This window comes from Meriones unguiculatus, chromosome 2 (assembly GCF_030254825.1).
Source record: "Meriones unguiculatus strain TT.TT164.6M chromosome 2, Bangor_MerUng_6.1, whole genome shotgun sequence".
NCBI lineage: Eukaryota > Metazoa > Chordata > Mammalia > Rodentia > Muridae > Meriones > Meriones unguiculatus.
In genome coordinates, this window is record NC_083350.1 from 28,118,510 (window position 1) to 28,259,783 (window position 141,274).

The 141,274-nt window shown below is 50.9% G+C and overlaps 4 protein-coding genes across 7 annotated transcripts in view; 2 read left to right on the plus strand and 2 right to left on the minus strand.

The window, feature by feature from the left end:
• The window catches only part of Cdx1 (caudal type homeobox 1), an 18,000-nt gene extending 16,833 nt beyond the window's left edge, over positions 1-1,167 (plus strand). For both annotated transcript variants that reach the window (XM_021633718.2, XM_060377212.1), the window contains one exon: positions 41-1,167. In XM_021633718.2, coding sequence (XP_021489393.1) covers positions 41-280 — 240 coding nt within the window. In that variant the 3' untranslated portion in view covers positions 281-1,167. The remainder of the gene's footprint in view (positions 1-40) is intronic.
• A 4,627-nt stretch (positions 1,168-5,794) lies between these two features.
• Slc6a7 (solute carrier family 6 member 7) lies at positions 5,795-23,991 on the plus strand. Its single transcript, XM_021633709.2, has 14 exons — positions 5,795-6,175; positions 10,673-10,856; positions 12,375-12,506; positions 12,607-12,841; positions 14,232-14,370; positions 15,544-15,678; positions 16,578-16,681; positions 16,796-16,920; positions 18,105-18,217; positions 18,290-18,421; positions 18,865-18,964; positions 19,127-19,227; positions 19,778-19,945; positions 22,472-23,991. The coding sequence occupies exons 1-14, from the start codon at positions 6,143-6,145 to the stop codon at positions 22,682-22,684; spliced, it is 1,914 nt and encodes a 637-aa protein (XP_021489384.1). The 5' UTR covers positions 5,795-6,142; the 3' UTR covers positions 22,685-23,991.
• Positions 23,992-31,348: 7,357 nt separating this feature from the next.
• Camk2a (calcium/calmodulin dependent protein kinase II alpha) lies at positions 31,349-93,911 on the minus strand. 3 transcript variants are annotated; one of them, XM_060377213.1, is made up of 19 exons: positions 93,668-93,887; positions 77,438-77,532; positions 70,230-70,289; positions 65,952-66,006; positions 65,096-65,161; positions 64,939-65,011; positions 62,063-62,165; positions 60,583-60,666; positions 60,401-60,495; positions 59,638-59,760; positions 59,237-59,320; positions 57,834-57,876; positions 54,444-54,484; positions 49,495-49,527; positions 48,526-48,574; positions 40,437-40,512; positions 38,238-38,332; positions 34,196-34,424; positions 31,349-33,991 (listed from the first exon to the last, which is right to left on the minus strand). In XM_060377213.1, the coding sequence occupies exons 1-19, from the start codon at positions 93,727-93,729 to the stop codon at positions 33,988-33,990; spliced, it is 1,470 nt and encodes a 489-aa protein (XP_060233196.1). In that variant the 5' UTR covers positions 93,730-93,887; the 3' UTR covers positions 31,349-33,987. The 3 variants fall into 3 exon arrangements, with proteins under 3 accessions (XP_060233196.1, XP_021489352.1, XP_060233197.1); XM_021633677.2 differs by lacking the exon at positions 49,495-49,527 and having other exon boundaries at positions 93,668-93,911; XM_060377214.1 differs by lacking the exons at positions 31,349-33,991; positions 49,495-49,527 and having other exon boundaries at positions 34,191-34,424.
• A 6,799-nt stretch (positions 93,912-100,710) lies between these two features.
• On the minus strand, positions 100,711-108,215 carry Arsi (arylsulfatase family member I). The gene is made up of 2 exons (XM_021633662.2): positions 107,405-108,215; positions 100,711-102,906 (listed from the first exon to the last, which is right to left on the minus strand). The coding sequence occupies exons 1-2, from the start codon at positions 107,713-107,715 to the stop codon at positions 101,502-101,504; spliced, it is 1,716 nt and encodes a 571-aa protein (XP_021489337.1). The 5' UTR covers positions 107,716-108,215; the 3' UTR covers positions 100,711-101,501.
• Between the last annotated feature and the right edge of the window lie 33,059 nt (positions 108,216-141,274).

The following is a 141,274-nucleotide window of genomic DNA, read 5'->3' on the forward strand; positions in this document are numbered from 1 at the left end:
CTCCTAACACGTGCTGCATAAGCTCTCTGCAATCCCACAGGTAAAGATCTGGTTCCAGAACCGTCGGGCCAAGGAGCGCAAGGTGAACAAGAAGAAGCAGCAGCAGCAGCAGCAGCAGCAGCAGCAGCAGCAGCAGTCGCTGCCTCCTACACAGCTGCCCCTGCCCCTGGATGGCACCCCTGCCCCATCAGGGCCACCCCTGGGTAGTCTATGCCCCACCAATGCAGGCCTTCTGGGTACCCCCTCTCCAGTGCCTGTCAAGGAGGAGTTTCTACCATAGCCCCTTCCAGCCTGGGGCCCAGGCATCTAGGGACTTGAATGTTGGGTATCTGGCTTTGCTGGGGCCCAAGGAGCCTGTTCTGAGTTCTAGCCCTGCTGCCGACCTTTGGGATCACTGTGGACAAATTGCCTACCTGGGACAAGTAGCCTGCCCACTCTCTGCCTCCCTTAAGCTGGGCTGTGTGAGGAGCCTGTTGGATAAGGATCTCTTAAAGTTCTTGTGATCTAGGCCATGGGGGTAATGGGGAGCCTTAGTGAGAGGTTTTAACCACCTGGAGATATTGCAAGATCTAGAGGACTCAACCAGCATATAAGACAAGGTTGAGGCTCTACCTCCTCCTCCAAGGGCTCCAGGGTGAGGTGGAAGGCTGCTACATGGACCAGACTGGCCCTGGAGAGAAGAGACAGTGTTGAGAGAAAGTGGTACACAGGAGTCTAAACTCCCATGTGAGGTACAGGATGATATCTGTCCCACCTGTCTCCTCATGCAGCCTCACCTCCACCTGCCCTAGCACCCCATGCTCTGCCCTCCCCTAGCCTGGAGGTGGCCACAAAGTTGCCAGGACTGGGTAGGAGCTAGAGGCTGGGCAATTGGTCATTACTCTTGAAACAGAACTTGCTCCTCCCTGGCACTCCAGGGAGGCTTATGGATGGAAGGAAAGCCTCCCAGGGTAGACTCAGAGCCCACATACCTGTTCATGCCCACCTCCCCACAGGCTGTCTATCATACCTAGGAGCCCCCAGACCACGGGGAACTCCCAGCTGGACAGGGATTAAGCGGAGTGGAATCTCTTGGATGCAGCTTCAGGAATAAGTTTTCCCCCTTTAAACAATTTATTAAAAAAAAAAATCATACATAGCATTAAAGGAATTTTTTAAAAAGTTTAATCACCATCTGTCCTTTCTCATGATTGTGTGTCTCCTCTCCATTCCGTAGTTCTTCCAACAAGGTCACCTTTAAAACATGGCAGATCAAACAGGACCTGCCAAAGCAGGTCTGAGGCTGAAGAAACGTGTCTTTGTGTGAGTGGTAGCCCCAGAGCCCTCCTGTCCACCTTCTAATCCTTCAGGTGCCTTCAGTTCAGGCTTTTCCTGCAATATTGTTATTCAGACTGCCTCTATGTGCCAGGCGAGCCTGGAAAGCACACAGTCCTTGCCCCCAAGAAGTGCCTGGCCCAGTGGGAAGAGTGCCACACATGTGTAATGGTGCCAGTATAAAAAGATAAGGGCCAGTCAGAACTTTGCTCTAGACATGGCACTGTGTCTGTGAAGATGGACAGCAGAGCCCATTGGGGGGCCTCGAAGGCTTCCTGGAGGAGGCAGTGTGCTTGAACTAGGATCTGTACGTGATGGTCAGGTCTAGAAGGGAAGAAAGAATGGGAGCAATGGGAGCTTTAGAGTTTTGTTTTGTTTTTCCAAGCTTCAGGGAAGAGATGTTCTTGTCACCTCTTTCCCAGAGGTAGGCAGAAGTCAGCTACCTAGGGCCCTCTCTGCCCAGAGGGCTCTGGTGCCAGCTGCCTGCCCCTCTGTTTACTGTTCTGGGAGTTGGCTAGGTCATAAAAAGTGTGTGCAGCCTGTCTGCCTTTGCCCTTTGCTCCTGGGCCTGGGATAAGCGTGTACAGGTGTTCCCAGCCCCAGCACACCAGCCTCCTTGCTCCAGCCATCCACTGGGGAGCTAGCAGGGCCTCTCTGTGGCAGCTGACACCAGAGCCTCTGGAACCAGGTGGCGCCAGAAGAATGGAGAAGGGAGAGGCTGGTAGCTGGCAGTGAGTTTAGCTTTCTGATCTGCATGACCCTAGGGTAACTACTTCACCTCTGTAGGCCTCCATTTCCTTCTCTGGTCTAGCTGTTTTGGGTGTAAAAAAGGATTTATGCAGCAAATGCTTTTAAAACCTGTTGAGCCCTTTCCCTGGCCAGACTGACCTGAAACTCACCATAAAGTCAAGCCTGGCCTTAAACGCATGGTGCTAATCTTTGCAACCACCACAGCCTTTGGAATGCCGGGATCACAGGCGTGAGCTGGTTCTGTCAGTGTTCCTTCCCCATGCTTCCTACCCAGGAAACTGGCACCGGTACCTGTGAGCATCACCCACACAAGGGAGTGCTGGAGTCTTGGGGCTGGAGGGCCATGCCATCTCCGTGACTGAGTGGAGAGTCAGGTTCTGGAGTTAAGTGGGCTGAGATCCAGTGTGGCAGCTTCCAGCTCTCGTAAGCTGGAAGCTAACGTGCTTAGACTCTTTGGGCCTCCCCATCTGTCAAAGGGACCTAGCGTAGCTATTCTTGGGACCAAGCAGCACAGGTCCAGCCCATGCTTTGCGCCCCACTTGAGATACTTGCATGTCTGGCTACAGTTGCAACCACCAGTGCTGAGGACAGTTGGTGGCCTGGGGAGATGAGGCCCTGGCTCTAGAAGACCTCTACCCAGCAGGCAGGGGGGCTGCAGCAGTCACTCACACAGGAGCCCAGGAGGTTGGGTGTGGGTCACCTGTCCGTTGGCATCCGAACTCCATGAGGAAGAGGAGTTGCCTGTGTATGTCTCCAAGCATGCTATGGTCTTCCTGCCACCTAAAAGCATTCCACTGGAGGGGCTGGGGCTATAGCTCAGTTGGTAGGGATGCATGAAGGCCTGGGTTCAGTCTCCAGTACTGTGAAAAACTGGTCGTGGTGGCACATGTCTGTAATCCCAGCACCTGAATGGTAGAGGCAGGAAGATCAAAAATTCAAAGTCATTCTTGGCTTACACAGTAAGTTCAAGGCCGGCCTGGACTACCTGAGACCTTGTCCAGAAGGAAAAAAAAAAAAAAAAGTTCTGGGAGAGGTTGAGGTGTGGCAGTAGCTAAGGAAAGAGAACTCTTCAGGTCACAGCAGACCCTGCAGCCACCCCAGAGATAGGGGTGTCCCAGCTATGGTCTGGGAAGAGCAGGTGTTGTTCGGGGAGCTGTGCATAGCCTTCGAGGCTCCAACAGTAGATCTGGTTTGGACTGGTCCTCTAAAGCACAAAACCAGGTCCTAGCAAATGAGAACGGAGCATACGGCACCATTTCCTTGAATCCATACAACTCCAGCTCCATGTTGGAAGCCCAGTGCCTTGGAAGAGGTGGGCTCCAGCAGCTGAGGGGCTCTGCATGTGTGACAGCAGGAATGTGAAGGAGGTCTTCAGTCTCTGAGAAAAACAGTCTGGCCCTGGGATGGGGAGACACCCACCAAAATGGCCCTGGAGGGCAATCCCGGCCTGCAGGCCCGCTCCAGAAGGGCATCGTCCCCCCTGCACCAGATGGACTGGCAGTCTGGAGCCTCATTTTTCACAGTCACCACTCCTTGTGTAACAAAACACATGCTCTACGGCGACAAAATCCGAACGTTTAAGCAAATTAAAAATGTTTATTTATATGCTTTTAAAAATATCTCCCTATATAATAAAGGAAGTACATTTTCATCTAACACTTTCCTTAAATCGGCACACATCTCCATTTCACTTCTGGCTTGTGGTGAAACCAAGAGACTTTCTGAGTGAAGGAAATGGGTGGGGGAGGGAAGGGAGGAGGGAAAGAATTTAAGGAGTGATAGCTTCCAAGCCCCTCCAGACTGGGGACAGGGACTAGGCAAGCATGTCTGGTCACCAAACCCTTGGTTACTGTGTGATTACAAAGCTGGGGCTTCAGGGGGTCAAGTGACTGACGCAGGCAACATCTGCCAGAAAAATCTTAAGTGTTTTGCTTTTTTCCCACCCAAGCTTGGTGACAGGGAGATGATGGCAGAGAGGTGACCAGGAAATGTAGCTTTAGTGACCTCACATCCTGCATTCTAGGTGTGGATCTGCTTTCCCCTTACTGAGTAATTTTTGCAAGCCTTGGCCTCTCTGGGCCTCGGTTTTCCCATCTGGAAAGGATGGACCCAGCCTGCACACCATACCCTCAGTGACTCTCACCAGAGCTCAGTGGTCACCACAGAATATACTTGCTCGAGAAAGGCCATCAGTCAGGTGTTACTATGCAGGGGCCAGAAAGAGACCAGATTTCTGGGATCTGGAGTCGGACACCTCACCCAAGCCCCTGTTCCCAAGGCTCTCTGGACCTTCCAAAGGCCTGACAGTTTCCAGTATCAAAGAGAGGGTAGGAGAAGAGGGAGGGCAAAGGAAGAGGGAGAATGGACCTGCATGAGCCTTCTTCCTGAGCCCCAGATCTCTACTCCTCCTGAGGCAGGGCTATAGGCCCTCCAGACTTATTCCTAAAGCTCTGAGGTTCTCGGAGATCTTGGGCACGTGACATCATTCCTCTGAGAAAGTTTCTTCACGTACACACACTTGCCTTCTGGCACTGTTGGGAAGAATTGATCATTGAATACTGGACATGGGCATCCATCCTAATACTGCAGGGTTCAGGAAGCGTGCTCAGCCCATCCTGGCCACGTGAGACTCCTAGGGGCAGAGGCAGCAGGGAGAAGTTCCTTCCTCCTCAGTCAGGGAAGCCTTGGCTGGCTAGACTCAGATAGGATTAGCTCAAAGGCTGGGGAGGACGATGGGAGATGGGGAGGCACCCAGGTCAGGAACTCTGGAACCCTGAAGCCCAGCCCTACTCTCAAACCCCCAGCAGACCCTACCCTGGCATCTCCCAAAGCCCCCTCCCCCTTCACGTAGAGAAGGATGGTGAATGTCTAAAGGGGGCGGGCGCCCTCAGAGGGCATGGGTTTCTCCGTGCCTCCCTTCCCACCGTGGTTCATCTCAGCAAACTAGTGCACTGAGTGCTCAGTCACTCCAGCTGTCAGTTTCCCTCCCTAGCCGAAGGCTCACAAGACGGGCAGGCTCTCTGAGAGCTCCGCCAGACATCTGCTGACCATTCGGTGGCCCATTTCACAGATAAAATGTATGGGCCTGAGGCCATAGTGCTGATAGACAGAAACCCGCTTTCATACTACATCGCAAGCCACCAACATGGTGACCCTTGCCTGTCTCTTCCTCCAAACCTCCCAACTGCACTTTCATCCCCCCCCCCAAAAAAAAAAACCAACAGTAGAGCCAAGGGCCATTATGTCTGTGGGAAGCCTATGAAGCCTGACTCTGTCCCTCGTGTCTCAGTGTGGCCTTGAGTGAATAACTAAGTTCCCAGTCCTTAGGTTTCTTCATCCACATAACCAAAGGGCTATCGTCAGCCTCTCTGAGTTGAGAAAAGAAGATGTGGCCCAGGACCATTTTAAGATACTGGATAAGTGTCTTAGACTAGTGGGCCCTTGGCTGAGTGAGCAACTAAGCAGTAGTTGAATGACTGCCCTGTTTTTTGTTTTGTTTTTTTTTTTTTTTTCCTGTTTGGTCTCTCTGAATTCCTTACACCCCAGAAAAGTGACATAAGGTAAAGAGGTTGCCTTGCAGGAAACTTAAGTTAAGGTCATCAGCAAAAAAATGTAGTCTGGTGCCAGAACCCCACACAGGAATATTAGTGTGCAGGACCACTCTGCCTACCTCTGGCCTCACCCAACTATTGGAAGGGAGGCCCAGAGAAGGCAGTCACTTGCCCAAGGTCACCCAGGAGACCGTAGCTGCGGCCGACGGTTTCTGTCACGCAACCCCCTCCCCACCCGCTCGGGCAGCTCCAATCCGCAGCTCTGCGTGCGGGGGCGCGCGCATCCCCCCCGCCGCCGTCTGTCCGTCATCGGATCTGTCTGGGTGTCTCCCCAGCCCAGGGCGCTGCGCAGGGAGAGGCAGGGCGTTCGCAGCGCCCCACGCCCGCAGCGGCCTCACGGCAGCGCCTGCGCCCTCCCCAGCCCGTGCGCGGGAGCCGCGGGGGCAAAGGCGCAGAGGTAGGACCAGCGCTGTGCACCCGCCTCGCTGGCTCTCTGCGCTCGTGCGAGCAATCGCCAGCTCTCCAAGATGAAGAAGCTCCAGGGAGCTCACCTCCGCAAGGTAGGGGCACGAGGGCGGAGCGCACCTGAGCGAGGCTGGGAGGATCGACGGGGCCAAAGGGATGCGGCCAAGGCTCAGGGCTAGGGAGCCTCCTCCCAAACGGGATTACCGGGAGGGGCGGGGTCACGATCTCCCCTGGTGGGTAGGGGTGTAGTGCTAGGGTCCGGGTTCACTGTGCCGCCCCGGCCTGCAAACAGGTGTCTGCAGCCCTAGGAGGTGCAGATGGGTGGCAGGGGTCAGACACCCCTCTCCCAGTACTCCATCTGTTCTACCAGACTTAGGGTGGGGGCGTTAGAAGCTGAATGTCAACACTGAGCTGGGCTCTGCTAGGGTTGGGATCTCACCCTGGCTTCACCTGGGCACTCTATGTGGAAGGGCCTTTGCCAGCTTCCATCGGACTCACTTCAGTCCTGAGCACTCAGGCCCTACGGGCTGGGGCCCCTCTGATGCCTCTCTTGTCCCTTTCCACAGCAGCCTTCCCTTTCCTTGCTTAGACGCCCTCCCCCCCCCCCCCCCCCGTCCTAGACAGTCCCTAGTCAGGGTTGAAGGGAGACAAGGGTGGGGTCCAGGAATCTAAGAATAGGAGGTAGCAGCAGAGATGTGAGGCAGACCTCGAACTCCGAACCTTGCCATGCTGGACCTCCCAGTTGTTTGTTGGGGAGGGGGAGTACTGAGGTAAGTTTCCTGGCGACGTGCTTTAAAGTACCAGCCACAGACAAGAAAGAAGAACTCCTGAGTCCTGTTTCTGAAGCCGCCACTTGGCGGTGACTGGTCAAGTCCACTCTCCAGCCATCTCCAACCAGTCTCCAGTGTGGAGATAAGAACCCCTCCCCCGCCCCGCTAGGCTGTGTGAAATATGGAGATGCTATGAACTGGAAGGGGCAGATACACGTGAGAAGACTACACAGAGGCTGGTTGCTCTCATCACTCACCACACACACACACACACACACACACACACCTTCAATCGTGCTTTCTGACTTCAGGCTCCCAGGCCTGTAAACACCGGGGTCTTTTTTATTGGCTGGCGGGAGCCACTTCGTGAAGTCATTTGTGTCTTTTGGAACCTGTTAGGTCTTGTCCCCAGTTCCCCTAGGGTTCTCTTTCTTCTTTTTGCTCTCGCTTCCCACAAGAGCCCGTGCCCTTCTCTGTCACAGCCAGGAATGAGAGAAACAACCACGTGGTAGGAAGCTCTTGCTGAGTACACCCCATAGGAGCTTCCTCAGCCTCTGCTGCTTCAGCCACCTGCTAGACCCCACTAGTCCCATTTTTTAGGCAGGGCCACTGAGGCACAGAAGAGAGTGCTTTGTGACTTATGGGCAAGTAGAAGCTACCTAGAACAAGCAGAGCAGCGCTGACACTCACACACACCCAACATCTAGGAGAGCAGGACCAAGGGTCAGCAGAAGCAGGACTGGACTTGTGGGAGGAGCTTGTCTTAGTCCTGCTCTGACCTTGGCTTACCATTTGACCTTGGGCCTCTCCCTTTCCTCTCTGGAGCTCTGTTTCCCGCAGTGAGGTGGGAAATCCAGGATGCCTTTTGTCTTTCCAAGAAGGTAGAAGATCCTCCTAGGCTTGGCAGTATACCCTCTCCTAGTCCACCCTTCACCCGATGTCTGAGGGTGGGGACCTATATCTGTCGGTCCCTAAAAGGCAGGGTGCAGGTGCAGGCTCAGAAGTGTGTTCCTTCGCGAGCTAGAGTGGGGAGTGTGAGCTCCCAACCAGGTGGAAATGGAAAGCAAGCCAGGTAGGTTCTGGCCCTGCCTCCACGTATTTGGCTGCTGGCTGCTGCTTCTGGAGCGGCCCCATTCTCATTGTGCCAGCCTCCCAGGATTCACCTGATGGTGGGGCTAGGGCTTCATGTAGTTTCCTGATTGGCTCATCTTTGGGGGACCCCATTCCCGGTCCCTGGAACAAGAGCAAGCCTCCTTCTGATTGGGGGAGGTGGGGGACCAGTTGTCAGCTTCCTGCTCTTAGAACTCTTGTCGCCATGGAAACAGATCGGACTGCTCTGCGAGTGTGGAAAGGGCAGCATCTCTGAGGGGATCCGAGGAGCCTCATTACTGGGACCTCCTGTCAGCTGCCCTGAAAGCGGCAGTGGTCTCAGAGTGACAGGCCTACCTTGCAACCTAGTGACAGGGGTCATGATAGCTGGCTGCCACCAACTCCCTCATTAGAGGTCCCTGTGGAAGCCTGGTCCCCAAAGGCTGGTTCTTGTAACTAGAGAGGCACCCTTAGGGGAGAGGAAGGGAAAGGGAAGAGCTCAGCTAAGCTGCTACCCTCACCTCAGCATGTCCTAGGCTACAGCAGAAAACTGCCACCCCAGTGTTTATTTATCTCAGTTCTAAAGTACCTTTTCCATTTTGTCTGTCACTATCACCCACAACCCTGCCAGGCTGTCTCTGTCACCGTTGCCCAACCACAGACAAGAATGCTGTCCTGGTGGTCACACTACTGTCACCGAGTCAGCCCAACACTGTAATTTAAGTGCAGCCTCGAGGTCCACTGCCCGGCCTGACACAAGAGCAGACGTCTCCAGCTGTGTGATCCTTTGCACCCCTATTCTGCCAGGGTTGGAAGCCAGGCCTGCCTGGTGCATGAGGACAGATGCTCTATCACTGAGCCACACCCCAGCCCTCCTTTCATCATCTTGATCCTGGTGACGCTTGTGTGGCCAGTACCCAGTGAAGCCTCCCCCGTCACTAGCTATTTTGGGTGGAGAGTCTTTGGGCTGGAAACTCATCTGGTCAGTGGGTTGGCTAACCCTGGGGAGGCTGTTCCTTGCCCCTCAGTAGACTTACACCTCTGAAGCTAGAAGCATGCTGGCTCCTTGAGACTCTTTCCTTGAACAGAGTCCCTACTTGGAATGCCCTAGCCCATTAAAGACATACATTTTAAGCCAGGTGGTGGTAATGCAAGCCTTTAATCCCAGAGAGCTACCTGCCTCTGCCTTTAATCTGGGAGACAGAGGCAGGTAGCTCTCTGTGAGTTTGAGGCCAGCCTGGTCTACAGAGTGAGTTCCAGGACAGCCAAGGCTACACAGAGAAACCCTGTCTTGAAAAACCAAAATAATAATAATAATAATAATAATAATAATAATAATAATAATAATAATACATTTTAGATTGTGTTAATCTAGCTTTTGACTGGAGGATTCTTCTACAGAATGCCTGAGTATCTCAAAGAAGAGGTTGTTTCTGGAAAAACTGATCTACCCAGTCTCCACACTGTCTACATGGGGAAACTGAGGTCCAGAAGATTATGGTCACACTGTATGTTAGCACAGACCATGGGTCAGAATCAGTCTCCTGGTTCCCAGGAATTCCTACAAGTCTATTTGGATGGGAAGCTGAGGGAAGGGCCTTTCTCCTATCCACACTACGGCTGGATGTTTACTGTTTGGCTTTGTATTTCCGTTCCTCGGGGCACTAGGGGATTTCAGAAGCAAGCAAGCCAGGTGCGTTGCCATATTCTGACCTTTTCCCACGTTCCTTGCTGGGAGCTTCTCCCTGGATTTTAGGTGGTTCTTCCTGTACCTCTGAGCTTCCTTCAGGCAGTAAACCAGAACTCATAAATAGGCCAACTTGCATGCTCTGGAGCCAAGATCTCAAGTGTCTGGAGCTGACCCACCACCTCTCAGCAACACCCACAGGGACCTTTCTGACCACAGTGAATCATGAAAGGAGCCAGCCAACTGGCCTCATTCTTTTCTGCACTTTCCTTCCCATTAATGATAGTTGGATGGTGACTTTCTGAGACAGAGCATAAGGTGCTTCTTCCTGAGTGCTAGGCAAAAACCACAGTCCCCACTAGGTCCTTTGAGCTACAAGTCAGAATTCTGATCCCTTCCTCAGGGAACCCACACTCTGTCAAGTCCTCTGCTTTCTGTGCTAGGGCTACCCTGGCTTCTTTCCTGTCCCCCGGAGCCACTTTCCTTGAACACCTCTCAGTCTGGCCCCCTGCCCTTTGGTGTGCTCCACACAGTCCGGGTACCCAGATGGACATAATCTCCAAGTGGGTAAAGACCATGCCGTCAGCATCATGCATACTGGGTGCCAGGCATGGTTCTCCTAATAGCCAGGCAGTCAAAAGCCTCAGGTAGGTCATGACCCCTCCTGCAGCTTCCCTCATGCTTGGAATGGAGTGTGGATGAGTAGTTGGCTCAGGTGATGCAAGTAGAATGTTTAGTGCTGTGATCACTAACACACAGTGACTGTCACAAGGATCACCATTGACAGTGATATTAAAATTGGATTATCCTTGGCCTATTTCTGCTAGCCAGGATAGAAGCCAGGCAGCTTCCTAAGAGCTGAGCCACCTGCTGGTCCCTGAGGGTCTGCAAGCTAAGACCTCTTGGGTCCAGGTGAAATCACTTGATTATCTGAACTGATGGAACATTTTCCACTCAGCCTTATCCAGTTCCACAGTCTTGGCTTGGGTTCTAGTTCCATTCTGGCCTCACCTTCCTCCCTGTTTGCTTTGTTCTCTTGCTGGCAGCCTGTCACCCCGGACCTGCTGATGACTCCCAGTGACCAGGGCGATGTGGACCTGGACATAGACTTTGCAGCAGACAGGGGCAACTGGACGGGCAAACTGGACTTCTTACTGTCCTGCATCGGCTACTGTGTGGGCCTGGGGAATGTCTGGCGGTTTCCCTACCGAGCCTACACCAATGGAGGCGGTATGGGCCTGGGAACCTCTTGGTAGCAGCTGGGATGACAGACCAAGGCTTGGGGGCTATAGGATGACCTTTGAAGTGATCTTGAGTTATAAGGGGGAAGCTTATTTTACCTGTCCCTTTTCATCACCCAAGCCCCTCCTCCTGTCTTGCCATCCGAAGCATGATACCCAGGTTTCCTCGAGGCCTCATGCTTTCCCAGACCCTATGGTGAGCGGAAGGAGCTGCCTGCTTGCCCGTTGTGGGTACAAGAAGTGGTACCCACTGTCACTACTCATATGCCTTGCAGTGTCTCCTGTTCCTTCCCCCACCTCCTCCAAGGCCCTGCTCCATCCACCATTCTCTCTCTAGAATTGTCAAATGTTCCCTCCTCTCCTTGTTCTTTCCATTCAGATTGCAAACAGAAGAATCTATGCTATATTACAAGTAATTCCCTTTGTCCTTGATTCTCCATCACGTTATGCTAAACCTCATTAATGATGGCTGGGGTGACATACGCCACTGGCCAAGTCCTGCCCTGATAACAAGCCTTCTGAGTAGGCACCTTGGAAATGCTGAAGTAGCTGGGATCTGGAGAGGCCAAATCCCTGTCTAAAGCCACATGGTGCAGATTCAACCTTCCAACTGCCTTCTCCAGAGATCCATGCTCTTGCATATCTCCAATTCCCTTTCCCAAACTCGTTAAAGAGGTGTGTGTTGGCAAAGGGGAAACCAGGTAATACCAGACCAAGCAAAACTGTGAGCCCACTGCCAGCCTCCAAGTCTCCGGGATTTTCCCCTCTCCCACTCCCTGCTTCCCTGTTTTGTGTGTTGACCTCACTTCTTCCTCAGACAGGCAGCCCTCCTCCATAAAGTTGGGGTGGGGAGCACAGACACAGACCCTTCTGGAATGACTCTGTTCTGGAAGGTTTAGTCACCCAGAGCCTCTTAGAAGATTGACAGAATGAGTAGATACAGAATTGCAAGGAAAGTGTTCAGCGTGACTTGGGATATTTACCCATGGAGCTTCAGGAGGGAGGGCAGAGGGCTAGCTGTGTGACTATAGCATTGCCAGAGCCATCTGGTGGTAGGCAGCTGTCTGAAGGAGGTGGCTGTCTATGTGCGAAGAGAAGGGGAAGGATGCCAGGCCCAGGAAACTGCAGGGCCCATGAAGTCTCAGGTGCCAGCCAGAGCATCCGTGGCAACACTGATGAGGAAGAGACCATTGGAGCCAGATTCTGGAGGTGTAGAGCTGGTACTCTTTGGGAGATAACCCATTCATCCACTCTTCATGTATTCACTCACTCAGCAGGTGTTTCTGGAGTGTCTGCTCTGTGCTCAGCCATGTTCTGGGCTCTCTAGCTACAGAAATGAGTAAACACCCATCAGTTTCCTCCTCCTCCCAGCCTCAGTGACCCTTAGGAGAAGCACCCCATCCTCCGCAGGAGGCTGCTGTCCAGGGACAGAGGTGGGCCAGTCAGCATGGAGCCTTGGAGGGGCTGGTCCACCTGAATCCCACCCCCATCTGCTACTTCCCTGCAGGAGCCTTCCTTGTGCCCTACTTCCTCATGTTGGCCATCTGTGGCATTCCCCTCTTCTTTCTTGAGCTGTCCCTGGGTCAGTTCTCCAGCCTGGGACCCCTTGCTGTCTGGAAAATCAGTCCCCTCTTCAAAGGTAAGGCCTCGGTGATTCCTGGCTATGTTGAGTGCAGCCATGGCCATGCCCCGCCCCCAGGCTCTAGCCCAGAGGGGATGCTCTCTCTTCCCTACTCCAGGTGCAGGCGCGGCCATGCTGCTCATCGTAGGCCTGGTGGCCATCTACTACAACATGATCATTGCCTACGTCCTCTTCTACCTCTTCGCCTCCCTCACCAGCAACCTGCCTTGGGAGCACTGTGGCAACTGGTGGAACACAGAGCGCTGCCTAGAGCACAGAGGCCCCAAAGATGGCAATGGGGTGCTGCCCCTTAACCTCAGCAGCACCGTCAGCCCCAGCGAGGAGTACTGGAGGTCAGCCTGACTGGAGTAGCCGCTGAGGGTGGGCAGGAGGAGGGTGCTGTGCTGGTCTAGCCTGGGCTGTGGGGGGAATGACAAATGGTTCTTATTCTGGCTACTTTCTTGGCCAGCTAGGTTTATTTAGAACAGGACAACTAGAGTAAATAATTCAGAAAGTGGATGTGCAGATTAGAGGACAGGGTTTATTGAAACCGCAGTCTAGCCTCGGGGGTGAAGGGGTTAGTAAGTGTCCATTTATTAACAAGAGTGACATTTATTAGTGAGAGTGACATTTGAGCGTCTCAGTTTCTTCCACCGTCACAGTGGGAGAAGATAGCTACACCTACTTTAGAGGACATTATCTGTTTAGTCATTTACTCAAGTATTCATTCTGTGAATAAGCATTTATGGTGTTGCTATGTCAGTTGGTAAAGCACTTGTCATAGATCAAGGGCCTTACACAGTTAGAACCACCTCAGATTAGTGTAAGAGCAGAGGTGAGATGGAAGTTGCCTTCAAGGTTTAAACAAGGCAATGTGGATAAAACCATCATTGTGCCAGGCACTCATGGACTTGGGAATGGCGGCTAATGGCATTATGGCTCACTAGCCTCTCGTAGCTGAGAAAACAAGGTCCAGAGGCTTGTTCAGTTAGCAGCAAGGGTGACACTAAGGATTCCTGATTCAGTCCTGTTCCAGGGTAATCTAGGATAGCCCAGACCCTAGATGGATAGTCCCTTCTTTCCCCTACAAAGAATTTTTTGCAAAGTTTCCCCCAATAAGTTTGTGTCTTGAAATGGTCCCTCTCCCAGCTTGCATGGCCTGTGCAGTCCACTCATTTGCTCATTTTCAGGCCAGCCAGAGAACCTGTATCTGCTAAAGTATGACCTAATAGTTTTGAGTATGCCATGCAAAACTAGAACTTGACAAGGTTGCTGTAGCTGCCAAGGGTCTCTGTGGCAATACTAAGGCTGATCACATTGGATGAGGCATAAACAGGGCAGATGGCACTGGCAGGAGGGTTTACTGGAAGGAGTTTAATGAAGAGGCTTTATAGAGGATCAGAGACTCCATACACAGAGGCAGGCACTGGAACTAGCACTAGAGAAAGCTGCTACCATGCAGAACCAAGAGGCAAAGAGAGAGATTTTGGGCCTTGGAGCCTTGGAAGTGGGACTACCCAACATGAACCATAACCCAGAGGAACCTAGCTCATCGACGGGTTGCATGGACTTGGACTTGGATTCAGCCAATTAAAGATAAAATGGAGGGGGTTTGGAAAGCATCACATGGCGGGGTCAGGGGGGACCTACCTGGCCTGGAAGGCTGGCCATGGCTCCCTCCTCATCAAACCTACGGAGTACGGCAGGATGACCAGAGGATTCTCGAATCATTGTCTTGCACAGCCGCTACGTCCTGCACATTCAGGGCAGCCAGGGCATCGGCCGACCGGGTGAGATCCGCTGGAACCTCTGCCTCTGCCTGCTCCTGGCCTGGGTCATCGTGTTTCTCTGTATCCTCAAGGGGGTGAAGTCCTCGGGCAAGGTGAGGCATGGGAGGGGCTGGGTGCCAATGCTCAGTGGCTGCAGAGAAAGTGGGTGCTGGCTAAGGAGAGGGAGATGGCAGGGTCCACCCGGTAAAGGGAAGGGAGGACCTGGGGAGGGCTCTGCCGGAAGGGGGAAGGAGGTAGGGACACAGGGCCTCCCTGATTTTCCAGGCTAAGTAGGCAATACCCATCAGTTACTCAAGTTGGTGCCCTTGCCTGAGCTTGGCACTCTGCAGTGAGGGTCTGTGGAAGGCTTATGGGATGGATATATATATAGATCAGACCTCTTGGAGCTGCAGGTGACCCACAGCCAGTTGTTTCATTAACTGGAGAGCCCCGGGGTGTAGGTTGGCTGGGTCTGGGGTTCCTTTGATGTTTACACAGTCTGATGTCTCAGTGAAGCCTTCCTCCACTCTGGCTTCTTCCATCTGCTTCCTCAGTCTGCAGATAGGGTAGAACTTACCTTATTGAATAAGGTGGGCGGTGTACCCACCCCATACCCAGTCTCCGTGGCAGGAAGGGATTATCTGTTTGGCTGGGCCTGCTCATGAGCCCACCCCTGCAGCTGGGACATGAAACCCACGTAGGGAAAGTTGGACGACTGTGCGGGTGAAGACCAACCAGACATGAGGAGAGCAGTGTGCCCTGCAGGTGATGGATGGGTAGAGAGAAGGCAATAGGCTGTTTTAGGACTTAGGAAACTGGGTCATTTTTACATGACCCAGATTTTAAATGACCTTTGCTAAGCCAGAGCACATCGCTATGCGGTATAGGGTAGAAAGTGTTAAAGAGGAGGGACCGCCATGGTCACTAGTGAGGCAGAAGTCGGTGAGGCTTGGTAAGATGGCAAGACAAGTGGCTGGCTGGATGTTCAGGAAGCTGAGGGTGTCAGATGGTTTGCAGGGATGCAAGTGGGGGTCACTCACCACCAGTAGTGCGACTGGATACCAGGGGAAGCAGTAGAGATGGACTGGGGTGGCCTTGGGAAGCAGGGTAGCAACACTGGACTGGTGATGGGGAGAGCAGGAGGGAGGGAGAGATGGAGACATGTCTAAACTGGTGGCTGTTCCTGGATCAGGACCAGCAAAAGCGGAGAAGGCGGGTCTCTGGGATGAGACAGGCAGGTAGAGCTGTGTGGAGAGTTCTCTGCCACTCAACCCATCCTCTTCCAGGTGGTGTATTTCACAGCCACCTTTCCCTACCTCATCCTGCTCATGCTGCTAGTTCGAGGAGTGACCCTTCCCGGGGCCTGGAAGGGCATTCAGTTCTATCTCACACCCCAGTTCCACCACCTGTTATCTTCCAAGGTGAGTGGGGAGTGTGAAAGGAGGATTCTTCTACGAGAGAGGGGACAGGAGTAGGGGCCCCTCCAGCTGCTAGCTGCAACACTGTCCCAGTCCTTTCTGTGTGTCCTCGTTTATTCCTTAAAGCCCTATGAAGCAGATACTATTTTCTCCATTTGACAAAAAAAGAAAGAAAGAAAGAGAGAGAGAGAGAGAGAGAGAGAGAGAGAGAGAGAGAGAGAGAAAAGAAAAGAAAAGAAAAAAGAAAAGAAAAGAAAGAACGGAAGCTCACAAGAATTAGTGATGAGTGGAAGGTCTCATGGCTGGGGTTCCACTCAGATCGTCTGGCTCCAAAGCCCTAGGGGACATTAGCACCAGTGATTCACAACATGGCCCTGGCATCTGACACCATTGACCTTACACTCCTTGACTGTTGCAGTGATTTAACCCTCACTGTGCCTTTCCGTGAGGTAGGAACTATTCTAGGTCCTTCACCACCAATGAAGGACTTGGAGTGCAGGGAGGTGACAGGTCTAGACCAGGATGCAGTTAGAAACTGGTGAAGGTGAGTGCCAGTTCAGGTCCCTCGGACTCCAGACAGGAAGTAAAATGGTTACATAGGCCTGTGCTCAACTCCAATCTGCTGGCAACTCTGCATTAGCCACACCTTCCTTCAGGACTGGACCAGGCTTAGAGACCATCTTCTAGACCCCGGGTGGTAAACTGAGTCCCAGAAAGGGGAAGGACTTGCCCACATCCTGCAGTGTAAGTGCTGGTGCTGGGTCCCCTCCTGGGCCTCATTTGTAACCCTGGCTGTTCCCCATTCCTGGTTGAACCTACCTCTCACCCTCACCCCTCCACCTCTTCTCTTTCTCCTCTCCTGGGCCCTCCCTGCCTTCCCTGCTCCTCTTTCCTTGGCACAGGTGTGGATTGAAGCTGCTCTTCAGATCTTTTACTCCCTGGGAGTGGGGTTTGGGGGTCTCCTCACCTTTGCCTCCTACAACACATTCCACCAGAACATCTACAGGTAAGTGCTTGGACTCCCTGGTGCCAGACTCAGGAGGACTGTTGCCCATGAGGCGCTCTTGGGTTGAGGCTGTGGCCAGCTCACCCTGACTTGGGTTTGGATTCTTCCTGACAGAGACACCTTCATTGTCACTCTGGGCAATGCCATCACCAGCATCCTGGCTGGCTTCGCCATCTTTTCGGTGCTGGGATACATGTCTCAGGAGTTGGGTGTGCCCGTGGACCAAGTGGCCAAAGCAGGTAGGTGGGGCATTGTTTTTAACAAAATCTCAATTGTTTGATTTTACCAATAAAGACCCAGGAGCCAGATGTTCAGGTGAAAGTCTGCTAGCTCCAAGAGGCAGAGAAAGCACCCAGCTGACCTTCCTCCCCAGCCAACAATGTCCCAAAAGGAGCATGACCCTTTCCCATGCCATCTCAAAAAACAAAACAAAACAAACAAAAAACCCTCAAACTGAATGTCCCTCCCTTTTGCTTCCTGTGAGTCTCTCTATCCATCCTGACTTCTTTTACCCTCTTCTAGTGATTTTCCTATGTTCACTCACTGTCAACTGGTAGCTTGCTCTTGGCCTAGGATTGACTTTCTTTAATCATGTTTACGATATTCAAGCAGAAAGCTCTTGGAATAAAGGTGTGTGCTAGGGCTGAGCCACACCACAACTAGAAACAGTTTTGTTTTGTTGTCCCGCCCCCCCCCCCCCCGTAAACCATCCAATCTCAGATTTACAATGTGATCAAATATTCTGCAACAGTGGGTGCAGCATTCAGGAGTTTGGTTGGATGAGAGGTGGTTGGGCTTCAGGGTATCAACACAGACCAGCAGCATAGGGGATAGCTATGGTTTTTGGGGGAGTGTTTTGGTTTTGTTTTGGGGCATCTGTTTCTGTTTTCTGTGGGGACAACTGTGTAAATGCATGGGTGTGAAAATGAGTGTGCAACAACAATTTGTTCTGGACACAAAAAGAGTTTCTGTATGAGGCTGTCTTGTCTTTCAGGTCTTGTTTGTCCAAACAAGTCACTTCCTGAGATGTATGCATGAAAGTGAACCTAGGGAGCCAGTGATCTGTGAATCAGGGTATTTTGTGTCAGTGGGTGAGTGTAAGTATGTGTACTGGTAGAGTTCTCTGTACAAACGAGTGTGAGGGGACCTGTGTTCTGACTACGTGTTACATTTGGTTCCTGCGTGTTTGAGCGTGACTGCTTATTCATAGTCAATAGTCCCATGCCCTGAGCACCTGCAGTGTGCCAGCCCAAGTCCTTGGCACTAAGAAAGTGGTGAATGTGCTCAGTTGGTGTTAGTCTCTGGACCTGGGTGTGGTAAGTGAGTGTGCTCCCACATCGACACAAACCACCCTATATATTTAAATGCGTATTGGGGCATACTGTGTACTCCAGGCTGCTGACTCCGCATGCCCTGGGCCCAGGCCCTGGCCTGGCCTTTGTTGTCTACCCACAGGCCATGACAATGCTTCCCCTGTCACCTTTCTGGTCCTTCCTCTTCTTCTTCATGCTTCTGACTCTTGGCCTGGATAGCCAGGTAAGCCTTGGCCGTGGGAGTGGGTCCTGCTATGTGTGAGCGTAGAATTCTGACCTCACTACCCCCCTGCAGTTTGCCTTTCTAGAGACCATCGTGACTGCAGTGACAGATGAGTTCCCATACTACCTGAGGCCCAAGAAGGCAGTGTTCTCAGGCCTCATCTGTGTAGCCATGTACCTGATGGGGCTGATCCTCACCACAGACGTGAGTGACCTGCAGGGGGCGCTGAGCTGGGGGAGCTGGGCAGGGTGGCACTTGCAGCAGTAGTTTTGGCCAGCTGAGCAGTCACTGAACTGTTTCCCGTCCTACCCAGGGCCTGTTTCCTGTAGTATGCACCTTGGTCTATGGTTGAGTTCTGGCTCTGGAGTCACTTTGAAAGACCTGGGGGATTCAAGCCTCACTCCTCCACTTGCTGAGTGATTCCAGACAAGTGACTTTCTCTCAACACCCATTTTTCCTCATCCATAAATGGTTCTTGTTTGGGGATCGGGCTTTTGGGAGTCAGGAAAGGGCATTGTCTCTACAGGGCTGGGTGGGCAGATTATGTCATGGCTTTTATCCTCTTAGTACCCTAGCCATTTCCCATTCACCTCCTGCCAGAGAAGGAGGCTGAGGCTGGAAGCCCAGCGCTGTGCTCTCTGTTCCAGGGGGGTATGTACTGGCTGGTCCTTCTGGATGACTACAGTGCCAGCTTCGGACTCATGGTGGTGGTGATCACCACGTGCCTCGCTGTCACCCGGGTATATGGTGAGAAGGGCTGTGGGGGAAGGCAGGCTGACACCCCATGGAGTGAGAGAGCAGGGTGTGGACCCTGTGCTAGCAGTCAGGCAGGGACGCAGGCATGGGGGAGGGGTCATGGGCACTGGTGGGACCTCTCATGGGGACACTCTTTTCTCCACCCCTGTGCAGGCATCCAGAGGTTCTGCCGAGACATCCACATGATGCTGGGCTTCAAGCCAGGCATCTACTTCAGGGCCTGCTGGCTCTTTCTTTCCCCGGCCACACTGCTGGTAACCGGGGTGGGAGGGAGGGTAGCTGGCTGGGGCCCCAGGGTCAAGTGTAGATTCTCTGTGCATTTAGTCGAGCTGGGTTGAGCCTTTGCTAAGACTGTGGAGTGGGTATCTGGACCTAGCCCACACATCCCCCTTTCAAGCCCCAGTTTTCTGAACTGTGGTATACCTAGACTTACAGTCGGTCAGCAAATGGGTGGGGCTTTCCTAGTTCTTAGGACCGCAGGAGGGGACCTCAGTACAGTGTTTTGCTTGTGATAGGGTAGGAGCAACTGGGAGGGAGGTTGTCTCGGGATTTAGGCTATGTCCAAGCTGGGCTGTCACAGACCTTCATGTTGAGTCAGCTTGGAGCTAGCCAGTTGCCCAGGTCTAACAAAGGCCCCAGAGATGTACCATCTTTGGTTCTGGTAAGGACCATGAGTAGGTCCCAGGTAGGCTCTCGTAAGCCTTAGGATGGTCCTGGCCTAGGCCATGCCATACTCTGGGCTCCACTCAAGGATACTCTGGGCTCCACTCAAGGATCAGTGACGCTGGAGTCTCCATTCTGCAGGCCTTGCTGGTATACAGCATTGTCAAGTACCAGCCCTCGGAGTATGGCAGCTATCGCTTCCCTGCCTGGGCTGAGCTGCTAGGCATCCTCATGGGCCTGCTCTCCTGCCTTATGATCCCAGCTGGCATGCTGGCAGCTGTGCTTCGAGAGGAGGGCTCACTCTGGGAGGTGAGTTTGCTTTCCCTGCCCACCTCTCAGCCCTGTGGCCCAACTCTGGTCCCAGCTCTGAGTGTTAAAAAAACAAAAACAAAAACAATAAAGGGCTGGAGAGATAGCTCAGAGTTTAAGAGCACTGGACCTCTTCCAGAGGTCCTGAGTTCAATTCCCAGCAGACACATGGTAGCTCACAAGCATCTATAATGAGATCTGGTGCCCTCTTCTGGCCTGCAGGCACACATGCAAGCAGAACACTGTACACATAATAAATAAATCTTTAAAAAAACAACAATAAAAAAAACAAACAACAACAAAAACACACCACCTGCAGGATCCTTGTAGCCTGCAAGAGGCTGGATTCACTCTGGAGCTGGAATCATGCTCTGAACCTCACAGCACATGGAGCCTTGGTGTTGGAATTGGAGAGAATAACTAATCCAAAGACCACTGATGATAGTGCAGGGGTCAGGACTTGAATTTGAAGACCAGAGCCATTGGATAACATTGAGATACCCCATAAGGCAGGCTATCCTTCTTGTCCTATGTTCAGAATCACTGCTGGTTCCATAGTTACTAGGATGCCAATACTGTGTTTTGCTTGTGATAGGGTAGGAACAACTGGGAGAGAGACTGTCTCAGGATTTAGGCTATGTCCAATCTGGGCTGTCACAAACCTTCATGTTGAGAATGATTGTGTTAAAGAGAGCCAGGCTGTGGTGGCACACGCCTTTATTCCCAGCACTCAGGAGGCAGACACAGGTGGATCTCTGTGTGCTCCAGGCCAGCCTGGTCTACAGAGGGAGTTCCAAGACAGCTGGGGCTGTCTTGAAACAAACAAACACAAGCAATTGGTACAGGAGCCAACAGGCCTTGAAAGAAGTAGGTAGCAGTGCACCCAGGGCCAGCCGATGTGCTGTGTGATCACAAGGAGATCCTGCCCTCTCTCTGAGCCCAGAGTTTTCACTTTGGCCATTATGAGTCCTGAGTCCTCCCCAGAGGCCATCATCGTAAATGAGTGGAGCTCAAGTGAGCCTGATGGGGGCAGACAGAGCCTAGGGACCCTCCCTACGGCAAACCCCTATCAGAAGGTGCCAGAGCCAGCTGGTCCCAGCTCCTGAGAGCTGACTGTTGAGCACTTAGGAATGCCGTGAGCCCGTTGTTAAACTAGCTCTGGCTTGAAATCAGCAATGGCAGGAAATGAGCTATAAAAGCAGTTCCATGCCCCTTCTGTAGGCCTGTGCCCCAGCACACTGCTGCCACCTGCCTGCCCCACTCAGCCATTCTCTCTGTCTGAAATGCCCACCCGGTGCTCTCTGTCCCCAGCCATGTGACAGCCTGGAGTAAGCCATTGCTCTGCTTCCAACCACTGTTCGGGTTGGAACTAAGCTCTCCCCTTTCTGAACCTTGGAGTCCCTTGCTCAAAGAGCCAGGTGTGTGCAGAGGACAGTGGAACACAGCAGCCGGGAGACAGGGAAGTCAGCACTTGAATTTATTGGATTTCTGGCTAGGCCCAGAAGCAAGCAGCCTCTCAAGAGGCTTCTTTCCACCCATTGGGTCAGAGTCCCAACAGCACCAATGACCCTACTCAAGTTGTGTCTGTAGCCTTGGTGTCTCCATAAGGACAGAGATGCCTGCCTATAAGGCTGCTGTGAGGAGAGAAGGAACCAGTCAGACATGTGCGTGTGCATGCATGTGTGCCATGACCAAAAAAAGCAAGTTGGGAAGGAAAGGGTTTATTTGGTTTATGTCAAGTTGACAAAAAACAGTCAGTACAGGAAGGTAGACAGGGCAGGTCACAGAGAGCATGCCAAACCTCCATCCCAAGGAAGAGGAGAAACCATCGGCAATTTTGTGAGGAGCTGGCTCCAACAGTTGAATAAATGCCACCACCACACTCTGGGTGCCAAAACGCTGTTGGTGCTAGACCAACAGAGACATCACCCTCTGTGCCCTTGGAGCCTGTACCCAGTGGACTTCATCAGTTGTCAGTGGCTTCCTTTTTCTCAGGGTACAGGATCCTTCCTCCAGCAGGACGGGCAGAGGGCCCTGGGAATGTGGCTAAGGATGGTCTCTGAAATCGTAGGCTTAGTCAGCTCCTTAGTCAGCTCCCTCCTTCCTAGGCAGTGGGCTCGGAGAAGTATCCAGGAGGCCACCTCAGCCCCGCCTCTGTTCTGGCTGCGAGTTCTTTTCCTAAAACCCCCAGCAAGGATTCAACTCTCAGCAGAAGGAAGCTGGAGTGGTCTTCTGAGCCTACCTTTAAATGCTTGTCAGGGTGCATGTGTGAGTGTGTGTGTGTGTGTGTGTGTGTGTGTGTGTGTGTGTGCATGCATGTTGTCTCACAACATTAGCAGCCATGTCATTCCCGGCACCAACTAGTTATATCCTCTTTACAACGCCCCAGTGTGGCATTTACACATGGTCCCTTGAGGACACTGGTGCAGAGGTGGCAGAGCAGATTCTCACTGGGCATAGGTAAGTCTTTGCTGAGTGCCTGGCCATGGAAAACACTCACCACCCATTATCATTGCTCCGCCATAGCGACTTCAGCAGGCCAGCCGTCCTGCTATAGACTGGGGCCCATCACTGGAAGAAAACCGGACGGGCATGTATGTGGCCACGCTGGCTGGGAGCCAGTCACCAAAGCCGCTGATGGTACACATGCGCAAATACGGGGGCATCACCAGCTTCGAGAATACGGCCATTGAGGTGGACCGTGAGATCGCAGAGGAGGAGGAAGAGTCCATGATGTGAGACTGGAGACCACCAAACAGGAGGGCTGGCTGGGGCCTCACAGTCCCTTCCTTGGGACCTGCAGGAAACAGCTATGCCCACTAGGATTCTGAGAGGCAATGGGACGTTGCCACAGCAATGCCAGTCCCCACCATAAGTCCCTCTTTGTGGCCTCTGCATCTCCAGGAACCTCTGTCTAGGCAGACATAACACACACAAGGTAGCTCATTCAAAGCTGAAATGACCCACCTCAGCCCTCACTTTGCTGAGGGGTGTGTTGAAACCGGGGAGGGAAGAGCTGGCCCAAGGTCACATGCCCATGAGGACTTGTTCCCAAGCCTCCATCCAGCCAACTCCCTTTCTCCTGGGGGCAGCCGGCACCATATTTGTTTTCGTTGTTCAGACATTTTGGCAAGATACATTTCCATACAACTTTAAACTTGGGGTTCAGGCTTGTGAGAAGCCTGGAGGGTTCTGAGGCCATGGATGTAGAGAGCCAGTGAATGAATTGGGCAGAAGAATCTTTGTGGGTTCCTGTGTTAAGGCCAATTTCCCCCCAGAAAAGGTGGGAGCTAGGGGGGCTGAGGGAATATAAAGGATTACAGAACCGACAGGAGGGAGGGTTTATGTGTGGGCCAGAGCTGCCCCTGAGCAGGAGGAGGCCCAACCTGCCAGAGTAGAGACCAAGAGTGGCTGGAGATGGTGATACTCACAGGTTTTAAGAGGGGTTGAAGAACAGCAGGGAGGGGGAGCCAGAAAGGCAGGGTGGGAGGGGGTTTGCATGGCACGACATATCACTTTAGGTCTGTTCAGGGTGGATTAGGGACAGATGTGGAGGTGGGAGGCTCGTGGAGTACAGGTGAGAGGTACTAGAGGCTGGGATTCGGGGCTATCATGGGAGCAGACAGAGCCCACCCTTCACCACATGGACATTGTGCCCTGGGCTGGCAGGAGGCCTGAGGAGCACCCACCATGAGGGTAGAAATGAGACCTCTAGCCAGGACCCTTCTCTCTTGTCCCCGTGGCTTCCAATGACAAAGGCTACCGAGACTGAGATGGTTCACACAGGACATATGTCCTGCTTCTGCCGGGCACCTGACATGAGGGCAGGGACAGAGGGTAGCTTCTGCCCTGGGTCCTTGAGAGATGGTGTCCAGGTGTGGCCATGAGGTGCCTGCCCATTGCACTCGCCAGCAGAGCAGGGCACTCTCTTGCAGCATAGTGTCCTCTGGACTCAACTCTCTCCTGGTATCTCCCTGGCCTATTTGTGTTCTGCTGGATGGATTGTCAATAAACACCAAATGAGGTCATCCTTCTTACCTGACTCTTTGCTATGGAGGACACAGTGGGCAGCGCAGAGTATTTGCCAGCTCCCACTGGACAGAGAAGAGGCCCAAGGCTGGCCCCGTGCTTGTCCACATCCTGGCTTGGGGCACTTGCTTTGTAATGTCTCCTTGAAGAAAACTGTCAGTCTCCCATTATACATAAAGACATACAGAGTTCCAGAGGGGAGAGACTTCCACAAAGTGGGGAGGGTAGCAGGTCGTGGGGAGGGTAGCGGGTCGTGACAGCAATCTCCTCCGCCCCCAAAATACCTCTGCAAGGGAGGCTGGAGCCGATAGTTTTCTAAGCATACTCTCCTGGTGTTCCCACCCCTTTCCGGCAGGACCTCAACACATGAAAGAGTCCCAAGCCTTTCTAATGCAGACCCAGGTATCTGCAAGGCTTTGATGGGGAAGAAAGGAAGGTGGCTGCTATTGGGTATTAATACATTTTCCCTTACAAAGGACCAGGCCCGCCCACCCCTTTGTTGGTACTCCAGGTGGGAAAAGGGTAAAGGCAGGACCCTTTGCCCAAGGCAGTCTCCTCTTCCCACCCCAGGTACAGCCTCCACTTTCTGGCAGGGCTGCTGGTCTGCAGCCTTCTTACACCCATATGGGGAGTTGACTCATTCTGCTCACTTGGGGCCATGGCCTTGCCCTGGGGACCTAGTCAAGGCTGCAGTAGGTGACAAAAGAGTAAGACTGGAGGATGTTGGAGGTGAGACCTCATTTCTTGCAAATTGCAGTGTGAGATGGAAGAGTCTGAAGATTATGGGTCGCCCAGTTTGGGGGGGGGCCCTACCTCAGCTCTGAATCTTTTCCTTGCACCCCTGAGTCCTCCACCTTCCCGGTCACCCCTTCCAGCCCAGGCCCTGAAATCGCAAGTTTTTGTGTTTCCTCTCCTCGGGTCTGCAGCCTGGAATGCCTTTTTCATTTCCATGCTCTCTGACTGGCCTACTTGTTGGGTCACAGTCTCCCTTTGCTTGCACCATCTCCCAGCTGCCCAGTGCAAGCACTTTACTGATTTCAGATCTCTCTGAGTCACAACAGACGTGGGTAGACACCAGCCAGGTGGGGAAGCTAACTGGAAGCCAGAGATCCCATCTGGAGGGCTCCATGAAATCATAACAGGTGAAACAAAGGAAACCCAGCCCTATCTACAATAGGAACCCAGTATGAACCCTAGAAAGTACTGACAAGGTGATACCCCAACCAGATAGGGAGGTAAGGTGAGCAATAATGTTGGTAGAGGTAGGAGAATAGTGGGCAAGCAATCCTTAGTGGGTGTTGGCAGGACAAGAGGGGGGCTGGGGTGTGGAAAGTGAAAAGCTAAGCATGTCTATCACGTGGTGATGCTGCGCCTCAGAAGGTAGCCTGGTTGCTGCTTGTGTCAGCTTCCTAAGAGTAGCTGGTACTATGGATCTGGTGTGCAGGTTGTCAGCCCTACAGACTCAGGGCTGAGCAGCTCAGAGGACAATACTTGCCAAAGTCTCTCGACACCATGCTGGAGCAAGGCCAGGCCTAGTCTTTCCATTCCCACTGGGTCCTCTGCTCCTAGCCTCAGCTGATCTCTGCACTCCTGTACCTCTGAACTTGGCAAGTTAGTGGAGCACAAAAAGAGCCAGCATGTCTGTCTGGCAGAGATGTGGTAGAGGATGCCCCAGGACCCTGCACTTCTGACCCAGAATCTGATAGAGCAAGTGTCTTCCTAGGTGCTGGGAAAGGCTGAGGCGAAGCCCCAGACTTCCTACAGTTACTTCTAGTTTATGAACTCTGGATAGCAACCTGGATGGGGAAGGGCAAAAGTCTCTTCCTCAGTCCACTTAAAGACAGCCATATTCCTACCACTAGCAGAAAGGAGGGGTGGGAGGCATACTGGTTACATTAGCAGGTCCTCAGTAGGCCCTGCCCACTCCTGCTGCCCACTACCAGCCCAGCAAATTCATCTCCGCCTGCGCCCACTCAGACCCAAGCTAGCCTCTGCTTAGACTGGCCTTCTGCCCTGATCCTACTCCATCCAGATCCTAGTCAACCCCCTACATGAGCTTTCCTCAACTCCCAGCCACATGTGACTCCTGAGTCTGACTCACCCCACATCTGGTGAGTCCAGACAGCCAAGCCTTTATGTCCAGGGCATTCATGTCCTTCTGAGACAGCATATTCTATTTCTATGCCACCAAGATTCTAGTCTCATACTTCTTGGACCTCAGAGCACTTTAGGATGTGGCAGGGTGCTCTGCAGAGGACTCCTGCTGCTCAGCCACAGGCTTGGCCTGTTCTCAGCTCTGTCCGCCTGAGCCATGTGATCAAAGGAAATTGCTATGCCTCTCCAAGTGTCAGGCTCTTTCCCTTAATGGGGTAGCCACAATTCTTCAGCAGTAACCTCAGTGGAGCTGGCGGGGGGTGGGGGTGGGAGTGGGGGGCTGGCGGGGGTGCTGTGAGGCTCCAGCACAGGCCAGGGCATACATCTGTTGATTGAACGCCCTGCCATATTCCTCCAGGACCAACCCTGGACATCCCTGCTCTTTCACAGTTATGCACAGTGGAGTGACGAACTAAACACAGTTCTCTGGTGGCTCTGGGGACAGCTTTGAAGAGCTGAGAGAGCTTCAGGACCCTGGGAATACTGTGGACTCTTGGGTTGTTCGTCTTTCGGGATTGTGGTATGCTGTCCTCAACACTCATTTTTTTGCTGGTGGCTCATGGAAAGTTTGGCTTTTTTAGATTCGGGCCACTCCTTCCAGAGCCTGAGTTCTCAATGACACTGGTCCTGCCCTGGAAAGACGTCCAGGGATGTCTGCCCACAGCATGTTCTTGGCCTGCCTCCCCTTGCTCTGTCTCCGCCTGACTTCCTATAAGCCTGGACTTCTCTCCAAGGGACTGGGCAGCAGTCCACCCCCTCTGTCCTGGTCCACAGGGAAGTCCCCCCCCAGCACCCCTTATCCAGACTTGTTTTTTGTTGGGCGGAAAAAAAAAAACGTTTTCCCACTAATGGCCACAGCATCTGTGGGCTGCACTCCCTAGAGAATTGCCTTTAAGTAGGAGCCAAGGCAGAGAAAGCTACGAGGTCAGAGTCAAATCCTGCTCCCACAAAACTAAGAATTAATCTACCACTTTATGTTTCCAAACACAAATCCCCTCCAACGTAAGATGGAGAGAGTTACTTTCCTTTTGCAAGAGATTAAATGAGATACTGTTGGATCCCTAGACCACACTTTGAAGAAAAAAAAATCATCAAAGTGCCTACCACAAAACGGAATATGTAGAGACCTGTCAGATAAGATTATGCCTGCAAGAAACAGTCTCCAGTTAGCCCGGGGAGGAGGAGGTCAGGGACTCAAGTTTGGAGCCTGAGAGGAGTGAAATCAGCCCCCCTCCCCCGGACTTCTCAGCACTGTGACAACACTCCTCAGAGGCCAGGCCTCATAGAAATCATGGACTCTCTACCAAGGTGCCTGATGGGAGAGACATTAAGGGAAGCCAGCTGCTCCCATCCACTCCTGTAGGCCTTCTGTTAAATGCCATCACTGTGGATGGGGACAGGGGAGACCTCTGGACTTCCTTCTCCAATGATGGGCTTTGCTCTGTGGGAAGGAGATGTCATCCATTCCCAGACCAGGCTGGATGAACTGGACAGAGCAACCCTGCCAAGCCAGCATTTGAGCAGACTGTAGTCTCCTAGGTACCTTAACACGACCTTGAATGCACACCTGTATCCAAGCACCCAGGAAGTTAGAGGCAGGAAGATCAGAAGTTCACAGTCATTGGGTACAAAACAAAAGTTAGAGGCTAGCCTGGGCTACATGAGGTTCTCTCCAAAAAACCAAAACCAAAACCAAATAATAATCTGAGCCCAAGCCTTGCCTTGTCCTTTATTCTGGTGACTACAGTCAGGGTCCCAAAGAGCTTTGGGACTCAGGAACATGAGGTAGGGAAAGACCCTATCATCAAAACCCTTCTTCTGAGCTGGGGTTGAGAGAAGATGAAGTGGAAAGCCTTCTGTCTTGGGGCATCCAGCTCAGCTTTGGAGACTGGGAGGGGGAATCAGTGCAGACAGATACCCTGACCCATAGCCACCTGGGCCCCTGGTCACCTTAATAGATCCTACTCCCCCCTTAGTGGGACCTGGTACATATTTGTGTCTAGTGGATTCTTTGGGTACATCTGCAGCAGCCAACCCCAGCACCACATTTTAGGACCACAGGTTCAAGGTCATTCTTATAATGAGGAAACCATGGTCCAGAGAGGGGCTATGACTTGCTAGGAGAGGACAATGGGCCTTATCTTTTTTCTCCTAGTGATAGGACAGTCCCTCTCCAGCTCCCTTCACCTGGGCTTGACTTCTCTGAGGGAAGTGGTCTCTGGGACTTTGGTAGTCCAGGTGGGGGAACAGAGGAAGGACAAAGAGAGGGGCCATTTGCATGGGATTGGTACCTGTTCCATCCCTGGGACTGTAAACATTCCCAGGCCCTATTAGGGGATTTTTTTCTGAAGGATTTACAACACAGGCCCAGGGAGGCCATTTCCATGCTGGAGACCCACCCACATCCTGGAACAGTACAACCATATTGTGGTAGGTTCAGGGCTCCCTCAGTCCTCTCCTACTTCTGGTCCCTATAACCTCCTCCTAAGCCTGCTTCCCGCGCTCACATGCTTCTGGGTTGTCGTTTCTGCCTTGTTTCTAGACTTTCCTCACATCTGGTACGTGTCTCCACACAGCTTCCCAAGTCCCAAGTCACACACATCCTCTTTTCTCCAGTCCTAGGTCCAGCCTCCACCCAGCCTGTCCCAGGTCCTTGTCTCTTATGGCCCGACATCGCATCAGGGATTCCCAGAAGACAGGAGACAGTTCTAGTTCTTATTCAAGTCTTCTTGAGACCCCAGCCTGGCTCCAGCACAACCCAGAAAAGTCAGCATTTGCTGTGGCTCAGATTCCAAGTCACCTCCCCCGACCCTAGCCTCACTGGGCAGCTTCTCTTCCCCTGTAGCCACAGTTTCCTTACTCGTGTGTGGCCTATCAGCAGGGCTCTGCTGAGGACTGACAGCATTCAAGTAGGGGAGGTGGGACGTGAGTGGACTTGGTCAGCACCCACTAAGTGCTGGCTGTTGCGGTTGCAGGTTCGTGGAACGAGACATCCGTGTCTCTTTCACCCCAGCAATGTGCTCGCCAGGGTTGACTTCATGCAAGAGTGGCAATGCCCGCCACGTGTATCCTGCCTGTGAGGAGCACATGGTGGGGGTTAGGCAGAGGGCATTGTGAGGGCCTAGGACCTAACCAAGTGTGTGGAAACCGCAGGAGTAAACAATAAAGAGGAAGAGGAAGAGGGACCAAGAGTCAACAGGTGAGGAGTGTCTAAGACCCTCACTCTATTTGCTGATGCCAGAGTCGGAAAGGCACAGAACAGAGAAATGAGGGTCCCTAGAGGACGAAAAGTCATAAGGTTGGGTGAGTCTTGGCTCAGGGCTCCAAAGCAGCTCTCTTAGTCTTACTATCTTCCTTGCTCCCACAAAACTGTTATGACTAGGACAAGTGGTGTGAAAACGCGCTATGAACTGTGGCATAGTATGCCCATGTGAGATAAAACCACAGTTCTAATCTGAGGTAGTAGGTACACTCAGAGAGTTCTAAGGGCCTTCTTGAGATCCACTGGACCTGCCCAGACTAGGCCGGGACACACATGCCTGTAACCCACACATGTTCTGCCACCTGCTGGTGAGAGTCTGCAATGGCAGCCTAAGCAAGCTCTCGAGCCCCTCTGCACCGCCCAGGTGCCTGGGGCCCTGAATGCAGAACTAAGATCATATTTGTGCTGTATGCTCTCAAGCTTTTCTGAGCCTTGGCCTGCACTCTCATTGTGAAGTTCCTTAACTGCGTGCAAGCAGAACATTTCTCTTAGACACTCCATTTGGCTACCTCACCTACCATTGGCAAGGACAGACCTGGAAAGCAGTTGATACAGGGACCTTGGGGTACCAGCACAAGGGCCACAGTTTCAGATGAACTATGGACGATGGCCAATCCCCTTGGCCTTGTGAAATCCAGGCCTTTCAAGATGGAGAGGTCATGGCTTAGGATGGCTGACTCACCTCGTTTGCCCGAGACTGTCCTAGTGTGCTTGCTTGTTTTGTTTTTGTTTGTTTTGAGACAGGGTTTCTTCATGTAGACCTGGCTGTCCTGGAGTTTACTCTGTGGACCAGGCTGGCCACAAACTCAGAGATCCCTCTGCCTCTGTCTCCTGAGCCCTGAGATTAAAGGTGTGCGCCAACTCCCCCTCCCCCACCCCCACCCCCCCCCGTTGACCGTCCTAGATTTAGCACAAGAATCTCACAGCAACATCTGGGACAGTCTCAAGCAAACCAGATGAGTTTGCTGGTCTCTACTGTGGGCAGAGGGGGGCCAACACTCCTGCACTGTCATACCACCCCCCTGGGTTGAAGGCAAGTGGAGTGGGCACAGGGCCCTCTCCCTGGTGTCCCGATGTCCAGATCCAGTGTTCCCCCAGGCACTAGACTCACACACATTTGTCATCTGGAGGCTTTCCTCCCGGGAACTCTAAGGCTTCAGGCTTGTCCGTGAGGCCATGCTGCAGGAAGAGAATGGGTAAGGAGGACCTATTTTGGAGAACCCTTCTCATTGTCCAAGGGAAACTGAGGCCCTAACAGTAGTTGATCTTGACCCCAAGGCCCCTCAGAGTGACTTGAGTTCCTGGCTGTTTGTAGCAATCCATCCCCATCCCCCAATTATTCTTAAGGGTGTCCTAAATGCCTGAAAGGGCCTTCTTGAGATCCACTTGGCCATCCTTGGCTCTAAGCATGTAAGCATGTGATCTGGAAAGTCTCACAATGATTGGCTCAGCCTTGAGCATGTGAACAAAATTATTCTAATCCATAGGAAGACCCAGAATTTAATTTTGCAACAAGGGAGATTTTGAACAAAAACAAGCAAACAAACAAGCAAACAGCTCCTAGAGTTCTTTGCCTTGACTAACTCAGGGAGACAAGGAGTCACTTGTAAATTTGTAGCTATTTATTGCACTGAAAACACCAAGAATAAAACAGATACCTCTTTTCCCTCCCCCCCCCACCCCTTCCCCAGTAGCAGAAAGTTTGAGCAGTGGTCATTCAAGTTCACAGCCACATATTAAAAAAAAGAAAAGAGAGAGAGAGAGAGAGAGAGAGAGAGAGAGAGAGAGAGAACTAAAACAAAACCCTAAACAAATAAAAACAAAGAAACCAGCACTGGGAGCCTGGCAAACACATTCCCCCAAGGGTCTCCCTTTGAAGGGGGCAGGGAAGCCATGGGGCAGGATTTGAGCTATGGCCCCTAAGGCTGGAGACGCTTTTCCTATAAATGTGACTTGGCTTTTTCTTTCTTTTTAGTCTAGAGGGTATTTGGGAGGAGCACAGAGCTTGTCTGGTGAGGGTGGGCTCTGGGCAGTTTTTTTTTTCCTGCCAGTTCCCCTGCCTGCCACCTCAGGGCCATTGCAGTGCCCCAAGGGTTACACTAGTTGGCTGCCCACCCACAGGAGCGGCCTCTGCAGAGCGGGCCGTCTCAGACTGGGGTACGTAGGGCCCTGCCTCCACTTCTCCCACATGTGACCAGGCACACGGTGGGCAGGGGCATGTGAGCCAACAAAAGGCAAGGCATAGGCGTCTTCTGGTTGGGGAAACTAAGGCTCCACCAGGGAAAAGGACTCACCCAAGGTCACATAGCAGATCTGGTCAGAGCCTGGAATCAAAGCCCCCAAATACTTCTTTCTTTCCCCTGCAGTCCATTGCTGGTCAGCAACAGACAGGCACCAAAGAGGAAAGTGAGGGACAGGCAGGGAAAAGGATGGGGACTAGCCTGGCCTGGTGCAGGAAAAGGCCAGCCAGTGACAAACTCAGCAAGCTCTCATAGGAGGACTGGGCTTCCTGTCATCGTCTTGTAGGGATGTTGATGGAGAAACTGGGGCTTGAAGAAAGGATGAGATCTTGCTTGGCATCTGCATGATTCCCTGGTAAAGGCCACACCCTCCTTTACCTTTGGCTAGGGATGGCTGGGGACAATGGGTTTGCTGAGCCTTAATGAAGAAGCCTGGTTCTGGGGCAGGGCAAGGGCCCATCCTAGGGCCTGGGCAGCAGTGTCTCTGCCAAGGGCAGAACACTGCAGTGGAGCGGCTTACACAACAGAGCCACTCTTCTGCCCTGTACTTGTCCCTGGGCAGGATTTGAGAGAAAAGCCCAGTATATAGCTCATTATGTGGGGGAAAGGGGCAATACCAGAGCTTTCTGGTTCTGGATTAAAAACCCCTTCCAGTTCTGCTCCAATCAACCCTCAGAAAAGCTGAGAGGATAAAAGCTGTCTCCAAACCCCTGGACACATGGCTCTTCCTCCCCTAGAATCCTCCAGAGGGGACAGTGTCTCATGCTGGCAAAACACAGCCACACAGAGACCAAAAGCACAGAGAGGCAGCAACGTTAATTCCAAATTGGACACTGAGAATACAACCTCGAATGTTAATATTATTATTTTTTTTCTCCAAAACATATCGTTTGATTTTTGCTGAGTGTTTTTCTTCTTTTTTGTTTTTTTCAACATACTTACTGCATATAAAGTCATGCAAAGAAAACAGTGCAGACAGGAGATCCCAAGGGAGGAGACACAGCATTTCGTATTAGAGCCAATTCCAGGAAGAGGGAGAGAGAGGAAGAGAAAAAGAAAGGCCTGGGAGAGGAGGAGGGGAGGGAGGGTGGAAGAGCAGGCAGACAGGCAGGCTCAAAAGAGCACATGCCAGCCCAAGTCCAGCATGAAGTAGGAAAATAAGTTTCTGGTGCCCTGTTTTGGCCAAGTTAAGAGTGTCAATGAGGACATGTACTCAGAAGGTAGTGGGGCTGGGGTGGAGAGTATGATAGTGAGGACTCCAGATGCCAAATCTGGATGTCCCCAGTCTGATGGCCTCCCCAACCCTGACTCACTGTGTCTTAGTCATGCTGGCCCTGGAAGAAATCTTGTCAGCTGACCTTGGGGACCAGAATGGGAGGAAGCAGTGCTCCCTAGGGGAGTGAGTCCTCAGAAAGGACCCCTCCAAAAAAAAAAAAAATCTGGAACAGAATAAGAACTTCCCCTCATCTCCCCTCCCCCCCTCAACCTAATCCAACTCTTTTTTTTTTTTAAACAATAACTTGAGAGGTCTAGTTATTACATAAATATCCGTTAACGCAAAATCCGTTTACGAAATACACAGAAGTTTGGCTGTAAAAAGGCATGCGTCCAAGTAGAAGTGATACCTAAATGTTGCTTGCTTTGCCCCTGAAACACCATCAGATCTCAGACAGATGAGGCTGGAATTCTCCAAGGCCATTGGAGGGCAGATGGACAGGTCGGCACTGGAGGTGAACTTCACAGAAGGACTGAGGTGGTAGGTGGGACACCTGGACTATACAGCCCACACGCATGGGGGACCATGGCGGGTGGTGTGGGCCAACACGAGGCCAGCACAGGAAGGGGACAGATGAGAGCAGCAGTTCCTCGAATCGGCTCCTCTCTCACTCTCTCCCAGAAGGAGTTGGCTTGGATATTAAGGGGGCTCATCTGTGCTTTCCTGGGGACCCCAAAAGAGGAGGGATTGAAGAGAGGGACCCTTGTCACACCTGACCTCCTCTTCCTCACTTCCTGGTGAGTGCACAGCTGGGGCCTCCTCACCCATAGCCAGGGCTAGGCCAGGCCAACAAAAGTGGGTGGGAAATGGGGGTTCCTGGGGCTGGCACTCTGGGTACCCAAGCCTGAAGAAGGTCCCCACTGGCAGGAAGAGAGTGAAAGTGAGAGGTGAAGCTGGGAAGAGCCGGCTGCTTGCTTTGATGTCGAGATGGCTTTTTGTGACACAAGTACAGAGGTGACGACAATAGGGTGATGTGACAGGGAGAATTCCAGCAAGATCCAAGAGAGAACCAGCAGCCACATTCCACGGACAAAGAATGGATCTCTGCGATGCAACAACGCAGGGACCCTGACCTGGTCCTTCAACTGGAAGACACAGTAAACCCATCACCTTAGTCACAGTCAATGCTGCCTCCTAGGGTTTCCAGCCAGCTCTCCCCCAGGATCTGCAAACCCCGACCCTCCTCGCTGGGGTCTTCTAACCCTCCCTTCATCCCCTGGGCATGCTCCACCTCCGCCAGGCCAATACCCTTAATTCCCCCTAAAGGTGCAAGAAGAAAGGATTCTTACTGGGGCAGGACGGAGGGTGCCCCAGATCTGTGGAAGTGGACGATCTGCCATTTGCCATCCCTGCGGTGCCAGACACGGGTCTCCTCTGACTGCGCCGTGCGGGGTACACCGCCGGCATCCAGGTACTGCGTGATTCGGATGTAGGCGATGCAGGCAGACTCGTCGCCCATCAGGTGGATGTGAGGGTTCAGGATGGTGGTGTGCACGGGCTTGCTGTTCCGGGACCACACTGGAGGCAGGGACGGGAGGGACTGAGGAGATGCAATTCAGGGGGACCTCCTGCCTCATTCCAATCTCTTAGCTTCCAGCTTCCCTTTCAGGGGAGAGACCTCTGCCTGACTCATTTGCAGCAGGGGAATCTCTGGGACAGGGATAAGCTACCTGAGAGTCAAGGCAGAACTGCCATGTTATGGAGGTAACAGAATAGCACATCCCAGATTCAGAACTATGGACTACAGAAATGACAAATTGCTCAAATATGGGGTCAGTGGAACTTTAGAATCTGTCTTGTATATACAAAAATGTGATTCCAGACTATTTGCTGATCCAGGTAAGGTTGATCTTTCTTGAACACAAATTTCTGCTGGGACCAGGCTATGACTGAAATGGTAGAGGCTGAGCTGGATATAAGTTGTTAGATGGTGGTGCACGCCTTTAATCCCAGTGCTTATGAGGAAGAGGCAGGTGGGTCTCTGTGAGTTCGAGACCATCCTGGTTTACAGAGCAAGTTCCAGGACAGCTAGGGCTACACAGAGAAATCTTGCCTAGAAAAACAAATCAACAGCAGCAAAAGATGTTAAATGGCAACGGAGCCTCTACCTCTGGGGCAGGATGAGAGCAGGGAGTGACGGAAAAATAGAATGCTTGTCCATTTACAGGGTAGCCTGCCCAGAGTCCCTTTGGGTTACCACATTTCATACCTATTGCTCAAGAGAATCTGGAAATTTCTCTGGATTTTCATATGGATTTTTAACTGTTGTATTATTCAAATGTAACACAGTGTGTAAACCACGTGAAATGTCTATAATCTAGACATGCCCCGCCTTGTGCCTATCAACTCTATTGAGGATCTATTGCATTATAAAAATTTGGGGGGGGGGTTGCACTGGTCATCACGAAGTGAGGTCATAGAGCTTTCTAGGGCTAGAGAGACATGGGAAAACCCTGTTGTCATGACGGCTAATCAAAGTGCCCGGAATGGGTTCCCACCTCCATTGTCAACATCACCGTAGCGTTCTAGGATCTCTCAAGTTGTTCATTAAGATGCAAAACAAAAGCACAGAAAGACAGTGACCCAGGGGCAGACAGAGGTCATCAGGTTCTCACTCTCACAAGAACGCTTGTGTCTTCTCCTAGTGTAGCCCAAATATTGACACCCCCCCCCAACATGTTAGACAGATAGCCTCAACTGTACAGTCTCCAACAGGACCCAAGACAGCCCAGGCTGAGACCCTGTAACACTAGCCTCTCTTCCCCGTCCCCACCCTCTGATCCTATCACCCAACGACATTTGTAAACTACGTATCTCCTGGAAAAGGTAAGCTGCCTTCCCCCCCCCTCCTAGAATGAAGAAAGCATCTAATGGCACCCATCCTCTAGTATTGTAACCATTGTGTGTCCAGGCCTTCCACAAGCAATCAGGAGGAGGGCTCAGATAAACAGAGTAACAGGCTCAGAATTCTGAGCTCTCAGACACAGAGAATGCAAACCTTTAGCGTGACCTTAGAGGGCTAAAGGTTACCAAGCTTGCCTTATTCCAAAGTGCATGAGACTTCCCTAAATGTCCCTAAATATGATGCATGAGGCTGGGGGGAATGTGCCCATTAATAGGTATGGAAATGGAATCCAAAGCCACCATATGACTTGGTTCAAGCTGTCAATTTCTTGGGGGAAAAATGTAGAAGTCAAGCTCATTGTGTGTGGATTAGGACAATCTGGGTCCCAGTCCATTCCAGAAGGGAGAAACAGTTCAGCAGTGGTAGTGGTGGGGGACAGGCTTTGCCATTGTTGGTCATGGCTGGAATCCCAGGGACTCTGAGAGAATGTGTCATTTGGCCAGATTAGTGGCTTCCAGGATACCCTTCTCATGGACAAGGTGGGAGACAGGGCCAGGTGCTGGGCAGGGAAGAGCAGGCAGTGGGAGGTAGCTCTGCAGGAGTGACAGGCTATACTGGGTCACACTCCTGGGAACGCTGCTCAGGCTCTGTGGATGCTAGAGAACAGCAGTGGGGAAACAGCACCCCCAGAGGACAGAGGTATAATGGCAGCCATGGTGATCCCATTTGTGGGGAACTGCCCCCAGGCTGAAGGGACTGAAGGTCCAGCTTCCTCTCAACAGAATTCAGTCTCCATCACTCAGCATAGAGGATCGGGCCTGATTCTTTAAGAAAATGTAGCATAAATGCTTTTATTATTATTATTATTATTTTTTATTTTAAAGAGTGAATGCTTGGAATCTTTGTACTCCATAAAATACGGAGGGGTGAGGGCCTGGAGTGGGGTGGGGGTGGGAGCTGCTGACAGAAAGGGCCCTCTCAGCAAAGGAAGGGCACCGGACTGAGACAGAGCTAGGGCTGCAACTTGCTTTGTGGATTCTCTCAGACAAGACAGTTCCTCTCTCTGGACCACAGTGGAAACGTCTTCTGAGTGACAGGATGGGGCACACCTGGATTCCTTGCAGTGCCACCTGTGTGCTTTGATTTTTAAACCATGTGTGGGCACCACCTGGGCCTATTCCATGGAACGATTCTCCTGGTTAGCTTTGCAAAGTGTTTGTTTTTTAAAAAGATTTTATTTTTATGTGTGTGTGTGTGCGTGTGTGTGTGTGTGCGCGCGCGTGTGTGTGTGGGGGGGAGAGTATATACACATCAGTGCAATGGATCTTCCTGAGCTGAAATTACAGACAGTTAGTTGTGACGTGACATGGGCGGTGGGAACTGAACCCGTGTCCTCTGAAAAAGCAATACACACTCTTAATCTCTGAGCTATCTTTCTGGCCCTAATGGGATTACTTTAGAGAAAACTTCTAAGCTCAATCATAAGTGGATGGTTGGCAGCGCAGGATAAACATGGAACCCAGTAAACCCAGTGAGGAGAAAACAGGTTGTTAATGCCTGTGAGGCATCTGAGCCCTTGCCACCCAATAAAAACAAGGGGAATTGGGAAGTGTCAGAGCAGTGTGAACTGAGAGGTGTGAACTGAGCCTTTTTCTGCCTGAGCACTTAGTGAGAATTAACCAGGAAGGGTTTCCTTGACGTTTGAACCAATGCTATGTGTGTCGCCTAAAAATACGAGAAATCAATCGTGTGTGTGATATGTACCTGTCATTTAGGGAGAGACTGGATATACCACGTCTGAGGTCCTTCCTCCATATCCTAACCTTGGCTTGGTCCCTGTCTGACCCCTGGCCTGGATAAGACACAGACAAGCAGAAAGCTCATTGGCTCAGGCCCAGCCTCAGCACCCAGCCCACCCTGGTTGCGAAGCTACTGAGATCTCTCCTTCGGAGGAGAGGCCCAGGAAGGACAGACATGCAGGACAGAAACCTAGACAAACAGGTAGGGCACAGCAGTGTGAGACCCTTGGCTCTTCCTACCTATAAGTTCATGTGCAGCTTAACCCGGGAGCCATCATGTCACCAACTGGGTATCTGGGATGGCCCCCTGCATCCAGAGGACTGTAGCTTGCAGTGTGAGTTAGTGAAGGCTCCCTGTCTATAAACGGGAGCAAAGACCCTTCACATACCTCACATACCAGGATAAAGGGCAGGGAAGGGCTAGGGAGGCTTATCCTATGGCCTTGGTCTTTGGGGTCCCACCCCCGCCTCACCCCATCCTCAGCCACAGGAAGGACAGCTGGCAGTCCAGCTGGCAGTCAATGGAGAGGGAAACGGAGTAGGTACCAACCCCTGTCCACATAGGCTCTTCCTCTTCACTGGCTCCTGAGCCGCCCCCGAGGCCCTGCCCGTCACCCTGCTGTGCCATCCAGCAGGACACGGAAGGAGAGCAGACAACAGGCACCCCAGAGAGAAGGGATTGCTCACGGTTTTCAAAATAGAATCGATGAAAGTCCAGGCCCTCGACCAGGTTTCCCAGGGCCTCGGGTTCGAAGGCTGTCATTCCAGGGTCACACATCTTCCTGGGGGGAAGGAAGCCAGAGGAAAGAGGGGCCTGAGGAAGTGGCTTCTCCTTACCCCCTCGGAGAGTGAGCCGGTGAGTGGGAAAGGCCACACCTTCCTCGGGCGGATCAACAAAGGAGGAGTTTGCACCCTGTCAGGTGTGGAGCAGGACTGGTGGGAGACCGAATTCAGAAGCCCGTGTTCAGGCCCTGGTTCTGTCACCCACGGATGATAAGGTCCCCAGCGCGTGTTCACTTCTGGAGAGAGAGTACCAGGAAGCAGCACCCTGAATAAGAGGGCTGCTCTTATTCTCCACACTGTACCCCATCTCCAGCAGTGACCCAAGGAGGCCTTTCCTAATTTGTCCCTTGCAGTGTGGGAGTGAGGCCTACTTTACATAAAGTGACCTCAGCTCCGCAAGCAAGGGTGTATATGGAGGATGGTGTGTTTTTACTAATATATGTGGCAGGGGAGACCCTCAGCTCAAGGAAGCTGAGTGTTTTCAGCTGACTGCTCCTTCCGGGTGTCAGTCTCAGGACGTGCCTGCTAGGCTGGGAAAAGGACACAAATGCTCTCCCCATTTACCTACTTGGAGGTAGGTAAATGTTTTTGTGGAAAAACATAAAGCCTTGTGACCATAGCGAAGAAGCCAGGGACAGGAAATGTCCCCACATGCTAAGTTTCCATGTCACACTAGAACTGGAATTCCCGGAAGAGGTCATCAGGCCCAGCCTTGCCTGAGATGGACAAAGCCTTTGAGATGGACAAGTGCACCCCTACTGCAGAACTTCCTTAAGGCGTTGTCTGCAGTCCCTGCACCCTTTTAGGACTTGAAGGCTGCCTTCTCTAAGTATATCATACATGTCTGTATGTATCATATATACATGTAGATGCCTGGATAGATTCCAGGTCACCATAGGCCCCAAGGCCATGTTAAGTTTCAGAGCCTAGAGCAGGCTGCAAATGTCATGGTAGCCTGTAACCTTACAGAGGGGGAAAGTTTCCCCATGACAGCCAGAAAGGCCATAAACTAATGAATTTTCAAGAAAGTGGCTTCAGTGATGAAGCTGACAGGGGAGGGCCTCAGCAAAAGGCCCTCTGTTCCCTGGCTGTGGCTTTTCAGTCACGACCCGATGCATCCTGACTTAGCTCCTCTAGAGACTGGTGAAGAGCCTGCTCCCCTGCTTTTGATGCAACACCCTGTTACACTCGGAGGCACACACCTGTGCGTACTCCTTGTTCTATAACTGTGTACGTGTTACAGGTGCATGAACAAGCATATGCATAGCATGTGGGGATCCTGAGCTTGCACATGCGTCTCTCCAGGACCTTATTCCTCTGAGAAAGCCAGTGGCTTTCCAGTGACTGAATTCAGTCCCCGTGATTAGAACGCACATGGCAGTTTCAGGCGGCCGGGCATCAAACCAGCCAGGCCATTCCCACCTCGCATCAACCAAGGTCACACTGTTTTGGTTGGAAGCTTTTGTCCACCAGAAAAGGCATGCGCGAGCTTGTCAGGTCCAGACCCATTCAGCCTTGGGCCAAAATGGCTCACGCCTACACCCAGAACACCCACTCTCTCTGAGCCAGGCTAAAGACCTGCTTTTGGACCCGACTAGCAAAGGCGTGTTGACCACTAGAGGGCGCCAGAAGCCCATCTTATGCACACAGCCGTCCCTCCAAGGGCTGGAGCAGGTTTGAGCCCAGAGGATATTCTAAGACTGTGCCTTAGTCCCCAGAAGGGTTAAGGCTGCACTTGGCTCATTCTTGCTCATCCTTTTCCTGCTCAGCTGAGATCAAAGACCTGTAAAGATCCAGGGCAAAGACCCAGACCCACTGAGTAGGACAGAGAAGGGCTCGCCCCCACTCCCTCCCTCCCATGCTAGGGTGCAGACCACCTTTCCTTTCTTGGGTAGGAACCAAGCAGCTTTACTTGGAGCTCCTCCTGGAATCAGGCTCCAGGAAGAGGAACAGGAAGCGGCCTGAGCACTGGGCCAAGTGCAGAAGAGAAAAGGGTCTTCGTCTCATTGGTAGCACATGCAGAGTGAGCAGGCTCGGACACCCACGGTTAGCACCCCTAGCCCAATCCGGGCAGAACATGCAGGACGAGCCTGGCTGACTCACGTGTAGGACTCAAAGTCTCCATTGCTTATGGCTTCGATCAGCTGCTCTGTCACTTTTATGATTTCCTGTTTGCGCACTGTAAGGTAGGAGGGGACACACACATATAATAACAACAGTGACAGTCCTGAAGGACCAAGTACCGGCGTCCGGACCCCCAGCATGTGCCAGGAAGGCTCTGTGAGAACCTGACACTGGGGACAGATGACCTCACACATCCTTTTGTTGTCCCTGGGAAAGAAGAGATCATTGGCCGCATTTCATAGAAGAGAAGGAGGCTCAGTGTCCGGGGGAAGAGGAACTATGGCTCCCTGAGCTACAAAAGGTGAAGGCATCACCTCAGCTGGCAGCGTTGGCCTCCAAATACCATGATGGACACTCAGGCTCTCGGTCTTGTTTGAACCCAGGTTTTAACTCCAGAATAGGTGTCTCTGCCATCCAGCTTGATTTGCTGGACTCAATTTTGAATAAAAACAATGTTACATGTTGCTTGATTAGTGGCTGTCACAAGCCAGGGCAGCCACGGGCAAACAAACAAAAGCCTTTTTTTACATTACCCATCCTTACTCTTTGGGTAGCTTTTGCTCAATTTAGGTGATTGTAAAATTCAGGCAGAATTGTACAGAACCATCTAGGGTCAACTGCTTTTCCCCACCTGCCGTGGGGAGAGAGGAAAAAAAAAAGACACAAGAATTTTCTGGTAGAGAGTTAGATGCCAGTCTTCTTAGTAGATGTACAATGGGGCCTGAGCCTCAGCATTCCCACCTGTGGCATAAGATTCACTCAGAGCTACACAGTAGCACAAAGATAGGTTTGAATTCCAGACAGATCTTCATCCATACTCCAACCCAGGCCCTTATGAGCTGTGAGGCCGAGGGCCACAAGGCTCAATGGCTTGTCAGGTGGACACAAGTGTCCTCCTCCCACAGCTGGTGTGATTGATAAGCCTGGTGTCCCCAAGCCTGACCCACAGCGGGTGCTCATAATAAGCCATTGCCTGCAGCTCCCCCTCTCCCCCCTTAAGCTTGCCTTCCCCAAACTGCCAGCAGGTAGGCAACACAGGAGATGACCATCTGACTCATCCTCAATCCTTGATAACAAAGGAGTCTGCAGCCAGGTGTCCCAGGCCCCAGTGGAACCGAATGAAGCTTCCGTAGTTAGTCCAGGACAGGCCCTCTTTCCTTCCCTTCAGAGGCAGCTCTCACAAACCCAGCCACTCAGTGGTGGGTAGAGGCCGCATGGCCCAGGAAGTGGGCTCAGCGGGGGTCTCAGCATCTCCCAGCCAGGTGGGAAACCAAGCCTGGGTGAGACTCTTGCTCGCCCTTTTTCCTGTCAGCTGCCTGGGCTGCCTCAGGCACTCCTCTCAGGCCCAGAGGAGATGGAATCTGAGGGCATCCGGGCTAGAAGAACTACTGCAGGCCAGAAACCCTAAGTCTTTTTTGAGCTACTGAGGAAATGGAGGCCCAGCAAGGGTCACAGTTCACCCAAAAATGTAGAACATATGGCGCGGTCTGGCCCACAGCCCAGGGCCTTTTCCACGGGACGCTGGTGCCTCAGCCCACACGTTCACACCCCACACTCTCATAACACTAACCCCACACAGCTGCTCAGCGCTTGCTACCTATCTCTAAATATCAATACCAGCTGATGGAGGTGGGGCCAGGGCCTCCTTGAAATCCAGAGCTGGCATGGCCTCGCGGGCTACAGTACAGGTCAAGCAAGTGAGCGAGCATACACAGCTGAGGCCAGGGTCTTAGCCTGTGGCCTCTCAGAGCTTTACCCCACATCACAACTGTATTCTCCCCACATCTATACCTGGCACAGCCCTTGGCATGTAGTGTACATTTGGCAGAGGGAGTGACGATCTAGCAACATAGCTGCCACAGTGTTCTCAGCCAGCTTGCCCTGAGTCTGGTTAGAATCTCTCGTGCTGGGAATGTGTCTATCAGATGCTGAATGTTGCTCAGAGTGGGAGCTGTTCTCCTTTTTCTGGGGCCCCACTAGGGCAGAAGTTGTACCCAGCCCACACATGTACAGTGAATGAATGAATGAATGAGTGAGTGAGTGAGTGAGTGAGCAGGTAGCTCCAAACCAGAGTCCAGGCCGTCATCTTTGCCATCTAAGTTACCCAGACACCTGTGTTCTGAGGAGCTTCTGAACCCAGGCTCCTGGTCAGCTGCGCCATCCTTCGCAAAAGCACAGCCTGCTCATGGGACAAGTGGGCACTGCCAGCAGGGACTGCAGACTAACCACTCCCTTGTGGGGTCAGAGGGGGCACGCAGAATGAACTCCCCTGCTCCTGACAGGCTGTGGAAGCTGAGCCATAGCCTCTGCATGTAACCTGGGGCCCTCCAGCACATCTTTCCACAAGTGTCTCCTTGGTCTCCTTCCTCCTGTGTGTGGGCTGCCTCTTGCTGCCATCACAGGGAATGTAGCAAACAAGCCCAGGTCCTGGATTCGGGAACCAGACCTCCTAGGCTTGGCTTTTTGATCTGTCACCTCATCGCTGCAAGGGATTGCCCTAGGTCTCAGTGGTACGTGCATTTTAGGGTTATCCTGAGTATTGGTAGAAAGAATGATGTGCAGCCCTTCCTGAGAGTGTGTGTTTCAAGCACCCACTATCAACACATCATGTGAGTAAAAGCAACTGAATTTGAAGCATTCAGGGCAAGGTCTGGCACTTGCTGAGAGACAGCTGCCATACCTACTATCTGCAAGCTAGGAAGCAGAAACTCATTTAAGGCCTGCCTCAAGGCTCAGGCTGGGCCACATGCTCCCTGGAGGTCTGAGTCACAGGACCCAGTCCGGTTAGAATCATGGGCTGTGGCAGCCACCACCTGTTAGACAAACCTGACTAGGTGGGCCTCCTGGGCTTGGGGCCTTCCAGGCTGAAGCCTACCCCTGAAATCTCCTCCGTGTAGGAGCTCTCTTTCTGTTTCCTGGGGCCCCCATAGGAGGACCTGCTCCCCAGTCTCTGTCCTCCCCTGACCTGGCTTCTCAGAATAGGGCTTCCAGAGCCTATTTTGCACCTGTTTTCAAAGTTCCCTAAGCTGTCTGGACACATCTGAGTGTGACACACAGTCTCCAATAGAATATAAGGTCTGGAGTCACACTGAACATTGAACCTCCATGAATTCAGTGCTTGGTGGGCCTGGCTTGGCTATGCCTTCAGACAACAGGACACTGAGTTTTCCAAAAGCAAAGCTACTAGAGCAGGAATCTTTTGTCTCCCTAGGGACAAAAGACCTGCCTGGAGACTGGTGCTTGCTAGACCTGAAGGCTGCTTAGATAGTGGCCCTTCCCAGGACTCCAGCATCCACCACTGCTGAGCAAGCAGCTTTTCACCTGTCCACTGCATACTTCTGGCTAGTCTCCTCACCAGACCATCTAGACTATTCCATTACAGACAGGAGAACGGAGGCCCCAGGGAGATGAAGGAAATCTCATGGCTGGGTGATGGTGGCTTATGCCTTTATTCCAAGCATTTGGGAGGCAGAGGCAGGCATATCTCTTTGAGTTTGAGGCCAGCCTGGTCTACAGAGGGAGTTCTAGGACAGCCAGGGCTGAAGAAAGAAAGAAAGAAAAACTCTGTTAAGGTCAGAGTACACACCGAGGCCCAGCTGGGGCTTGCATTCTTGACTAGTATTTCCTAGTATCTACCCAGCTCCTAGGGAAAATCTTCAGCTTGGAGAGAAAACAGGGCCTGGAGAGGGTGCCTGGCAGTGCCTGGCACAGCTCAGGAGCAGGGACTCTGCCTAACAACTGACTCCTGCCCCTTACTTTCCCCCAGGTGTGCTATTCTGGAAAATACCATTTCTAGCTGTAACACCAGAGCAGGGCCCACCAAGCTGCCTACTATTCTCACTCAGTAAGAAGGCTTAACAGGTCAATGCCGAATACAGCATGGCACCCTGGGAATGTCCTCTGAGCCAGGGCAAATAGAAGGTTTCTTCTTTGCTCTCACAGGGAGACCCTTCCAGCACATTTGGCCACTGGGTCTTTTGTGCATGAGGAGAAGCTGAGGCAGGGAACAAGGTCCCAGATCTTCAGCTAGTAACTATGATGATTAATCTAGACTATCAAATGGACAGGATGTAGAATTACCACAGAAACACACCCCTGTGCATATATCTGAAGGCATTTCCACAAGGCTTTGCCTGAAGAGGGAAGGCTCACCCTGAAGGTGAGTGACATCATCTCATGGCCTGGGACCCTGGGCTGACTGAGAAGGGAAGAATGAGCTGAGCACAGGCATTTCTGTTTCCTGGACTATTGTTTCCTGTCGGCACACGCAGCAGCCCCAGCTGCCTTCCACTCCTACAGCCATGACTAGCGGATCGTAATGCACGGTGCCCTCAAACTGTGGGCTGAAACAAACCCTTCCTTAAATTGCTTTTGATTTTTTTTTTTTTGCCACAGTAACAGGAAAAATAACTAACACCAGAACCCATGTGAACCTTTCCTCCCTCTATAAAAGGGGGAAGAAGTAAATTAAAATCCAAGACAAATTGTACCCAAGGTGCCCTAAAGTGGAGGAGGTTTGTTGGCAAATGTGGGGCCTCAGGGCATAGCCCAAAGTCAAGTAAAATACATCACTGACAGCTCCTGTTTTACATTCCCAGTGCATACACATTTTGTATCCCATTCCAAATATTCTGTCTGTTTAACATATAAATATTTGTCTTAAAATAGTCTTCGAATCAAATTGACACTCAAAGAAAATGTCATGGGGCTCCCCATCACTCAACCACGAACTCCAGTTTGAACAAAAAAGAAATAAGATTTCTTTAAACAATCACCACATGCCAAAATGCTGCCTGCACGTGTGCCACGCATGCAGCTGTCATTTCACCTGCACTGAAATCTTGGGAGTTGGCACTATTATCATAACCTGTTTACTATCAAGGAGACTGAAACTCAACAGAGGTTGAATAAGTAGTCAAAGGTCACTCAGCCAATGGAGCATAGAGCCAAATCGCCTCCAGGGTTTCCGTCTGCCCTCAGGCCAGGAATAGACTCCAGGGGACTCAGAGTCCCAGAGCTCATCTCTTCCCCCTGGGGCTGAGAGTCCCCCATCTGGTGAACACCTAAGAAGCAGCGTGCCTCAGTCCGCCACGGAGTGGGGCCGGGTATGTGGCAAGGGTGGACTCATGAGGCCAGCAGGCAGTTCTCTAAGAGAACGCATTTGCAAGGTTGTCCACGGAGTCAGGACAGAGCACCAACTTCCTAGTGCTAGACTGACGCCCCCACCAAACTGGAAATGACCAGAAAGGGACATCAAAGACTGACGCTTTCTCCCAGGTCCCTGCAGGACCAGAAGGCAATCACACTGTGTGAAAACCGCCTGCAAACCTGCATTGCCTCACCCCACCCCTCCAAGACTTTTGTCAAACGCTTGTTGTAGAAACACAGCTTTTTCTTTTTCAGTGTTAGGGGTTAAACCCAGGGCTCCTGCATGCTGGGTAAGTGCTCTACCACCGAGCTACAACCGTAGGCCAACTGTGTATTTTTTTCACAGCAAAAATATCAAGACTCCAAACAAACAAAACAGAACAAAAAAACCCCTCCGTGCCTCAACTAGCACAGCAGAGCTCCCTCCAGGCCAGCGACCTTTTTCCACATCTCAACACACCCTCCCCCAACTCGAGGCACCTGGCTCCTTCCCCAGTGTGCGGCCCGCTGAGTGCTCTGGTTTCCATGACTTGGGAAATATGAGAGTTAGGGTGCTGCTGCAGGTGGAAGCACAGGACTTTACTAGCCATCACGGATCTGTGTTTCCTGTACAGAGTCAGCATACTGCTCCTTGCTGGAAAACCCTCCTGAGGCCTCCACTACACTGTCTGCTCATCAGGGTCCACATGCAGACTGCCTGGGTTCAGTTCCCAACGCCAGCTTGGGACAGTTTCCCCAAATTCTGCAATCCCTTATTCTTAGCTGGAGAAGAGGGTTCATGGAAGGGTGAGTTTGTCGACCGTAGAAAGCCTCTAGGTCAGTGGTTCTCCACCTGTGGGTCTTGACCCCTCGGGGTCATATGTCAGATATTTTACATTACGATTCATAACAGTAGCAAAATGACATTTATAAAGCAGCAATGGAATAATTTTATGATGGGGGGGTCACCACAACATGAGAACTGTATTAAAGGGTTGCAGCATTAGGAAGGTTGAGAACCACAGGTCTAGATCCAATCTTCTTACACTGCGAAGTAATGTTATTATCTGCAATGTTCATGAACAAGAACTATGCGGTAGGGTCACAAAAGTTTTTTTGAAATGAAAAGCAAAACAAATAAACAAACAACAACAAACCCTCACATTTTAGGGCTGAAAGGATGGCTCAGCAGTTAAGAGGAGAGGCAGAAGACCCTGGTTCAGTTCCCAGAACCCACGTGGTTGCGACAGCCATTGTAACTCCAATTTCCAGAGAATCCAGTGCCTGCTTCTGGCCTCCGAGGGTACCAGGCATGCACTTAGTATACTAATACATGTAAGCAAAATATTCATACACATAAAGTTAAAATAAATGAATCTTTAGCCAGGTGTGGTAGCACAAGCCTTTAATACTAGCACTTGGGAAGGCAGAGGCAGGCGGATCTCTGCGAGTCTGAGGCCAGCCTGGTCTACAAAGTGAGTACAGTTCTGTGTAGCCAAGGCTACACAGAGAAACCCTGTCTCAAAAAACCTAAATAAATCAATCTTTTAAAGCTGTCATGTTTTAAGCGAGTTTGTGATTTTGTGTTGGGCCGTGTTCACGGCTATCCTTGGCAGCAAGTGGCCTGCAGGCTGCAGGTTAGAAACACCAGAATATAAGTCCAGATGGAACCCTAGGATTAGCAAGTATCCGTGAGCTAAAGATGGCTCTTCTTGCTATTTCCTTTACAGAGGCTCCTGTCACGTGGAACTCTTTGCTCCCTTATCCATCTGATAGGTTTTAATGTGAGCCCAGGTTTCAGCATGCTGGCCTCAGCTTGTCCTCCTTCTGCCTCAGTGCCTCACGAACCAAGGCTGCAGATGTGCCACCCCAGCTGGCTGACCTGGGCACGTCTGTAAACAATTAGGCCACGATCGACAGAGCTCCTGCGTCTTTAGTTTTGCCCTCGGTTTTGACTTCATGTGCTCCAGCAGACTGAACTTTCTGGATTTTTGTCCTCTATTTCTTTATTCTTATTGCTTCATGTTTTAAAAATGAAGGAGCCAGAGGGGTCAAGGACACCACAAGAAAACATACAGAATCAACTAACCTGGACCCGTAGTAGTCCACAGAGACTGGATCACCAGAGAGCATACATGGGATGGACCTAGGCCCTCGGCACATGTGTACTGTACAGCCTGGTCTTCATGTGAGACTCTTCACAGCAGGAGCAGGAGCTGTATCTGACTCTGTTGCCTGCCTTTGGATCCCTGTCCCCTAACTGGGCTGCCTTGCCGAGACACAATAGGAGAAAATGAACCTAGCCTCAAGGCAACTTGGTATGCAAAGGTGGGGTGCTATCCATGGGAGGTATCCCTTTTTCTGAGCCTTTTCTGAGGATGGGAAGATGTTGGGGGAATTGAGGAAAAAGGGAGGGACTAGCAGGAGAGAAGGGAGGGGAAGCTGCAACCAGGATGTAAAGTAGATAGATTAATTAAAAAATAGGTAATACACACACACACACACACACACACACAAATCTTGCTTGGGTTGTTTTTAAAAAGAACACAAAGTTGGAGGCCTTATCGAGTAGGGGTGGGTCTGAGAAGAGTTGAGGGGAAGAGTAAGAGGTGAATATGATCTAAATCTACTGTATGAAATTCTCAGAGAATTAGTAAAAATATCATATTAAAGAAACCTAGAGTGACTTATTTCAAAAGGAAAATTCATGTTAGTACTATGTATCTATGGCTTAAATATGTTATTCTTTTTTCCTCTAACGAGGAAATAGACCCATAAACTAAAGTTAAGAGAGTTCCTTCTGTGTACCCCCAGTGCTGGGCACTGTCTGGGGAAGCCACGCCCACAATATGCCCTGGATATCATGAGCCAAAATCCAGGCCACCGTGTTGTAGGTGGGAATAACAGTGAGGAGTCTGCTCAGCAGGCCAGGCCTCCCTACCTTTGGTGTCTTCATCCTCGATGGTGGTGTTGGTACTCTCTGAAGATTCCTGCCAAAGAGAAGAGGAAGGCGGTAAGGGACCCGGCAGCAGGGCGGGGCTGGGTAAGGTTGTCGACCTGGCTGCCTGGCTGCCTGGCGATTTGCTGGGCTCTGTGACTTCCCAGGCTCTGCTCTCCAGACCCTCTTCAGCCTGAGGGGACCCAGCTGTGCAGGTGGCTGAGGCAGGGCCGGTATGAAGCGGTACCTGCAAGGAGATCCCTGGCCTCTCTGGGAGGGTTGAGAAGAGCTTCCTGGGTCCTTTCTGCTCAGGGGGGCAAAGAAGGGGTTCAGAAGAGCAGAAAGACACCATGGGAGCCACAGAATGGGGGAAGAAATACACACACTGGCAGGAAAAGAAGAGAGAGAAAGGCAGGGCCCAGTGTGAGAGAGGGTGGGCTTTTCAGAGGGGAGAAAAACCAACCGCGCAACCGAGACTGCCATGGAACCAGAAGAAGAGGGACATGGGCCACCGTGTCACCCCTGACACTCTAGACAGAGGCAGGGCTGTGGTTCCTCTGCTGGAGTGGCCTGGATAAGCTCAAGGGGCCTCCATGACATCTGCTGCTTTGGCCAAACCAAGCCCCACCCTAGCAGCAAATGGCACAAACCAAGCCCCGAGATGAGCTATCGAGCAGAGGGGTGGGAGAAGCAAGAAGCCAAGGACTGGACTTGGTTTAAACACGCTTTTGGACTGGAGGAAGGTCTTGCATCTGCTGTTGGCCTGCTGGTCAGGACCATGGAATTGGAGGTGTCAACAGAAACACACACACAACACACATATTGTCACACAACGCACACATACCACACATGCCCTGAACAGTCTCTCCCCGCCCCGGGTTCCTGTGCAGCCTGCAGGAGGGAGGCAGGAGCGAGGGAGCAAGGGTCCGAGGCCCAGCATTTACCCGTGTTTGGGAGACGGCAGACACTCACCATTAACTGAACGCTGGAACTGGACTTTCTTTTCTGGAAAAACAAGGAGAAGAGATGGGACAGGAAAAGACACAGCGTGAAAACAGCAGGGAGGTTAGGAAGAAGGATGGCCTCGGGGCCATCCTGTATGGTCCTTTCTGATCAGCAACACCTAGCCTGGCATGTCCTGGGTTCTCAAAAGCCTGTACCTGGCTCTACCAATCAAACATCCAAGTTCAAGGCCAAACCTGCCATTGACTAGGACTGCCTGCCATGCCTCACTCTGATAGGGAAGTCAGTCTTGGCTCTTAGATGCTGACTGCCTGTTTGTTTAGGGGACATCAGGGTCCTCAAACCTAATGATGAGCCCCAGATTCTACATGGTTTTTTTGCTAAACAGACCCCAGGCCTGGGCACTCTTGGGAGGTTTCCCTTTTTATTTTTGTTCCTTGTGAAACCCAAGGCCTTCTGTATGCCAGGCAAGCACTCTGTCTCTGAGCCCTGTGCAGACAAGCAGGTTCCCTCTGAGGATTTTGGTTAAGTCTTACTCGGTGGGACCTGGTCATGTTCACTTTCAAGAATATGCTCAGGTGACCCAGGGGGCACCTTGGCAATCCAGTTTGTGTTCATGACTTGTCAGCAACTATGTTATTTGGCTCCTTTATGGAGATAGGGAAACTGAGGCACATCCAGAGTCTGAAGCCTGAACCTGGTGGCCCTGCCAGTTGGCTTACTCTAGTCATTGCGGACTGTACCATCCCTGTGTTAGCTATGGGGTCCAGGGAAGGGGTAGGATAGTGCAGGCTACTTCTCCTTCCCTCAGCCCTCAGAGCCAGGTATCTTGAAGACTTGCTCTGAGAATAATACAAGTCTTGGGAGACATTTACATCCAGAGAAGACAAATGGGGGCCCTGAACGGGGTGGCCATCTTCCCAGGCTCTCTCAGAAGCCAAGAGCTATGCTCAAGGGAAGCATAGATGCTGAGGGCAAGGCTCCTTCTTCTGCCCAGGACTCCAGTCAGACTCCCCTCAGAGGCTCACACTGTCTTAGACACCTTCCCTTCTGAGAGCCAGGAGCCCCTTGCCTGCTACCCCATAAAGAAAGTAAAGGAGAGACAAGGCCTTTCCAGCACAGGCCTGTGCTACAGTGCTTACGCACTGGATACATCTTGAGAGACTCGGGTTAGACTTGGGCCTTCCTGCTTATATAATCCAGTAAGCATCTGTATGCTAGGACCTAAACGTTAGCTTTTTAACCAGGGCCCCTGCACGCTGAGCAATAAACTTCGATGGACATTTCTGTCTCATGTGTTCACGGGGCATGAATGCCCACCTTCCCAGGTGGCTGGGTAGTGTGGTTTTAACACATAGCATTGTGTATGCTCCACTCTCTCCTCTCCTCTCCTCTCCTCTCCTCTCCTCTCCTCTCCTCTCCTCTCCTCTCCTCTCCTGTCCTGTCCTGTCCTGTCCTGTCCTGTCCTGTCCTGTCCTGTCCTGTCCTCTCCTCTCCTCTCCTCTCCTCTCCTCTCCTCTCCTCTCCTCTCCTCTCCTCTCCTCTCCTCTATGCTGGCCTCCCTTCATGGCTCAACTCAGCCAGTCAGAGAGAGAGACAGGAAGAGAGACAGGCCCATACAGACCAGCCATCAGCAGAAACCCGAGGAGAGCCACACGGGCTGAAAGGTTCCAGGTGGGACATAGAGAACACAGGGCAGAGACTGCATCAGATTCGGACGTACAGTGACAGGATGGGACATGGGGAGAGGTCAACAATGGCACAGATGATACACCAACAGGGCAGTGAGTGGGGTGAGGGGTGGGAGCAGTGAATTCCTCCTACAAATACCAAGGCCTACAGGAGGCCAGGGTTGCACATTACTTCTTGGGAACAGAGGTTCTATCTCCTAGGAAGACCAATGAGGGTGACGGTCATCCCGCCTGACCAGCACTTGAGAGTTGGATTGAAAGGGGGCTATCAGCACAAGCAGAATTGCTCCTTCTAGAACCACGTATGGAAGCTGGCTGTAAGGTCAGCAAGGGTTGCAGAATGAGAACTACAGTCAGTCTCGGCCCTGCAAATCCTGTACTTCCTCAAGAAGTACGAAGTGAGCCACTGTCAGTTAAGCCTACAGCCCTTCCCTCAGTGACAGAAAGGGCCGCACAGCCCTGCCAAACACCACATGGACCAGTTTGTTTCTCAGCACGCAACTGTAGAAAGAGCACGGCCTCCCCCCTTAAACTGAGTGTGTATCTGTATGTTGCAGAGCATACAGGGGCCTCTCTGGTGAGACTACCCCACCAGCCTTTGTAAACAACTCTGTATTCTCCTGGTAGAGAGGGCAGGACCAGGACCAACCCCTGGAAAGAAGGAACAATGGGGCTTAGATTCAACCCCACAGCTTTTTGACTTGAGGGTTTGAGTATATAACCATCCCTGCCCCCATCCCTCCTGCCCTCTCCTCTCCATGGAGGAGCAAGGGTTAGCTTGCTGAGTTCCCCAAGTCCTAGGCCAGACCCCAAATACTCTTCCCTCCTCCACATCTAGGAAAGGACGGAGACTGAGCTAAGAAGGGGTTGCTGGGCCAAGGACAGCCTTTGCATTTCTCTTCACCCACATTTAGGCCACCCAGAGACATCACTTAGGATGTGCTCTACCCTGAAGAAAGCAGGGACATTTTGTTCAGCTGTGCTCGCTGTAAAGCACCCTGGTCACTAGTGCAGTACCACGTTATAAGCAATGCTTAACCTTCTGCCTCTGTCCAAGAGCAGCTAGATCTGCACTTTTAGCTGTAGCCCTGGCTGAACACAAACCTCTCCTGATCCTAAACCCAGTGGCCCTTCAACAGTCTGCCAGGCCCAATGTGAGCTCTTCAACGGTCAGCCATGGCCAATCCAAAGGCCAGGCAGAACATGGTACCCAGGCTCAGCATCTACATGTGAAGAGGGTCCCAGCCACTTTAGACCCGCAGCCCCATGTCCGCCATCCCTCTAGCGCCCGTTTCAAGTTGGGAGAGAAAGTTGGCTCAAGGACCCTCAGACAGCAGTCCAGGGTCCACCACGACACATGTGTTAATTCTATGACAAATGTGTATTAACCCTCCATCTGAGGTTTCCAAGTGTTCCCTTGAACGTGCTTTGTTTTCAAGAGGAAATGAAGTCTGGCACACAAAACGGGAAAGATATTCTTGATTCTTCTCATCGCTCATGAGCACTGTTCGCACTTTTAATGTGTGTTAGGCCAACTAATCCTCACATCCAGACGAGGAGGAGGGAGAAAAGCAAGACCAGCCACACCCCAGCTGTCATGATCCACCCTATTCTTGACCCACCAGGATGACTCTGACATGGAGTTGTTGAGGTTGAAATAGTTGCAGGAATCCCAGGACCTTGAAAACTGGGCCTTCCTCTTTCTAGGCCTCTCAACTCCATCTATTGCCGAAGGAACCTCCCCAAAATACTTAGGTCCAAAGAGTTCACTTTGAAAGGTGTTGATTTTTGTCTAATAACCAGATAATTATTCATAGTCATGAGTTTAATGGCAGGGACACATTCTGAGAAATGTGTCATGAGGTGATTAGGTCACTATGTGGGTGTCTTTATGCCTACATAAATTATGTCACCATGTCACTATATAGGCACCTTAGATATTATGTCACTACGTAGGCACGTTAGGCCACTCTATAGGCACCTTAGGCTACATGATATCGCTAGTGCTCCTAGGCTCCAAATCCACACAGCATGTTACTATACCGAATACAGCACGCGTCTGTAATACACGGTAAGTACTGTGTACCTAGACAAATCTAAGCATGTCTAAGTCCAGCAAGGGCCTGGCATAGTGGTGCACACCTGTACCTCCGGCCCTGTGGTGGCTAGGCCAGGAAGATGAAGAGTTCGAGGCTGGCTTGGGCTGCATGGTGAGATTACATCTCAAAAAAAAAAAAAAAAAAAGGAAAGGGAAAAGTACAGTAAGACTACTGTAGTCTTGGTGGGTCACCATGGCGTATAAACTCTGTCTCTGACCAAGCGTGGCCACAGCCCTCAAGCACACAAGCTGAGACGGGAGGACAGTTAGAATGGGGAGAAAGGTTGCGCTTTTGCATGTTGTCAGAGCTGAAATCTTGGAAATTATCACCAAGTCCACATCCCACCGGAGGTGCCTAGGAGGACCTCAGGCAGAAAAAGGCAATGGGCGGAGGGGAAGCCCAATTTCCCGTCTGAGATACCCAGCCCAGATTGCCCCCCATGCAGCCCCAGGCAGCCCATAGCCATTCTAATTGAAGCTGTGCGGCCACCAGCACACACTGAATGGCCACCCAGGCCATTCAGGACCTCACACCTTCTAACGTCCCGGGGAGGTGGGTGCAGAGTCCAGAATAAGGCAGTCTCCGGAGATGAGACCCCCCCCATGAGGCAGTCAGGTAGCAGAGAGGGAGGGAGGTGCAGAGAGCAGAGGGACTAGGCCCCAGACAGCAGAGGGAGAAGTGAGAAGAAACAGGAGAGAGGGGCCAGCAAGTATGGGGAGAGGCAGCTTGGGCATCAAGGGGACAGGCTTTGGTGGAGAAGAGGGCCCTCTGGAAGCCTGGTGAAATAAATAGCTGCCCACTCTCCACAGGTCTTACAGGCTACACTAGTGTACGGACAGAACAGGGCCCGTCTAGTCCCAAATACTTGGGCAGGAAGAGATCACCTTAGCTACCATTTCTGTCCTTTTTGCACCCTCTTGTCACAGTTTTCCAGCCCCCTAGAGCCCCAGAAGCTTCCTCAAGAATTTGTCCCTTTACCGTGCTCCGGGCAACCAGGGCCACATGCCACTCCCCAGTCTGCTCCCAGCAAACATGGTGAGAGGTGGGCACCGGCGCATAGACTGGGTGATCTGGATCTGACCTGTCACCGTGAGTGAGGCCAGGGCTTGCCTGAGGCCTGACACCAGGTCTCTGCCAGAGACAGGCCTGCGGGCTCCTGGGGACCTACCTTCACACCATCGTTCTTCTTGTTTCCTCCACTCTTCCCTCCTGTGGAGGAGAGAAAGTAGAGGGTTAGCAACACCAGACAGGGCACCAGGGCCCATAGGGCAAGAAAGAGCAGCATCCGCGCGCAGCAGAGCAGCTGAGAGTCGTGGAGGGTGGACCGCCTGGGAACAGAGTTGGCTTGGCAACCAGTGAGAGACTTCCTCCTCCTCCTCCTCTTCCTTCCACTTGTCTTCCTCCGACTTCTACTCCCTCATCAACAACCCACAGTGTGGACCTGGGATCCCCGGTTCTCAGCCATCTCAGGGATAGCCCTGTGGCTTTGGGGCTCGGAGAGGTGTCTAAGATGTCCCCAGGTCTGCAGGGTTGCTGTTTGAGCCTGGGGATTCCCTCTGGATCCTTGTCGCCAATGCTGTTGGTAGCCAACTAAGAGGCCTGCAGCCTGACCGAGGGCTGGAAGCTCCCTGATTTGGCCCCCACCTGCCCTGGCCCTCTCTAATTTTAGCCCCACACTGCCTCTGAGGTCATGTGTCGCCCTGCCTATTCTGGACAGCTGCAGACTGCATTTTGCTGGTGACAAGAAGCAGATGTCCCCTGCTGGGGCCCACCCTTTCCTGAACACTCATTCCCTGCCTTTCTTCTCAGCAACATAGGCCTAAGCTCAACCTCTGGAATCCCACTCTGGGGCTGGCTGAGTCCTGGTGGTAGGCAAAAACCCAGGTAGAAGTTTGTACCACATGTTTCCCTTCTCCTCCCTCCTCATTTCCTGGCTGGAGCTTTGGCCATGGGCATGAGCCAGAAGGTAGCATGCCCAGCCCTGTCCTGACTGGTTACCTAGCCACTTCAGAACTTTAAAAAAAAATGCCTTAAATGAGACATGGCTCTATGAGGTGCTTAGCACAGCATTCAGGGTGTATACAGTTGGCGCTCAGTGACAGCTCTGAGTAGTCCCTTTCCTGGAAGCCCCAAGAGGGTGAACTGGGGGTGGGGGTGAGGATGTTGTGGGTACCCGGCACAGATGCCCCAGGGGCTCTGAGGGGTGAGCTCACATATGCCCCATCTCTCAGGCCCTTCATAACTCCACCTGTAACCTGGCAAAACTTCCAAGGGGTAGAGGTCATTTCTCTCTCCAGGCTGTGAATGTGGATCCAGAATGAGCAACAGAGGAGCCTATTCACCTTGGAGACTCTCTGTTCCAGCCCAGTGATGTACAGGTTTGTGTCCAGCATAGCCAGACTCTGGTTTTCCTTTCAGAATAGGCCTGGTCTGGCCCTGATCCACTGTGTGACCTTGTTCTGACCTTCCTGCCTCCATTTCCTGAATCCTCACACACGTGTTGCTGTTGGGTTTGGGTTTTTTGTTGTTGGTGGTGGCAGCGGTTTTGTTTTTCCAGACAAGATTTCTGTGTAGTCCCGGCTGACCTGTTCTGTAGACCAGGCTAGCCTTGGCTTTTATTTTTTGCTGGAGATGGGTTTCACACATTCTAGGCAAGCACTGTACCATCTAAGTGACATCCCTATCTCCCAGACTGATTTTCAAAAGATCAAAGAAATCTGGGGTGGGTCTGGAGGTCTGTAAAATCTCTTGATTTTTTTTTAAAGTTGATGTATGTCTATGTGTGTACATGTGGAAGCTAGATGCTGATGTTGGATACCTTGTTTCTTTCTTTTTATCTTTCTTTTTGGACAATGTCTCACTATGTAACTGTAGCTAGAACTTGCTATGTAGAGCAGGCTTGCCTTGAACTCACAGAGAGCTGCCTGCTTCTCTGCCCCGAGTGCTGGGATTAATTAAAGGCACATTCTACTTGTCTATTTTTTGAGACAGCGTTTCTCACTAAACCTGAGGTTTACCAATCAGCTAGACTGCTGGCCAGCTAGCCCTGTATCTGCCTCCCAGTGCTAGGGCTGCAGGTGGTGCTGACACAGCTAGCTTTACATATGGGTGCTGGGATCTGAACTCAGTTCCTCACTGCTTGGAGGCAAGCGCTTTGCCATGGAACCATCATCCAGCCCCCAAATCTCCTGATTTTTAATGGTTAGAAATCAATTCCTCCATTTTTTTTCCTTTTCTTTCTGCTTTCTTTTTACATCGGAAACCAAAGACAGATCCAAAAGTTCTTCTTAAAAAAAAAAAAAAGTTAGCTGTTTATGTGTGTTTGTGGGAATTTATGCATACCCATGTGTACGGGACCTGTGGAGGCCAGAGGAGAGCATTAGATCCCCTGAAACTGGAGTTACAGCCTACGAAAAGCTCCATGGAGGTTCTGGGAATTAAGCCTGAGTCATGCGCAAGAGCAGTAAATGCTCCTACCTTCTGAGGCATCTCTCCAGCATCCCCACCCCTTGCAAAAAGAAAGAAAAAAAAAGAAAGAAAGAAAAATGCTTCTTATACACCGCTGGCTTACCAAGCCACGGGCCCCCATTCTGTGGGCTTGAGACTTGTATTTTCCAGGGTGCTACAGTTATAAAACAACAAAAGAAAGCAAAATAACTCTCTCTGTGCGGCTCAGCTTCCAGTGTCGAGTGAAAAGAATGGCCAGGTCCGTGTCTGAGGAGAGTTGAGTATGGATGAAGCCCACATCTAAAGCTGGGCCTTCCTTTTCCAGCTGGTCATCTTATAGGCGGACTCTCCTAGGGGAGACCCAGGCCTAGATCCTGCTTAGATGTGACCCCTGGCCTGAGTCCATATGTGCAGTTTTCTGTTCTGGCCCAGCCCCGGTGCCAGGACTTCTCCAGTGAGCTCAGCCACTTCCACTGTCTATATCTGCTCTGCTGCCCCGTCAGCACCCAGGATTCCCCAGGGAGAGGCTTTAAGCGGCACTGGCCTGTCACTGACCGATGTGCCAAGAGGAGTTGCTAAGCTCTGACAATAATCCCTTTCCCTCCTGTTTAGAGCTACAAGCCCAAGTACTTGGGCACTCCCCGGCTGCAGTCTCCTGCCCTGGGCTGCTGGGTAACCCAGCTTGTACTAAAACATCTGAGTTGGGCAGACCTGTGCTGAAAAAAGGTTCTACCTCTCTTGAGTTCTGGGACCTGGGAGGAGACAAAGCATACTTTGGATATCACTCTAACATTAGTGCTCTCTGGGTCTGTCTCCTTCCTGCAGGACTGGCCTCCAAGAACTCTTTTCCCCATCTAGCTGCCCTGGCCTGAGAACCCCAGTGCTGCTGTAGAGTGGGGAGCCAGACTGAACCTCTAACTAGTGCTTGGTTTGCTGACTTTTGATCTCTCTTATTTCCTTCCTCCGTGCTGATTGTAGTAGGTGAGCTAAGCCTGGATCGTGGTGTCTCCTGCAGCTCTGTCTTTGGGGGCACCCGGCCACCCAACAGTGTAATGGCGGTGTCCAGCAGACCAGTGCAGGATGTACTGGGGACTCTAGCCCCACCACCTACCGGAGAAGTTCCTGGTGGCCAGCATAGTGGTGAGGATAGCTCCCTGCAACAGACAAGAGGGGCCCAAAAAGACGCACAGGTGAGCAAAGGAGCATAGACAGCAGCAGGAGGGTGTGGGGGAAGAGAAGGCAGTGTGCGCTTCAGAGACAAACCAAAGTCTCTGCCCCTGTCCCCTCCGTTTGTCTACACCCCACCCTCTAGCCCAGAGCCCATCAGCTCTCCTGGAGAGGGAAGCTTTGGCAGGCACAGCTCTTGAGACAGGAGCAGAAATTAATAGGTCCCATGGCCTGGCTAAAACTAATGGACTCAAGAACACTCGATGAGGGACTCCTAAAGACTAAGAAGTTTCCAGGCTGAGTTGGGAAGGCAGACAATACTTGTGCTGCTAGACTTAGAGGACCGAGCTCTAGACTCAGTCCTTTCCTTGATGGCCTCTGGACCATACCAGGAGGATATCAACTTGGAGAAGCCATCTATGTTAGTGAAGGGCTGGAAACCAGGGTCCTTGTATTTTCTCATTAAGACCTGACTTGGACCATGTCCAAATACAACAGCCCCTCACATTAAGATTCACTGATTCCCACACTGGGAAACTTCCTTCTTCTAAGACATTTCTCACTGGGGTGGAAGTGAGACTCAGTTCCCCTGACGACGTTGGACTGGTCATCAACCCGTTTAGCCTAGGTCCTCATCCCGAGCTCCTCTCCCAGGTAAGGAAGCAGTATTTAAGAGAGTTCACAGTGAGCCAAGGCCTCCACCTGTGCCCTCATTGTCTGCATCAGCAACACTGACAGCTAGCTATCGTAGCGGAGCCTTCCTGGGTACAGGACCTGCTGAGAAGGCACAGCTCAGAATCCATTTTGATGTCACAGTGGTGTTCAAATTTATCTCTGAGGGACTCATCCATTCATCCTCCATGTTCATCACTGGGGTCTTTTTCTCAACTGTGATTTCATGACTGGTCACATCCCCCCCACCCCCCCCACCAGCTCTCTTAGGCCATTTGTGGTCCCCTCAAGAGCAATGCTCACATTTGCAGACATCTATACAGGCTATCGCTCTGTCTAGAACATCTCATTGGCATTCTACACCTGCTTGTCGTGAAGAGTCAACTCAAGGGCCACTGCCTCCAGGAAGGCCTCTTGAGCGTCTTCCCAGAATCCTCCAGGCCATCACCCTGCTATGTTACCCACCATCAGACACAGTACTCACCATGCCCCAGCTGAGTCCTGTTTGTCTGTCCCCTCAACCAGAGGGCAGACAGTTGGGGTGGGGTCAGATTTGCTGTTCACTCCCTAAAGCCCCTTGGTGGCCAGCATGCGAGAATGTCCAGTAAACATACATGAAACTGACGAAGGAGAGAACCTGTGAGCCCAGGGATGCCAAGGATAAGGACAGGCTACCTTTAGTTTCCTCCTGGCATTGAATTTCTTCAGGCAGTCCACGGTCTCCTGTCTGTGCATGCAGGAGGCCACCGTGGAGCGGTGCTGAAAAGAGGGCAAGAATCACGTGAGGGGAAGGCCCTTGGGAGGACAGACCGACCCAACAGCATTCAAATCATTCGTTCTCTCTCATACATAGTGTAGGATGGTTAGGATCCTGGCACCAGTCAGTCGATGCCAGCAATATCCTCCAACGTGATGCCAATCCAGAATATCCCTCATTTCTATATTGTCCCCGAGACCCACAGAAAGCCAGAGGTTCTCCGATAAGGGCCCCTCAACCCCATACTGGGGCTGTGGGGCCAGGGACAAGACCCTGAGGGACCAGACCTCCTGGATGGGCGTGGCTGACGAAGGCTCACCGAGATCCAGGGGTGCTTGAGCGCTTCAGCGGCTGTGATGCGCTTGGATGGGTTGATGGTCAGCATCTTATTGATCAGATCCTTGGCTTCTGGGGTGACGGTGTCCCATTCTGGTGATGGGAACTGGAAGGGGCAGAGGGGCCAGGTTTGCCTAGCCTGCCCCAGGCCACCCCTGCGACCCTCCAGCCCCTGACTGGCAGGGGAGCAGGCAGGGGTTCTCACACCCAACCACTTAGGCATCCACAAGGCTCTTAGAAACATGGGTGCCAGAGGCAGGCTGCCACATGCCAGCCCCACACACAAAGCCTCTTTGACCTCAGCCTTTCTATGTGTAGAATGATGGGTAACAGCAGTAGCTATGTCATAGGTACCTTAATATATGGAAGAGGGAAAAAAGCATGTCTCAGAGTCAGGTATGATGGGATGTAATGATCACCTCAGCACTTGGGGGTAGGGGCAAGAGAATCAGGAGGCCCTGGTTACGTAGCAACTCTCAGACCAACTTGGTCTCCCGAGACATCTTTCGAAAATTAATTAATTAACTATAAATAAGTAAATAAAATGCTTGGGGCCTGTCCCCTGCTTCCACCTTCTAATGTCCCATGGGATAAATTCCATGACTTTTAGACCTTAATCATTGGGCACCGTGAGGTCATAGCCTGGCTCTGCTGGTCAGTCTAGGAGCACCCCTGAACTTCATCCTCTGCACCCACCGGCTCTCACCAGAAGGGGAGCATCAGCCGGAGAAGGGGGCAGTACTCACATCATAGGCACCAGCTTTGATCTGCTGGTACAGGCGGTGCTGGTCCTCATCCCAGAATGGGGGGTATCCAACCAGCAAGATATACAGGATGACGCCTGCAGAGAGGAACAGAAGAGGCGAGATGGAGCAGGAGAGCGGATGAAAGCGGAGCGGGCGGCAAACAGGCCTTCATGCGGACTTACCACAGGCCCACAGGTCCACGGGCTTCCCGTACGGGTCCTTCCGCAGCACTTCTGGGGAGAGGTATCCGGGTGTCCCTGCGAACCCTGCTCCCCAGACACACAGACAGGCAGACACACACACAGAGGTTGGCACGTGAGTAGCCTGGAGCAAGACCCTGCAGGAAAGGGGACGAGGATAGCCCTGGAGCTGGAGGACACAGCCCTGCCCCAAAGCTGGGGTTGTACTGTGCAAACCCAGGGGTCTTGGTAAGCTGGTGAGGCCTGACTGAACCAGATGGACAGGCACATACCACACCTGCCTGGTTACTCCCTGCACCAGAGTCTCAGGCAGACAGCAGTAGTCAATCACAGAGCACCTTCCCTTCCTCCCTGGGTCCCAACTTTCACTGTAGCCACTACCTTCCACTTGCTGGTGGCCTTAAAGAGCTGATCCACTGCACATATCCCACACCTGCTCAAGGGCTGCTCATGAGATGCTGGAGACTTGGTCCTAACTCTGGCTAAGTCGTGTGTGTGTGTGTGTGTGTGTGTGTGTGTGTGTGTGTGTGTGGTGGTGGTGGTGATGGTGGTGTGTGTGTGTACCTTCCAGGCCTTAGTTTCCCGATCTGTCAAACAAAAGATTAGATGATCTTACCTTTCATACTTCTCAATACTGAGAGGATTGTTGGAATAATGAACACCGAGATTACCTTAACCAGATATCTTAACTAGTTGTCTCAGGAGCAGTTACTAGTTGTTGAAGATGTGTGCTAAGCATTGGGCTGGGCACCTCACATGCCTTCCATTAGTTACTCTCTTGGATTCCCTGAGGGACGTGCTACTGTCCTCTTCTAAGAGATGAGGGAAACAAGACTTTATTAAAAACCACACGCCCTGTAAGTAGCAGAGTCAGGATTTGAACCCAGAACTCTGGTTCTTGTTTGTTTGGGGTTTGTTTTAAGGCATGGGCTCATATATGTAACCCAGGCTGGTCTTGAACTCCCTGTTATTCTGCTTCTACTTTCTGAGTGCTGTGGTTAGGCACCACACCCAGCTTGAGAGTTCTGGGTATCAACCACTGGTCCCTCTTGTTCACTAAGAGTACCCAGAGGGAGGAAACATGTCCTGCTATTTCCAGTCCTGAGGCATGCTGGGTCATCTGCACTCAAGCACAAGGCCCCTATACCTTTCCCAAGCTGTTTGGCCTGTCCCTCCTCTGTAACACCCAACATCCAGGGGTAAGCGGAAGCCTACAGAGTTCCCGCCAACCTAGAAGTGCATGCTGTCACAAACAAGGTGTGTCACCTGGTTGATGATGTCCCTGTGCCTATACCTAGTCCCGAGGGAGAGAGTATGGCACTGTCCCAGAGGCTGGCTGGGTACAGCCTACTTTCCCTGGGCTCTAGATGGCCCAACAGCCATCTCTAGGTCATCTCACCTTGGACACATGTGTCATCCAAAGTACGCCCCTCCCCTCCCTGCCACCCCACACTCCACTCACCAAACCATGCCTGCTGGTCCCCCTCAACCTCTATGGCCAGGCCAAAGTCGGCCAGCTTCACAGCAGCACCCTTGAGCTTCGAGGCCAGCAACAGGTTCTCAGGCTTCCCAGGATCAGGAAGGGAGAGAGGGAAGGAGGGACCAAAAGATAGTCAGTAGGTTCAGACCCTCACCTGCAGCCAGGCCATACAGGAAGAATAGCTGAATGGCCCAGGCCCTCACTGCCCACCCCCAACACCTCCAGACCCAGAATCCTGAGTTCCTGTGCCTAGGAGGTCGGGGGGGGGGGGAGGAGGACTACCGCAAGATCTTCATCTTTTACAACAGAAAGACTCTTTCTCACACAGCCCCCCACCCCTGAGTTGAGAGCTGGAGCTGAGGGGAGCCGAGACAGAGCAGCACGGCGCAAACCCACCTCATTAAGAAAGCAACAGTGCCTTTTTAGTACCAGCACAGTGCCTACCATCAACCTCCCACTGCAGTCGCCCCACCTCAGGACAGTACCTTGCTTCCCACAGTGACCTGCTTTCAGTCCTAGAAACAGTCTTTTGGTCCTCAGCTCGGAGCCTTTGTATTTCCTGTGCTCCCTACATGGCTTACTCTCCTCCCAAATATCTCCGTCCAGCTATCAGCCTCTCTGTCTCTCTCTCTCTGTCTCTCTCTCTCTCTCTCTCAACAGTCCACCCTAGCTCCTGTTTTAAACTATGTGGTTAGCATATGTACAAGATGGAGGAAACAGGGCTCTGAGGGATAAAGTCACTTGTCACAGCTGTTAAATGATGGGCATCAGAATCAAGGCACAAGCTGACTCCATGTTAAGACAATGGGGACCATGATTGATAGGGGCGAAAGGCCTTATATCTTTGGGCCATGGTTAGCTTTGGACCGTGAAAGGTTAGGAGGAGTCCCTGGAAGTCCTGCCGGGGAAAGGGTGAGAGCCAGATAGACAGCAGCTGTCTCTATAGAGACAGGAAGCTTGAGCAGAGGGGTTCAGAAAGCAGAACTGGAAGCACTACAGTTTGCATGCCTAGACACCATGCTACAGGGAAGGTGTCTCTTGGCCGAAAGACAATGGGTCTTGGAGGTGGGACCATGGTTGACATGGGGGATGCCCACAGATGGCCTCTGGGCCATCAAGGGGGATGCTTCTGCCTTAAGCTTCCAAATTCTTCCACTTCCTGTGGCTTCCTATCACCTTGAGACTCTGGACAAGGGGGAGAGAAGAGAGAGAAGACAGTCTCGGCTTCTAATTCTAGCACGGACACTCCTGCAATGGAACCTGGCCAAATGATTTCCCTTCCCTGATGATTGGTTTTCCCTTCGGAGAAAAGGGACAGATGTCTGCCTTGTTGCATGGTGTCTAGTTGTGTAAACAGCAGCGCTTCTGGTTTTGCTTTCTGAGCGCCAGGCCCCAGTACTCAAACATCCTGCTGGGGGTGAAGCTGTGACACTAGATAGCTCCTGTCTTCTATGGTTCTCTTTCCCCAGCAGGACTTCCAGGAGCACCACCTGAACTTGCACAGTCCAAAGTAAGACATGGCCCTTCCAACTGGCTTGGTGAGGCCTCCTTTGTCTTCAGGGGCTGTGTTCCCAACGTGTTCGTGTTACAGTAGTTTCCTGCCCTGATTTGATGAATGTATCACTAATTAGTGATTCCAGAGTGACCTAAATCTGGGCCATTTCTCAGCTATCCGGCTTCCTCTGCCCGAGCATGGTATGTTACCATAACGGGAACAGACCTTTGGGGAAAGCCACCCTGCCCTCGGACTGAGATCTTGTTTCTGGGCTCACCTTCTTGTCACCAAGGTACAAGGAACTGACCTGGGACACAGGTGAGACCTCAAGGTGGGGAGAAGGGGCGAAGGTAGTGAGAAAGAGGTAGGGCACCTTTTCAGAACACTGTTTCCTGAAGGAGGATGGGGACTGGCTAGTTGTTGACCATGGAAGCTATCGAGGCTCAGAAGGGCCTGAGGTCAGTCCTGGTGGGAATGGGGGTTGCAGCCCTGGGAAGCTTGAAGCACATTCCTCAGTGGCTCGGGGCTCCCAAATCCTTTTGCATTCCAAACTGGGGCTGTAGGCAGCATCCACAGTGAGTACAAAGAGGTGTTCCTGCCAGGGTTCCTCCACAGGATGTCAGCACTGTCGCTGATACTCAGGGTTCCTGGACACCAGCATGCTTGTCCTAGATGGGCTGCTTCAGAGGCTGAACTGGATTAAGTAGCTTTCTTGGACCTAGACTGTGGGGTCACAGGCTCTGGGGTGAAAGCTAGCCAGGGATCCTTCTCCTTGCTCAGACCCCCTGAAATGCATATCCTTGACAAACCCCTTGGGTTCTCTCAGTCTGTTTCCTGTTCCGTAAAATGAGGGTTCTGTGAGTTACTGACTGTGGGTGCCATGAGCCTGACTGAGGAGACCCACAAGTTCCATGCTTATTGGGCAAAGGCCGTGCAGTCCATGACAATGCTAGACGTGACAATGAGAGACTCCTTAGTGTTTTTCCTTTTCTTCAGGTGGGCAAAGAGGGCCACAGAGGGTCCCCAAGCCCTGTTTTCCTTATCCTCCGCTTGACAGAGACTCAGGAGCAAGAGCATCAAGGTATCCCTATCCCAGGAATTTTGAGGTTTCATTTGACAGCCTCATCAATGGGGCAGAGGTTGCCATGACAACCCCTCTGTAGGGACGCTGGGTCACCTGCAAGATAGTCTAACTAAGGGGTTGGAAAGATGGCTCAATGGTTAAGAGCAAGAGCACTGAGTTACTGACACCCTCCCTAGGCCCCAGATGGAAGGAATTTGGGTGGTGACTGTTAATGGAGTGCAGGAGAGGAGTGCAGGGGCAGGAGGGTGCTGTGGAAGCTGCTTGTCCAGGGTCACTCACCTTCAGGTCTCGGTGTACCACGCCCATCTGGTGACAATGCAGCACAGCCTCCAGGATCTGCTGGATACAGTGACTGGAGGGAGAGGAGGAGGGTCAGGCCACTTGGCAAGCTGACTGCAGGCAAGGGGATCCCACCTCCAGGCACCTCTGCACTCACCTGGCATCAGCTTCGCTGTAATACTCCCGGGCCACAATGTCTTCAAACAGCTCCCCACCAGTGACCCTGGGGAGACAGGGATGTCCTCACCCTCCCATTGAGACTCCAGGGGCCACCTGACCTAAAGGAACCTTCTGGAAACCATCTGAGAAGGGCGGGGCCAGGGACTTTAGAACCTCAGCCCTAAAGGGGGAAACTGGATGATGCATGCCCCTGCTTTAACCCACTGCCTGTCTCCTGACACAAACTGCTTTTCCTGGGATGCCTCTTCTTCCCCTCACTGGGTCCAGACTGGTGGGGACAGTAACTCGGAAGCAATCAGTGGGTCCACGAGGCTCCTGGAAGCACATGGGCTGTTTGGTTTCCTGCTTGTTTTTGTTTTTTTTGTTTGTTTGTTTTAATAATTTTTGTTTTTATTTATTTTTAGTTGAGTGGAAGCCTTGGCGGTTTCCCATGTGCTCCTGTCCCCTCTTCTTAACACCACAGTGTTTTACAGACCAGCCCAGTGCCCTCACGGATTCTCACTGCCTACCCAAGAACAACCAAAGCCTGTCACTTCCTTCCTGCTTTGACTAACCAGAGTTCAGAATGAAACTTGATACCCCCACCATGAATGGCAAGGCAGCATCACTGGCCACAAATAGAGGAGCAAAAATAAACTGATGATGCTGGTTGAATGTGTCTGGTGTTTTAAACAGAAAGACCAGCTTGTGCGGCTTGGGTAGCAGGCCACCACATTTAGGGGAACTCTGGAAAGCCTAAGAGCATTCAGAACCCCTCAGACCAAAATGTCCTTAAAGCTCTTCCTTGCCTAGGCACCCCCTCCCATGGCATATTGGGGGGGGTGTAGACTCACAGATCGAAGATAAGGTAGTGGTGTCCCTCCTCAGAGATGCTGTCATGGAGTCGGACTGTGGGCAGGGTCAAAGCAGCAGATTACATGTATGTTCAATGCTCTCCATCCCCACTGTACCTGTCAGACTTCTGGAGCCACCACCTCAACCCTCAGTCCCTGAGCACAGACTTTGACAAAAGCAAGAGGAATGGATTCACCACAGCAAGCCCTCCAGCATTACTGGAAGGGGACTAGGCATCAAGACTGAAGACCTCTGTGTGTCAGCTTGGTCCTGTCCCTTCTCCCAGCCTCAGGGTCCTTGCTGGGCAAGCCAGAGTGGTTAAAAAACAACAAAGTCCTGTGGTGCCAGTGTCTGCCACAGACTGGCTGTGTAAAGGGAGTAAGCAAGTGGCTGCGCCTTCTTTCTGCTCTCCTTACTTGGGCTTTACAAGCTTGATGTAAAAGGCCCATGCCACTTGATGCAAGAGGCCCATGCACAGCCGTACGTAGCCACTCAGCACTGGCCCTGGATTGACATCCCTTCTGTGCTCCCAGTCTGAGAGACAATAGTGCTCCAGGGGCTGGAGTGAGAGAGACAGCAGTCGGTTCCTGAACTCCGAGGGCTGCGAATTTGTCATCTCTTCACACCTCATTTACCAGGAACAGAGGCAAGGCTCCCAGGAGGCCAGAGCTCCCTAAATTGCTCAGCTTTTAAAAGAAAGGCCTTCGAGGCCTGGGACTGACTCTGGAAGCTATGTCGTGTCAGCCAAGGACCAGTTCTCACAGGCCAGGGTGCCCATTCTTCTCCATGTCATAGACCATCAGTGTGGGGGGTGGAGCTGGCTGGGATAATTAGGATCCTTCTGCACAATGGAAGTCACACAGCTGTAGGAATGATTTGGCAGTTATCACCCACCGGTTTGGAATCTTCTCCAAAATTATGCCGTTTAGTGAAAAAAAGCAAAGTGTAAAGCTGTGGTGTTCTTCCTAAAAAGATGTCTGAGCTTAGGCATGAGGCAAGCCTTTCTGGGAAGATGTGGAGAAGTGGGCAACAGGGTGCTTTCTCGTTGGAAACCCTGGCATCACTGGGTGTGTGATAATGGCCTTGAGTTCTTGAGTGGCCCATGACCCTCAGACTTGCACATAAACTTGGTGGGCTGAGAGGCAGTTCCTGAATGGAAGCCCCAGGGGACAGGAGCTAGCCACCAGAGACAGAAGATGGGGGGTGAGAGGGGTGGTTTACACAGACTTAAATAGATATGTTAAGTTTCCCCCCCCTTCCTTACACCTAGGGATTAAACTGAGCAAAAGAAGTGCTCTACCACCGAACTATATCCCCTAGACCGTTGCTGGTTTTTAGAAAGGGTATCCTTGTGTAGCTCAGGCTAGCCTCCTCCCACGTGCTGGGACCACAAGCAGGTGCCTGAAATGTTGAGCCAAAAATGTGAAGGCATTCTCTTTTAGGGTCTTATTTTTGTTTTTATTATGTGTCTGTGTGTGTGTGTGTGTGTGTGTGTGTGTGTGTGTGTGTGTGTGCATGCGCATGTGCGCTCACGCACGCATGTGGGTGCAGGTGCCAGGAGATGCCAGAAGGTGTCAGGTACCCTGGAGTTTCAGGTGGTTTTGAGCCACCTGGTATGGATGTTAAGAACCTAAACCAGTTCCTCTGCAAGAACAGTAAAGGCTCTTAGTCCCTGAGCCATCTCTCCAGCTCAGAAAGGCATTCTTAAACGATGATAAAAAGCTGTTATTCCTTTGGTTATGAAGTGTCTCCCAAGAAGGCTCATGTGTTAAAGGCTTTATCTCCAGCAAGCAGTGCTATGCAAGGAGGTGACTGGAGCACAAGGATACTAACCCCATTCATTTGGTTTGTACTTTCATTGAGGAGTTTATAGCTGAATGGGCTATCAGATACCTGAATATCTTCAAATTTTCTTCCTAAACTATATTAAATTCTCAGGTTGCGCATAGCCCCATCCCAGTTTCCCATATTCTGGCATGGGCATGGGACTTCTGGGGTTTGTCTTTCACAAGCAGGACCCAAGAAACGAAAGACCTGCAGGCAACAGCTGGACCTGCCCTTGCTAAGATTCCCACCACCTCGGACAGGGCAGAGGACACAAACAGATAGCAGCTCATCCATCTTGCCAAGCAGGCTAAGATGTTGTGAGGTTTCTCCAGGCATGATGCCCCCTAGGCTTCTGTACCACATCTATACCATGGTAAGCTTCTCTGGCAAGATCAAGATGGCAGCAGATTGGAGTAAGCTGTTGGGAAAGGTTGGTACCTTTCCAGCTCTTCAGCAGTGGCTCATGGTTTCTCTGCGGTCCTTCTGGCTACCTGCTCAGCTTTGCTCCCCATGAGTAGCCATGCTTACTAAAGCCCATTCCCACCCTCATTCCCAGCCTCAGTGCCTGGACGAGGTGGTAGAGCCTCCGGTGAACTTGACATTGGGTGAATGAGGGAGACCGTCGGAAAGGTGATAACTGCCGTTTTGGGACTCCTGCACCTTACTGTGTCGGGGTGTCTCCCCGTGTCGATGGTGCAGTGCAATGGCAGATGTTGGGGTCTCAGGCAAAACTTGTCTTCTGGGGAGATCGTGACGTGGGAATGGGCAGACCGGGGTATGGGGTGGCTGAGCAGCATAAAGCTCATCCACTGTCATTGCACTCCGTTCTATTGAATTGCCACACCCAGTGAGGCAGGAATAATTCCAAATTTCCAGAAAAGTCTGAGTTTCTGAGTGGTGGGGCAGCACGTCTAGGGTCGGTGACACGGTAACAAGGTGGTGCTTGAGCAGCAGGTTGTTACCGTTTGGCCCTTGTACTCCCATTACAGCTGGGAATGGGAGGGCGAGAGTCAGAGATAGGAACACTGAACTCAGATCTACTGCAATGCGCAACTCCATTTAGATACATGTATGTATGTGCACATCACGCACACAGACACCATACACACAGATATCAAACAAAGACACACACAGAGACACAGACAAACATGTACAGAGACACACATAGGCACACGGTACACACATAATAGCGTGACACAGGCACAGAGACACATACAGGAACATACACACGTAGACACTTCACATGCACAGACACACATACAGAGACACAGACACATGAGTGCACGTGTGTACACACACATGAGTACACACACCAGCACTCATATGCCACTCTCCTCCTCTCAAGCTGACAGCCTCCTTCAGAACATGGGGTTTCTGTCAGAGCTCCCTGAAACCCTTCATCCGTAGTGAGGGGTGGAAGAGCTAGGTGAGCAGAATGGGGTCCAGTGAAGGTCCTCCTCCACCCATGGCCTGTGACCTCTTCTCTGCTACTAGCCTGCTCCTGGCTGCCTTGCAGGGGAGGGGAGGAGCCTCAGGTATAAATAGCAGAGGGATCATTCTCCCTGGGGAGAGTTAACCCTTCCGGCTCCGCAGCTCTGTGCAGAAGCCTGCTTCCTCTCTGCTGGCAAAGGCACAGCTGTTGGAGCTGGAGCTTCCTCAGAGAACTCAGAGGCGGCTCACCTGAGAACAAGCTCTGGGAACAAGCAGCCTTAGCTTCCCTCAGAAAGGTGCTGTGAGAACCGCGACGCCTCAGCGCATCTCAAGCCCATGGAAGCAGAAGCTGCCATGAGACAAGATGCCCAGGTGACTAGAGAAAGGCAAGCACTGGTGAAAATGAGGAACAGTGTCTCTGAGAGAGCAACTTTCCCACTAAGGTCTCACAGCTGTTCCCTGACAAAACAGGCCCTAACAGCCCTGCTCCTCCCTGACTGGCCTGGGATTTTTAGGCCAGATGCACAGAAGCGGAAGGAAGGGGCAGGGAGGCAATGAAGGTATTTTAGTTCCCTCACTGTGGTCCTACACCATGGACCAATCATCTCGAGAAGATTGCCCCCAGTCTAATGCTGGAGCAGAGACCATGCTCCGGGGAAGGCAAGAGGCAGGCAGGAACAGGACTCTGAAGCGGAACAGGGCCGCAGATCCCGGCAGACAGGGCATGTGGTGGGTCGGGGCGTGGGCCTTGTTGGTCAAGGCCAAGCTTCCCCTCTGGCCTATTTTCATCTTTCTTTTTCAGCTTCAACAGCTTTCCTGAAACAGCTTTTCCGAAGGAGGCTGCTGGCAGCGTGGGAGGGAGAAGGGGTCCTTTCTTCACCTTCCTCCAAAGCAAGCTGGTCCTGGGCAAGACGCCCCCTTTTCCCATCTCCCTCTGCAGCCTCCATCCCCAGAGAAGAGAGTGGCTGCTTCCTACCACCCCACACTGTACCAGGACCCCTCACACTCCTGGGGCTCACCAATATTGGGGTGCTTCAACAAGCGGCAGATGCGGGCCTCACGCTCCAGCTTCTGGTGATCTGAAATAGAGATTCACACATGGATCCCAGAGGCAACATGACACCCTCTTACCCCCACCTCTATTGTCCTTACATCCCAGGGTGGCCCCAGACACTTGAAAATGTGGCCTACATACCAGGGTTTCTGAGTTCCCAGAGAGGGCAAGTGCGTGGTGAGGAGCCAAATGAGTCCCTCTCCCTCTCCATACCTCAGCATTCAGGCTTTCCAAGGAGAAATTTTTCTCCAACCCCTTCCTGTATGAGCCAGCCATCCCAAGGTCTGAAGCCCCGGTACAATTTCCTGTAATTCCTCCAGGCCCGCCCCCAAACTCTAGCTCCAGGCAGATGGATTGCAGAGTTTTGCCCATCCTAGTTCCCCTTTGGGAGCTATAAGTTCACTCAGCAGGCACACTCTATCGCTAGCCATCACACAATCCCACTGCCCCTTGATGCCATTGGTTTCTAGAAGCCCACCCTGACTTCAAGCCTGTAGAGATCCTCCTCTGGGCTCCAGAGGCCCAGGCATCAACTGGCTGAGCATCTCTCCAGCGCCTTTGTGTCTTATAGAACCAATATCCCTGGGCTGGGTCTCTGTTGTACCAGCTGCATCTGCTTGAATGCCTGGTGCATGTTAGTTACTCAAGAAATCACTGGATGGATGGATGGATGGATGGATGGATGGATGGATGGATGGGTGGATGGATGGGCAGATGGATGGATGGATGGATGGATGGGTGGATGGATGGGTGGATGGATGGGTGGATGGATAAATGGATGAATAAATGAATGGGTGGATGGATGGATGAATGGGTGGATGAATAGGTAGATGGATGGATGAATGGGTGGATGGGTGGGTGGATAAATGGATGGATGGATGGGTGAATGATTATATGGATGTGTTGATGAGTGGATAGATGGATGGGTGGATGGATGGTTGGATGAACGGATGGATGGATAGGTGGGTGAGTGAGTGAATGGATGGATGGATGAATGAATGAATGGGTGGATGGATGCATGAATGGGTGGTTGAATGGGTGAATAGGTGGATGGATGGATGAATGGGTAGATGGGTGGGTGGGTAAATGGATGGATGGATGGGTGAATGATTGGATGGATGGGTTGATGAGTGGATGAATGGATAGAAGGATGGATGGATAAAGCAAGCTTCCTAAAGCAGTGACTGTTTTCTTCTGAAGAGCTGTACCCCAGCAGCCCTTCCCCGGAACCAAGGATAGACATCTGCAAAGAACTTACATGACTGAACTTGCTGTGTCCCTCCCTGGGGGCTGGCCCAGAGCCTGCACACCTGTCTGCCAGGACCTCTGTCCAAGACCCTCTGTCTCCCACCCACCAGCAAGAGCTTGTATAAGTTCTGCTGCCTGTAGTCTGTGCCCTAGGCTGCTAGGAACAATCATAGCCACAACCCCAGTCAATGTCTGCCATGGTGGTCTGTGGCACCACTGTCAGAATTTCACAGAGGGCACACATCCCCAGCCAGGGGCAGCCTTGGGGCTGCAGGCCCTTGTGCAACCTCCAGTTCCCTTTGTGCTGTTTTTCCACAATTGAGTAGTTGATTCTTGAGTTAAGGAGACAAAACTTTTAAAGAGAAATTGCTCTAGCAAATGTGAGATGGAGGCTGAGTATCCTTTGTCTAAAACACTTGAGACCCGGGACCAAAAGTGTTTGAGATTTGGGGTTTTGGAATATCTGCATATACGTAATGAGTTGTCTTGGAGATGGGACTGCAGTCTAACCACAGAGTGTGTTTATGTCTTACACACATACACCCTAAGGGTAACTTGACTTCAATACATGTACTGCCAAAGTCAGCACCTAAAGGTAGTTTTATAAGACATTTCTCATGGTGTCGTGCATAAAATCCAGTTTTTCCTGGTGTAGAATGTTTGGCTTATCGTATTACATCCGCCCTCAGAGTTAGGATTTTCTAGTCAGAGACTCTCAACCTTGATGCCAGGCAGAGCATTTGCATACCTTTCAAGCAGTCCTTAGGGGGATACTGTCATTTTTCTGGCCTCACAGAGGAAAGAGGAGTTTAGTACCTAGCCCATGCGGTATGACTTAAGCTAGTCTTTAAACCCTGTTGTACTATTGTCTGTAATCTGACTCACAACTCTTACCTCTGCCTGCCTGGGCCCCAGAGGGAAGTTGGGGCCCATAGAAGGACATTCACGCTACAGTCCAGGGCCGACCACAAGACTAGAACCTTAGCCCCAGAGCAGACAGGTCCTCTGGAGAGTGGCAAAGATGGAGAAAGCCCTCCTCTCTCCTGCTTCCTCCACTAGAGCAATTGCTCTAGTGCCCTCTGCGGGCTGCAGAAGCCAAGATCAATGCTGAAATGTGGCTTTGCCATCAGCAAAGCAATTAAGTCCAATTCTGAATCAATAGGCTCAGCTCCCCAGCTGAAAGTCCGCTGCAGGCTGCAGGGAGTGAGGCTGGGTTGCAAGGCCAGATGAGCTCCACATACCCGGCTCCCCTCTCCCTCCCAGGCTCCTTCGACACCTTCAGGCACCTCAGAGGTGCTGAGTCCTAGACAGAGAAGGAGACCCCAACCAGGCCCTGGCTCCAGGTGTACCTCACCTTCACCCACATCGGAACCAGAGAGCTGCAGAGTCGAAGTTCAGCTTATGAGGAGGACTGGGATCTTTTGGTCCAGGCACACTAAGAGAGATGGTGACTAAGTCTAAACCTGGAACTGTGCCGCTTTCTGCATGTGAGATGACCTAAGAACGCATGCTACAGACAAACTCTACAGGACTGGGACAAATTACCAGTCACAAAACTTTAAACTCTGTCTGGTTACCAGCTATTCCTGCTGGAACTGCCGAATCTGATGCCAGCCTCGGGCATGACACGCCGCCTGCACGGTGGCTTTCCCCCGTCAGCCAGGCCTGTCTGCCATACGTGAACAGAACATTGCGCAGGATTTCACAGCCCTGTTTGTCAGGTTTCATTTTCTAACGCACTGAGAAGCTCAGGTGCTGAGGCACTGCTAGCTGCAGTGCTCTTGACTGTTCTTGCACCGGTGTGTATAAGGAAGAGAGAGTGAGGCCCAGGGACAAACCGGTAGTCGCTTAGTCAATGTCACTGATCAAGACAGCCTTTCAGAACTCAGAGCTCTGAGGACCTCACTTCTAGACTGACTGGCAAACTCCCCATCCTAGCTATTTGTCTATGGTGGCCAAGGCCTTTTTTTTTTTTTTTAATAAATAAAGTCCTGCCTCTCCTGGGTATTTGACTAACAGCTTTACGGTGTGTTTACATAACCTAAGGCTTTACCCAGCATATCAGCCCATTCACACTCATTCTTTCTGGCCTCAAATATACCATGCTTCTTATCTTATAGTCTTTGGCTTGCTGTGCCCTCTTTCTGGGGTACTCCTTCTCTGGGCTTTCTTATGCTGCTTTCCTTCCCCTGTCCTCCGACAGATCCCAGAACAACTCACTTCCTTCCTTAGAGAGCTTTCCCGGCTGCCTTTTCAAGAAAAAAAAGATTTCCCTGTCCATCACTTCATCACTTTCCATCACCAGGTCTGACCTTTCTTTTAAGGCAGAGTCTCTCTATGCTGTAGCCCTGGTTATACTAAAACTCACTGTGTAGACCAGGCTGACCTTGAACTCACAGAGATTAGCCTGCCTCTGCCTCAGCGGTGATAGAATTAAGTTATGTATGTCACCACACTCATCTGATTTTCTTGGTAACACGCCTCTCTCTCCTCTTCACTCTACCCAGTTTCTAGGTATATTTCATGTGCCATCCAATCTCATTCCCAAGAAAACAGGCCTGTGGGAACATAGCCTTGTCCACCAGTTACTGCCGCATTCTGGGGGCCTAGTATGGAGTAGCTGAGAGGCTTATCCAAGCTCCTAATGCAAGCAAGTGGCAGAGCTGCGTGTCAGTTCCTGCTAATAATCGCTGCACTGATAATCAATTAGTGCATGACTCAGTCGAAGCCTGGCAGAAGCAGCTCAGAGTGATGAGGCATCCAGGGAAGTTTAGTCTCCACACCCTGCTGGTACCTGAGAACATGGCTTCTAACATCCATGACAACATCCATGGTGACTGTAGTTACCATCTTGAGGGTATTGATGCTAAATTGGAGAACAGTCTAGTGCCAGGAGCCAGATAATCCCCGAAGGGCCAGGCAGGGTCAGAGCCATACAAGCGCAGACTACAGGGCTTCTCCTTAGAGAGACTGGGCTCCTGCAAGCAGGTAAGCACTGGAGGGATGATGAATTGGGGAGAGCATTGGGAGCAGGGAAGGCTGCTCCCCATCCTGGGATATGAGCGAAATAACCCAAAGATCAGGGATGCCAGGAGAGTGTGGGGAAGACAAAATTAAGAAGCTCAAAGCTTCCTGGGGGGTCCTGTAGAGGGGTCTCAGTGAAGCTCAAAGCCTGTGCCATGAGACTGAGCCTAGAGCCTGAGAAGGCCCTTGTGGGGCCCAGCCCAGAGCACATGGCTGCCATCTACTACACCAATAGTTTTGTAATCAAAGAGCTTCGCTGAGACAATTTGGCTCCAGGGTGGAGCTCAGGAGGTTGCATTTTGTTTTTGAGACTGGAAGTGGGGAGTGGCAGGGAAGGGAATGGGCAAAATTCTTTACATTTCATCTTATTTGATTTTGGTTTCTTTGAATGACACATGAGGGGTTTTTTTTGTTTGTTTGTTTGTTTTTTTGTTTGTTTGTTTTGTTGTGGTTGTTTTGTTTTCTTAAGAACTAATTTCAAAATACGTATAAAACTATCTCCCTGGGGTGGGACCTACTTGCTAGAGGAGGCCAGGCAGGGTGTGCTTAGGGGAAGCCACAGCTTGCTGGGAAGGGTGGGTAGAAGCCCTGGGTGGGTTCAGCTCCTGCTGAGAGCTGCAGGAAGTCATCCCAGAGAGGCAGCGGGAGAAGTTTGGAGAATATTGCCAAATGTGACAGCTTTAAAGCCCCCTGTGGAGGCGAGTGACACGGCAGAGACACAGCTCAAGGAATCTCTGCACTCCTCCCTGCTGGCAAGGCTGGCAAGCAGCAGCAGGTCTCCAGAAGTTCCCTTATACCAGTGCCCTGCTCCTAGTCTCCTCGGCAGGGTTACTTGTCAAGGTCTCGACAGAGAGTCAGACAGAGAAGGCTTGAGTAGTGGCTGCCTGGCATGGCCAATCTCTGCTGTCCAGAAATGCTAAGTCACCTTCCCAAGCAGGTTTTTATGATGCCCTCTGTCTCAGTGTATGTCCCCTGAGGTAGCGGTGAGCCGGTCCAAGAACTCCAGCATGATACACTCTTTTTTTTTTTTTACTTTTATTAATTACACTTTATTCACTTTGTATCCCCCCATAAGCCCCTCCCTCCTCCCCTCCTAATCGCACCTTCCCTCCCCCTTCTTCACGAATGCCCCTCCCCAAGTCCACTGATAGGGGAGGTCCTCCTCTCCTTCCTTCTCATCTTAGTCTATCAGATCTCTTCATGCTCCTCTTGAGGGCAAAACTTGACCTATCATTACTGTAGCCCAGGGGTTCTCAACATGTGGGTTGCAACCCCCGTGTGTGAGGCAATGACATCATATATCAGATATTCTGCATACCAGATATTTACATTATGATTCCTAACAGTAGCAAAGTGACAGTTATGAAGTAGCAACAAAAATAATTTTATGGTTGGGAGTCACCACAACATGAGGAACTGCATTAAAGGTTCCAGGCATTAGGAAGGTCGAAAACCACTGCTCCAGCCCTGTCTCTAGTGTCTCAGGAAATTGAGGTACAACTACACACACAGCAACAGAAGACTGCTCCAGTCAGGCCTGCCAACAGAAAGCAGCACTTCAGGAGGGCTTTCTGCTTACCTGGCTCCTTGCCTGTGGCTCTGCCTCCAGACCTTCCACAGGCTTGGCCTTTTTACACTAATCATGCCAGCTGGGACCCTCACAGCCTCTCCTCCTTGCAGGATGCAGAAAAGTAAGCAAATGGAGAGAGCACTGTGGGCCAGACAACAGAGCTGGAGACAAAAGGCAGCAACCACAGGCCAGTCCAGGGCATGCTGGGAGGCCCACAGAGAGCAGCATGAACATCCTGTACAGTATTTGCAGGACCTTCATAAGCCCTGCACCTGCTGGGCCCTCATCCAGACACAGTCGCAGCCTACTAAACAATCAAACACTGTACCCCTCTCCCATGATTCTGCAACTACCTCACCCAACAGAGTTCTCTTCATACCAGACAGTCTTCAGGGCCTCTATCCGGGTTGGATATCAGCTTGCCAATACACTAGTTTGGTCACCTACTACTGTCCTACACACACAGGAATGACCAGGAGTCTTCTGGTCAGACTACCCAAACTCCAGTGACCCCTGGGCATCTTAAGAGGCAAGTTTAACTGTTTTAGGTCTGCACGGGGACCATCTCCCAAGGATGCTGCTGATACCGGCCAGGATCAATTCTGGGATGTGGGAGCCAGAGTTCTGAAGGCCTCTGCAAGCTAGAACTAGCTGGATGTCCTTTTCAAATCCAGGCCACACCTTAGAGCACCTATGCAAACACTGGTGAGGCGGGAGCAGAGCCACAGACAGGTCACAGCACCAAGGCCCTCTGAGGGCGCTGTCCCGGGTGCTGAGCAAGGAGCAGTGGGTGAGTCCCATCCACTCTAATGGGGCTCAGAGTCACTGAGAACCAGGGATTAAGCAAGAGGTCAAAGAGGTGAACAGAATGGGGTGAGTCAGGGGAAGGCCACATGGAAGTAAAAAAAAAAAAATAGTAGAAAGAGAAAATGGAGATTAGAGAAAGCAAGGAAACTGCTTTTAAGGATGTGACCTTGAATGGAAACCTGGAAGAAGAGAAAGGGCTGCCTATAAAAGGAGCCAGGCTAAAAACCCAGCAGAGAGACAGCAACGGCAGAGGTTGGGAGACAAGCCATGAAGGGCATTGCAGAGGAGAGGGAGAGGGAGGAGTACTGAGGGCTTGGCTTATCTAGGAGATGCTGTAACCTCTAGCCTGGATTCCCTGAGGAAGGAAAATGAAGAGTCTATTCTCATCACACTCTCAGAAGAAAGAGCCTCTTAGCCTGCCAACAGTGTCTCCCCAGGGGTCAAGCTTGGGGTTCAGGCCCAGGGCAAGTACTATCTATGGCAGAGTAGGAAAGCTGACAGTGGGCAGGCTCTGGGGAACCTACCTCTGGCTGAGAGCTTCTTGGTGTTGATGATCTTGGCAGCATATTCTTGGCCAGCCAGCACCTTCACACACCTGCGAACCACGGAGAAGGCTCCCCTGGAGGACAGAGAACATGAAGTAGTGAGGGGCCTGAGAGCTGTACCTCCAGGCTACCAAGAGGTCTTACAGCTGTACCACACAGGAAACGAACCCTTCATCAAAGCCACCTATGTCACAAGGGCTGCTGGGCCTGGTGAAGGGCAGCACAGGTCAGAGAGATTCAGGTGGGGGCCAGATCCTTGGCCTCATGTATGATGAGCCTTCTGGGTCTATATAAAAGTTAGGTCACCAAGTTATAAAACGTTAGAAACCTGGAGTGAGAACCACAGAATCTAGGTCTCTGAGAATCTTTAGAGCTTTGTTCTTTGAACAAGTAATGCATTACATAGCTTCAAGTTCAAAGGAGGTAAATACATAGACCCTGAAAAGTCCTGCCTCCACCCCTAGGCCCCAGCCTATCAGGGGTCCTCTCCACCATGGCCTCTGTTGCTGGGGCCTGGAGTCTGTCCTTGCAGATCCTCTTCTCACACACAGCACCAGGTAGGAATACTATTCTGTTTCTTTATCCTTTCTGTAGATAACTTTTTCCCCCTCTTTGAGACAGGGTCTGATTATGTAGCCCTGGCTGGCCTGGAATTCATGTTGATCAGACTGGCCTAGAACTCAGATCCACCTGCCTCTGCCTCCCAAGTGTTGGAATTAAAGGCATAAACCATCACGCCCAATGCAGTTAATATGTTTTGACGACCCTCCCTCATAAAAGGCTCTTCATTACACAATAAGTAATTATATGGCTATCCCATAACCTAGTGGCCTTGCCAGTTTCTCCTACTGAAAGGCAGGCAGGTTAGGTTCAATCGCTAGCTGTTAGAAACAACACCCCAGTGACTTCATTTGTGTACATTAGAATTTCATTAATCCTAGCACCCTGGAGACAGAGGCAAGCAGATAGCTCTGTGAGTTCAAGGCCAGCCTGATATACCTGATATGTTCCAGGACAGCTAGGCCTACATAGAGACCCTGTCTCAAAAAGCAAAAACAAACAAACAAACAAATAAACAAAAATTATATTTCCTGAGCCCTGGAATGTACTAATGTTTTTTGGTCAGAGATGGCAGACAGTATTTAGCAATTTTGCTTGATAAGGAAGTTTTATAACCTTATTTTTCCCAACACTATATGTTATAGGTTGAATTGTCCCCCGCAGACCTGTGTTTTGAACCCTTGTTCCCTGGCTGCTGGCACTGTTAGGGGGAGGCTGTGGAGCTTTAGGAAGCGGGTCTCTGGGGCCCAGCCATTGAAGGTTACACCTAGCTCCGGGTGCTCGGTGATCTCTGCTTCTTATCTGTCACAATGTGAACAGACCAGCACATGTTGCTCCTTCCACCAGCTAAGCTGCTCTGCCATGTCTGCCTGGCCGCAAAGCACTGACACCATAAGCCAAAATAAATCTTTTCCCCCTGAAGTTGCTTCCATCAGGTAATTTTATCACAGACATACAAAAAAAATGTATATATATACACATACATGGATTCACACACACGCACACACAAGGATGTATGTAGACCATTTTTCTTTGCCCTTGTCAATGTGGTGTGTTACTGAGCTTTTCTTTTGTTTTGTTTTCTAGTAAAAGGGGTAGAAGATGTGATTTGTGTGTCTGTGTGTGGTGCGCACACACGAGCATGCCGATGCATGTGCTCATACAAGCACCATGGCCAGAGTGGGATGTCAGAAGTCTCCCTCTGTCACGATCTGCCTTATTGCCTCAGTTGGAAGCTGGCCGTTTCAGCTAAGATGGCTGCCCCGCCAATTCTCGGGATCCTCCTGTCTCTGTACCCCCAGTGCTGGGACTGAGGGCACACGCAGCAGTGCTTGGCTCTTTATGTGGGTGCTGGATATTGGAACTTGGGTCCTCAGACTTGTGGAACCAGCGCTTTTACCCAACAAGTCATGTCCCCATTCCAGTCCCTACATTTGGTTTTAGGAGCACGGTCGAACATCTTTTTAAAATGCTTTAAGCAGCTCCTGGAACTTTACCCTTGAAGTGTCAGCGATTGGAAGAGAAGTGGGGACAAGAGCTGTGTGTCTCTGAGCTCACAAGCCAAGCATGGCTGTTGTCATGGGGAAAGGGGCAGTGTTCAGCTTTTTGAGGAAAAGGAAAAGTCTGTATATTGACAAGAAATTCCCTGGTTTTTAAATGTTGGCTCCTTATTCCAAAAGAATTGAAGCACAAAACCAAAGGAAACTAGCTTGAGGGCTGGACCTCAGCTTGCACTACCATTTTGCACTTCTCCATGGAACCCATCTTGTCAGCTCTGTGCATCACAGGAGAGGCTTCTGAGGGGCCCTGTGTCACAGCCGTTACTGTCCTCACACTAATGGCCAGAAGAGAGAGAGAGCCTGGGGAGACTGCCCAGGTGCTAGTGTGCTGTTACTGTACGAACCATCCAGACACAGTGCAAAACCATAGTTCAGAAGCCTCACGTGTGGATTAGGATTCAAGACTGCAGCCGTGTGTAGGGTTCCAGAGTGCAGCCGTGTGTAGTAGAGTGCTCAAGTTCATACTGCGGACTGCAAGTGAAGTTGAACCTGGGCCTCAAATATTTTCACTTCTGGCCTTTTAACACCCTCCCAAGTAACCCTCCAACTTCCTGCTGCTGGCATGCTTGGTTCTCAATAGCCTCCAAACTTCCACCCCCACACCTAAGATGACAAGCAGGCCCAAGATGCTTGGATGATTCCTGTGAATCCTAATATCCGGAAAGCTGGGCCAGAGTCTCTCTTCTTGCCATTAACATGTGAGGCAGGAGCAATTGCTGGTGGACCCCAAGGGAGCTTTCAGTCTGGCATAGACCTTAGTTGGACACACTCTAGCTGGATGAACTCAGGGCAGCAAGAAGTAAGTGGCTGGGAAATGGCGGAGGAGGACAAGGAAGAAAGGAATGGCCAGAATCGCATGTACACTGAAGGCCTCACACAAAAATAGGCTGTCCCAGGACTGTCAAGTCCTACCCGCTCTTCACCAATAAGAAAGCAGAGAGACCCCCGTCACCTCCTTGAGACACCGCCTCTGCTACAGGGTCTGCACTGTACTCCATGAAGTCCCTGTGTAGGAAAAACTTACCTGCCATTAGTCACCCCAACACACTCAACATTGGCCACCAAATAAAGATGGCTTCTTTTATGCCAACCAGTCCTCTCACTGTCTGCACCCTCATTGCACATCTCGAAAGTCAGTTATGATGCCAGCTAGAGGTAAGCCACCTCTGCAGGTTAAGGGCTCCATTCCACAGCACTATGCCTTCACTTCAGGTGCCAACTTCAAGAAGTGGCTCGTTGGGTCGCCCATGCCCCTGTACAAACTTGCTAACAATAGGGGGCTCTTACCACCGCTCTCAAACTGGAGAATTTTCTGCGGTGCCTTACCGAACTCAGAAGAACGTGTCTGCTAGTTTGTTATGCAATCTAAGACATGTGGAGAATACAGATGAGCAGCTGGATAAAAAGAAACGGAGGCCAGAGCCTGGGAGATTGGAGCACAGGAGCTCTACCCCTCTGGAGCGGAGGCGGGCCACTCTGTTGCCACTTGCATGTGTCCGTTTCCCAGAAGGTGTCTGAGAAGGACTCTGCACCTGTGGAGTCTTTGTGGTGACTTCATCATGTAACTGTGTTCAGTCACTGTCTTGATTTCCAGTCCTCTCATCTCCCCAAAGAATGAAGACTGAGGCAGGAGGGTCCAAGCCTCCAATCAGCGCTTGGTTTTTCTGATAGCCACCTCCATACAGAAACCCACAATGAGTCACCTCGTAAGAACCAAAGATGTTTCTCCTGGAAATCCCAGGAGGGTTAAGAGTTTTGTATCAGGATCTGGGGTCAAAGGCCAGATATGAGAATGAAAAATGCCCAACACTCCTATTTTTCAGGAAATATAAGAATTTTAGCAGCCCTGCACCAAAAAAAAATAACTAAAAAGACTTGCATATTATATATTTTGTCAGTCTTATGATCCCACCCCCTCTCTGACTTGGCCCTCCTGGGGGCTGCTTATCCTCTTTCTTGTCTCTCCCACCTAACTAGTGAGTTGATATGCTTAGCACAAGGTACTTAGCACTTAGTACCCACCACCCAGCATCTGGAACCTAGCATCTAGCACTTGGTACCAAGTGTCAAGAACCAGTAACTAGCGACTGGCAAGATAAGGAAGTGATTTTAGATAACAGTGAAAGGAACAGAAATGAGGCCAGCAAAAGGATTTCAGTCAGGAGCATTGAGGACAGAAATAGACATTTGAAGACAAGGAGGCAACCGGTATTTCAGAGACATCCATCTTACTGAGGCAGAGAAATGGACCTGAAAGCCATTATTAGGTTCTTGACCAGCTGTTGACCTTGAGTCCCCTGAGGCCTTAAAGGGAAGTGTTTCAGTGGCCTCATCTGGGAAGGGTTCTGGGCTACCTAAAGCTGGTAAGGCCTTGCCTTATTTACTAGCACCTGGCCCATGCTGGGTTCCTAGCTAAACCTCCATTAGTGTGAGTCAGGTAGATGCAATCAATTGCAACAATACAATACACACACACACACACACACACACACACACAAACCTCCATAAGACTTTACATCAGTAGCCAGAAAGCTGACTGCTACGGTATTGACTAGGGAAACCTTTAAAAATATAGATGCCTTTAAAAATATGGTTGGGTGTGGAACACATCTGTAATACCAGCACTCCAGAGGCTGAGGCAGGAAGACCATAAGTTTGAGGGCAGCCTGGGTTACAGGTCTAATGTGACCATATCAAAAGTGGAGGGGACTTGGGGATATAGCTCAGATGACAGAGTGCTCCTATCATGCCCCTTTAATCCCAGTACTCGGTAAGTGGAAGAAGGAAAACCAGGAACTAAAAGTCATCCCCAGCTACATGGGATACTTGAGAACCCTGTGTCAAACATCTGAAGGAGAGAGACAGACAGACACAGAGAGATAGACAGAGAGACAGAGATTTTAACTCCCTCTCCTCTGCAGGCAGTCTTTCCTGTCCTATTACATATCCCACAGCTTGGAATCAGCATTAATGGGGCCACCGAATGGGCTATGTGCCAGCAGCTTCACAAAACCCAAGGAGCAGGGGCCTAGGAGGCACATCTACTGAACCAGACAAGCCTCCCTCACTGAACAAGAACAACACAGCTTTCCTATAAGCCAAGGGTTGCTATGCAACCTGAGCCCCCCCCCACCAAAGGACATCCTGAGCATGTTGCCCAGGGGCAAGGTACACAGCCTTCCTCGGGGACTCAGGGGAGGCCCCTCCCAAGTCAGGACCCAGCTGCTAACCCTAAGATACAGGAACTCTCAAGCCCGGGTACCGCTAGACTCCTTTTGATCCCACAGCGTCATGAAGAAATCAGAATTGTGATCCCCATTTCACAGATCTGGAAACTCTAGCCCCATGCAAGAAGGAATATTTCTAGGGAGGCAGTGAAGGGAACTCAGGTGACTTTCCCCCTGGCTCTAAGAGGTTCAGTCCTAGTTGGCCTCTAACTGACCCTCTGATCTTCTTTCTCCCCTTAAGAGAGCAGTGGCATCACCGCTCTGGGTGCTCTGGGAAACTGGGTGAGGTGGTCAGTGCAGAGCTCTTGGCCCAGGAGTAGGACCACAGGACACAGAGCAGAGGATGCTAGGGGCCTATTGAGGCAGCAGAGGCCTGAGCTCAGGGCTCCTTTTAACCCTTCAGCTTTGGCGTTCCATCTACACAGAGAAGGCTCTCTTCCTGTCATGGTGGGGCTTAGACAAACGGGGTAGATAAGAGGGAGCCAGCCAGTCTGCCATCCTCACTTCTGCTTCCTTCATCTTTTGTTTAGAAAAAGCATGTTTGTTCATTCTTGCCCTTGTGTGAGCAATAGACCACAACCCAGAAGCCTTGGCAAATGGAAAGAGCCAGCCCACTCCTCCCAGGGGTCTGAGAAGGAGGCTAGCAGGTGGGTAGGCAGGCTAGGGCAGAGCAGGAGCATCAGGAGGCCAAGATGGAGAAGGTATGGGGAAGAAATGGCTCCACAGAAAGAGAAGAGGGGATGCTGGAGTGGGGTGAGGGGGATTTCTTGAGAATACCTGTGAAAGTGCCCCTGGGTTCCTGGTAGGAGGGTGTTTCTTTAGCCCAAGAACAAGACTGAGCAGTGTTCTGGGTGCAGAGGGGGAGGGTAGACAGTGAAGTGTAGAGGGAGGGAAAGGCAATGGAGGGAAAGTGGAACAAGGGGGTGGGGGCAGACATCTGGACACAGGCGGGTCTTGGCCCCTGGCCCTAGCTGAGTCTGTGTGATGATGCAGCACACGTGTGCATCCTCAGAGTTTATCCGTGTAAACAGCAGGTAGGGAGAGGTATATGTGTGAGCCGAAGACAGCAGACACCAGAGGAACTTTAAGGTCTCAGCCATTCTGGGAGAACTTAGACTTAGACAGGGGTGGGCACCGTGGGCTTTAGTTTCTTCACTGGCAACATGAGGCTGAGGAAAGGTTGAGACTCTGTAGCCCAGAGACTGCTGTAGACAGACTCTACAGCACAGCAGACATACTGTCTGCTTCAGTATAGGATCCTAGTCAATGGCTTCTTCTATCGTGTTGACAAGTAAGAACAATCCGGCCCAAGTTCAAATCGCCATCATTGTTCCCTACTAGCAAGTGATGTCATCTTAGTTTGTCTGCCTCCTCCCCCATAAAATTCGGACAATAGAGTCCCCACCCTGAGCAGTTGCTTCAAGGATTCAATGCGATAATGAGGCAGGCAATCTGTTCAGCAGAGTCCCTGGAGTACAGTAAATGCTCAAGAAAAGATGTCTTGCATGGGCATCGTTATATTCGAGAGGATGAAAACAGCCAGCCTCATCGGAAACAAAATGGACCCTATCTGCTGAGCCTGGGGGAAAGGCGGGGGGCCTGGCAAGGAGGGAAGGAGATTCTCCTCAGGGCTGAGCAGTCTCGCCCGGGTGTGTGCACCAGGAATGAATATGAGCCTGCAAGGAGGCCCCACCCAGTGCCAGGCAGACAGCATGAGGACAGAGCAAAGTGGGTCTACTTAGAATGTGGGAACGTGCTAATGGGCTGTGAAGAGTGACTCGCACTGGGAAATTGTTTTCTGGCAGACTATCAGAGCTGGTGTCCTGGTGGCCTGGGTGTGGCTGACTGCCAGCCACAGGTGCCCATAATCATCTCTGGGCTAGAACCCCTTGAAGAGTTGCCATGGCATCTGGGGACAGCACCAATGGCACTAGACAGAAAATGAGAAGACCAGAATCCGCACCCAGCTTGCTTACGAGCTGGCTTACTCGTTGGGCCTCAGTTTCCCTATGTGAAAGAGGAGAATGACAAATTCTGGCCTTACTTCCATCTGGACACCCCAAGGTCAGTCACTTCACCTTCCTTCAGGGCTTCAGTAGAGAGGAATATTTCTGCATCGGGACTTCCTGGTGACAGTCTACTCACGAACTTGCCCTGCACGCTGAGGTTCCAGTCCTTAGGGACTTCCCTTCATTGACTGCTTTCAGAAATACCCCTCCCCCGATAAAGTAAAGCAACCGTCCTCTCAATTCAGCAGACTGGTTGCCTGATTCTCTCTTCCTTCATGCTGCCAAACTTCCAGAACAAATGTCCGACATCCGCTGCCTCCTCTTCCCACCTCCTACACTCCGGGAACCCACCACAATCTGGTCACCACCCCCGAGGCTCCATGGAAGAAACACGTATGCCAGGCTCGCCCACCCAGTGCCTCCCCTTCCCCCAGCCCTGGCAGCAGCCCCTGGGCCTAATCTACCTCACCTACCCCACCCTATGGGTACCTGGAACGCTGAACGCGTGGCACTGTGGTTCATCCTCAACAACAGTACTCCTTCTGCCCGGTGCCTACCAACTGCCACCCCCCTATTCTCTCTGCATCAGTCTCCTGGCCACTTCTTCCTCCTTTCTTGGGCCAGGGCTGCTAGCTCAGTGTCCAGGAAGGCTCTGAGCTTTGATGAACCCATTTACAATGTCATTAAAATGATCCTGTGTCTGTATGATGCTCTGGGCAAAGGCTGTTCGTGCTTTCTTCCTCAACCTCATAATCGTGACTCCCCCAAAAGGGTTTAATCACTCTACCCATCACCCTCAGAGATCTACGCACATGTGCTCCTCTTGCTTTCATAATTCTAGTCCCATCCTCTGAGCTATTCATTCTCCTGCTTGGATGCTAGCTACATGGCAGGTGTTTTCCAACCAGTCTCTCCCTCAAAGTTCCCTCTGTTAAGATCTGTGAACCTTCCACCTCGCTGAGCCAAGCTGAGGCGATCGCAGAGATTCCTGGCTCAGTACAGATGGACCTGCTCTCTGGGATAGGATTCAAACCTGGTCTGACTGCCCAAGATGTGGAATTCAAAGCAGGTATGATTGAAACATCTACAGGAGGGCAAAGAGCTTAGATTGGCCACCAGAGCTGTGTCACCTGTCAGACCACCCTGTGGGACCCGTCTGGCTATGTGGGGAGCTGGCAAGCCCAGATATATCTTATCACAAAGGTCAACAGGTAATGACACTGAGGCTGAGAAACTTGGACTAGGCCTTCTGGCTCAGACCATTGTTTTTTAATACCCTACACTGTTGGGGTGAGAGAGAGAGAGAGAGAGAGAGAGAGAGAGAGAGAGAGAGAGAGAGAGAGAGAGCCCTGACTTTGGATCACAGCTGTGCTTTAAGTCTGTGAGAAATGGGCAGAATTCCATGTGTTAGAAAAAGAGGGCAGTGTGCAGGGAGGGTGGCCATAGCTTATACAAGCATTCCCCAGTTCTCAAGATCATAAAAAGGCTGTGGCCAGCAGAGTCCACTTGGAAGCAAAAAGGAAATCGTACACAGGCATTTTTACAGCTCCCAGCCCTGTGCGCATCTTTCCCATCACCAATGGTTGGTGAGTCATATCTCTCTGTGTCTCTGTCTCTCTCTCTTTCTCTCCCTCTCTCTCTCACCCCAACAGTGTAGGGTATTAAAAAAACAATGGTTTTTGTTCTTTTTAGGCAATGGTATCCTTTCTTAATAATAAGCAAGCAAAACTGAGCCATGCCAGTTCCAGACAGCAAACTGATGAGAGGAAGATGGGGCTGGGCCCAGGATGTCCTCTGCTTGATATGTCCCTCTCTTCCTCTCTCCCTAGGACCTCTGTGAGCAGATGGCCACATGGTGCCGTATAATACAGCCAGAACATCCCAGGACCTGCTGCAGAAACCTCGCTTCACTCCTCCTGTCCCCGGCAGTGCTCGCTTCACTCCTCCTGTCCCCGGCAGTGCACCGCCCACTCCCGGGCTCCAGAAGATGCTATGGGGACAAGTTGTCCTGCACCCCCAAGCTCCACCGCCAACCCAGCAGAAGTTTCTCAGAGGACACAGAAGGCCTCAGAACCAGAAGATTGTGTTTGTTGAAGGGAACATTGAATCAACAGAAGTTCCAACATATTCCCTGTTTTGGTTGCACATGCCTTTTCTTGAATGGGTTACAAAAAGGAAAGATAGGGGAAAAATTATATTTATATATACTCAGTGCCTAGGGGCAGAGCCAGAATTGGACAGAATGGAAGAAAGGCAAAGGGACTTCCTTGTTCACTTCTTCTTCTGACCTGGCCTGTCCCTTCCATGGTACACACACCAGAGACTTACACCAGAGACTTGCCCCAGCGTCAGAGATGCTCTGTGGGCAGAGAGCCATGCCTTGGAGTAAGATGAGGCTGGAAGGCCCAGTTCTTGTGAGCCACCGACCTTCTGGGCCATAGTCCCTTGTTCACAAAGCAACAGCACTGGGCCCTGAGTTATTCTCAGTGGAACAGAGATTATCCCAGCCCCTCACTGTCCCCCAACTCCTGCTCAAAAGCATGTTACTAGGTTAGGGCAGGAGGGCTAGTTAGGAGAATGCCAATGAGACCAAGGGCTGTGAACAAAAGCAAGTCTATCTGCCACATCAGTGCCATCTCCAGAGGGGGCCGGCAACAGGAATAGTTCTGGTCCTTAGAAAGTTCCCTCTGGTGCTGAGAGTAAGCCTGCCTGTCTTGCTCTGTACTTTCAGGCACTGTCCCCTATGATCCTTAGTCTGTGCCAAGCCCCAAAGAGAGCTCTGTGACCTGTTCAAGTGCCCCCCCCAACCCCGTACTTGATTTGGCTTCCAGACCTCCACCACCCTACGGGCCGTCCCTTCTGCAGATGCAGGCTTTTTACTGCTCCTCCTAGGACTTAGCATCTGGAAGTTGGAGGGCGGGCTCTGCAAATCAGAGAAGAGTTGGACAAACCCCATTGTGTCCTCTGAGGAGGACGTGTATCTTTGACACACCCCAGAAGCTTTGCCTGAGCTGCACCGTTATTGGGAACATTTTCATTCCCTCTTCCCTCTAGAGAGGTCTCTCGTCCAGCCTTCGGCTCCCAACATCTTCAGGGCAGTCCTCTCCGATACCTCTGTCCCCAACTTGCAGGGTCTTGAGTCTCATTGGCCCTGTCTAGGCTCCTAGACCTTCTTCAACTGCATTTTAAGGACTGGAAGTTGGGGTAACTACCTCTTTGTTGTTGTTTGGTATTTTCAGACAAGGTCTTACTGTGTAGCCTCGGCTAATCTGGAATTTATTATGTAGATCAAGCTGGGCTCGAACTCATAGGGATCTGCCTGCTTCTATCATCTGAGCACTGGTTGTATAAGCCCATGCACCTATACTACCACCACGGCCTAAATAATCAGTGTAGAAGACATTTGGCTCTGGCTTTGTTCAAGATTGTCCACCCCATGAGGGCAGAGACCACATAAGCCCTGCATGTGACACATGCTGAGCACAAGCCAAGATCGGGGGCAGAGAAATATGTGTGGAAATGGCCACAAGGATCACAGATAAATCCCTCCCTCATCTGACCCCAAGGGACAAAGGCTCTTAACATTCTATGACTCAGAGGCCATATGGCACTTCCCAATACTACATGTAGCCACAGAGCCCCAAGGACCTAGAGGGCCAGCACTGGGGTCAGCTGGGCGGGTGGCACTTGGCTTGCCTGAGGCAGGCTCTTCATGGAAGTGATCACGAGAGGGCAGGCCTTGGGCAGTGTGAACTGGAGCAGAGGGATTGCCCCGAGACAGGAAGTGGGAGAGAAGAAAATAGAGACCAGAGAAATGGAGAGTGATGTGTGGTGAGACAGAACCCAGAAGTCCAGCCAGTGACTCCTTGCTGTCACTGCACTGGAAACTGGATTCATACTATATGTCCTGTGCCATCTTGTGTGTGTGTGTGTGTGCGTGCGTGTACACTAGCCTAGAAGGCTGCTCTCACAGCACACAGAGGGCTGCAGTTCCAGGCGGCAGGGGCTGCTGACAGCAGTGTCACTGCTTTGGAGGAAGGCAGGAGGGAGGGAGAAGGCTTGGAGAGTGTCACTGTGTCTCAGCCTGTGTGGGGGCGCCTGTGTGGGGGTGGAGGGCTGCGGCATGCACAAGAACATGTGCCTGCTTCCTTCTCTGGTGATGTGGAGAAGCCAGGAAAGGCTGTCCCTTCCCCTGTCCTCGCATCTCTCTGCCATCCAGGTCTTGTCTGCCTCCCCGTTGCCCATCCTTTGGCCTCTGGTCCCTACATATCATTGCCTCATGCTGTGGCCTCGGACAAATCACTATCCTCCGTGAGGTGTCTCCACTCATGCAATGCACACACAGTCTCCACAGCCCATCCAGTGCTGGAACACAGGCTCTGAAGTCTTCCTTCTAGTCCTCCATCGATGGAGGCCACAGAGAGGAGCATTCCAGACATCTCCAGAGGCAGGACCCCCATTTTACTGACAGAAAAGTTGAAGCTCACAGAAAACAAGTGGTTCATCTAAGGTAGCCCAAGTCAAAGCAGAACTGTGGCTAGAAAATGAACATCAGCTCAGTTATCTCCCTCACTGGCCTCTGCCACCACCACCATGACCACTGCCCCTTTTCTCTGGTTCACAGGCATGAGGAAAGCTGGTTCACACATGCAGCACTAGATGGTGTGCCTTGCTCAGCAGCCTCCCAGAGGACCAGATCACAGTCTCTTGAGCTTTCCTGCCACCTCCTTTAGCCCCAGTCTGCTCATCTGTGAAATGGATGAGTAAGCCCTGCCCACTTCCCTGGGGGGGCTAAGCTAATGGATGGAAAGATACTGTGAGGCCCAGTGCTGCTGGTAGGAGGGCTTAGATGTGAATAACCCTGACTCTAGGTGGGGCCCTGGTGCCTTAGCGTCCTCTTGCCATGATGCTGCCCACTCTCCTTCCAGTTCTTCAAAGGGCAAAGGGCCCCAAGCGTATGCTACAGAGCATTGGAGCTCGCATCTCAAAGAGGTCTTGTGCTGCCAGCATCTTGAAGCCTAGTGCAGGAAGCTGCCTCTAAGCCAGGCCGCCACTGCCGATCAGCAACCCCCAGCCCCCACCCCTAGCTTGGTTCAGGACGAAAAGCTGTGGAGGAAGGGGTTCAGGCTCAGGGGCCAGCCCACAAGTCTCTGTCAACCTTGTGGCCACCCACACTCCTACCAGCCTCCTCTACCCTGCCCTGCCTGAGTCAACTTCAGATCCCTGTTTCTAGAGAGAAAAGAGTAGGCTGAGCTCTCTCCTCCCTCCCCTCTCTCTTAAATAAAATTGCCTTCTGAGGCTCCTTCTGTCCAGAGCAGCAATTGTAGGTCCGTAGAACAAGTCTCTGCCTCTCTGACTCCTACAGTTGGGAGCAGATGTAGGCCTGGGGAGGCAATGGCTGGAAGAAGAATCCGTTCCCCAGGGGCCTAAGTTTCCCAGGGCTTCTGTTGCCTCTCCACCACCCCATCCCCACCCTTCTTTCCTTTCTATTGATTCTGGACATCAGAGAAGGCTGAGCGAGTGTGAGGGAACTCTGAGGGCTACCCTGGCCCCCTCTTGACCCAGAAGCTGGCACTGCAGCCCACTTCAAGCAAGCACTCCCATTTCTTTTATTCCAAGGAGGGAAGAGGAGGGAGGTCAAGGGAAGAGGGGGTGAACTCATCCCTGAATCTCTAGAAACAGCCCTATCGTAACCCTATAGGGGACCCAGGATTCTTAGCTTTTCTTAATTTATATGCCTCAGTGCGAGGGCATGGTGGTGTGGCGGGGGGTGGGTGGGTGGGGGGAGGTGGAGGGTGGACTGTCTTTAGTCTGGTAGCATCTAGAAGTTCCAGAAACTCCTATTCAGGGCTACCTCCAGACAGACTAGGCTCCTCAAAGGCCACTGGTGCAGTCTTTACTGGGCAGGGTGCCAGCGAATCTGTTTGTCCTCTTCTATGCTGTGGCGATCTAGGGCCCAGCCAGGGGTCAACCAAAGTCCCCAAGTCTCTTTTAAAAGCCCAGCCCAGCTCAGCTACCTGCTGGTTATGTGAACAGAGTTCTGGGTGGGGGTTCAGTGTCTGGGTAGAGTCACACGGTGTCCTAGCTAAAGGACACAGGACCATCAACTCAAGGCTGAACTCTGAAAACACGTTCCTCATTGCTTCCCTCATGGAAGAGGAGCCCAGGAAGACCTTGAACACCATCCCCCTCCCCCAAACAGGATACCCTCAAAACAAAAGATAAACGGTGAAAAGGCCCTGCCTCCCCACTTAGGCCTGCCCAATCCTTGAGGATAACAGCCACCCCAGGAGCAAATGTCCTACCAGATGCCCAGTGTGTGTGTGTGTGTGTGTGTGTGTGTGTGTGTGTGCCAGGCTTAAAGCTATGTCTTCACACGCCATCTATATAATCCTCAGTCTTCTACATCTACAGCTTGCAGGAAGAGTGGCAGCCTAGCCAATGTTGCAGAGCTGAGGGTCATGTGGGGCAGCCCCTCCCTGCCCCATCAGATGTTTGGCCTAAAGCTAAGGTGCAGAACAAAAGCTATAACTCATCCTCCATAGTGTGTCACACAGACACCCAAGACATGAAGCCGGCCCATTCCAGCCGCTTCTCCTTCGCATAAGCATCTTCAAGCACAGGTCCAAGCAAGGTTTCCTAAGCCGCCACAAGCTCTGACACCGCAACGTTTTATAGGTTTGCGCATTTTTCTAGGGAATGTCTATTTAGACTTTCATCAGATCCCTGGAGGAATAAATGACCTAAAAAAGGTGAAGAGCACCAATAGTTCTGGAAGGAAGATGTCTGAGACTGACTGGACAAGGCCTGGGCATCCCTGCCACCCCTGGTTTTCCTACCATGACCATACTACTGTTCCTTGCCTCTTAAAATTCTGCACCTGCCCTAATACCTCTGAGTACCCAGGTAGGCAGAGGGGCTGAGAAGGCCAAGTCGGCCCACCGAGCCCAGTCCTAGCGACCCCCATCTCTTCTCAGGGCAAAAGCGCACTTTGTTGTCACTCTGGTCCCTGGAGGCATCTTTACTCCATCTCCTTGTGCCCTGTGACGCAGCCCTGTCAGAACTAGCCTTAGTGGCCCCTGAAAGGCAGCTCCTGTCTATTCAGGAAATTCTAAGGTGTCAGGTGAACACTACTCAGACTCTGGAAAGGGGTCCCAGATAAAGTTTAAGAGACAGTCCTCCAGAACAGCCCTAAAAATTGTATTCTTGGGCCCCCACTGCCAACACCTCCAGCGCAAAGACACGCAGAACAGCAGGAAGTCTGTAGACAAATGTGAACACAGATTTGCCCAAGGGAGCTGGGGTATGTGGAAGTGTCTGGGTAGTTTGAGTGTGTGTGTGTGTGTGTGTGTGTGTGTGTGTGTGTGTGTGTTCAGGGTCTATGCTTATACACAGTCATAGGTCCACCTCCCACACATATGCAGACACCAACATAATCTCACACATGCCTCTAACGCCCACACACCCAGATAAGTCCATGAGCCCAGGCCTCACACTGGCACACACACACACACACACACACACACACACACACACACACATACATTCCTGTACATATTCCTCAAGAGACATACATACTCAAAAATATCTATCCACATTTCACATCTGTGACCTTATGCACATTCTACACACACATGCTTACTGACATTCACACATCTCTGACCTGCCACACACGTGTACACTGATGCATGTCCATACTTTCGCTGCAACACCCCCTAGCCAAGAGCATCCCTTGCATAATTGCACCCAGGCTCCCTTGCAGGGCATGCTGACATTTTTAGGCTTTCCACACAAATGACATGCACGCACATCTCTTCGTGATTTACTGGCACCAGCGTTTCCCTTTCTGTCCACAGTGTTGCCTGGTGTCCGTTCTTACACAACTCCATCTGTTCCCCCATGGAAGTCATATGTAACCTCCCCTCAAGATACGCGTATCTCTAGACCTCACACTGGCACGTAGCTGCTCACGGGGACCCTCGTCTCATGTTCCTGCTGCTACAACAAGAACCAAACAGGGCTGGTACAGGTACTTCTGTGTCCATGGGGTACTGTTCCAAACTGCTCTCCAACTCCTGGTTTATCCCAGGACCCCCACAAGCCCGGCTGGGAACACCTAGAGACCTTCCCTTCTATCTGTAGCTGCTGATCTGCTGCAGGGAACCTTTCCCTTCTCAGCCTCCCACCCTTCTCTCGACATCGGAGGCGTAACACGGTGGGCAACTTTGCCAAAGGACCACAGTTTTTGTGCACAGCCGCTGCCAAGGTGGCATACCCCTGCTCGCTGATTGTTCCTTCCCTCCTCCCCAACACCACAATTGCTTTCATGTTAACTCCTTCGGTGCCAAAGCCCTTGCTCCTGGTAGGTAGCTGGGAAAGGGGGAGGGGATACGCCAGGGAAAAGCAAGCCAGTCCTCACAGTGTCTGAAGTCGAGATCTCCAGGTGGGAGGCGGCGAACTCTCCCTGTCAAGGATGGTATCTAAGCACAACTACAGAAAACATTCCTGCTCGGACCCATCCAAGTGGGAAAATCCCTTTTAAGCCCCAAGTTTCTAAGAATCTTTTCGTACCCAGGTCATGTGCACAGATATGTGCATATACCATCGGTCTGTTACCCTTTCACCACACACACACACACACACACACACACACACACACACACACACAGGCGGACTGGACACATAAATGTGTCAACGCCTAACTCTGAACATCCTGTGCACACACAGCGCTTCCAAGTCGTGCAGCACGCCTCCCTCTGCATGCACGGGAGAGCTCTAGCCACACAGGCACACGCCCCCTGCCCGAGAGGATGATCCCCCATACCCTCCAGGACTCCCTAAGATATGACTCACTTTCCCAGTTCCTCGAAGAGCTGGTACTCTTCTGTGAATCGGGTGCAGGTGATGGTGGCCATCCTGGCACTGGGCAGGCAGGCTTTAGGCTGGGGACTAGAACTGGGACACTGCTGTTCTGCTCCCAGAACTAGGGGCCACTCGCCTGCCCCGTGCTCCTGAGTGCAAATGGAGAACCGGCTTGACTGACGAGCTTGGGGCTTCTGAGCAGGGCACTGTGGCTGCTCACAGCCTCGCGAGCCTTCGTCAGCATCCAGGTCCCCATGGCAACCACCTCCGAAACGCCCTGTTCCCGTTGCCCCGGTAACTGCCTCCCCAACACCTGCCTGCCTTCCACTTCAAAACCTGCTCCTGTGTTGCCCTGGCCCTATATACACAATACTGACGGACTGTGTGGGCCCAGGACCAAGTGGGTCTTGTTCCCCAGGGTGGTGGTGTACTGAGGTGGGGGGGTGGAGAAGGGGATGAGCACAAACTTAGTCCACAAGTAATCTCTCTTCCTACCTCCCCCACCTCCAACTATAGGGCCCTCTTAACAGACGGGATGGGATTAAGTGGGGCAAAGAGGCAGTTGCTATAGTAACGGCTAGTGGGTGCCACACTCTGGGATGGTCCTTGAGAAAGACAGGATGTAGTTACCCTGGCAACTTCATCTCCTCTAGAGAGACAGGTATTGCCCCGTTGCCCTGGCAACAGCTGGGTTCTAAGGTTTACAGGGGAACGATGATGGCTAATTCATCTCTCTCTCCTTCCCTCCCCCTTGTGCTCTCTGCAATGGTTTCTCTGCTCCCCATGGGAATTGGTCTGGTTGACATGGCCTCTGCCTTGTCCTTATTTTGCTCCTGCTCTCCCTGCTTTTTTAGTCACCAGTATATCATACTGTCATTCTAGCTTTGGTGACAAGTACAGAGCAGACCCTGGACTCTGAGGGAATGTTCCTGTCTACTTTCTCACCCCTACCTGTCACCACTGTGCAGCTGGGCCCCCCATGAGGCCTCTTCCACAAGCTGTCCCCACCCATGCTCCCAGAGAGACCATGCAGATTCAGTCTCCTGGGGCTCATGTCCCAGTTTCTGCTTGTGCTTCATGTCAAGGTACGATCGGAGTGAGGCAACTAGAATGAGGTGAGCACGGCATGGCTCACCTGGGGCTGGGCCAGTGGCATGGATGTACCCTGCCCTGGAGTCTTTTTATCCAAAACTCTCTGGTCATCTTCCCTGATGACCTCACTTCTTCAGTGTGTCAGACATACTTGCAGCCACAAATCACGTCCCAAGGCGTGGAGTGATCTGAGTTCAAGTTCCAGCTCTGACACTAGCTAACTGTGTGACCCTAGGCAAGTTGCTGAGGAAGCTCTCTGAGTTCCCACCTCATGTTCTGGAAAATAGGAAGCCGGTCGTCCTTATAGAAGACTCCTGTGAAGATGGAAGGCCTAAGGTTACAAATGGGCCCTGGGGAGCCAGCAAAACTGAAGGGTTCTCAGTTTCTAGAAGGCAAAACCCAAAAGTTTTAGCGTGAGTTTATGAACACTCCCACCCTGCAGCTTGGTCTTGAACACCCACCCCTTCATTCAGAAAAAAAAATGGGGGAGGAGCCTTAGCATGGTTCACAGGCAGCTATGGAGAGGTGTCCTGCCAGCATCTGCTCCTGAGAGCAAGGGACAGATAATAGGACCTGGAAATGCCAACTCTCTGGGTTTCCATCTTGACCCTCAGAATCCACAAATCACTCTACCTTTGAACATTCTCCAACACCAACAAGTATGTGACCCAAGTGAGGCTAGGGGTCCCTGGAGACCTTAGGGGAGTCCTCCATCCCTCTTCCTGAGAGTCAGTGGAAGATCGAGGGCAGAGCTCTTTGATTCAGCCACTTTTCTCGAGAAGGGAAAAGAAGGAAGGTGGAGGGGAAGGAGGGAGGCAAGCCAGGGAGGAGGGGGGAATGGCTTAGCCACTAATTGCACCATTACCACCTTCAGAAAAAGGAAAAACCACTCCATTTTGTTTCTGCGCACAATACGCTTCCCGCTTCTGCCGCCAACGTGGCAATTCAGAGCAGAGCAGCGAGGCCTGTGCTCACAGGGCCGCACAGCTGGTGGGCAGCAGGGAGGCACAGAACACCATGGCCAAGGCTAGAGGCACCAGAGGAAGGCAGGGGTGGGGCAGAACTGTACTTCCATCCTCCTGACTCAGATCCTCTAGCCCAGTGGTTGTCAGCCTTCCTAACGCTGCAGCCGTTTTAATACAGCTCCTCATGCTGTGGTGACCCCCAGCCATAAGATTAGTTTTGTTGCTCCTTCATAACTGTAATTTTGCTACCACTATGAATCGTAATGTAGATATTTGTGTTTCCCAATGGTCTTAGGTGACTTCTGTAAAAGAGTTGTTTGACACCCCCCACGAGGGGGTCACAACCAACAAGTTGAGAAAAAGTGCTCTAGCGTACTCCCAGGGGGGTCCCTGGGACCACCCAGCCACTGCCCAGGGGAGACAGTGCCGGTTAACTATCGGTGGCTACATGCTTGACAGCTGTGATTTTTGAATCAATGTTCTGACTTCTCTGGACCTCTTCAAGTGCATAATTGGGTAAATAATGTTCTTTACCTGTAAGGCTGTTTTGTGGCTTAAGCAAGATGAACACAGTGGCTGATACAGAAGGAATTATTATTAAGGAACTAGAAATCCTTTCTCCTCATACTGCTCCCTGAACCACAGACAGTCTCTGGGGCACTGTTCTCTGAGCCGTTGCTGGGGGCTAGCTCATGGTTTAGACGTTGCCTGGTGTGGCTTTATTTGCAGAAAAACAAACGTCAATAACTGCAAAAAGAGGTCCCTGGGACCCTCACTCATTAGGGGCCAAGGGCAAGGCAACTGCTTTAAAATCATTAAAAATCACTAAGAAGAATGTGCTTCGGCTGTAACCATGGAAATGTAACCCTGTGAACAGAAGCGGCCATCCTCTTGGACCAGGGCTGGCCTGCCTGCTGCTCCCGTCACTCAGCACAAATGAAATGCAGTGCTCGGCTCAGAGGCCAGCAAAGCATTTAGAGGAGCCCTGGGACCTCGGGGAAGAATGTGAAGGTGTGGGCAGCCTGATACCTGCCTGCCCCTGACAAGGACCACTCGGTCCTAGGTCCACTGTGGTCACCATGTCTGTCTGTTCTTCTTTGCTTCCAGCCCCTTTCCTTGCCTTCTTCCTCATGCCCTTTCCTTTCCTCCCTGGCATCCTCCTGTCTCTGCCCCTTCTCTTACTGATGCCTTTCTCTCCTGCATGCACAGCAAGGAGATGGGCAGGTCCTAGGACCTTAGACCCACCTGATGATAGAGAAGTAGCTGAACAGAAGAAGCAGGCTGTGGAAGTCTGGCTTACACCTGCATACCTCTTAGGACCTTCCAGGGACTAGTTCAGGGGTGCAGGCATCGGCAGTGATGAACACCTGCATGCTGAGTGCATCTGCCACTCTGCTGAGGAGGCATGACCACTAATTCACCACATCCTCTTTACCCACAAAGCTGGCAGCTGTGCCTAGTGGTGGCAGCCATCAAGGAGTCAACCATGCCTGGGTAGCAATGAGAGAAGACGCTGATGATCGCATCAGGGGGATTGATTCTGCCAGACTTCCCACACCCCAGGACCACAGTAGGCATAACAGTCCAGCACGTGCACCCCATCAGCAACACGTGTGCAGTACTCAAGCCTAGGCCTGTGCGCCGTGGGCTGATGGCCAGGGGTGGGAGCCCTGGAGTTTGCTGAGCCAGCATGGCAACGCCAGAAAGAGACTGGCTATGAACACAGCCGGTGCCTTGTGTCAACGGGAGGGGCAGGAGGAGGCTGGGCTGAGTTCCAGGAGACAAGGGGAGGATGGAAGGGAGGATTGCAGCCAGGAATGATGCTGTGACAGCCCCTTCCATGTGGTCTCATGCATATGCTAAATGTCACAGGGTCTTGCAGGGCCTGGACATGCACCACAGAAAACGTGCCATCTGAATGGTCCCATGGGGCCTGTCCCACTAAGGGCAGCAAAAGTGGGGAGCAGGCTCAGTAGAAAGTGGGCCAGGAGAGAAGGGATGCTGCGAGGGTCTGGGTAGAGGGCAACAGTTAGGGCAGTGTGCCAAGCAATGCCAGGCCTGAGAGAGGAGGGGAGGGAAGTGGCACTGTGGCCTGAGGTGCCCCATGCACAGGACCTCCCTGAGGGGTCCGGTGATGCACACCCCCCAGCTGGAGGTCCAGTTCCAATGCTGGGACAGCTGAAAACAGGGTTTTCCTCGTGGTTTCATTTCCTCCTGAGAAGGAGGTCTGGGACAAAACTCTCATTCTTGGACTCCAAGAGCATGAAGCAGTTATTCCTACATCAGAGCCAGGCCCTGTACTAAGCATTTCTTCAGTAGAACTGTGTGGACCTTACGGCAATGTGCTAAACATAGGTAGAGTGGCTCCATCCTCTGGTGCCATGACACCACTTACTTACCTAAAGCCACACACCTAGGAATCAAACCCAGGTCTGTGAGTCTTCACCACTCAGGCCCTGCGTTACTAGGCACTACAGCTGGAAATCAAGGTGCACAAAGTAGAGGCCACCCTCTAACAGGTGCACAAGTTAGGGGCAGTCAGAGTGACAGCCTGTAGTCCTGGGTCCCTTCCCCTGCTACACCCCTTCCTGGCATTGCTAGGAGCGCCCTAGGGAAGCTGGAAGTAGAGGAAACAGCCCTGGCCCAGGCAGGTGTGGAGCTCCACCTGGCTGCTAGGGAGCTGGTCATTAGAGGCCAGGGCACCCCAGCCAGGATCCAGTTAAAGCAGGCTCCCATCTGAATCTCACTCTTCCCTCTAACATGTCTTCCATCTAATCCAGCCCAGGGAGAAACAGAGGCCCCAGAGAAGACCTGTAACCTAGGGACTGCCGCTGGGTACCCTTCCACCCTGTCCTCTCTAAGGGCCCTCGGGTGATGTGGACATGAACCTAGAGGTGCTGTTTTAAGTCAACTTGACACAAGCTAGAGTGATCTGAAAGGAGGGGAACCCAATTGAGAAAAGGGGTCCCTAAGACCAGTCTGTAGGTCATTTTCTCATTAGTGATTGACCAGTAAAGGCCCAGCCCATTGTGGTGGCCCTGGGTTCTATAAACAACAAACAAACAAACAACAGGCTGAGCAAGACACCAGCAGTAAGCCAGTAAGCAGCACTCTCCCACTGCCTCTACACCAGCTTTGGCATCCAGGTTCCTTCCCTTCTGGAGCTTCTGCGCTCACTGCTTTTAATGATGAACCGTTATATGGAACGGTGGGTGAAAAAGAAACTTCCTTCCACATGTTGCTTTTGGTCATGGTGTTTCATCATAGCGACAGTAACCCTAAGACCGGTGCCAACTGGGAACTGGCATATAGGACAGATTCAGGTGTGCTCACTGAGGGGAAACCCGGTAGGGAACAGGTAATGGCATGCTGACTGTTAATATGGGCCTCTCAATACAATACCCCAAAGACCATCAGCCTCAGGCACTAGTTACCTACTGGTTCCTGGGGACCAGGACACAGGCTGAAGCTTGAGTGGCTCCCAGGCTATGTTGGCATCGGGGTTGAAAATTCTGAGTTTCCTGAGTTCTGCATTGAGTGGAATACTGAACACAGGGAGGCCTGAGCCAGGCCTGTTCTTCAAGACTTTAGAAACAGACATCAGCTCCAGCACCAATTATTCCTCCTATCTTGGGGCCAGACTAACTGCAGGAAATAGAATTTGGGGACCAAAGGAGAACAAAAAGTACTATGCATGGTTCTGTTCTTGTGGCCCCAAAACAGGTCCTTAGAAGGGATGTGGATGATGGGGCTGGAAGGCGGAAAAACCTGGCAGGCAGGGGCCCTTCAGCAGTCCTCAGAGAAGCATCCACACACTTCTCTAAAGCCTGGATCTACAGGGAAGCCTAGGCTATGTGCCAACATGGCGGGCCAGAGGGCATATCTGGAACAGGCCCCAGCAGGCCTGGAGTGTCCTGGGCAGTGGGCAGACTGTGACTAGTCCCTCTGGTACACACAAGGCTAAGACACCGCTAAGCATCTTCTTCACAGCCTCCTTCCTGAGCAGGCAAAAACACTACAGCCATGGGAGCCCAGAGACCTCTGCCAGGCCTGGGCCCTACCTACCATCCGGGCATCAACATTATCAAGGAAGGGAAAACATACAGGTGGCAGAGACGAGAAAAGACAAAAAGAACAGGGCTGGGCTGGAGAGATGGCTCAGTAGTCAAGAGCACAGACTGCTTTTCCAGAGGACATAAGTTTGTTTTCCAGCACCCATGTTAGACAACTCACACCCCCCTGTAACTCCAGCTCTAGAAGGAGCTGATGTCTCCAGCCTCTGTGGGCACTTTCCTCACGTGCACATACCCACACACAAACACACACATCATACATCATCAGAAGTAAATCTTAAGGGGAAAAAATAGTACAAGGCTAAGGGTGGACCTAGGATGCAATGGTCATCTGCTCCCTGCATCCCAGGCCAGACCCTCATGCAGGATTCAGTCACCGCAGTGGCGATGCAGCCCTGCAACCAGCATCAAACCCCCACGGCACTGCACCCACCCCACTCCACCCATCCTGCTCATCCACAAGCTGACGAGTCCTAACAGGCCTCCTTTGCCAGTGACAAAAATAACTATTTTCAAAATTCACAGCAGGGCCCTCGCCTACACACACTGCGCCGACTGGAACCTGAAGGGAGATCTGCGGAACGCAGTGTGCGGATGAAGCAGTGCTATGCGGCACGCAGGCTCTACAACCACCACCCCCTCCTCGACACTCCTGAGCCCGTGTCCCCCAGATGCAAACGTGCACGGTGGTGCCCATAACAACCACAAGTGAGAGCTCTTGGACCCTCCACTGTATGAAGAGAAACCCCGAGGCCCAGAGAGGGTCAGGGGTTTGCCTGCAGCCGCCCAGTGAACCTGAGGCAGGACTCCCTCCCCACCCTTTTTTCCTGTTCCTTCTGCTAACAGTGAGCTCATGGGGGTCCCCAGGGATACTTATGCATACGCACAGACCAGCATCGCTTGCTTCTGGGTAATGGCACTTTAATCAAGTTCACAGTCTCCTCCACAACCATTAGCTTGGCCAGTTTTCTTCAGCCCCGTGAGGTAGGCAGAGCCAGGACTAGCACTTCCCTACCCTTTGCAGGTAGGTAAATCAAGGGCCTGGGGGAGGCAGGACTGTGTTCAAGGACAAAGGAGATGACTGGTTCAAAGGCTCTTTTCACAGCTGTTTCCCCCACCCTCACTAAGCAGCTGTTCAGGGCCCAAGTCAGTTGCCCCTGGATGCTGGGGAAAAAAAGAGGAACATTCCACTAGGCTCCCAAGTCTTGAGGCTCCAGGAATGTGAAGATTCTCATACCCTACACTGTCCGCCCTCACTGAGTCCTTCAACAGAACAGCCAGATGGTAATGCTCCAGCTGATATCTAAGAACACCACAAAGACCCAGAAAGAAGGTCATGGACTTGAGTCCTATGGAAAGTGGCGAGGTCAGCAAGGACCTGCCATGGCCCCAGACACACGTGTGCACCAGAATCATAAAGTCACCAGAGCCCATTTTAGAGGTGAGGAGGAGGCAGAATGCTGCTATTGGTACCTGAGGTGATAGAACATACACATCAGGAGAGAGGCAAGACTGGAACCCCGGCATCCCAGCCTGGCTTGTGCCCTTCCCCAAGTCCTGCCCTATTCAGCTGAGGGCTTCTGTGCCCTCCCTTCACATGCCTGCAGATGAAGACTTGACCTTGGCCTTCTCCCTGAGAACCAGCAATGGGACAGCATCTGAAGGGGAACGGAGATTCCCTGCCACCCCCAGCCATCAGATCCGGTGGGACATCAGCCTGGTGTTGAGTTTACGGAAAAAAGATCTAAGCTTGCAAATCTTGCATTTCTTCTTGCGTCGGCCTCGAGAGAAACTTCTGGCCCTGCCTTCTTCCACCTCCTCCTCTTCTTCCTCATCGCTGGCCCAGGGGCCCCAAGCACCCCCATTAAAGTCAGGATGGGCCCGAGGGTTCGCAGCCGGGTAGCGCACGGGGATGGCGGTTCGGTTATAATCAGCTAGGCGAGCCAGCAGGGTGCGGACGACATCAGGTCGCTGGCCAGCCAGGTCCTCTCGCTCATAAGGGTCAGCACTGATGTTAAAGAGCCACACGGCCTGGCGGATGCTGGCCATCCGCTCCAGGTTCCACCAGCTGCCAGGGAAGGAGGCCAGCGTCTGCGGTGGAATCCAGTCGCCGTAACCTGGGTCTCCGGTGAGCAGCTTCCACTCTCCCACCCGGATAGCAGCCTGCACGGCTGTATTCCAGATGCCAAAGCCACCCTCCAAGGAGCCATGCTGGGCATGGTTGTAGAGGGGGTCGATGTTGTGCAGGATCTCTGTGCGCGGCGAGGGCTGACCCTCGCTGATGGCCCGCCACACATCATACCCGTCCAGTCCATCGGCTGCCGATGTAGAGCCACCCGCCAGGCCCACCAGTGTTGGGTACCAGTCTGTGATATGCACCAGGGCCCGACTGGTCCGCCTCTTTTTCTTGAGCAGGGGGCTGTGGACGAAACCCAGGCCCCTCACACCACCCTCCCAGTAAGTGCCCTTGCGTCCTCGAAGGGGCCAGTTGCTACCCCCTGAGAAAGTCTGGCCACCGTTGTCACTGGAGAAGATAACGACACTGTTGTTATAGAAACCGTAGCGCTTGAGGGCCCAGGTGATGTTGCGCACAGCCTCGTCCATGCAGGTCACCATGGCCGCATACTTGCGCCGAGCCACGTTGCCCATTGTACGGTAGCGGTAAAGGTACTCTCGAGGTGACTGCAGGGGCGTGTGTACTGCCTGGAAAGCCACGTAGAGGAAGAGGGGCTTCTGGGGATCGTGGCTGGCTAGGATGTGGCTGGCACGCTGGGCATAGAGCATGGTGGAGTACTGGCCGCTGAGCCCCCAGGCCACACTCTCGCCCTCATGCAGGTCGAAACCACAAACCCCCGGGCCATCACAGTTGTCATAAGTGTAATAGTCCACATTGCCTGTGAGGGAGCCCAAGAAGGTGTCGAAGCCCCTTCGGGTAGGCAAGCACTCCTTCCGGTAGAAGCCCAGGTGCCACTTGCCCACCATGTGGGTGGAGTAGCCTGCCTCCTGTAGCTTCTGGGGCAGTGTCACCTGGTCCAGAGGCAGACAGTTGGGCTGCCGTGGGCGGATGATGGAGTGTTGCAATCCTGTGTGGATCTGGTACCTGGGGGTGAGAGATGGATACATGGGAGATACAAGTGAGCTACAGACCGCTACGCCAGATAGCAACTCCCAGGAGCACCCTGAGATGGGCCCTGGTGTGGTGCCACCAGAGGGGACAGTATAGAAGCACTAGACGCTGCAAATGGGCTAAGCACCTACAAAAGATTATCTAAAATATTCATATCAATGAAGCAGGTATGGAAACTTATTGATAAGATGGTAGAACTGCAGCTCAGAACAGTTAAGCTACTGCCCAGGACTGCACAGCCAGGAAGTTGGTACCTCGAGAGTTGAGCCAGTTGATATCAGTTAGAGCTGACGCCAAGCTCTTGCTGTGTGTGTGTTCAGCATCACACTCCCTTTGAACTGGGAAGTTCACGTTATTATTTCCACCTCCCAAATAAGGAAACGAAAGCTCTGGGAGTCACTTGGCTGGCATGAAGAGTAGGCTCGCTCTCCCAGCAGAGGCCGCAGCCGGGAGTCCCTGAGCTCTACGCTGTAAATTTAGTACACAGCCTGGGTACACCAAGTCCTGGTCTCCCAGGCAAACTCCTACTCCTTGGAAGCCCACAAGTCACTCAATGAGTTACTTTGTTTGTGGGTCTTCCTCCCCTGCAGCAGGCACTTGGTACACACCTCTGCTGTCTACTTGGCTTTCGATTACAACTGAATAAGCTCTCTGACCCCGTGCTACACGATAGAATTGCCTTTGTATTCCTAACACCTCCGTGATACTTAAAGCTCACTCACTTAACTATGGACTGAACGAAGGAATGAACTCAGAGGGTTTGGTAAGGTCAAGGGGTCAAGATCAAGGTCACACAGCAATCAAGGGCAGCACTGAGACTTGAACGTGAATCCAAACAGAATCTGTTTTCAGGCAAAGTAGACCACCCACCTCCTCCCACTTGAGAGCGGTTGATGTTGCAAGAATGAGTGAGCTGGCTGGAATGGGAAATCCCTAGCAGCTGCCCTGCCCCAGGCTGTATGGACCGGCGCACCCACTGAAGCAATCAATGCCTAGCAGAATCCTGGGTTTCCTTTATTTCTTCCTATCACATCTTCCACTGCTGTGATCCGCTTGACCCAAGCGATCTGCTTGAGACATCTTAAAAGTAGCAAGTAAATAAACCACCTGGAACGTAGCAAGGGAGTTAGAATCCCACACATTTCCTTACCCCTAGGCAGCTGAGTTAGCTAATGCCTGAGTACTCCCTACTTGACAGAGACTAATTCCTTTCTCTTAAGGCCATTCTAAAGACAGTGCCACACACAAACATTATCTCATTTAATGCTCCCACACACACACTATGTCTGTGTGTGTGTGTGTGTGTGTGTGTGTGTGTGTGTTTGTGTGTCTGGACTGAACTTCCAGCCTTGAGCATGCTCTCTAAACACTCTACCACTTAGCTATATTATATCCCCAGCTTTTCAAAAAATTTCTAAAAAAATAATTCATTTATTTTGTGTGCATTGGCGTTTTGCCTGTATGTATGTCCATGTGAGAGTGTAGGATTCCCTCAAACTGAAGTTGCAGACGGTTGTCAACTGCCATTGTTATATCCAGTTCTCGGGCCCCTAAATACCTACAGGAATCGACTCCTTTGCAAAACATTCGAGGGTCTTTTATTACAAGCTTGAGTCCAGTGGCCGTCCTTTACAAAGACAAAGGGGCAAGCGAACCCCCCCATCCCACTCCGGGAGAACAAGGTTTTTAAAGGAATAAAAAACATAAGTGGGGTAGTACAAGCCTTGGTGTTACAGGACTGGGTAAGAGGGTGGTCTCTAGGGAAGCTGACCTTTAAAATGATTGGTCTGCTTTTAGGCGCCAAGACTGTAAATGGTCAGGCCTGGCTACCTGGGGGACATCTGACCTCTAGTACTGACCTGTTACATGCAGGTTTCCTTAGGGGCTATGTGACTCCAGTCACACCCTGAGATTTTTCTGGGTGGGGGGCTGCTGCTGGACCTCTGCTCTGAAAGGACTGTGAGATTCTGCTCCAGTCCCTGGGCTAGCCCTCTGCTCTGAAAGGAAGTGGTCTGGTCATTTTCCCCCAGCCCCAGGAATTAACTCTAAGTTTTTTAACCTTTCACCATGTAGAAGCTGGGAATTGAACCTAGGTCCTCTGGAAGAGCTAGCCAGTGCTCTTAACCAGTGAGCCACCTCTCCAGTCCCTTTTTACTTTTTATCTTGAGACAGAGCCCCCACTTAGTTGGCCAAGCTGATCTTGAACTCACTCTGTAACTCAAGCTAGCCCAAGCCAGCACTGAACTTTCAATCTTTCTACTTCAGCTCCTAAGATTATAGGCCTGCAGAACCAGGCCTCTTTTCTGTATTTATTATTTATTTATTTGTTTGTTATTATTAATAACTGTGTGTGGTGTGTATATGTGTGTGCTGTGTGTTTGGTATGTGTGGAGAGTGTGGTGTGTGTTTGCATGTGGTGTATGTATGTGTGGGTGCGTATGTGTATATATGTGTATGAGTGTGCATGTGTGTGGGGTGTGGGGTGTGTGTGTGTGTGTGTGTTTGTGTGATGTATGTGCATGAGTTACTCATGACAAAGCATGCACATGTTAAGTCAGAGGACAACCTCCTGGAGTCAGCTCTCTTTCCACAATGGGCTCTGGGAACTGAACTCTGGTCACCAGGCTTCCATAGCAAGCGCTTGTACGTGCTGAGCCGTCTCACCAACCTAAACCCCTTTTGCAAAATATGTATGGAACACGATCATAATCCTCGTTCTACAAACAAGGAAACTGAACCTCCCCCCTCCCAAAGTATAGCATGTGACCCAAAGTCAGACAGCAGCAGACAGCAGAACTGGTTTACACCCAGGTCCACCCAACTCATGCTCAGAATCTTGGCATGATACAGCTTCTCCAGGCCCCGGGCAAGCTGAGAAATAATGGGAATTGACAAGAGAAGCGTCCTAGGGCCCAGAATCCCAGCTGTGAGTCTCTGCAGGAGGGTGCGGTGCCAGAGGCCCTGATCTGTAATGTGGGTGGGCTGGCTAACCCTCACCAAAGTCCGTTTGTTAGTGAAAAAAGCAAGAAACTGGCTCTCTCCAGCTCCACCCAACAGGGCTGGCTGCAAACACGACCGCCAACCCGTGGAGTAAGCATCTATGATATAGGGCGGCTGTGGAGGGTGGAGGGCAGACACCGGCTGGCCCCGTAATGCTCTGCTAACTTCACCAATGAGAGCTTGGACCGCTGCCCTGCCTGCCCATTCAGGACAGTCCAGTTGCTCTGGGGAGGTAAACTGCAAAACTCTGAATGCAGGGAGCTAGTGCCTGTCCTGTGCCAGGGTCTACCACCACTACCAAGCCACACCAGGGACACAAACCTCCTCTCCCTCTTCCTGCTCTTCTTCCAAGTCCCTGGATCTAAAGGTAGATGGAATACAGGTAGAAAGAGGAAAGGCGCAACCATTGGATTTCCAGCTGCATGACGCCAGCCCAGTGCCTGACTTTGTAACCCTCTCCCTCACAAGACCTTGAAATTAAGCTGAGGCAGCAAGCTGGCCTCTCCCTGATTCCATGCCTCACTGTCCCACCCAGGAAACAGGGAGATGGGCTTTGGTCCTGAGATCCCAGTAGTGTTCCCAAAGCATGCCAGGGCCTCCTTCCAAAGAAGATTAAACTAAGCCGGACCCAAGGATTTTCTCCTAAGTGAAGGGAGTTTGCCTTCAAAACCCCCTCCCATGTGTGTTCCAGCTCTTTCACTCTTGTAATCCCCGTTCCCACCAGGGAACAGCCCCTAACAGAGGACACAGAACTCCTGAGGTCTCTCCAGACAATTTGGGAGGATTCTTCAAATGAGAAACTTGGAGACTTGGAGAAGTGAAGCAATTAGACTTGGGCTACAGGTCTCTGCATCTTCCCAGTCCCTTGGTCTCCTCCCAAGGGGGCCATCAACGGTGTGGGACCTGAATCTTTCCAGTAATACAGACAGAGGCTGCCGTTTGCTGACAGCAAGGCAGGTTACATATAAATTATGTATATGTACGTATGAATTTTATTACATGTATGTATATGGATTACATCACATGTAATTCATGAAATTCACCTCTCAACATTCCTTCTCAAGACAGAAACTGTCCTTCGCTCCATTTTATGGACAAGGAAAATGAGAGCTAAGTGACTCTCAAACTGACTCCACATCTGTCAATACACAGAGAATTCAGAATAAGAGATTCCTCTGATAAACAAAGCAACAGACACGTGGAATGGGAGTATCCCAGAACTGCAGAGGAGGTCTCAAAGATGATCAGAAGCATTGAATATGAGGGTTGGGAAAATGTGACCCCTCCCCCCCAAAAAACGGGCAAGGGACTTGCCGATGATCGATGATCTTAATGTACTGCAAGCAAAGCTAGCTCATACCACGTGCTTCTCGGGGTCACGCACGGGGCTGCTCTGCAGGGTTTGCAACCCACCAGCCGGGTGCAATAGGGGGTTTGGACACCCAGTCCCATGGGTCCGGGCCGTGCCTACCTGCCAGTGAGCAGCTGGCTCCGCGAAGGTGTGCATATGGGCTGGATGTAATAATTCTCCAGCTTGACGCCCTCAGCTGCCAGCCGGTCCAGCGTCGGGGTCTCAATATCTGAGCCATGGTAGCCCACGTCGTGGTACCCTTGGTCGTCGGTGAGGATGAAGATAATGTGTGGAGGCTGCGGTGGAGCCTCCGAAGGCTGATCGCCAGCCTCAGCAGGCCCATCAGCCACAAGGCCCGGCTTGGCCCAATCCCAGGACAGGTAGCCCAAGCTGAGCAAGCTAACCAGGGAGAATCCTGAGAGAGCGTGCATCGCTAAGCCAGGCCGGCGGCGGGGTTCCCAGGGCCTCGGAACCTCCCGCGCCTGGGGCACACTGCCTGCTCACCCTCCCGCCTGAATGCAGCGAGAGCCCCCGGGGATCTCGTCCAGGACCTGCGTCCGGGCAGCAGGGCGCTCCGGGAAGGTCAGGCCCGCGCCGAGCCTCCTCCCGCGGCCCCCGCTCCCTTTACCCCAGCTCAGCCGGGCCAGTCCGAGTCGAGTCGTGGAGTGGCGGCTTCCCAAAAGTGCTCTCCACCATCCCCGGACTCTTTGCTTCCTTTTCACTCCGTCCCTCCCGCCTCTTAATTTCTCTCGCTTCTGTTTTCCATTTCTCCTCCCTCTCCCGGACCCCCAATTCCCCTAGCTGAGCTTCTGACCCCTCCCAGAGTCCCCTCAAAGCAGTGCTCCCAGTAGGGAGGTGGGCAGGACCCCACGGGGGAAGGGGAGGGAGGCATGAGCTGGGCGTGTCTGAGAAGGGACACAGCCCAAGAGAAGGGGAAAAAAAAAAGTTGTAACATCTGCCCGGCTGAGCCCCAGGTGGAGGGGTGGAACGCTGAAGTGGGCCCCGCCCCTGGGCAGGGAGCCCAGACCCGCTGTGGCCGCTAGTTCTAAGGCCTGCTCCTGGCCAGGCACTAGCCAGAGAAGGGAGGGGGATTGCTTGGAATTCAGTGAAACAATTCCGGAATGGTCCGGCCAGACATTCCTTGATCGTGGAATCGTAGCCTAGGACTGCCAACCCCGGAAGAGTTGAGTTCATTTTCCAAGCCAACTAGGTCATCGCTAGAGATGGAGAGACCAAGGTCCTGAGACGACAAGGAGCTGACACTGCTAAGTCGCAGAGCAAGGTGCTGCTTGAGTGGCAGTTTCCGGCTGGCTCTGGCAGCTTCCCTTCCTCACCGCACTTCTCAGCTCGTCATAGGTGCACGCGTGGGCTAGACAGCAGCGGTGCTGTACACGTCTGTTATCCACAGGTTCCCTCCATGCACAGTAGGAGCCCAGCACTGTCTGTGCCCGACACCGGCTGTTGCGTGAATGAATGCGACGGACGAATGAGTAAATGGGTTCCTGGGATCACCCCGGCCAACTCCCCTCTGAGAATGTAAGCTGGGACATTCGGGACAAGTGTTAACAGTGAGACAGGGGCAGCTATTTCAGCTGCTAAGTGTTTGTAACTAGTTTAAGCACTGTGTAGGCCACAGCAAACCTAGCTGAGGAACAGAGCAGGCCATCAAGTAAGTGTCCATGTGCAGCTTTGGCTAGTAAGTGCAAAGGGCGCAGTGAAGACGCTGAACTCGACTGCTCCGTGGATTTTTTTTTTTAAGTTTATTGCAAATATGAAACTGCTGGATGGCTAGAGACATTTGGGATAGGCCAAAGCTGCCATGGTTACCTGGGGTGGAGGGCAGAGCGTATAGGAGGCTGGTGCCTGCCAGGGCTATCTCCAGTGCAGAGAGAAGCAAAGCCTTACTTGCTATAAAGGGAACCTGCTGGAACAGCACAGTGAAGGAGGAGTGGGAGAGCCAGGAAGCTGGGCTCCATGGCTTTGATATGCGCCATAGGCGCATGTCAATAGGGACCAAAGGAGCCTGGAGCTTTGATATGCCAATAGAGAACCAAACCGGAAGCCCCATTCTACACAGCCTGGGGAGATGAGGGAAGAGGCTCTCCCTGGCAGACAGAAACCCATTGCACAGGTTACTGTGGAATGCTGAGGAGGTTTTTTTTGTCTCAGTCAGCAATCCTTCCATTTTCCCTGTCAGCATCCAGCCTGAGCTGACCACAGACTGTCATTTTGGACATAGTCAGTGGTACTGCCCTTTGGGGGAAAGGTTGTGGGGGGACCTAACTTGGCTCTGCATTGTTTCCATTTTTTATTAAGCTGTATTTATTTACTTAGTTCTCTCTCTCTTTCTTTCTCTCTCTCTCTTTCTGTGTGTGTATGAGTAGGTTTGAGACTGTCATGACCCTTGTGTAGAGGTCAGAAGACAACTTGAGGGAGGCAAACTCAGGTCACCAGGCTTGTGGCTTGGTGGTAAGTGCCTTTGCCTGCTGGGCCATCTTGCTGGCCTGTAGGCTGCTTCTTGAAGGAGTTCAGCTATTTAACATGCACACCGCTGGCCAACAAAGGAGATGAGCAACGACAACCTTCCCCTTATTATGTGACCATTGTGTCATCTTCCTGAGGACCGGTGTCTTAGAAACAAAGACTCCCAGGTAGCTCTTCCCTCCTAGCACCTTTTCCCTGCCAAGATCCCTCCCCTCTTACTGAAAACCACTGTGTGTGGAAGGAAACCAGACCTCCAAAATAGCAGCCCAATTCGAATCTGCATTTGGAAATGAGGGCTGCGTGGGGCCAGCGCTCCTGTTTGCTCCAAGCCCCATATTTAGGGTGACCAGATTTATCAAAAGGGAAAGCAGCCTGTTGTTCTGGCAAAAGAAATGATGAGGACAGACAGGAAGCGTACAGCCTCCTGAGGGCAAGGTTGCTAAAATGGTGCTTCCGGAGGCCTCAGCAAGGTTATCCTAGGTGACAAGGTGAAGCACGGGAGGTCAGAGAGACTGGGACTCTTCTGTCTCGACACATGTCCCAGACCACTGGCCAAGGTGCCCTTCCCCTTGCTCATACACAAAAAGAGATGACAAGGTGAACAGGCTAGAGTTTTAGTCTGCCCCCCACCCACACCCCGAAAAGACCTAAGTTACGCAGCCTCACAGGCTCGTAACTCCGTGCTGCTGTCCTACACAGACAATCTCTCAGAGGCCAGGGCTATCGGTTCAAACACTGCCACTTATTTAGGGCCTGGCCTTGACAAGTTGTTTTCTTTCACTCCCTATTAATTTCTCCATCTTCGAAATGGGATAATCACACAAATGAGGTAAGAATGCCGTGTTCGGTGAAGGGTCCTGCTCAACAGTCAGCATTCAGTGGCTGCGGATGGTTAATCTTTCGGCTCCCTGCTTTGGAGAACTGAGCCGTGTGGGTTAAAGCCAGTAGGAGGCAGATTCCAGGCCAATTTAAGGGATTACTTGTATAAACACTCTGGCAGCTGGTTTAACAAAAGCGCATCAACAACGGGTGAATGGCCAGTGAAGGAGGTGGGTGAAGATGTGCTGGGGCCCAGCTCTTGTCTTTTGGTAATCCCCAAAGCCTAGAGCACAAACCTAGACTGTCTCAGAAGTCAACCATTCCCCATTGGTGCTCTAGGGAAATAAATGCGGACCCAAGGCTCCATCTTAAATACCATGACAGCGCCAGGCTGGAACATTTCAAGCAGACATTTCCAAAGGCTCAGAGACCACAGGGTGGAAATAAACAGTGTAATGCAGATTCAGGTCATGTGGCTTTCAAGATGAGCTGGTTATCTTTTTTTCTTTTATGTCTTTCCCAGGGTACTTGCCCTCTTTCCTGGGGCAATTCCATCAGTGTCCCTGCCCCTCACTCTGCACCCCCCACCTCTGACACACACACACACACACACACACACACACACAGAGAGAGAGAGAGAGAGAGAGAGAGAGAGAGAGAGTGAGAGAGAGAGAGAGAGAGAGAGTGAGAGAGAGAGAGAGAGAGAGAGAGAGAGAGAGAGAATACTAAAGCATCTCAAGTTCAGGACCGCTCTCTGGCCAGGCTAATCCAGGCTCTGCACATTTTGATGCCTCCAGACCCAGGTGCTTCCTCGATGACTGCCGTCATGGGCGCCCACCTCCCTCGGGTGCTACCTACCTCCCATTCACAGAAGTGTGTTCTTATCCCTTAACCCCCACAAGACATCCACATCAAAACACTGTATGAAACGTAGCATCTTCCCACGAGATGCAGATCAGACATGGCAGGGGTGTAGCTCTGTTACTTCCTAGCTGTCAGAGAGATTTCGTTTCCACCCATGAAGTTAGACTCAGGAAAAAAAAAGAAAAAATGAGTTCCCCATTCCCAGAGCTAAGCAAAAAAGGAGTAAGGTGCCCACCTGTTTAGCAGTGAGAGTCTTCAACCAAAACAGAAAGCAATACGAAAGGACTTTGGAAGATCTTTTCAATTTAAAAGTGACACTATTCTAGTCATTTGTCCCCAAGACAGCTTTTTAGGGTGCAGAGATATTTGGGGAGTTGGAGGGTTCAAGACAGGGTTTCTCTGCATAATAGCCCTGGCTGTAGACCAGGCTGGCTTGGAACACACAGAGATCTGCCTGCCTCTGCCTCCCAGTGCTGGGATAAAGGCCTGTGCCACCACACCCAGCTATGTGCAGAGACATTAAAATGAAAAGCTGGATGAGTCTTTGCTGTGACTCTGTGTGTACTATATCTATGCGTGTGTCTCTACACACACACATATGTAGCATGTATACATATGAGTGGATATATATATATGAATAATTTAGTCATCTTTGAACTAAAATGATCTCATTTTATATATAGTGAAAGATTAAAAAACTTAGAGTTAATTCCTGGGGCTGGGGCAAAATGACCAGACCACTTCCTTTCAGAGCAGAGGGCTAGCCCAGGGGCTGGGGCAGAATCTCACAGTCTTTTCAGAGCAGAGGTCCAGCAGCTGTCCCCACCCAGAAAAATCTCAGAGTGTGACTGGAGTTACATAGCCCCTAAGAAAACCTGCATGTAACAGGGCAGTACTAGAGGTCAGATGTCCCCCAAGTAATGAGGACTGACCATTTGCAGTCTTGGCACCTAAAAGCAGACCAATCATTTTAAAGGTCAGCTTCCCTAGAGATCACCCTCTTACCCAGTCCTGTAATGCCAAGGCTTGTACTACCCCACTTATGTTTTTTGTTCCTTTAAAAACGTTGTTCTCCCGGAATGTGTGGGGAGGGAGGTTCGCTTGCCCCTTTGTCTTTGTAAAGCGTGGCCACCCAGTTTGAGCTTGTAATAAAAGACCCTCACTTGTTTTGCAAAGAAGTCAATTCCTGTCGGTCTTTTGGGGGCTCTAGAACTGGATATAACAATAGCTAGATAGATCCTTCTGGTTATCGCCCTTGGCAAAGACCCTATGTACTGATTATGTATCCTGACATCTTCTTACTGAAGGGCATTTATCTAGGGTGGACTTACAAGATTTATAGCAGGTCTCTGACTATCAGAAATATCACAGGGTTCAGTCCCTTACATAGGAAGGGAGCCTCTCAAGTCTTCCTCACTCTAAGCCTTCTGCCTCTTCTTTTATACACGGTTCTTGCAAGGATATCATTCTATTCCCAGTCTAGGACTATCAGACACATCTCAGAGGACATATATAAAGGTGGCTGGAGGCAATTGCCTATTTTATAGTAGCTTAGGCACACAGAAAAGCATTAGAGAGAAATGCAAGAATAAACAAAACCAGACAGGTGGATTCCAAAAGCCTGGGAATTTGAGAGCACGTGGTGCTACAGCAAAGAGCTCCAGAACAGGTTCAGGAGCATCACCCAATCACCACCCAGCATGGAGAAAGTGATGGGTAATCTGATACCTATTCGAGGGACTGTTTATAAGAAATGCCTCCCTGTGCGTCTTTGTGTGTGTCCGTGTCTTCAAAGGTCAGAGTGTTATTCCTCAGAACATTATCTTCCTTGGTTTTTGTAATAGCTAGGCTGGCTGACCAGTGAGCCCTGGGGATCCTGCTGGCTCTGCCTCCTAGCAGATCACCAGTGTGCCATCATGTCCAGCTTTGGGTTCTGGGGATCCAATTCAGATCCCCCTGCTGGCATGGCAAGAATTTTTACCAACTGAGCTGTCTCCCCAGACCCTTGCCTGCTTTTAAGGTTTCCTACAGAATGGTTAATATGAAAGGACACTATGGAAGTTCCCTTTCAGTTGAAAGACATCCTCCCTGCGGACTTGGGCTCCAGGGACAGTAAAGGTTTCCAAGGTTCTGTGGCAGCCAAGGAGCTGCGGCACTGTGGCACTGAAGTCAGCCACTGTGGCAAGCCAGCGTGTGTGTCCATCTCAGTGGCAGACCATGTCACCTACCTTCTTCCTGTTCTTCTTCATGTGGTCCCTTACATAGGGGTACCGCACCCCACTTCTGGTGCCCTCTGACAGCCCAGCCATGACCTCCTAACCAACTGCTCCTTTTGGAGAAAGACCTCCAAAGGGGAGACTTCCCAGGTTTCCCAGCAGTCACCTGGTTTAGAGACCAATGTTCTTACCAGACTGCCCACGCTGTCTGGGAGGACAGTGATAATCCCAATAGTTAGTGATCATTAGGATACTGAGGTGTGGTTTAAGAAAGCCATGCTGGCTGTGCCGTGGAGAGAGTGGTGGGGTACCTGCGGCACTCTTAGGAAGTGCTGAAGAGACAGGCCTGCTTACAGGTCACTGTCCCCAGAGGGCTGGCCCTCAGGGCATCTTGGGGACCTGTTGCTTACTAAATATTACTTGGACAATATGGTTCATGGAAGAAAGGGGATTTCTTCCTTTAAATGGAGGTACCCATTTGCATTTCTGGGGGAATTCACACGTTCTCTTGATCTTTGCTTCCTACCCTCTGAGTGGTCTCCCTGAGTGTGTCTTCGTGTTTAGGCACCCTTGTGGAACATCTATCTAAGCCAGGAACAGCAACAGCCCCAGCTACTTAGCCTCTGTCTTTAACCCTTCATGGAGCCCCAGCCCCAGGCATTTCAATGGCTCCTTTCTCTGGCATTCAATGAAACATTCTTCAGAGCCAGTTATTGAAAGCAAGAGCTTGCTGCACAATGGGCGCCCTGTGCTCACAGCCACTGCCCAATCTGTTTTCCCAACCTGACTGTGGCCTCACCTCTCCACACGCTCTCCCCACCCTCTGCACACGGACCCCGACCCCACCCAGAGGCCAGCTCAAAGGGAGGCCACATGAAAGGACTTGTTCTCTGGGTTCTTAGAAGTTCCCGCCAGGGCCTCTGCCAGCTTCGGAAGGAAAGCCTAAGGGGACTCAGGCCTGCCTCCAGCCCATCCATCCGGGGCTCTGCCCACTTTGATGTCTGGAAGCCACCCTCCTCAATGGTCAGCCAAAGTTTCCTGTGTTCTCTCTCTCTCTCTCTCTTTCTCTCTCTCTCTCTCTCTCTCTCTCTCATAGAAAGAGGTAAAATCCCAAAGAAACAGAGGGTGAGATCATCAAGATAAATTGGTGATTTATCAACCAAAAGAGAGGTTGACAGGATGTCCTTTAGTCACCCAGTCCCCAACCCCAAGGGATCCACAGTTTCAGAGAAGTAAAAAAAAAAAAAAAAAAAAGAATGCCAGGCTGGGAAAATGGCTCAGTCTATAAGGCAAGAGGACCTGACTTTACTAGATGATAATCTGCTTAACAAATACAAACCTAAAATAGTTAAAAAAAAAAAATAAAACTGGCAAGATGACACCCACCTGGTGCTGGCAAGAGGATCTCTGGGTCTCATCAGCCAGCAAGTCTAGCTGAACTGGTGAGCTCCAGGTCCTCAGTGAGAGAGCCTGTCTCAAAAAAGTAAGGTAGAAAGCAGCTGAGCAAAATATCTGACGTTGACCTCTGACTTCCATGTGCAGAGGACCACCCATCACAAAATGTCCTGGCTGAGTAGGAGCTGTCGAGAACCAGCTTGCCCAAATTCTAGTCCCACTCTTCTTCCACTTGCTGGTCGTGTGAACTGCCACCTAAGTTAATGTCTCTGTGTTCGAAGTTTTATTATTTGTAAAGCAAAAATAACAGAACCTATTAAATAGGTGCCACTCTTAGCACAGGGCCTACTGTAGGACAGGCTCTCTCACAATTCCACCGTTGCTATTATCATCACTATGCTTAGATTATACTGTCATTACACTTAGATTCCATTTTCACAAGGACAAAAATCTGCATTGCCAAGATCTCATTGTTTTCCTCCTCTGAAATTTTCAATGGGCCGAGCTCCCTATAGCATAATGCTCAAGGTTTTCCTTTTTTTTTTTTTTTTTTAAGTCAGGTTTTCTCTGTGGAGCCTTGGCTGTCCTGAACTCACTTTGTAGACCAGGCTGGACTCGAACTCTCAGAGATCTGCCTGCCTCTGCCTCCCCAGTGCTGGGATTACAGGCGTGCGGCACCATGCCCAGCAAGACTGCCATTCAATACAAACTGTGTCCCTCCTTTAGAACAGTTCTTGGGCACATGGGAGACAAATGGTTTCCAATAGCATTTCTGTTTACATCTGCCTTACTTAAAACAGGCTGTTAACACAAACTATAAGGAGGCCCTGAATTCATGACAAATTGACATCCGGAAGCAATACTATCAGCTGGGGAGCTAGCTCAGTCAGTAAAAAGGTTGTCTCGAAAGCACTAGGACCTGAGCTTGATCTCCAGAACCTATGCTAATAAATAAATAAATAAACAAACAAACAAATAGGCAAGGAATGGTCCATGCTTAGAATCCTAGCACTAGAAAAGCGGAAACATGGATTCCTGGGGTACATCGGTCAGCCAGTTTATTTGATAAATTCCAGGCCAGTGAGGGATACTATCAAAAATACATACATACATAAAGGATGGTGCCTGTGAGCAAGACCTGAGGCTGTCCTCTGACCTCCACATGCACAGGTACACAAACATACAAGTACACACGTGCACTTGCAAGCATACCAACACAGATTTTAAGCATTCACACAGACACGCGCACACACAGTGAGAGAACGCGAGGCAGGCAAGCAGAGACAGACTGAAAGAAAAAGAAGCAACAGTAATTTAACAGCTCACGTTTACTGAATACACAGCATGACTCTTTATAAAGGGGCTATCTCACTTAGTTTTCACACAGTACTATGAACCAGGTAAAATTATTATCACCTGTATCCCACAGAAGAACAAATCAGGAAACACGAAATAAGTACTCTGTTTGTCCAAGCTCATACAGCTAGACAGCGTCAAAGCTAGGATTTGAACCTAGGCTTCATTCAATCCCCAAGGCCTGCTTTATTAGCATTCTCACAAGGCCCTCCTGTTGCCAAGCCTTTCACTTATAGTGTCCCTTCTGCAAGTGACAGATGAGAAACCAATATGCCTTCTGGGACATTTGGAGGTCTAGGGAGGTCTGAGGGCCTGAGACTGACTCTGATGCTGGCCCGGGAGGCTACACTGCAAACTGACATCCACATGAGCACTTCTTTCCCTGGAAACTGCTCTTGATCCCAAGTCCTTCCCAGTCCCTCCCTGAGTTCCCAGGGCCTGCTCTGGTTCCTTCAGGATGTCGTTAAGCCCTTGGAGGCAGAGGTTTCCTCTTGCTATCTTTCCAGACCCTGCCTTGAGCTTTTCTTTTAAAAGACCCAGACTCCCAGCCCCCTGCTCCTCCTCCTGCCGCCTGGCCTCAGCTAGAAGCCTGGGATGCTCACTAGTGACAGGGATGAAGCATGCCTCTGTTCCCATGGTAACTGCTGCTCTCAACTTCGTCAATCACTTTTGAAGCTCCTGCTGGTGTGAAAGTTGTTTTGCATAGAAATACTCAGCCCTTATCCAGGAACTCTGTAGATCAGCCTGGGTCCCTGTACACACACACACACACACACACACACACACACACACACACACAAACTTTGTTGAAGCCCTTTAAACTTTAAAGCTCAGTTCAAATGCCTCCTCTTCCAAGAGAGCCTTCTAGACCCTTCTAGCCTCTCTATCCACAGCCCCCTGGGGCCTGTTTATGGTTCTACAGATCAGAGGGAGCCTGTTTCACAGTTAGTCATGTGTCTCCTTCAGAGCCCCTGGTGAGCCCATAGTAGGTGCTAAACAAACATTTGTTTGAATTTATTTGAATTTCCCTTTCAGGGTTTAAAAAAAAATTACTATTATTAACAGCACAGGCCGTTACTAATAATCCCTTATGCCTGTAAAATTATTTACAGTTTATATATAGCTTCATGCTTGAGGGCACTGCTTTCAATGCCAGCTCCACCCTTCCTGGCCCTGTGACAGTGCTCAAGCCTTGCAACCTCTCCCAGACTGCTCTTTTATCAGCAGGATGGATGGCTGTAAAATGGAAATAAAGATGTAAAGGCTCTGCTTCCTCACTCAGGGCCGGCCTGGCAATGCCTCCAAGTGAGCTAATTCTACGATTCCACCTCCCTAGGACCTCACAGATGCTCTTCCAAAGGTGCAAGAGCGGAAGGAACTTTGTTAGTGTCACCAAGCTCTTCAGTTACTCACAGGGACACCTGGACTCAGAAGGTTTGCCCAGACCTCCAAGACTTTTGTGCTACAGTATGTTAGATCTGTTTGTTGCCTGTCACAGCCATTTCCTTTTTTCCTGGTGACAGAATGTAGAGTTTCCTTGATTAAACTACTCCACCCTCCACTGGTGGATCAGGAACAGGCTTGGACCGACAGTATCATTATCCCTGTACCCAGTGGCTAATTCAAGAATAGGGGGAAGAAAAGAAAAATCCAAAATTTGCCCAAAGGGCCTCAATTCTGGGGTTTTCATTGAAAACTGCTTTAAGTAATTGTTAACTTATCAATATTTGTGGTGCTCGTAACTGAGCCTAGGGCCTGGGACGAGGGATCTACTACTGTTTCATTGCAGCCCTTCTCATTTAAAAAAAAAAAGATTTATTTCTTTATTATTTATACAGTATTCTGCCTATGTGTATGCCTACATGCCAGAAGAGGGCAACAGATCTCATTATAGATGATTATGAACCACGATGTGGTTGCTGGGGATCGAACTCAGAACCTTTCAGAAGAACAACCAGTACTCTTAACCTCTGAGCCATCTCCCCAGCCCAGCCTTTCTTATTTTGAGAGGGAGTCTCCATAAGTATCCTAGGCAGGACTGAAGGCCTCCTCCTTCAATCTTCAGACTAATTACCAGAAATTAGAGGTGTAAGTCCCCATATCTGAAGTACAACCACCATGAAATGCACTTGGCTTAAGCTTTCCAACCCCCCCACCAGGCCAGACCTGTCTCTAAGCCCTAAAGGGCCCCAGCAATGTGTCCTTGTGGCCATTGGCTTCCAAGTCAGCTCAGCTGTGGGCCCAGGGTCTACTGCAGCCCAGAGTGGACAGTGCCTCCTTCCATCCAACCTCTTTGCCATCATTTTTCTTGAAGTCTGGCAGTCTCTCTCAGAACAGCTGTGGCATTTGAGAGCTCTGGCTCAGGGTGGGGTGGGGAGCAGACACTAAACACTTGGATTTGGTGGGCTTCTAAATTCCATCATGACAGCAGATCTTGGTTGTCAACCTGACTACATCTGGAACTAACTAAAACAAAAGCAATTGGGCACACCTGAGAGGGATTTTTTTTCCTTGATTGGATTATTTCAGATGGGGAATCTCTCCATTAATCTGGATTTTTTAAAGTCCAGAAAATCTAAAAGTGGGCCACCCTTCAGGCGGCAGCCAGTAAAAAGGACGTGGAAGAAGGATGCCTTCTGCTCTTTGCCTGCTTGCCTCTACTCTCACTGGCATGTTCATCTGCCCTGTTGCTGAGGCACTCCTTTGCTGGTGTTAGAACCTACTTCTTCAGGATTCCAACATGGACTGAAAACTGGCAGCTCTGGAGACCTCCCTGGGCTTCAGCATCAGACTGAGACTGCTGACACACCCAGTCTCGTGGTCTGAACAACCACGGGGACCCTTGGCCTTTGTGTCAGGACGAAGCCATGGTTGAATGATAAATCCCATATACAATCAGTTCTGTTCCGTTAGAGAGCCTTGATGAATTTGCCCACATCTGCCTGCATGTATGTTTGTGTGGGAGTGCCAGATCCCCTGGAACTGGAGTTAGAGACAGTTGTGAGCTACCTTGTGGGTGCTGGGAATTGAACCTGGGTCCTCTGGAAGAGCAGCCAGTGCTCTTAACAGATAAACCAGCTCTCCAGCCCTCTCACGACTTAAAAAATGACTTACGTTGTATAGCAACACAAAGGTGCAGGCTCTGAGCTTCGATGGTGATGCCCGAGACCCCTTCCATGCCTAGCAGTAATGTTACAGAGCGCTCACCAGTGATGACCATCCAGACACAGTGAATAGCCAATTGAAAGATTTTATTCCAGCCTGCTGTTCCACCCTCCACCACACACACACACACACACACACACACACACACACACACACACACACACTTGGGTGTGGTCCCAGCCTGCTGGAATAAAGACTTTTAACTGGCTGTCCACTGGGTCTGCATGGTCACCTCTGGTGAGCTCCCCATAACATTTGGGTCCGATCTCATGGATCTCAGGGGGACCTCCAAGTGTTACGGGCAGCCCACCAGAGAGAACCACTCAGACACAGTGTGCAGCTAACTGAAAATCTTTAGTCCAACTGGCTGGAACCACACCCAAGTGTTCAGAGACCTAGGGGTGGCTCCCAGTGTCTAGAACATGAGGTTTTCTAAGGGCAGAGACCCTTGTCCGGGCATTATCACTCAGCAGCTGCAGCTGGGACTTTGCAGAGCAAGCAGTTTGAAGCAGTCGGCCAGAAGAGGTGCCATACGAATAAGCAGTTTTAACAAAAGCTGAACAGTTAGCTAGGACTTCCTGACCTTTGGTTCCTAAACAGAACTGTGTGGTTTTCCATGGGATTCTCCATCGAGGAGGTCACATTCCAGTTAAACCTCGAAACAGCCTGAGAATACAAGATGGAGGAACCTTTGTCCCCATCTTGCCCCATCACATTAATAGAAGAAAAATGAACTCAGAGTTGCCAGGCACCAGGCTGTGGAAAATTCTTCCCGCTATTAGACGTGTAAAATTGAGAGCGGAAGGAAGGCTCCATGCTCAGAGATGCTTAGACAAAATGGGAACTATTTCCCATCAGAAAGATGCTCTCTAATATAATGTATTCAGTCAGTTATAAATGTGCCATAATTGGTTTTTCTTTTCTGATGTGGTTTTGCAGAGTTTTCTCTCCGGGGGTGAGAGGTGGGGGTGAGGAGTGGGGGTGAGGGGTGGGGGTGAGGGGGGGCAAGGGGGGATAAAGGGTGGGGGTAAGGGGTGGGGGTGAGGGCGGGGTACTATGCAATGTTCACACCCTCCATAAAGTCCCAAAGACAGCCAGGTGGTGGTGGCATATGCCTTTAATGCCAGCACAATCTACAGAGCAAGTTCCAGGACAGCTAGGATTACACAGAGAAACACTTTTTCAAAAAACAAAACAAACAAAAAATGAAAACAAAAGGCTCAATGACAAGGCACTAGAGAGTCTGCACCCAGCATAGGTTTCCCTGTGGCTGCACAGTTGGAGGCCCCTTCCCCTGGTCTTTCCCAGCTTGTGTACTCTAGCCCCTCCCTGAGACCCCAAAGATTACGTGCAATTAGGGCAGAATTGCAAACAACTAGCTGGGAGGAGTACCTGGATATTTAGTTGAGGATCAACTGACCCTCCCCACCCCCTCCTTCTATGAGGGAATGCCAGTGTCAAAAGTCAACCTGCCCAAACTGTGGTAATTGGTTTTTGTTTGTTTTGTTTTGTTTGAGATAGGATCTGTGATGCATTGCAAGCAGACACAGCCGGTCTTACAAAAATGGCTGCCGTTCTGCTTGGAGGATATTGTTGTATGTAGTAAGTATCACACTATAGGTTAAATTGTATTCCCTTATAAAAGATATGTTGCAGCTCAAGTCCTTGAAAATGTGACCTTATAAGGAAACAATGATTGTACAGAGTAACTAGATTAAAAAAAAAAATCCTTGGATCCTTGGTCCCCTATGACTGATGTCCATCTAGAAAAAAGAAATTGAAACACAGAGGCAGATAGGCAGAGGGGGAATGAGACATGAGGACGAGGGCAGAGGTTGGAGTGATGATTCTGCAAGCCAAGCAACGCAGGAAGACTGCCAGAAAACTTTGCAGCAGGCTGGAGAGAAGCAAGAATGAGCTCTCCTCAGAGCTCAGAGGGGCTCAAGCCTACTGACGTCTCGACTGTCTGCAGAGCTATGAGGCTTCTGCTGTTTGAGGCACCCGGATTGAAGTACCTTGTTAAGGCAGTCCTAGAAAACTGGTAGCATAGCCGCACATGAAGCCCAGTTTTCTGCATCCCAGCCCACAAAACTAAAACGAGGGCCTGCAAGGTGGCTAGTGGTGTGTGCTGTGTGTGTGTGTGTGTGTGTGTGTGTGTGTGTAGGAAGTAAAGGTGCTTGTTGCCAAGCCTAGCTCCTGAGTTCAACCCCCAGGACCCACATATTAGAGAGAAAGGAGTCTGGCATGTTGTCCTTCACACACACACACATACACGCACACACACACACACACATGCACGAATGCACAGTTTAAAAATACTAGGGAGACCTTGACCATGCAAGGGGAAAGGGTTAATTATCTTTCTTTTCTCTTTATAGATGATAATTCTGAACTCTTCCTATCAAAGGCAAGCCCAACATACCAACATAGAGCTGTGGCTTGTCCTCTGCCTGTTCTTCCTCTTCATCCCCCTCTTCCTCCTCTGCTCTCTAGGCCTTTTCCCCATTCCCCTCAGCTGGGGCTCCCTTTCAGGTATTCTCAGGACTCTCATCCTGGGACTCTGTGCTTCAAGGGTCCTGTTAGGAAAAACAACTCTGCCTCTGCGTTCCCCTGGCAGGGGAGGCAGTGAGGCTGAAAGTCAGATGTAAGACTCTGGTCAATCACGGGGCAGAATGGCCCAGTCTCTACAGCTGCCCTTCTCCATCACTCTTCATTCCTTTCCTTCACCCGAAAAGAGACCAGAGTTACTTCTCAGAACCTAAAGAGCAAGCCTCCGTGTTTGGCCACAGACAGGCTGTCTCAATTACCTCGGAAAGGCCATCTAAACATTGGCAAGCCTGCTGGGTTTTCCTTTCCACCCTTTCGTCCCTCTCCCTGAGCCTGGCCTCTGGCCTACCTTCTGATTTCCTCGCTCCACCTTGTCCTCAGGAGAACCCCAGGCATCTCCCACACAACCTACCTCCTACCCACCTTAACCACAAGCCTCTTCTGCCTTCTCCCCGGTCATATGAACTGCCAGAATTTAAGTTTGAGTCTAGGTTCTACCTGAGGTCTTGTCTCCAGGCCCAGGGAGGAGTAATAAGAACCAAAAAAGACCCAACTGTGGGGGTCTTCATGGAGACCCCACAGGCAACTGTGTAGTCTGTTCTCCCCATAACAATCTCAACCATAACCTGAGCCGTCAAGATCTTGCAGCATTAAGGAATCCATCAGGGCAAAACCCAGCCAGCAAGCAGACAGAGATTCTCTAACAATGTAACCAAGACACAGCGGCACAGCTAAGCTTCAGGGGTGGCTGGAACTTATTCAGGTTTTGCCTTTACAACTCCAGGAATAATTTCCACTCTCGCATGTAAGAGTGCCTGAGGTCAAATTGCTGGTGGGTATATAAAATAGTGCAGCCATAGTGCTTACCAGTTTGACAGTTTCTCCCAAATTTAAGCATGGGACCCTGCCACACCCCTCCTAAGTAAACATCCAAATTAATTGAAAACAGGGACTTAAATAGATACATTTATATGAATATTCACAGCAGTGTTATTTAGAACAGCCCAAAGGTGAAAAGGAACACAGATGTCCTTTCAATGGGTAGATACACAAATTAGTAAATACATGTAATGGAATAGTACTAGGCTATAGGAAGAAATGAAGTCCTGATGTGCCTATAGTACAGATGTCAAAAACCCCACACTGAGTAAAAGAGACCACAAACAAAAGTTCACATCATGTGTGAACTACCCAGAGTGTAAATCCATACACACAGAATGCACATCAGTGACTGTCCAGGGCAGGGTTTCCCTCTGAAATGGCAGAAAGGTTTTGGAATTAGGTCAACGTGATGTCTGTACGTTATAAATGCACTAAGTGTCCTTGAGTTATTTGCCTCAAAATGTTTAGTTTTAGGTTATTGCCAATTTTACCACATAAAATTTTAAATCCCCAGAGAGGAGCTCTGATTGGCTAAATTTGGGTCAAGTGTCCATGCTGACCAATGAAAACAGCCTTGGGGTGGGATTTAGAGAAGAAATGGCAGCTCCCTGTGAAGGTAGATGGCTCAGAGGAATCACATGCCTGAAACGATTGAGACTTGAGTTCTATAAATAGCCAGGTGAACTATCAGAGTGTCCGGAGCTTAGAAGTTCTCCATCAATGAGGTAGCCCTGGCTCTGTGTGGCTATTCAGAGTCAGATAGTTTCATTCCTACGCAGTGTTGATGCCCTCAGAGAGCTGGTAGCACCTTCCTGGACAGCAAAGATGTATAACTTTTCATTTAGCTTTTAAAACATTTATCATTTTAAATAATTTATTTTATTTTATGTACATTGGTGTCTGCGTGAAGTATGTATGTGAAAGATTCTCTGGAACTGGAGTTACAGACAGTCGTGAGCTGCCATGTGGGTGCTGGGAATTGTACCCAGGTCCTCTGGAAGAGCAGCCAGTGCTCTTAACAGCTGAGCCATCTCTCCAGCCCCTCTTTATTCATTTTTTAAAAAATAATTTGTTTAACTTTATTTTATGTGCATTAGTGTGAAGGTATCAGATCCACTGGAATGGGCATCACAAATAGTTGTGAGCTGCCATGTGGGTGCTGGGAATTGAACTCCAGTCCTTTGGAAGAGCAGACAATACTCTTAACCACTGAGCCATCTCTCCAGCCCCTATTGATTCATTTAAAAAAATTATTGTAGATGCATGTAGAGGTGCAAAAATGCCACAGTGTGTAGGTAAAAGTCAGAAGACAGCTCTCAGGAGTTGGTTCTCTCATGCCACCTTGTAGGTCCTGGGAATAAAATTCAGGCTGCTGGCATTATAAAAATGCTGTCCTAATAAAATTCAGCGCCTCTACCTGCTGAGCTATCTTGCCAGCCAAAACTATGAAGAGTTCTGTCAGGAAGAACATTAATTCAGACGTTACAGAGAACAGCTCTTTCATTTTTTGGAAAGAGGCCGAGCCTTAATGGTTTGGGTATGAAGTGTTCCCATAAAGTCCTGATCTCCCCCTGATGGTGCTACCGAGAGGTGATGGGATCATGGAACGGCAATGAGTTCATGCTGAATGGGCGTTAGGTGGTGTGGCCTAGTGGGAGGAGGTGGGTCACTGATCCTTGCTTCTGAAGGACTTAGCTTGTCCTCTTATGTCTCTGCCTCCTGGCTACCAGGAAGTGAGCAATCCTGCTCTGCCATGGTGTACTGCCTTACGGTCCAGGAGCAGCAGTTGGGGGTCCATGGACCGAGACATTCGCAACTCTGAGCTAAGACGACTTTGTCGTTCTTCAAGTCCTCTGGTGTTTTGTCACAGCCGTTGAAGACAGAAGGGACTTACCTAAACACAGGCAACAATTTAGGAGCAACCAGACAGCTCAGGTCTTGGCATCAGAGAACAGGTAAAGTTCTTAATTGGAAAGAAGTTCAATTGTTTGTTTATAAAAGCAACATTCCTGTCACATGCAAATTTTAAAACTTCAAAAAAAGTAAAGATCAACATAATTTTCATGACTCAGAGATTATCATAATTAACATGCATGTATATATACATAACCCACTAGACTTTGTTCCCTATGCCTTTCTACTTATAGAGCAGTATATATGGAGAGAAATGCATTTTATTCTGTCTCCTACTTTTTTTTTTTTTACAATGTATTTCAGACATTTCTTATGTCATCAGCTGTAGATCCTTGCCATCATTTTCATATCTGTGGGAGATGAGTTCTGAACGGAAGCTTTGGAAAGGCTTGCAAGTGAGACCTGGCATTGCAGAGGCCCTTGAAGACCCAGGGGACAGGAATGGGAACCAGGGCCTGCTCATCAGAGGACAGAATGTAGTAAGAAACTAGATGGTGACAGGGCATCCCATCCACGAGAAGCTGGCCTTCAGAGAGGCGGCGGTGTGGGGTGGGGGGTGGGTAGCTAAAGGTGACATCCCAGGCCTATGCAGGCTGCTCTCACAGCCCCAGTAGGGCCTGATGAGAAACAGAGACCACAAGACTGCCATGTGCCTTGCTGTTGTCATAAAGAAAGAAAATCCCAAATTGTTTCATAAGGGCCCTCAGCAGCAAGCCAGGAGCCAATCTTTCAAGCAATTGGACCTGAGGAGTGCAGAGCTTGTCCTACTCCGACACACAGTTTCACAGTGAATAAGTGTCAGGGTTGGGACTAGAACCTGTTACTCTCAGACCAAAGATTTGGCACCCACAAAGTCCAGACTTGATTCTAGTTTTTGAGACCCTGCCTTGCCAGTCTCTCCATGAGTCTATTACCTTAATCAAGGATACCAGCACTGTAAGGCTCACCTTCTGTGTGTACATGTGTGCTGTGCACTCATCAGGAAATGAAGGCCTGGAGAGGAAGCGGTGCCTGCTATCTCTGAGCTAGGCAAAAGCGACTGCTGATATGTGTAGTCCATTGGGTGTGTCTAGTGCTGGACTAAGACCCTCATCTGACCCTTCAGAGCACTGGGCCTGTGCAGCCTCTGAGTCACAGACTGCCTGCTACAGGAGTGAGTCACCAGCATTCCTGGTAGCCAGGCGCCCTACAGTGCAGCCTCAGGCTCTTCCTGTAATTCTTGGTGAGCCAGGAGTGTCCTCTAACTAGCTGAAGTTGAAGGTGCTAGCCAGATGAGTGGCTTCAGGTCATGGCCTGATGGCCTGAAGGCCTGGGGGCTGACCTGTGAGATGACCACATGGATTCCATGAGTCAGAGACCCCGACCACCTCTTCTGTCTAAAAGTTTGTTACTTACCCTGCATGCTCTCTGCGAGGGGACACCAGGCAAAAGTTTCTAACAACTGTGAGGACTGGAAAGGACAGTAGGAGGCAGTAAAAAGCTTCCCTAATACCCCACCACCCCTCTTTAGAGAAATTACTTGCTATTTCTGGGTGTCAGGGGTAAGGTAGAAAATCACAGGCCGCCGCAGACAAGCTGGCTGCTGGACTTGCAACCTCAGCTCTGCTTCTTGCTTAGTTAGTATGTCTAACTTAGTTACTGACTCAGTACCCAACTTCTCTAGGTCTCTGAAAAGGGGGAAGCCATGGTCCTGTCTCCAGAGTTGCAGAACTAGATAGAAGCTGAATACTCAGTTCCCTAAGCACAGCCCAGGACCCTGAGAAAGTGCTGGGGAATTAATGGCTATGATGAGGGTAACAGCATGCACTGCTCAGGGTCTCTGTGTTCTCTTAATTCAGCCGTTCGTTCCTTTGTTTAATATGTTTATTAAGTGCTGGCCAGCGAGCACAGTGCTCAGAACAGGGCCTTCCAGAGACTTAGAATCCAAGAATTGCTGATGCTAACAGAATCCCACAGATATGGTCTGTACCATCATAGGACGAATGGACTTGTTAAAGAGGAAAATGAGGAATAGATCAAGAGATCATTAAAAAAAAAAAATCAGAGATGGAAGATGTTATCTGGGCCTCTGTTCGTGGAACAGCTAGGAGGTAAGGAGGTGGCAGCTAGGCTGAAAGGGGAAGGTGGAGATGGAGCAGCCAGCCTCAGGAGAGGCAGCAGTGTGTCAGGTGGAGCAATGGCAAGACAGGAAGACGAAAGCTAGAGGAGGCTGGGTGAAAACAAAACAAAACAAAACAAAACAAAACAAAAAAACAACAAGCACTAAAATGGAGGTTCTCAAGCTGTGGGTCACGGCCCCTTTGAGTCAGCTGTAAATACCAGGTATTAACATTACAATTCATGACAGTAGCAAAATTACAGTTATGAAGTAGCAACAAAATAATTCTATGGTTGGGGGGGCGGTGATCAGAGCATAAGGAAGTGTATTAAAGGGTCTCAGCATTAGGAAGGTTAAGAACCACTGCATGAGGGGGCCGGGGGCTAGTGTAAGAGAAGAGCGAGAGATATAAAGGCAAGGATGGCAAGATGCTTCTTCTCTTCCCAAGGGTAAGCCCACGTCTCTATAGCTTGAGGTGCCAGAACAAGCCCCTAAACACCAGACACAGGGATAAGCTAGGCAGAGCTCAGCTACCTCTCAAGGTGGAACTCTGTGTCCTGTGCACTCTCTCTCTCTCTCTCTCACTCACACACACACACACACACACACACACACACACACACACATCCGCCTCCCTCACAGCCCCTGATGAGGCCTGATGGGAGGGGGAGACCATGACAAGGCTGCCCTGTGCCTCGCTGTTCCATAAGAGCCCTCAGCAGCATGCCAGGAGCCAATCTGTCAAGCAATTGGACCTGAGGAATGCATGGCTTACCCCACCCAGATACAAGGAGCCTTTTCTTGTCCAGACCTCTAGGGTAAGGCTTTCGAGGGGTTAGGGGTAGTCACCCTCTTTCTCCTGTTCATAAAAATGATTGAGGCTTTTGCTAGGCAGAGCAAACACAGCTGTGAGCCAAAGCCCAGCATAGCACCTGCAGAGGGGCAAGGGGACCAGGGAGGGAGGGAGAAAGGGAGTGATCCCCAGGTTCTCTGGCATCCTCTTTCTGCATAAGGAGTCCAACTGTCCCAGCCTTCATGGATCTGAATCTACTGTGGCTAGGACAACCATAGCTCATCCCCTGAACCCACTTCAGAGCCAGGGAAACTGAGGCCAGGGAGGGGTGGGTCCTCCCACCTGAGAATTTAACGGGTCAGGCCATCTGGCAAGAGGAGTTTAACCAGCATTTCCCAACCACCCTGTGGTACCGTTACTCCTATGACTGACATTTACAAGCCCAAGGTCAGAAGTCAGGGTCTGAACCCAGGCCTTCTAACTAAAGCCACTTTATTTCTCTTTGTGTTGAATTTACTTACACTAAAATCTTTTTGTTTTGTTTTCCAGACAGAGTTTCTCTGTGTAGCCCTGGCTGTCCTAGAACTCACTCTGTAAACCAGGCGGACCTCAAACTCAAGAGATCCATCTCTGCCTCTGCCTCCCAAGTGCTGGAAATAAAGCCACACGTGTGCCATCACAGCCTGGCTACATTTAATACCTTTGCTTAAAAGAAGTTACTTATTACTGTTGTGATCAGAAGATTGACAGTAAAAGCAACAAGACTCTGGGTAGGCCAGGAACCACTGGCCAGCAGCTGCTGCTATCCTGAGAATGGAGTAGTGAGCTGATCTCTCTCCACAGCAGAGAAAGAGAATACAAGGATCTGGACAGATGGTTTGCTTTGTGTGTACAAGAACCTAAGCCTCCCTCTGAGTGTGATGCCAGCACTGGGAGGGAGAGAGATGGCCAGCCTAACTTCACATGGTGACCATGGTGGCCAGTGAGAGACCCCCATCTCAAAAAACAAAAGTGGTTGTCTCCTAAGGAGCTCCATCCTCCATATGTGTCCACACATGCATGGGTGTGAGAGGAGGTGCTGGTGACCCAGGAGTGAAGAACTGGGTCCTCTGCTAAATCAGCATGGGTAAGGTGAGGTTTCACTGTGTGCTTCTTGGCTACTGTAGCCTGAGACACATGGCCATCATTAGTTCTGTTCAGTGAAGTTGTCTGGCTCTCTGCCTTGGTGACTCCTGGACAGACACCACATTCAGCTTTTGTGTGTGTGTGTGTGTGTGTGTGTGTGTGTGTGTGTGCATGAGGTGGGAAGAAGAGAGGGAGAGAGAAGGGGGAGGTGGAGGAAGAGAAGGAAGGGGTAGAGAGAAGGAGAAAGGGAGCTAGGGAGGAAGAGAAAGAGATGGAGGAGAGGAGGGAGAGGGGAAGAGAGGAAAGGGGGGAGAGATGGAGAGGGAAAGCAGAAAGAGAGAAAGAGAGAGAGAAGAGAGAGAAAAAGAAACTATTAAGGTCACATGATAAGTTCCAGCCCTTCCTCAACTGCACATTGATTCAGGGCTAGAACATGTAATTTGTAGTGTGAGATTGCCCAGCACTCTCCTTTCCAGGGACTGGGTCCTAGTGAGGCCAGTGCAGAGGACAGAGAAAGCTCTCAGCCCAGCAGCGCTGGTTATGTAACCCCAGCGAGGCATAAGCCTGGATGTTAGGGCCATTAGGAAGTTCAAATGCTTATTTACTGCAGCATAATGGAAGCTCTTCTGGTGAATGTAGCATGCCATCCGGAATCACACTGAAGATACAGCCCCCCCCCCCCCAGCTCAGCCCACAGCTTAATTACTGTGCTGTGCTAGAACCCAAAACACCCGCCAAGCCAAGACTGCAGCACAGCCTTCCGGCTCCTTGGAGAACGCCTCCTTCTCCCGTGTCTCCTTCCCCCAAGCCCATTGCCTTGGAAAACTACCCAGCTTCCCCAAACGCCCTTGACACTCCTTTCGTAGGGATCTGCTTCTTCACTCCTCCCTGCCAGGAAATACACACACTTCCCTCTCTGCCCGACCCAGGGTTGTAGCAATAAGAAGACTGGGATGACAGCCTTAGGAGTTCTCTTCCCCAGGGGGCCAGTCCTTAACCTCTCTGAGTCTGTTTCCTCAGCTGTAGAGTGGAAGCAGTAGTGTGATTCTGTTGCAAACAGAGCTATGACATGGTTACAGTGGGCTGCAAATGGAAAGCTTGCAGTGAGGTACCAAACATTTAGCTATCCACATTATCTTTGCTTAGTGAAGCCTTGCCCATCTTTCGGAGCTTTGTTCTCATATGCATGAGGCCTTCCACAGCCCGTTCCCAAATATCAAAGCTTTCTACTCCCTCTCTGGGAAAGTTACACAGTGCAGCCATCATCCGGTGTGAGCAAAGCCATGTCTTCACTCTCCTGATCTGCATCCAACCATACATGATGCTGGCTGGGACCTTGAACACAGTGGGACTAAATAAGAAATGAGGAGCCTGGGTCTCAGCTTTGCCTGGGGTGGGGGAATCTCCTGAGTTCAGTGTATCATGGCCTATGGCCATCTCTCTGACACTTGGCAGCTCACACTGATTACCAGGTGGAAAACCTGGGGTGCAAAGATATATTAGTTACTCTTTGCATACAAATGCCCAGCAAAAGCAAGGGTTTGTTTTGGCTCATAGTTTGAAGCTCCGGTCTGTCATGGCAAGAAAGTGTTGGTGGCAGAAGCTTGAAGCAGCCAGTCACACAGCCTCCACACATTATCTTCATCCTTACCGATGACCAAGGGGTACCACAATGTGGGCTACCATTGCTCAGCCCCTTTCTTTATTATTCAGTCTGAATTCCAGCCTGTGGAATGGTTCTGGCCACATTGGAGGTAGGTTTGCCCACCTCAGTTATCCCAGTCTAGAAACTCCCTTGTAGACATGCCTGTTCGTCTCCTAGATTCTGTCAAGTTGCCTGTCAATCATTAACCTTCACACAAGGGTACTAGTTTAGGCACGCTGTCGTTAAAGTTTTATAAATGGGGTGTCTCAAACGAAAGGAAAGCACTCTTTCAGCCTCTCCTCAGTCTGTCTCTGCCTCTGCTGCTATGTGGTGCCCTTCCTGTGCGCCTATGTCCTAACATCACAGCTTTACTCTTCTGTAAAGACAATAATCACACTAGTCATGCTGGATTAGCCCCTGTGGCAACCAATCCAATATAACAGTATCTTCACCTCATAGGCCAGACTCTATAATTTCCAGATAATCTTACATTTACAGGCACTGCTAGAGTTGGCACTGCAGCATATGTTTGGGGGAGACATATGGGATGCAGTCCTCAAAACAAAACAGCCGCCATCTTTTGTTGGGGGTTGGCCTGGTGCTATGTATTTAATTGTTAATTACTGCCCCCCAAGATCTGGTTACATCCCAGATGAGCATCCCAATGGAGCATTTAGAAGGCCATTTCCATTTTTTTTCAATTAGAGATTGTTGTTACAGACTCTTGATTCCATCCCTAACCCATTAAACACATGGGAAGAACCAGCGGCTCTTGGGTTATTACAGAGCACGTTGTCTCTAGGCACTGTGCCTCTTGTCATTCATTACTCATTCAATTCTCTCAGTTTAAGAGACTGGAGATTATCTTTGTGTACGTTCTCACATACACCAAATGATGCTGTGTAACTTTGCACCCCAATTAGCCTTGATTGGCTAAGAGAGTTGTCGGCAGCCTGGGCTAGACAGAAGAGAGGTCAGCAGAGTTGAGGTTCCTGGGCTTGGGGTCTAGGAGAGATCACGATGAGGCGAGAGAAGAGAGGGAGGAAGCAGATGATGTAACTGGAGGAGAGGAAGCCAGAGAGAGGAAAGCCAACGTGGGGAGAATGGACCATGAGCACATGACCATGAGGATAGAGTGATGGAGCAGATCCAGCCCAGACAGGATGACTTATTGGCAAGTAACTTGAGATGTGTAACTAGGAGATAGCAAAATAACTTAGAGGGTTGATATCTGCCCAGCTCTAGGGCTTTAAGCTTATAAAATAAATTATGGTCTCTCTTTGTCAATTAGAGAACTAGCTGGGGTACAAAAGTTTCAAGAGTCTGATATCAATTAAGACAATCTTTGTCAGAACAGCTGTGCCTGTTTGCAACAGACCCTCACCAATGGGCCTTTCACTCCCTCAGAGAAGGACCCTTCCTTGAGATTCCATTCATTCCTCCTAGCCATTTGCATGGACTTCTGTCCTAATTGCACCTGGCCTTGGGGTATCTAGAGCTTCACAAGTAGGTTAACTGAGGGGGACGAGAGTGTGTACAGGCATAGTTGTAAGGCTAAGGCTTAGGAGAAGGGAAGTCCCCAGACCACAGTGGGAGCTGAAGGCTGAGTCCTGGTGACCTCATTCTAGGCTGCCACTCTTACTAGCCCTCTCCCTTCCATTTCTGAAGCTTCCACGGAGAAAGTCTTAGGTCAGTGGCTACTGGCCTATGTCTTCTGACTCCTGGGGTTTTCAGTTACATTTAGTTTCCTGTTGCAAGAATTTCTCCCTGGGGAGATGTGAACAGACCCATCCCCTCCACCCCCTCCTCATAAGAACCCAACAAAAACCAATGTATGATTCTACCAGAGTTCAGCCTAAGGAACCAAGGAGTTTATCAGACTTACTTACACAAGTCAGAATTACTTACTGGAGCATGGGGAATCCCAAAACAGCTGCACTGGAGCATCTTGATCCAGGATGGATGATGACCTCTACCTCTTAAGTTCACAGCTCACACACATGTATCACCCTGCCTGGCTTCCATACTTGGGATGTATTAGAAGGTTTAGAATGGAAACGGTGTCAACATGCACAAACTGAGCCTGTAGTCATTAAAACCGTTTTCTTCTCACTTTCATCGTTCCCACCGAGGTGGGCTTTTGCTTGTATCCATCTGTACAATCATTGTTGCAGCAAGTTCTGCTGAGGCATGGTACTGTGCCCAGGGGGTATACATGTGACCCTGCTGCCCCAGTCATCTTACCCAGATGTTACATCTTCTGAGGAAGGGCAGAGTTGACAGGCAGCTCACATAGTGAGGCAGCTCTTCAGTCAGCAGCCGGAAATCAGGAGATAAGTAGGGCAGGGTGGAGCTGGGAAGCAGTCACACCTAGGGAATGATATGGGTCCTGAGTTCTTTTGGTGAGGACCAATGCAGTTCAGGAATAGGGCTGAATCCCTCCAGCCTGGCCTCCTCTGCCTGTTTCCACGAAAAAGCCTTTTTGCCAGTTGCCAATGGACCAGAGCAACAAAAGCAGGACTTATTTCTGAATGCTGAGGGGCTGGATTTGTGCCAAGAGTTGTCCCTTCACTGTCTTGTTACTGATTCCTGGATGCCTGGCTCCTCCCTGGGGAACCCCTTCCCTTCTCTCTTCTAACACACAGTGGGGTCCCTGACCGATGCTTCTGCTCCAGCCCCAAGACTCTAAAGCTTCCCCCACAACAAGCCCAGGAGCACCCTGACCTGACCCTGGGCCTCTCTCTTCTCTCCCAACTCACCCACCTTTCCCTTCAGCTTGAGCCTCTGGCATAACCCTATCAGGAGGTGTTGCAGGACATTTAAGGCCCTTTTCAGGAAAACTTTACTCAGTACAAATCATAGTGGTTTCCTACCAAAGGCTCCTGCATTTTCCCATTTTACACATGAAGGCTTGGGATGGTTATCTAATTAGAGGCTAATCACGGGTTCCAAGCTGGAGGAGGAAGGAGCATGTGCTGGCTAGTTTTATGTCAGCTTGACACAAGCTGGAGGAAATCTCAGTTGAGAAAATTTCCCCACCAGATTGGCCTGTAGGCAAGTCTGTGGTGTGTGTTCTTGGTTGGTGATTGATGTGGGAGGGCAGTTCTGGGTGGATGGCGCCACCCCTGGGCCGCTATAAGCACCCCTGGGTGCTATAAGAAAGCAGGCTGAGCAAGCCAGTAAGCAGCACTCTGTCATGGCCTCTGCTTCAGTTCCTGCCTCTGGGTTCCTACCATGCTTGAATTCTTTGCCCTGACCTCCCTCAGTGCTAGACTGATGGCTGGAGGGTAAGATGAAATAAACCCCTTCTTCTCCAAGCTCCCTTCCGTCATGGTGTTTTATCACAGCAGTGGAAAGCCTGACTAAGGCAGTGTGTAACTCTTCACCCACTCTTGAGGAGCAGACCACACAGAGCCTATCTGTTCCTCACTCCTGGGGCCTTGCCTGGGCTAGAGACCCAAGGGCCTCCACCCTTTCCAGAGAATCTGTTTGTTTTTCCAAATGGAAGAACCAGAATATAGAACTTGTCCAATTTGGTGAGACCTTGGGGAAGAGAATTTGATAAGGAACCTGTCCTGTCCATCGTGTGCTTTCAGAAATGATTATGGCAGCTGCCACTTGTATGGCTTATGTATGTATCAGCTGCTGTTCCAGGCAACTGAGCCTGTATTGACTGGATTAATCCTCACCAACCATTCTCCCTACTTCATAAGTAAGGAGACCAAAGAGCTGCAACCAGCCAGTTGGGCCCAGCTCAGCCATATGGATACAGCCTTTCCTAGTCATTCACACAGACCTGTACACACAGACACTCAGATGCCAGCCCTAAAAACACATAAGGGTGCAGGGATCAGTCAACCCCTCCAGTACACACCCCCAGCCGTTCTCCTCAACCTCCGAAACATTTGTGCTCCACACCAGAAGCTATTTGTACGGTAACTAGCCTGGATCCTTTCAGAAGAAAAATGTGATTTTCTTTTCCACTCCGCAGGCTCCCACTTTTCTCCCCTCCATCCAGTCCATGTTTATTTCAGCAAAGAAACAGCCTTTGAAGTCCTCCGAGAGGGACAGGGCGGCACTACAAACAGTGAGAAGCATGCCACACATTGGTTGGAACATGGATTCTGTAAGGATTAATAAGTTTTTGGAACTAATGGTTCCAAAGAACTCATGTTCTTTCAAGGTGAAATTAAAAAAAAAAAAAAAAAAAAAAAAAAACTGAAAATTGCAGCCGTTGGGGAGGGAGCTGAGCAGGGGTTTCCTTAGGCTGTGCACACAGAAGCTCGCTGTATGCATGCTGGCCACTGGCAACAGGAGCGGTGATGTCTCTTATGGCTCCTCTTATCTGGTTAAATGGTTACTAATCATTCAGGATTCCGTACTCCTGGCCTCCACCTTTTGCTTCCACCTTTTGGCTGTTATGAATAGTGGCATGTTTGATGTCAGAAATCCATTGAGGAAATTACGACTCTACCGAAGAACAGCTTTTCATGTGTCCATTTGTTCAGAGGTGGGATCTCGCTGTGTTGTCCAGTCTGGTCTTGAAGCCCTGAGCTCAAATGGTCCCCCTGCCCCAGCCTCCTGAATAGCTGAGAGTATACGCATATACCGCTCTTCCTAACTAACAGAAATATGTTTAGCTTGGGTGGAGTGATTGTTCATTTATTTGAGGTAGGGTCTCATGTAGCTCAGGCTAGCCTCAAACTCACTGTGTAGTCAAAGCTAGCTTTGAACTCCTGATCCTCCTTCCATGTGCTAGGATACACATCACTGCCCAGCTGTACTATGTGCTAGGATACTATCACTGCCCATGCTCTGTGTGCATGTTCATGCACGCGCGTGTGTGCACATATGGATGCACATGAGTATAGAGGCCAGAGCTTGACACTAAGTTCCTTCCTCACTCATTCTCCGCCTTATTTAATGACACGTGGTTTCTCATGGACCTGGAACTGATTCAGCTAGACTGGCAGGCCTGTAAGCCCCGAGGATCCTCTTCCCTGCTGTACTCAGCTCTTCTGAATGCTGAAGATCTGAACTCAGCTACTCATGATTGTGAAGCCGGTACTTTACCGACTGACCCATCCCCCAGCCCTCTGCAGGAATGAAGGATTGTCTTCACCCAAAGACAGTAGTGATCATTCCTACCTCAGTCTCTCAGCTCTTGGTATTTTAAAAATATTTTGGGGTGTGTCTGGGCTGTGAAATCTCATTGAGGTCCACAAAAGAAGCAGACCTCCATATCACAAACTGAAATGGAAGCAGAGCCTTGCAAGCACACCAGCGTGCAGAGGAAGGTACAGGGAAGCTGGCACCAGGGGCCCTTCTAACCAGAATGCAGGAGAACTTGTCAGAGACTAGAGCAAGCCAAGCAGGGAGGAAGCCGCAGCAACAATCCAACAGGAGGGCTTATCTGAGGGCTCCTGAGATCTCACCTGCTTGTCCCTATGATCCTGCATGGAGCAAGCATTAGCTACCCCATCTGCCACCCCCAAGAAACTGAGGCACAGAGAGGTTAAAGTCACGTGCAAGATCTCACAGTGACGGGGTTCTTACCTAAGCTGCTGGGAAGATCAACTACCTAAGTTTCAGGCCCAGAGCAAAGGGAAGGTACATGGCTCCTTGTTCATAGATTATAAAGAAATTTAAACCTTTGTGTATATGGGGTCCCATGAGTTGCTCAGTCAATTACTCAGGACCTAGCCCCACTGCTAGCCTGGAAGGCCAACTCCTTCCTTTACCTGTCTCTGTTTCTCCTTAGAGGGAAAGCCAAACCTAAAACAGTGGCTTTAGTAAAGCTACACTATGCTCGGTTTTGGTCTGTTGGAACTGTGCTACATCAAAACACTCATCAACAACTATGTCTGGGGGATAAGATATAGGTGGATGGCTTTCTCTTCTCTACAGAACAATAAGAAAACAGATAACTGTGCTCCCCACCCCACCCTCTCTCTTTCTGAGACAGCCTTACTGTACAACCCAGGATGGCCTTCTAACTAACAACACTCTCCCTGTCTCAGCTTCCCAGATGCTGGGATTATAGACATAAACCATGATGCCCAGCTAAGTTCAGATCTCTCTAACATAGAAAAGTGGGTACTCATTGATATCTGTCTGACAGTGAGGAACCAGGCCATTCTCCCGATTTCCATAACAAGACCACTTGGTTCTTTACTCCTGCTCACCTTGATTGGTGTCCCAACCAGGCTTTGTTTAAAAGAGCATAGTGTGTGTGAGCAATCTGGACCAGCAGGAAAGCAACAGCCTGGAGTAAAGCTGAGGCTCTTAAATGTGCTCCATGACCTTGGACAGGCCCTTCCCCCTCTGGGCCTGATGCTGCACAGGTGCTGTTATACATTGCAGTCTATAACCTCATTCATTCCACATCCAAGGAGGTAACTCTATTCACCCCAACTCTTTCTTGTGATTTGACAAATAACAGAGACAGGCAGGAAAAATGCAGTTCAATATAGTGGGAGGAGGAATGCTAGTCAGAGATGCTCTGGTGACAGTTACTATGTTGACCCTCTCAGCACCTCTTAACTCTTCAACGCTCCCTTGCTCCCGACTGCCTCAGACTAAATCCCCTACTCCTTCCCCATGGCCAGATATGATTTACCCTGCTGGCCTCGTCTGCTCCTCTCTCTGCATCTTGTTCATACTCCATCTGCCATTCTGGCCTCTCTGCCTGACCCCTAAGCTTGCTCCCTCCCATATGCCGAATTTTGCATCATCTGGACAAAGTCTGCATTCTGTGAGGCCTGTTCCATAGCCCTTGATCTTGCTGTGAGCTTATCAGCTTGGGGGACAGAAAACATCGAAGATCAAATGGCTGTTCCTTTGACTTTGAGGGCTTCTCTGATTTCGCCGTTACTGTTTGTGAAGTTCATGTTTTCTCACCTGGGCCTCAAACGCCCCCTTTGGTATCCCTCGAACAGCTCAGTCCCTAACACAGTGCCAAGCAGCTGGGCCAAACTTGATTAGTCCTGCTTCTTGGTTGGCCGCCAGCTTCTCTTTTGGGGCCTTTCCCTTCCACTTCCTGCTGCCAGGATCTTAAGGCAGTCCTGGGTCCCTAGAGAAATGGGCTCCCTAACACCCACATGGTACCCTGCCACAAAAATCTTTCAACTTCATAACTCGTAACAGCAGAAATCTGTCCAAACATTCCTGGGCGGTGGGAACTATTGATGTTGGCTTGCAGGCCTGAGTCCAGCTGCCAGGGCTTTAATGAGGAAATACTTAACAGTTCTAGTCTAGTCCAGGGTGATGCCAGGCAGGGTGGGTGGGGATCTGGGTACTGTGCCAAGGAGCCATTCATTGGCTTGCATGAAGCACAGGGAGCAAGACAGGCCATGGACCATTTTCTCAGAAAAGTGGCATCACCTTAGTCTTTAGGCCCTCAGGGGGATGGGTGAAAAGACCAGAGTCTATAGGGGGTCTAAGATGGTGGGATGGCTGGTAAGATCAGAGCTTGGCTAGGGCTGAGCTTGTATTTTTGGGACTGTATAGCAGGGCAGATGAAAGGGTGCCTTTTCCCTCCCTGGCTAAGGAATGCTGTCTTTTCCATGATTAATGTGGAGAGAATGGTTGAGATGCTTTCAGAGGCCCGGTGGAGGAGAAGTGGTCCTTTCTTTCCTCCTCCCCAGGCGCCTGTCTGGGGGATGGTGGGCAGGGAAGGGTCAGCATGTCGGCGGGCCACCTGGAACCTGTGAAGAAATCCACATCATGAAAGACCAAGGGCCCTTGGCAGCAGTGGAGACAGGCTGCGGGTGACCTCAGGAAGAGAAGGCTGCTGTATCCTCAGCTAGGCAACTACAGAGAAGCGACGGCCCGAGGTATTTCCCTTTCCAGAGCCACATGAAATGGTTGGTGGGAGAGAGGGAGGGTATACACACAGCAGAAGTGAGTGTGAAAACTTGGGCCTGGCAGACAAGATGCTGACCATGCTGAGTTCTTGGGCCTCTTGGAGACCTTGGTGAGGCCCAAGCATTATCATTGGGAGAAAGAGCCTGTGGAGAGTAAGGGCAAAGGCACTGTTGGCTCAGCCTGCCTTTGATTCAAAGACCCTTCCCACAGAGTCATGATAACTGAGCCCCATGTGGAACCCTGTTTGTGCCTGTGGATAGACGGGCAGTTCTAAAAGCTTAGTATGTAGAAGTACCAAAACAGAATAGCCACACGGCCCAGACAGGTGCCTACCCTGGAGACCCAGTTTTCTGGCCAGTTTGCTACTGACCAAGAATAGCCAGATGCTCCAGGTCTGTGGAGAAGTGAGGTTCGCTCTTGAAGGAGCCAGGAGATGCTGTGCCAACAAGATGTCCTGTGTTTTCCTTCTTCACATCAACAGCTCTCAAACACTTGCCTTGCCTAACGGTCCTGATGCTCTAAGACACCAGTGAGATAAAGTCGCACCCACTCTCTTTATAGAAGAGATCCTGGAAACCAGCCTGCTGAGCAGGGCATGCTGTGTCTACTGCACAGAAGAAGCCGAGGCCCCAGAAAAAGCCAAGTCGTGGACTCGATTCCCCTGGAAACTTTCTGGCACATATGGCTTTTGTGAAAGGACTCTAAGCTCAATGAACAGCAGGCTAATTGAGTCCTCAATTTCCACTACCTAGGGCTACAAGTCCCTCTGCCCTAGGACACTACCCAAGCCTTCTCCTGACCCTGTAGCCATTTCTGGTGGGAACTCAGCAGGCTAACCCTCTGCACATTTGCGTTGGTCCCAGAAGGCCAGACCAAGGACACAAGAGCCTCAAAAACTTGGTCCTAGCTGAGGGACCCTAAGACATTCACAAAGACAAAGGTCAAGAAGCTTCATTTCAGTCAAGTCTACAATGGAAATCCTGAGGCTTTGGGGGCAGGGAAGCCTTACAAATTATCTAATATTGGAAGAACATGGCTTGTTTTAGAAGACTCTTTTCCATGTGTCGATTGATTCTATTATTAGTCTCTTAGGGCCTCAGTTTCTCCACATCAAGATGTGGGCACTGAACTGACAGGTGGCGACAAGGCTTTCTCCCCCACACGCTAACATTCTGTGTGAGACTGTTTTATAGTATCTCTCATATGGTTTATTTTAGGATTTTATGGTGCTAAGATTTTGTGTCCCGGGGTTCTAGAATCCTGGGTTTCTAAAATTCAATGGTCTTCGATTCAGAAAATATATGACTTTTTTGTTCCATTATTGCCCGTGTCCATGTTTCCCAAATTCTGCTCATTTCTGAACTGCATTTACCGTGAAGGTATGCCTGCATGGCACCTGTATTATTATTCATTTAGGGCTTTTCTTTAAATAGACTCTTTTTAACTTAAGTAAATGTCTTTAAAATGGAAACTTTATGTCAGTGTTGCAAATGGAAAACCAGTCTCACCTGCCATAAATAGGAGTAAAGGTAAAAATAAACACAATAAAACAATGCCATTAAATTCTAACTGGATACTGTGGCTTGCCAAAGACTCCAAGCCCAAGGCTTGCTCTTTAAAAAAAATGTGCATGTGTGCACATATGTGTGTATGTTTATACACATTCATACACTAGCAAGATGTGTGTGTGTACATTAGCAGTTCCTAGAAAAGCATTAAAGACATATCAGCATCAAATAGAATCATTATAAAAAGACCTGAAAACAGCAAATCTTTTCATCTGTTCTCATGAAGCGATTTTGTGCTTCTCAGTGCCATCCTTGACATCATTCATGTTCATGTTCACCACACAGTATGTTCCTCCACCAGGCAAAAAGTATCTCTCAGCTGTATAGGCAAAGAAACCTGAACTCTCCAACATCCTCCTAAGAGCACAGCTGGGTCCTCCTGTTCTTAGCATTATAGCAAAACCAGTCTGTTAATTTGGGTTTGGGGTTCTCCTGCTCTTTTCCTACTGATTTAGGAAGCTGCAGAGCTTTGAAGTGTAGTCTCCAGAGACTGCAGAAACATCAGTGGCCCTACAGACACCACAAGAATGTGCTTGTGTTAGGACAAGTCAGGAGATTACTGGGCCTGTGGTTGATGCCTTTGCCTGTGAGGAAAGACAAATCATAGCCCAGGGGTGTTGACTCCCCAAGTCCTGAGTATGAGATGCTATAGAAACAATCTATGGTTACCCAATACAAGGTTAAAGGTCCAAGGCTGTGTGTGTGACCTCTCAGAGCTGGCTGCAGAACTGGAGTGAGGATGGTATCAGGAAAGACCCTGCTATATGGGCAGGAGGACCCAGGTTCTAATCCCACCTAGCCCTGGCCCTTTGCATGATCTTGGGCAAGCAGCTCCTTTGCGACCCAGCTTCTTCAATGTTTCTTCAAGGACACACACTGTGCTATGTCCCAGCAAGAGCTGAGTCTGGTGCCTGGCTCTCTTTAGCACATTTCTCAGCTGGCATCTGCTTGATCATTACAACAGCCACAGTTACTGTCTGAACTTTTGACTCTTTAAGGAAGGGCAGGACGTGCAGCCATTTTCCCGTGGAAGGGGAAACCCCTGGTGATGTCTGAGACACACAAGCACTCCACAAATTCATCAAATATGGTTTTGTTTGTTTGTTTTTTCCTTTCTTCAAAAAGTCAGATCAGGCATCTGGCCTGACGTAGGCTCAGTTTCAGGACCTGACTTCATGACTCCTTCATGACCATAACCTCAGCCTTCCATTCAAGGTAGCCTCTCTTTAACTCCTTAGCAAACCAGGGTTGCC

Excerpts from the sequence above, each read along its gene's own strand:
- Camk2a (XM_060377213.1), bottom strand. The coding sequence starts at position 93,729 with ATGGCCACCATCACCTGCACCCGATTCACAGAAGAGTACCAGCTCTTC. Across the intron at positions 66,007-70,229 it reads GTTGAAGCACCCCAATATTG|TCCGACTCCATGACAGCATC; the intron begins GTGAGCCCCAGG and ends CCCTGCCCACAG. Across the intron at positions 40,513-48,525 it reads CGAGGATGAAGACACCAAAG|TGCGCAAACAGGAAATCATA; the intron begins GTAGGGAGGCCT and ends CCTACCTTACAG.
- Slc6a7 (XM_021633709.2), top strand. The coding sequence starts at position 6,143 with ATGAAGAAGCTCCAGGGAGCTCACCTCCGCAAG. Across the intron at positions 16,921-18,104 it reads GGACCAAGTGGCCAAAGCAG|GCCCTGGCCTGGCCTTTGTT; the intron begins GTAGGTGGGGCA and ends CCCTGGGCCCAG. Across the intron at positions 18,218-18,289 it reads CTCTTGGCCTGGATAGCCAG|TTTGCCTTTCTAGAGACCAT; the intron begins GTAAGCCTTGGC and ends ACCCCCCTGCAG.
- Arsi (XM_021633662.2), bottom strand. The coding sequence starts at position 107,715 with ATGCACGCTCTCTCAGGATTCTCCCTGGTTAGCTTGCTCAGCTTGGGC. Across the intron at positions 102,907-107,404 it reads AGCCAGCTGCTCACTGGCAG|GTACCAGATCCACACAGGAT; the intron begins GTAGGCACGGCC and ends TCTCACCCCCAG.